Below are 144,179 nucleotides of genomic sequence, written 5' to 3'. Positions count from 1 at the left end.
TAGCTGTGATTTCCCTAAATAATCACCATTAATTAACATGGCAGTGTTTCCTGTCCAGGATCAAAACTGCAAGGAGGGTGGTTTAGTGAGAAAGCGCAGCTTGAGGGAGAAAGCAAGGAAGTGTCATTTTTCAAAGTGATGGATGGTGGGGGCTAGGGGTGGGGTGGGGGGGAGGGAAAGTGGAGCACAGTGAAAGAGAAAGGACCAGATCTCCAGATAAAAGTTTTTTAAGGCTTTAAAGTCAACATCTCCACTGCAGAGACCAGGAGGGGTGAAGGGAAGAGTAGGGGCCTGGGTGGGGGAAAATTCTGAGTACAGAGGACTTGTACCAATGGATTGCTTCACATGGCAGAATAATAGACAGGACCATGGAATTCTGGGGTTGAAGGTGTACCCAAGGCTCATCTAGTCCAACCCCCTGCAATGCAGGAATTACAACTAAAGCATAACAGCTAACCATCCAACCTCTGCTTAAAAATCTCCAGTGGAGGAGAGTCCACCATCTCCCAGGTAGATTATGGAAATGGAAGGTACCTTCAGTGGTCATCTAGTCCAACCCCAACAATGCAGGAAACACACCTAAAGAATCCCCAAGAGATGGCCACCCGACCCCTGTTTAAAAACATCCAATGAATCATTGAATTATAGAGTTTGAAGAAATCTCAGGGGTCATCTAGTCCAACCCTTTGCAATGCAAGTTAGTGCAACAGACTCCCACAAGAGATAGTGGACTCTCCTTCCTTGGAGGTTTTTAAGCAGAGGCTGGATGGCCATCTGTCAGGGATGATCTAGTTGAGATTCCTGCATTGCAGGGGGTTGGACTAGATGACCCCCCAGGGTCCTTCCAACTCTAGAATTCTATGACCCCTAGATCCTCATCACATGTCCTACTGGAAAGCCAGATGTCCTTCATCTTATAGTTGAACAGCTGATTATTCCTGCCTAAGTGCAGAACCTTCCTGTTGTCCCTATTGGAATTCATTCGGTTAGCTTCTCTTGAGGTCCTCTTGAAACCTCATTCCATACTCTCAGGTGTTAGCCAGCCTTACCTGTTTATTGTCATCTGCAGATTTGTGTATCAATTAGTTTAGTGAAGTAGGAAGCTTTGAAGATGGGGGTGGAGTGGTGGGGACTGCTGCTATAGTGATGCTTTGTGAGTCCATGTGCAGTGCAGGGAGGTGATTGATCATCCTGTGTGCAGGGCTGTTAACAACTCTTAGTAAGTGGAAATTTAACATCATAGATGTGTGGGACTGGATAGTATCTCTAGGCTGTGGCTTTGGGAGAGTTTAAAGGAGGGATTGGGGGCAGATATTAGCAGGTTGGTGTCTCAGTACCCCAGATGGAAACACATATCACCTTCAAATATCTGGTGGTCTGTCCCAGAGAAGACAGAACAAGCTTATTTTCTGCTACTCCAGAGGTGAGGACTGTGGTGTTCATACAGAGCCCCCGATCATCTCACAGACTATTGACCCAAACACCACTAATCCGCTGCCACCAACCAGGTCCTCCCCGGTAAATCACGTAGTCTCAGTCAGGTTCTTAAGTTAACAATGAAGATTGTAATTTATTGCAAACACAAATAAACTTTAAATGCATTCGAAACGCTGTTACCCTTTACCCTCTTAGTCTTATTTTATTCTATCTTTAACTCTTCTACCTCCCCTGACACAAGAACCAACTGCACTAACTGTCTCTCTATTTCCATCTGTCTGCCAATTGCTTTCCCAACTGCCTTTTCCCAACCAACCAACTAACCAACCAACCAACCAACCAACCAACCAACCATCTAAACCTTGGGCTAAGACCTTTTATAAACAGGTAGGCTCCGCCTCTGGCTTTTCTATTGGTCTACCTATTAACTCTTTCTCTCCCCCTGTACAGACATTTTCAAACGAACGGGCGAATGCCACAAGGACCTAAACCAATGGATTTAAGTAGCAGGAAAGGAGATTCCAATTAAAATTTATGGAGGACTTTCAGAGGGCAAGAGCTGTTTGGCAGTGGAATGGACCACCTTCTAAGGTGGTGGATTCTCCTTCACTGCAGGTTTTTAAACAGAGGTTTGATGGCCACCTATCAGGGATTCTTTAGATGCTATTCCTGAATAGCAAGGGGTTGGACTAGATGACTCCTGGGGTCCTTTCCAACTCCAAGTCTGCATGATTCCGTGGTGTTAGCCTGTCACACCCTTTGTCCATGAACTGGGGGAATGGCGTGATTTTGCAGACTGAACTTCATGTGGATTATTTTATGGGAAGCCTTCCACATAAAGGGGAAATCGGAGGAAAAAAGGGCTCACAGCTGCTCGGGGACTGCAACGATGAGCAATAATTGCTTTGAATTTGGATTCGTAAGGGGGATATTTGGCCCAGTGCTCAGTGAAGATAAAAAGCAAAAAACACCAAAGCCAGTTGCAGCTGTTTGCAGGGAGCAAAAGGGGAGGAGGAAAGACTCCTTTCATTGCTGCCATTTGATTTGAAAATCTGCTTGGCAGCCTCTCAGTCCAACAGCGAAAATGAGCCGTTGCCAAGAGAGAAAAAATTACAAACAATTCTCCAATTAAGGTTGACTCAGAATCAAAGTTGGTATCACTGTTTTTCAATAATCTTTGAGTGGGTGGTTTGGGGTTTTCACTTTAGAGTGGATGCATCTGTGCCTCAAAGTTTGCAGCTTCAGGAGATACTACCCAACTCTTGTAACCTTAGCAACTGGATGACATGGAACTTCTACCCCAGAAAGGTATGCCATACATCTGAACATAGCCCTGTTTCGGGAAGTTTTTATTCTGTTTATTCTGTTGGGAGTCACCCAGAGTGGCTGGGGAAACCCAGCCAGGTGGGCAGGCTATAAATAAATTATTATTATTATTATTATTATTATTATTATTATTATTATTATTATTGCCGGGATTTGGCTGCTGGAAACAATGCCCAGGCGGAAAGAGCTTAAATATCCAGGAAAATCTGGGCCTATGGCAACCCTTTAAAAACAACAACAACTACTTCTTCTTCTTCTTCTTCTTCTTCTTCTTCTTCTTCTTCTTCTTCTTCTTTTTCTTCTTCTTCGTCTTCTTCTTCTTTATAGACAACAACGTTGTGTTCAGATTTTCACTTTTTGAAATACGGCAATCCTAGCATAGAATCACAGAATTGTAGAGTTGGATAGAACCCAAGGATCATCTAGTCCAACTCCCTGCCATGCAGAAATCACAGCTAAAGAATCATACCATCAAATAATTGCATGGTTGGATAGTACCCCAAGGATCATCTAGTCCAACCCCTTTCAGTGCAGAGAAATAAAACCTAAATGACAGATGGCCACCCAACCAGTGTTTTGAAACCTCCAATGAAGGAGAATCTGCCAACGTTCAAGGAAGTCTGCCTCACTATTGAACAGCTCTTACCATCTGAAAGTCCTTCCTAAAGTTTAGTCAGAATCTCCTTTCTTGTCATTTGAATCTGCTGCTTTGGATCTTTTCTTCTGGAGCAGGAGAAAACAAACTTGCTCTGTCTTCCATGTGACAGCCCTTGAGATATTTGAAGATGGCTGTCCTATCTCCTCCCAGGGTCCTCTTCTCCAGGCTAAACATCCCTAACTCTCTCAACTGTTCCTCATCAGGCTTTGTTTCCAGACCCTTGATCTTCTTGGTTACCCTCTTCTACACATGTTCCAGCTTGTCAATATCCTTCTTAAATGATGGTGCCCAGAAAGGGACACAGTAGTCCAGGTGGGGGGTGAATGGTGTATTAGGGGGAGGGGTAGTACTTCTGGTGAGAGACATGTGCTTCTTCTGGGGTAGTTTATTACCTTTGGTCCCCACTCTGCATTCATCGTTCACCTGTGGCTCCTACAAGCTGTCAGCATGCAGCAGTAGTCACACTCTGGGAAATGGCTTCAACTGGCTAGCTAAACCAGGTGAGGGTAGCCGATGGGTCTCAAATCCTCAGTTAGTTAGGGATTTTCCCTGTGTGTGAAGACAGACTCCAGCAGATTAAGCAGACAAGACCAATAGCGAGTCCAATGGTCAAGAAGGCAGTTTCTGCATGTGCCTTAGAAGGAAGTAAGGGGCAGATGGGGCATGTCAACCTGGGAACAGAAGGGAGCCCACCTAGGAGGAGGAAAATTCTGATTCTAAACCTTTGCTGCCTTGCAGAATAACTTCAGAAGAAGAAAAGGCTATGGTGTAAATCCTACACAAATCCAGAGTAGAGTCCCTAAGATGGTTGGGTGGCATCTCTTTCAGACAAGCTGGTGTCAAATGTATTGCTCTGTTTTCCTTTTGAACCACATCAGCAAGGCCAGTCTTGTCATCTGGACAGCCCCGGACCTTCATACACACTGCCCAGATTTGTGCCCCAGAGAGGTCACTATGGTGCTGCCAGTGCAAAGGAGCATCCCATTGCCTCTCCATGGCCTATCCATGGCTGCTGCTGGCCTCCTCCTTTGGGCAACCGGGCAGGAAGAAAGAGGCAGTGGAGCACAAAGAATCTTGATTATTATTAATTTTTAATGCCTTGTGTGTCTGTGTCCCTTTCTAAAATTTTATTGGTTTGTGTCTTTCTTTATGCAAATCTATGAGCAAGCAGGTCTCAATCACAAGAGCACCTCCCCATGGCCCCAGCTACTGGCACTCAGAAGCACCACTGTCTCCAACTGTGGAGGCAGACCCCAGTTTGTCTAATTCTCTTTTAAAGCCATCCAAGTTGGTGGCCATGACTATTTTGGTTACTATATATATATATATATATATATATATATTCCACCCTTCATCTGAGGATCACAGGATGGTTTACAGTACAAAAACACAGGAATACATACCATAATGAACAAACAAAACTAATAACTCTTGTGAGAGCAAGTTCCATAATGTAAATATATTCAGATCCTTAAGTCCCTCAATAAATATTGTAGACATTAATTATTGGGGTCTCCAGGGTTACCCCATTGGTTTGTAGTCCAGTGCCATAATGGGAACTGCATGGCTGAGACCTGGAAGCTGCCATGCCCAGGCTCAGAACATTGGTCCTTCTAGCTCAATATTGCCTGCACCAGAGAGACCATGTTTACTATAGTGACAATTAGATGCTTTTGCAGACGCTCAAAGATCTCTTTATTTACCCCATTGTTTCCTAGCTGTTGATCATTCCCTTTCTCCTCCTCTCTCTTCTTTTGGTTCGGTCAGCTATAAATGCTGAAATTATATGTTCTGTGTTTTGTCTATATGGATGTTCTAATCATTGCTATTCGTTGATTTATCTTTTCCTTCCTTTCTTTTTTCTAAAATATGAACTGCTTTGAGATTTGTCACTTGTAAGTGAAAAGTTGCATATGTCTCCTAACTGAATAATAATAATAATAATAATAATAATAATAATAATTATGTATAGTTCCACATGGCTGGTAACAGCTCAGAGTTAAAGAGGGTCAAAAGAATCCAAGATCTTCCATTCATTTTGGGACCCTGCCTAACCCTGCTTAGCTTGGCAAAAGTGCTAGCAGCCCTTAACATTGAGCCACCAAGGAGAGGAGAAAAATGATGACGAGGCAGGTGCATGTGTGCAAAGAGCACCAGGCTGCCAAGAGGTGTGAAGGTAAGGCCTCCGTGTCATAAACTGGCTGATTTTTGTCTATGTGTGTGTATTTGTGTGCATGAAAATGCTGCTCCATCCCAGGGCCAGATCACCCTTGAGGCTAGGTGAGGGAGTTGCCTCAAGTCAGTAGGCTCTGGAAATATACCCTCCAACTTTTCTCCGATGGAAATAGGGATGTCCTATTCCATCATCATCATCATCATTTTATTATTTATACCCCTCCCATCTCCCATTGTGTTGTCATGTAGGGCTCATTCATACTTCTGCTTCTCCCATGCCTAGAAATCATGGGTCCGAGCAGTTTCCCACTCACTTGGCTCCCTTCCCAGGGAAAACCTGCTCTTTAGTGCTAAATCAGAGCAAATGTCAATTTGGAGAAAACCTGAATTGCTGTTTGCTCTGATTTAGAGCTAAAGAGTGGTTTTCCTTGGGGGAAAGCAGTGGGATGAGAGGAAGTATGGATGAGCCATTACTCACCTTTACTTTAAACTAAAAAGTCTCTGACAAAACAAACTTTCCTCATAGGGGAGTCACTCTATCCCCTTGATCATTTCAGAAACATGGGAAGAAGGAGAGTATTCATGATTTGGTTTTCAGACTGCTGTCCCTTGCAGTTGGAAGCCCAGAGCTGTGTATGGTATTTTTCAAACCATTTTAACAAGATCATAGAATCATATGGCTCCGTGATGCTTTTGTTGTGATTTCTGCATTGCCGGCGGTTGGACTAGATGATCCCTGGGGTCCCTTCCAACTTCTATGATTCTATGAAAGTGCAGCAGCCTTGCTGTTGAGTTCTGCCTCAAATTGGCACAGTATTATGCAGGAAAGCATTCAGATGAGAACTAGTACAATACTGTATATGCAAAAGCCCAAATAATTTCCACATAGTCCAAAAACTGCAATGTCCCCTCCACATCAGACTGGTTCATATTGACACCTTTCTACTGTTGCTAGAAGTGTATGTGAAAAGGATCTTGAGCCTTAGTAGGACGCAAGCTTAAAATGAGTCAGCAATGTGATGAAATAGAAAAAAAAGAAAAGAAAAGAAAAAGAGCTAACGCTATTCTAGGCTGCATCAACAGTATAGTGTTGAGGTCAAGGGAAGTCACGGTACCACTCTATTCTGCCTTGGTCAGACTCCACCAGGAGTCCTGGGTCCAGTTTTGGGTACCGCAATTTAAGAAGGATATTGACAAGGTGAAAGGTGGGCAGAGGAGGGCAACCAAGATGATGAAGGATCTGGAAACTAAGCCTTATGAGGAACGGTTGAAGGTGTTGGGAATGTTTAGTCTGGAAAAAATAAGACTTAAAGGAGATACGTATGCTGGCTATCATCAAATATCTTAAGGACTTGGAAAATGGAGCAAGCTTCTTTTCTGCTGCTGTAAAGGGTAGGGGGACCTGAACTGATGGATTCAAATGAAAATACATATTCTGACATATTCTGACTCTCTGAGAGTAACAGCTCTTCGACAGTAGAACAGACTCCCTCAGAAGATGGTGGACTCTCCTTCCCTGGAAGTTTTTAAGCAGAGGTTGGGTGGCCATTTGCCATCATGCTTTAGCTGTGATTTCTGCACTGCAGAGAGTTGGACTAGATGACCCTTGGCATCCCTTCCAACTCTACAGTTCTATGATTCTAATTATGTGTTGCCCACAGCAGAGAAGATGACCCAGGCAGAGCTTAGCTTGACAATCCATATTTCCTTTGCTTTGAAAGCAGAATCAGAAAGCCAGAGGGCTTAAATCCTTGGAAGAGATGAGGGGGAGGGAATCAGAACAACAACAAAAAAGCCCCCCTCACATCTGGAACAGCAACTTCTTACCCTGAGCCCCCACCTCCCCGCCCCTAATTAATCAAAGCTTGTAATTGAATTTTTGTCAGGCTAATAACTCTTTTCTTTCAAGTACAACCCCACCCCCAGTATTAAGCCACAACTGAAAGTCTTCTATAGCAATGGCAGTCAAGTGACATCATGTTGAAAGCATGAGCCCAGAGACACTCATGGTTTCTTGGGAAAGAACATGGAATGGGCCCCCAAGGACCATGGACTGCCACATAGGCAAATGCCATCTGTAGCCAGTCTCCATGCATCCCACCAAGATAAATTCATTAAAAATATGGAGTTGTAGAGTTGGAAGGGGCCCCAAGGGTCATATAGTCCAACCCCCTGCAATGCAGAAATCAGAACTGAAGCATCCTTGACATAGAATCAAAAAATCATCCACCACCTTTGGAAAGGGTCTGTTCCACTGTCGAAGAGCTCTTAACCTCAGAAAATTCTTCCAAAAGCTTAGTCAGAATCTCCTTTCTTGGAGCCAGCTCTACAGTTCTACAATTCTGTGAAGGTAGAGCTTCCCTTCTCAAGCACTGTTCGCATGATGGCTTTATTATACAAGGGATAACATGCTTGCTTTCTGCCCTCTCCAGGAGGTGTGTCCCCCCCCCCATTGACAGGGACTTCATTAGCCTCTTGAGATTCTCACTCTTCCTTCAATTATTACCACACTCACTTGACTGACACCTGGTGCTGAAAAGGTGTCACGGTCAGCATCTGTGAAATAGAATCATTCACTCCGCTCTTAGAGAGGAAGGCAGTTTTCTCTGGAGAAAAAGAATGCATGACATGTGGAAGATTTTTATTCCCCTCCCCCCTACCCTTCTGTATAGTTTAACTCTGTGCTGTGTGAAGAAGGAATTTCTTTCATCCATCCTGATGTACACTGATGGATAGAGATTTTGACATAGGACACCCCCTAAAAGCTAAGTTCAGCTCCCTCCTTCCCTGAAAGCTACATTGCCTTTATTCCTTTAAGTGTGTGTGTGTGCATGTGTGTTGAGGACATCAGCATTTTGTGAGACTGCTAGGGAAATTAGAGAGCAATTTAGTGCCACAAATGCCAATTGCTCTCACAAAATGTGTGCAGCAGAAGGGGTGGATCTATTTTCCAGGGTTGCCATCTGTCAATCACACAGCTAAAGAACCATTTCCAGGGGGAAGGCATGAGTGCAAATATGCATGTGAGGCGAGGCTGGGGTTCTGTTATTTCCAACACAGAGAGACATTCACAGCAGATGCCCCACTGCCAGGGCTCGCAGGCAGCTGGACAGAGTCTCCTGGAGAAGGAGCAGAACAAATGAAAATGCAGAACCGCTCTCCGTCCAGTGCTTGAAATATATATTTGGTTTAAAGACTTATGCTAAATAAATGGTTTACTGCCTCCATGCTAACGAGTCTTGGCCTAATCTCATCATAGCAGTGATGGGGTGGAGAAGAAGAAAGGTGGGAAACGGAAGAAGGAGGAAGTTTCTAAAGAATTGCTAGAATTGTAGTTAGAAGGGATCCTGAGGGTCATCTAGTCCAACCCCCCTTCAATGCAGGAATCATGGATAAAGAATCCCTCAAAGATGGCCATCTAACCTCTATTTCAAAAGCCTCCAGTGAACATTTCTTCTTATGCCTGCTTTCTGCCTAACCAGACCATGATCACTTTGCTTAAGGCATTGTACAGTGGTACATCGGGTTAAGTACTTAATTCGTTCCGGAGGTCTGTTCTTACCCTGAAACTGTTCTTAACCTGAAGCACCACTTTAGCTAATGGGGCCTCCTGCTGCCGCCACGCCGCCGCAGCACGATTTCTGTTCTCATCCTGAAGCAAAGTCCTTAACCCGAGGTAACATTTCTGGGTTAGCGGAGTCTGTAACCTGAAGCGTATGTAACCTGAAGCGTATGTAAGCCGAGGTACCACTGTAGTGGCAGTGTCTCAGAAACAGCACTTGGTAAGGACCCTGACATAGGCTCATGGAATTGTAACAATGGGAGGGACCTCAATGGTCATCTAGTCCAACCCCCTGCAATGCAAGAATCCCAGCCAAAGAATTCCCGACAGATGACCATCCAACCTCTCTTTAAAAACCTCCAAAGAATCACAGAATCATAGAACTGGGAGGCAGGAGCACGCCAAGGATAATCTAATCCAAACCTTTGCCATGCAACAAAATATTTCCACTCAGTAGTGGATTCACAGGACTGATCCATGCTTACCTTTTGCCCTGCTCTTTCCAGGCAGAGATCCATGTTTTAACGCTCCATGTTTAAGTGTGGTGTGTCCCCCCGCCCCAGCTCTCCCCACAAAAAACCACTGTTTAGTGCTCAATTGGAGCTAACATCATTTCAGGTTTTCTGCAGAAATTTCCAGAGCAAGGGAAAGAGTGCTTGGACATGGAGCTTTAAATCATGCACCATGCCTGGAAATCACAGAGGAGAAGAAGTGTGCATAAGCCGACTGCTATTAACTGTCAGGATTAAAGTGAACTCAGCCACTATTTTCTCTTTTAGTGGGTGAAGTTCCTGAAGAGGCCCACCAGGGGACAGTGGTGCTTCACGGACAGATGCATGGAGGACAAAGAGACATTTCCCTCCCCTGAAACGTTCATCAGAGTCACCCCTTGAACTTGAGGTTTCATTAAGCTGAGCACACACAGACACACACTCACCCGACATCCTAGTGCTCATTTCCGCTTGGAAACCCCACATAATCCTTTTCTTATAAGGTCAGGGCTCTGCTCACAATAACAAATATGCTACTTTCTTCTTCTTCTTTTTGGCGGGGGGTGGAAATCCACCATGCCTCTGCCCTATCACCACCACCCCGCTCCCCTTTGGGAATGGGGATCCTGACTCCTGTTGGGCTAATCTCATTATGGGATGGCTTATTTTGCATCTCGGTTGCCCACCTTCAGGAAAGCATCATGTTCAAGGCCACAAAGTGAGAGGGAGTTTGGAGTGCAGGTGAGCAAACTGCATGACTTCCTCAGAGAGTCTTGCAGTGACAAAACTCTTAACCACTCTCACCAGCTAGGCAGTGTTCATTGGGTCATAGAATCATGGAATAGTAGAACTGGAAAGGACACTAGTTCAACTTCCTGAAGTGCAGTAATCACAGCTGAATAATCTCTGAAAGATGGCCATCTAACCTCTGCTTTAAAAACCTCAGTGAAGGAGAGTTGTTGCTGTTATTCATAGAACTGTAGGATAGTGGGGATGGAAGGTACCTGAAATATACTTGGAGTCGATAGTGGATTTCATGCTCTTTATTCAGCTCATAGTGGTGAGGAGGAATGGAAGTTCCCCCACAATATCTGCTTTATATACATTATTTACAGAATGGGCTGCACGTGATTGGCTAATTCCGGGATTCTCCTGTAGGCCAATCAGGTTGTGGATTCACTTCCACCTGGAGATGGATTGGGTGGCTCCTGCGGACCAATCATACTGCTGCATTGTTCTAGGACCAATCAGACTGCTGCATTCTAAATCCTATTGTTCTAGGACGAATCAGACTGCTGCATTTTGGATTCTATTGTTCTAGGACCAATCAGACTGCTGCATTTTGGATCCTATTCAACTCCATACATAACAGTACCCATAAAGGTTATCTACTGTAACCCCCTTGTCACAGGTGTGTGCTGGTCAGCAATAACACAGTTCAAAGTTGGCGTTAACTCTTTATTAGCAAAAAATGATCTTCACAGACTTGGTTGAGTGTCAGGCCTAATGAGTAGAATAGCTCATTCCTCGTAGTCTTACTCCATAAACATCAGTTGCCAAGGCTGAAAATCCCTGCCTCCTCACAGATTCTAAATTCCCTCCTCTCCAAGGCTTTTCCCAAGCAATCAGAAACTGTGCCTCTGTGCAGGCAACCTCTCCTTCACTCTTTTCATGCCTCTTCTAGTTCTGGGATACAAGTGGAAAAAGGGGCTTATTTCAATAAGAGCAGAATACAATGGTACTTGGTTTACGAACTTAATCCATTCTGGAAGTCCGTTCTTAAACCGAAACCGTTCTTAAACTGAGGTGTGCTTTCCCTAATGACACCTCCCGCTGCCAGTGCCCTTCCACCATTCGGATTCCGTTCTTAGACCAAGGTAAAGTTTGCAAACCAGGACGCTACTTCCGGTTTTGCGGAGTTTGTAAACCGAACAGGACTGTTATTAAACCGAGGTACCACTGTACACCCATGACTCTTCACCTGACTCCTCTCTGCGTCTTAGCCTGTCTCCTACCACCCTCCTGTTTCAGCTTCTGCCTCTGATTCTGGCCTTCTCTCTGCCACAGATTCATCCAGCTCACTAAGCCCTGTTACCTCTTCAGCTTCCAACACTTCCTCTTCCCAGTTTTCTCCCTCTTTGTTGTCTCAACACCATTTCTTGGCCTCTGAGCCTTCTTCCCTTGGTGGTTCCCCAGCTGGTTCCTCCTATCATTCCTCTGCATCCAACCAGTTCACGACACCCCGCAACACAATGAATTGCAGCTACAGAATCCCCTGCAGACAGCAGTGCAACATTTGTTTAAAAACCTGCAATGAATCATAGAATCTTAGAATTGCAGAGTTGGAATGGACTTCAAAGGTCATTTGCTCTGATCCTTGCAATTGCAGATTCTTTAGCTGGGATGTCTGCATTGAAGGTGGTTGGACTAGATGACCCTTGGGGGTCCCCTACAACTCTACAATTATATGATTACATGAATCAAAATTTTGAAAAATAATTTGTTTGGTGACTACAACAAGGAAGAAACCAAAACTACAAAAAAATTCAAAAGAAAACAAATATTTATTTATTTACTTATTTATTTCTCAGGCATTACTTCCTTCCAGGAAATTCCTGACTGTTGAATGCCCAGAATGTCTCCCAACCCGCCACCCACAATCATTCCACAGAGGTTCCTTTCCCCCACATGCAAAAAATAAATTGTTAGTGAAAGCACCTGGTGGTGTTATTGGGGACAGACAGACTCAAGTCTCTATTCCTAGCACACAATGTCCATGTCAACAGCCTACAATTCCTATTTCTTCAGTGCCAGAAGCTCTGCTTCATGAATGGATCACTGAGAAGCAACTAACCTCGTAGGCAAATTGGACTTGAGCTGATTTTTTATTTATTTTTTGCATTTCAACTTTTGTGCTGATATTAGCCATAAGAACTTAAGAACATGTTGGATCAGGCCAATGGGAGCCCATCTAGCCCAGCATCCTGTTCTCACAGAGGCCAACCTAATGCCCATTATGAACATAAGAATGTAAGAAGTGTTGGCAGATCTTGGTGAGTTAGATTAAAAATATCATTTACAGTTTCTGGAGTTCAAAGGCTTTATTCATGTAGAAACTATGTACAGGATGAGTGGAGACGAGAGAGAAAATAGCAGACATATTATCTCAACAAATTGGGAGAGAACAACAAACAAAATGGATCAGTTTTTAAGGGGTGGAGTTAACTTAAACATAGAGGTTTACAAACAAGTGCTGGTTAGAGTGCTACACAAAGAGTGCCCTTGTGTGGTTTAAAGTAACACATGTATTAACAAAAGCAAACTCAAGAGAAGGAAATGTATTTGATTTTTTTCCCAACAAGAAAAGCCTGCTGGATCAGGTCAAAGACACATCTAGTCCAGCATCCTGTTCTCACAATGGTTAACCAGATGCTCCTTCTGGGAAACCCAGAAGCAGGATCCGAGCACCAGAACCCTTTCCCCACACGCATTATCCTGGAATTCAGAAGCATTTCTACCTCTGACTGTGGAGACAGAGCAGAGCAATGTGGCTAGCAGCCTTTTATGATCTTATTTTGCTCCATGAATTTGTCCAATCTTATTTTAAAGCTGTCCAAGCATGTGACCGTTGCTGCCTCCTGCGAGAATGAGTTCCAGAGTTTTACTTGCTGAAAGGGAGAAGGGCCCTACTAGGTGGTCCATCTAGCTCAATGTCCAGTTTCCTCACAGTGGTCAACCAGATGCCTCTGGGAAGCCTAAAAGCAGGCCATCAGATCACCAGTCCTATCTCACTCTCCTCTTGCCCAGGAAAATGCCTATAAAAATGGAGTCAGGGGCATACAAAGGGGGGGCGGTCCGCCCCACGTGCCACCCTGACAAGATGACCCACTGACAAGATGACCCACTGCCTCCCCCCCCAGTTGTAGAGCGCCAAGGATGCGTGCGCTGTCAGTATGGGACCACTTGCATGGCATCTGTACGGGCACCGCTGGTCGGTTCGCCCGCACAGGGTGCTGGAGAGGCTTCCTCCTTCACTGGATGGAGTGGTCCCATAGTACCATCTTGACATAGAGCTACCAGTAGGCCTAAGTTGTGCAGATCTGCTTAAAAAGGTAAAGGGACCCCTGACCATTAGGTCCAGTCGTGACCAACTCTGGAGTTGCGGCGCTCATCTCGCTTTATTGGCCGAGGGAGCCGGCATACAGCTTCCGGGTCATGTGGCCAGCATGACTAAGCCACTTCTGGTGAACCAGAGCAGCGCACGGAAATGCCGTTTATCTTCCCGCCAGAGCGGTACCTATTTATCTACTTGCACTTTGAGTGCTTTCAAACTGCTAGGTTGGCAGGAGCAGGGACCGAGCAACAGGAGCACACCCCGTTGCGGGGATTCGAACCGCCGACCTTCTGACCGGCAAGTCCTAGGCTCTGTAGTTTAACCCACAGTGCAGCTTCCTTGGATGCAGATGTCATTAGGAAGTTTTTAAGCAGAGGGTGGATGGCCACTGCCAGGGATTCTTTATCCGTGATTCCTGCTTTGCAGGGAGTTGGACTAGATGACCCTTAGGGTGCCTTCCAACTCTACACTTGCATGATTCTAAGGCACAGTGCCATCCAGTTGCCTTTACTTTTCCACCCAAGCATTCCTCAGTCTCTCATTCAGCACCCGCACAATACTAGTAATCTGGGGGTCAGGCCTGAGAACTCCTCACTTCATCAAAGCCAGGCATTCATTTTCTGCCTCATTGTTGGGTGTGGGATGCAGTATTGAATGCCCCCTTTTCAACCCATTCAACAGACCTGTCCACCTTTTATACCTTTGAGGCCCTTTGCGAAGGTTTACTTCCTAGTAGCGTCAGCATCGTGAAAGAATCTCCTCCCCTAAATCCCCACTTTTCTTCTGCATCACCAGCCTGATGGCTATAATTTCACGTCTCAAATTTTCAAAAAAGAAACATTTCATTTACATCCTTCATTCGCTGCACAAAAGTAGGCTAAAGCCTGTAGTTTGCTTCTTCAAAGTGCTGGGAGTCTCAGCTTCTCTCAGAGTGATCTTCTGACATCTAACATTCTTTCTTGTTTCTAGTCACTGAATTTCTTTGCATAGAATCATGGAAAAAAATCATAGACATTTACACTTGGAAAGGACCTCTAAGGGTCATCGAGTCCAACTCCCTACAATCCAAGAGAAAAACATTGTGCCAAGAGGAATAATTATTGTAAATAAAGAAATGTATTTATCTCCAGTGTGGCAATGAAATCTGAAACGTGGTGCATTCTGACAGTCTGCAATGCTAACCAGCCACAGGGATATGACATAAAATGGCCCAGTAAATGCTTCTGAATATCACTTACTGGAAGCCACAGGCAGGGAGAGTGCTCTTGAGCGAGGGTGTGTGGGCATCTGGTTGACCACTGTGAGAACAGGGTGCTGAACCAGATGGGCCCCCTTTAGCCTAATCCAGCAGGCTCTTCTTATGCTCCAACGCTACAGATATTTGGAGACATTGATAGAATAATATCATCTGGGAGGGTTAGCTAATGCTGCAGGAGAAAGATTGAGGATTCATTATGACTCTAGCAGATTAGAGAACTGGGTCCCAACTTGTTGTTGTTGTTTAGTCGTTTAGTCGTGTCCGACTCTTTGTGACCCCATGGACCAGAGCACGGCCAGGCACTCCTGTCTTCCACTGCTTCCCGCAGTTTGGTCAAACTCATGTTCGTAGCTTCGAGAACACTGTCCAACCATCTCGTCCTCTGCCGTCGCCTTCTCCTTGTGCCCTCCAACATCAGGGTCTTTTCCAGGGAGTCTTCTCTTCTCATGAGGTGGCCAAAGTATTGGAGCCTCAGCTTCATGATCTGTCCTTCCAGTGAGCACTCAGGGCTGATTTCCTTACTAACAAAATGAATTTCAATAAGGACAAATGTCAGGTTCTACACTTAGGCAAGAAGAACCAGCTGCACAAATACAAGAAAGGGGACACTTGGCTTACCAGTAGGACATGTGAAAAGGATCTAGGAGTCTTCAAATCATAGAATCATGGAATGGACCCTACCCCAAGACCATGGGTAGGCAAACTAAGACCCGGGGGCTGGATCTGGCCCAATCGCCTTCTCAATCTGGCCCGTGGACGATCTGGGAATCAGCATGTTTTTACATGAGTAGAATGTGTCCTTTTCTTTAAAATGCATCTCTGGATTAGTTGTGGGGCATAGGAATTCGTTCATCCCCCCTCCCAATATAGTCCACCCCCCCTCCCCAAGGACTGAGGGACAGTGGGCCGGCCTCCTACTGAAAAAGTTTGCTGCCCCCTGCCCCAGACCCTTGATCTTGGTTGCCCTCCTCTGCCCACCTTCCAGCTTGTCAATATCCTTCTTAAATGTGGTGCCCAGAATTGGACACAGTATTCCAGGTGTGGTCTGACCAAGGTAGAATAGAGTGGTACTATGAAAGTCTGAATAGCTCTGTTGGTTACAGCATGGTGCTGATAACACCAAGGTTGCAGGTTTGATAACTGCATGGGACAGCTGCATATTCCTGAATTGCAAGGGGTTGGACTAGATGATCCTCAAGGTCTCTTCCAACTCTACAATTCTATGATTCTATTACTTCCCTCGATCTGGACATTAGATTTCTGTTGATGCAACCTAGAATAGCTATTAGTGAAGAACTTTCTGAAAATAAAAGCTGCTGGATAGTGAAATGGACTCCTTCACTGTCCGGGGGTTTTTAAGCAGGGGTTGGATGGCCATCTATCAGGGAAGCTTTAGCTGAGATTCCTGCATTTGCAGGGGGTTGGACTAGATGACCCTAAGGTCCCAATCCAACTTTACAATTCTATACTCTGAGTGAATGAATTCTCTTATCTGCTGCATATTTTAATGGAGCGATGAAGGAGACCTCACTTCTAAATTAGAACTAATTAGGGATAATTATCAGAGCTGGTTTGATGTTTCTATATAATGAACCTGGATTTCCTTTTCCTTTTTGAATATCTGGGGTGGTTGAAGAAATAAAACAATATATTTTAAAAAAAACAACACACACCACCCAACAACCTCCAGAGCTGTTTTTCTTTCTCATTTAAATTTATCACCCCTTCACCCTGCTGTTCCTTTTCATGCCAAACATTTATGATTGACTGGGAGCTCTGAGGATTTTCCTGAGTGACAGCTTTGCCACACATCTGATAAGCTTCCATAAATGGTTTACCATTCCTGCCACCTGTTCAAATGGAGACCTGGGCTCTTAAAAGAAAGGGAGAATCCACACAGTGCTTAAAACCCTCCTCACAGGGTTAAACTGTGGAGCTAACTCTTAAAGGAGGCAGTGATGGCCACCAACCTGAATCGCTTTAAAAGAGAATTGGACAAATTCATGGCTGCTAGCCATGATGGCTCTCCTCTGCTTCTGCAGTTGGAGGCAGCAATGCTTCAAGATCCCAGTTGCTGATAACCACAGGAGCAGAGAGGGCTAGAATCTTACTTGGTTTCTAACCTGCATGTTGAAAGAAAGCACTGAAAGCAGAGACACAGTATTTAGAGGAGGGGGGCAACCACAGTGCCTGGTGATCGTAGAATTGTAGAGTTGGAAAAGAGCCCAAGGGTCACTAGTCCAAGAATCAAGGCAAGACTCAACCTGTGGCCTATTCAGCAAAGGTGTCTTTGCTTTCCAAGAAGTGGCCGGGCACATAATGGGCTACTGAGTCAAAACTGCCAGATAATTCTGTCAGCACCTTCTTTATAGGGGTCAAGTGCAGGGGAGGGGGGCTTTTAAGTTTTTGATTCAAGGCTTGTTGGCTTGGGGAGGTGAAGGAATCACCACAACCAGCTTCTAGAGCAGTAGTTCCCAAACTCCGACCCACCCCATAATTCATAAATTCATCCCTCGAGTCCCCTACGCGATAAAAAGCATTATTCAAAATAGCGAGTACCACGACCCACTGAGGAAGATAATAACACAATAAAATTCAAAACAGGAAAGATTAATTGCACCTTTATTCAGAATCCAATTAAAACTATGTAGTTTAATTAATTCAACAAAATTGATGCACTCGATCCAGCGATACCTGCCTTGCAAAATCTGACTGTCATTTAGCAAGTCTTAAGATTCTACATTTAGGAACTAATTCAATGTTCGGTACATTCTTCATGCGATGGATGGGCTTGATGAAGTGTTACCACCTGTTTCCCAAAGTCTGGTTTAAAGCTGCCTAGCAGGGGTCTTAAACCTCCACTTCTAGCACTCCCACCGGTAATCCCTCCCACCCCCAGGGGACGGCAGTGCCCGCTTTGGGAACCAGTGTTCTAGAGGTTTGGTGTGATGGGTTTGGTGGGGCAGCCATCAAGGTGTACCTCCTAAGCCTTCAATTTGCCAGGCACCAAACCACATTGGCTGTTTTGCAAGGAACAATGTATTCCGTACATGTATTCTTGTTCTTGTTGCTTAATTGGTGTGAAGCCTTGAGGTCTCCTGGCACAGAGCGGAAGGTCAGTGGTGGGCAGCCAAAGCAATTATGCTAGAACAGCCTTCTCCACGTCCCTGAAGAGTCTTTACAAATCACTGAATGCTCCAGTTCAAGGGAGCACAGCCTTAAGGGAACTCACAGAATTGCAGTGTTGGAGGGTACCCCCAAGGGTCATCTAGCACAACCCCTGCAATGCAGGAATCTAGATCTAAAGGTTGTAGCATTGGGGCTTCATAGTGTAGAGAAAAGGTGAGTAAGAGGTATGTGAAATTATGCATGGCATGCAGGAAGGCGGTAGAGAAATGCTTTTCTCCCTCACATTAACAGTAGCGCTCCTGACCAACTGAGGACACAGCATGTTGGAGGGTTCAGGACAGGGAAACGGAAGCAGTTCATGCAGCACAGAGTTCAAATGTGGACATTGCTCCCTCAAGAGGCAATGGTGGCCTTCAATTTGCATAGCTTTAAAAGAGGATTGGACAAATTCATGGAGAAAGAGGAGGAGGAAGCTACCCATGGCTTTTAGTCATGGTGGCTCAGCTCTGCCTCCACATTTGGAGTAACAGTTGCTGGAAATCAAAGAAGGCGAGAGAGAGAGTTCTTATGCTTGAATCCTGCTTGTGAGTTTTCCAGAGGCAACAGTTCAGCCACTGTGAGAAGAGGATGCTGGACTAAGGTTACCAGAAGTACTCATTTACCGGGGACAGTCCCCAGATTTAGAAATCAGTCCCCTGACAAAATCCATCTATTTAGTAGGAAGTTGAAAAGTGTCCCCGGATTCATTGGGGAAAAAATCTGGTAACTTACGCTGGACTGGGTGGGCCAATGGCCTTAACCAGCAGGCTCTTCTTACACTGTTATAGGCACCACAGCAAGGGATGTTGCTCTGGGGTTCAGGTTCTGCTTTGGGTTTTCCCTTTGGGGCATCTAGTTCAGGGGTCAGCAGACTTTTTCAGCAGGGGGCCAATACACTGTCCCTCAGACCTTGTGGGGGGCCGGACTATATTTTGAAAAAAAATATGAACAAATTCCTTTGCCCCACGAATAACCCAGAGATGCACTTTAAATAAAAGCACACATTCTACTCATGTAAAAACACCAGGCAGGCCCCACAAATAACCCAGAGGTGCATTTAAAATAAAAGAACTACTCATTCTACCCATGTAAAAACATGCTGATTCCCGGACTTTAGAAGGCAATTGGGTCGGATCTGGCCCCTGGGCCTTAGTTTGCCTACCCATGATCTAGCTGAATGCATCTGGAAACCAAGCCTTATGAGGAATGGTTGAGGTAACTGAGTATGTTTATCCTGCATAAGAGAGGACTAACAGGGAACATGGGAGCCATCTTGGATGGCCACCTGTCAGGGCTTCTTTAGTTGTGATTCTTTCCTACATTGCAACTCTACAATTATATGAGTTCCAAATACTAAAAGGTTTTCTTTGAACCACAATCAATCAATCAATCAATCAATCAATCAATCTTTGTCTGTTTGGGTCTTGCTCTTTTCCCGCTACCTCAAATACCCTTTTAAGTCAGCTTTGTCCAACAGGTCGATCCGGATCGACTTGTAGATCATGTGATTGTTTCTCGTCTATCTTTGTCGATCTCTCTCTCCCCAAACAGCCCTTTCTCCGAGGAGCCTGCTTGCAGGGCGTCTCTCTCTCTCTCTCTCTCTCTCTCTCTCTCTCTCTCTCTCTCTCTCTGTAAAGCGATGAGCTCTCTCACTGAGCGCAACGAGGCTTAAAAAGGTAAAGGTAAAGGTACCCCTGCCCGTACGGGCCAGTCTTGACAGACTCTGGGGTTGTGCGCCCATCTCACTTAAGAGGCCAGGGGCCAGCGCTGTCCGGAGACACTTCCGGGTCACGTGGCCAGCGTGACATTGCTGCTCTGGCGAGCCAGAGCCACACACGGAAACGCCGTTTACCTTCCCGCTGGTAAGCGGTCCCTATTTATCTACTTGCACCCGGGGGTGCTTTCGAACTGCTAGGTTGGCAGGCGCTAGGACCGAGCAGCAGGAGCGCACCCCGCCGCGGGGATTCGAACCGCCGACCTTTCGATCGGCAAGCCCTAGGCGCTGAGGCTTTAACCCACAGCGCCACCCGCGTCCCTGCAACGAGGCTTACTTCTGAGTAAACATGCGCGAGGGAGTGGGGGACCCTTCCTCTCTCTCTCTCTCTCTCTCTCTCTCTGTGTGTGTGTGTGTGTGTGTGTGTGTAGAGCCCTGTGCGCTAGCTCCTCAAAGAGAGAAAGGGCTGGTTTAGGTTTACTGGAAAATAAGGGGTGGGTTGGATCTAGGGGAAAGGGCTTCTACATTCAGTTCTTAAGGTAGTGCTTGAAGGCTGTCAACCCTGCAGTTCAGTTTACCCAATTTCTGTTTCTAACTATGGGGGAAACCCTGACTCATTTGAAAAACAGCAAGAGTCCTGGGGTACTTTAGAGACTTAACACATTTATTATGACATGAGCTATTGTGAACAACAATCCGTGCATCATGTTCTGATTATGTAGCACCCTATCCTCAATGTTATTTTCTTATGTTATTACAAGTATACAAAGTATGTATTTTTAAAAATATATTGATTTATAATGAACTTTGCAGGTTTTATGGAAGCGACTATCATTTGTTATTATTTTTATCATAAGCTAAGCCAAATATAATATATTTAAGTTGAAGAATGACAATGGGAGAGTGTGGTAGATCACTGGCAGTTTTTGATATTGGATGGTAGATCTCAGGCTACTTATGGTTGGACATGCCTGCTTTAAATGCACTGATCCATTAATGTTCTACCTGGGATGCTGAAGATTCAGTCTGAAGCCTTTTGCAAGGAAAACAAGCATTGCAACGGGGTTATGTGCTTCCTTCCCTTCACCCCCCTGAAGACACCCCCGTGGCGGAATTGCCCATAACTCATTGTAAGATATCACTCCACATTTTCACACCAGGGATGCATCTCCCCCTTTGCAAAGCCCATTCTCATCCCCTGGAATAGCGAACACATGTTTCCAGGAAGAATAAAGAGTGCGAGCATCTGCTTTGAGAAGCATCTATGGCACATTAAGTGCATGCCAATTAAACCCTGCCTTGCCTCCCTGCTTTGTTCCAGGGAAGTCTGCATGAAACTCTTTGCTGCCAGTTACCAAGATCCCTAGGACCATAATGTAAAAAAGTGAGAAGTAATATCCAAAGGCACCCGACATTGTGGGGGCTGACATCAGGGACCAGGCCTCCTCCCAATGAGACATTCACCCACCAGGCTGCTCTGCTCTGTGTGGCCTTGCTCAGTACTGTGGGGTCCACGGCGACTTCCCTCCAGGCCATGCCTTGTTTCAAGATGCCACATGTTCTGGGGTGAGATCCCACCAGGCTGCACAGCGTCAGGGGCCACATCCCTCTAGGCTGTGTAGTGTCTCCTGATGTTTAGCCTGCAGAAGACAAAACCGACACTTGACATGAGAGCCACCTTCAGATATCTGAAGGAATGCCCCATGGAAGATAGAGAAAGGTTACCAGATGTCCCTGTTTCCCGGGGACAGTCCCTGGATTTGCGAATCTGTCCCTGGACAAATTCCATCCCCAGAATGTCCCGGATTTTATCTAATGTCCCCAGGAAACGTGGCAGCAGCAGCCTCAGCAGCCCAGAGCCAGCCTGGTAGTGCAGTTGGCTCTGGCTGGCTTCAGGAGTTGCTTGCTGCCGTGGCACCCGCCATTTTGTTTGTTTGTTTGTTTTTGTTTGTTTGTTTATATTGTCCTCCCACTCATTGGGGAAAATCTGGTAACCTTAAGATAGAACAAACTTGTTTTCTCCTGCTCTGGAGAATCCAATGGGTTCTAATGACAAAAAGGAGAGTGGGATAGCTCAGTTGTTAGAGTGTGAGACTTTTACTCTCAGAGTCATGAGTTCAAGCCCTAAGTTTGGCAAAAGATACCTGTATTGCAGGGGGTTGGACTAGATGACCCCCGTGGTCCCTTCCAACTCTACAATTCTATGATACTATGATTCTGTGATTAAACATTGGGAAGAAGAGCCATTTGACAGTAGAACTGATCGTCTCAGAAGGTGGTGGGCTCCTCTTCCTTGGAGGTCTACAAGCAGGAGTTGGATGGCTATCTGCCAGGGATGCTTTAATTGCAATTCCCTCATTGAAGAGAGTTTGACTAGATGAGCCTTGGGGTCCCTTTTTCAATTCTACAATTCTATGATGTTCAAATACAATGTTGTTTGTCAGCTCTCTCACACCCAGAATAATAGAATCTTAGGAAAAAATGGAAGGGACCCCAAGGGTTGATTGATTACCTAATCAATTAATTGGTTGATGGGGCAAGGAGACTAACACACTGAAAATCTTTAATTGGATGCTACGCTTCATAGCCACAAATTCTATAAAATGTTAATCAAAGCCTTGCTCGGCTTTTGTTTTGGAAATTCAGGCACCATTCTTTCTGGCTTTTTCTTCGCAGGGTTTTTTGTGACTGATAGATTGATGGATTTCATAACATTTATACCCCCGCAAAAAACCAACAACCCTTAAAGTGATTTAGGTAAAGGTAAAGGTACCCCTGCCCATACGGGCCAGTCTTGACAGACTCTGGGGTTGTGCGCCCATCTCACTTAAGAGGCCAGGGGCCAGCGCTGTCCGGAGACACTTCCGGGTCACGTGGCCAGCGTGACATCGCTGCTCTGGCGAGCCAGAGCCGCACACGGAAACGCCGTTTACCTTCCCGCTGGTAAGCGGTCCCTATTTATCTACTTGCACCCGGAGGTGCTTTCGAACTGCTAGGTTGGCAGGCGCTGGGACCGAGCAGCGGGAGCGCACCCCGCCGCAGGGATTCGAACCGCTGACCTTTCGATCGGCAAGTCCTAGGCGCTGAGGCTTTAACCCACAGCGCCACCTGCGTCCCATTAAAGTGATTTACAAAAGAGATAAAAGAGAAAGCTACGCTTTGGAACTCTCTGCCTCTTGAGTATCAGGCAGATGCCTTCATTTTTGTCTTTTCTGCTAAAAACCTTTTGGTTTAGTCAAGATTGCTTAGATATTTAGAAAGCTGGTGTGAATTTAAATCTGCTTCTAGTCTATTGTTATTTTAACATTCTGCATGTCTTAAACTATTGCTGTTAATTTTTCTTAGTGTGGATTATATTGTTTTATCTTTTGTGTAAACCCTTCCAACTCTACAATTCTATGGTTCTATGAATAATGAAAAGAAAATTAAAATGCTTTCCGGAATAAAACTCATTTTGTATTTCTAAGTTACGAAAATATTAGCATTTTGGAATAAAATTTAACGTTTGCTACATAAATCACAAAGGTTTACAATTCAATGTTGTTTCTTTCAGCAATGGCAAGACATAGAATCATAGAATTATGGAATTCAAAGGGACCTCTGGGGTTATATAGTACAACTCTCTGCAATGCAGGAATCACACTGAATGCAGGAATCAGCAATGGTTTTCAGCAAGTATATTTCAGTAGTTCTGGTGTTTGGTCAAAGGAGGATGCTGCTCCCCACCTCCCAACACAACTGCTGGACCTTTACCTCCTCCTTCTGGGGCCCTTCCACCTGTACAAGGATCATCTTTACCCTCTGAGAATGGCTTAAAGCACTAAGAAAAGCCATTAAAAATTAATTTTCCACCCTGTCTGTCAGAGTTTTACTCCAGCCCAGGAATGTGCTCAACAAGCAGAACTGATCAGCAAAATCCAAAATGGCATCACCCATGCAAAGGCACATCTGCTCCTGTTGTGAATGTGTTATTATTAGTGGCAGTGATGCAATTACAAAAAATCCTATCTTTCCTTCCTTCCTTATAAAATGGAGGGTTTTGTTGTTTTTTTTGCTGCTGACAGCTGGGTGATTTTCTACAGTTTTCAAGCTTGGGGAGCCAAGTTCACTGAATCATAGAATGATAATATATGGAAGGGAACTCCAAGTGTCATCTAGACCGCCTCATGCAAAGCAGGAGTCCCAGCTAAAGAATCCCTGACCATCCAACCTCAATCCAGACACACTAGATTTCTGGTTGGAGAAATGAAGAAGTCAGGCTTGATCACTTTGTTCTCAGACGACAGATCCAATGTGGCCTCTTGCCTCAAGTTCCTGAGATGGGAGCAGGAAGAGGAGAAAGAGGAGGAGAGGAAGAGGAGGAGGAGGAAGCTGTAAACAGGATTAAATTTAAGGTCCATCAGTCTAAACCAGGGGTCAGCAAACTTCTTCAGCAGGGGTCCGGTCCACTGTCCCTCAGACCTTGTGGTGGGCCGGACTATATTTTTTGGGGGGAAAGAGAGAACGAATTCCTATGCCACACAAATAACCCAGAAATGCATTTTAAATAAAAACACACATTCTACTCATGTAAAAACACGCTGATTCCTGGACCATCTGCAGGCTGGATTTAGAAGGCGGTTGGGCAGGATCCAGCCCCCGGGGCCTTGGTTTGCCTACCTATGGTCTAAACATTGAAGGGGGAGAAATAGAAGTCAGGATAGAGATAAAGTGACAAGGATCGTCTAGGAAGTTGGAGGCCTCTTGTTTACTCTTGTCCTAACCTCATGCAAATCCCTCTCAGCAAACTTCCAACATTTCCATCTTGACATCATCCTGCACATTGTGAGGGAAAGGCCAAAGCACTAGATTCCCACCCATCAGGACATCCGAGGAGGCCCTGTTCTCCTTGGATCCACCCAATTAAAAATAATTAGCTTTTCTACTATATAACCCCAAAGAACGTATTTCTTTTCTGGCGGGGGGGTGGGGTAGTCTACCTTCTGCAGCAATGAAGTTAAATAGATATTTGTTTATCCTTTTATTAGACAAGGCCAATTAAAATTTTATGCTTGAAAAAGCTGATTCCCCCCCCCCCCACTTCAAATGGAGAGGCTGAACATACATATATCTTGATGGAATAGATCACCAGACCTGGCCTCATCAACAGCCTGGCTAAGTGCATTATTTATTTATATTTTTTAAAAGGAAACTACTCAAATGCACCCATTCATAAAATGGTAATTGGAAACCCCCCCCCAAAAAAAAAAAGAGAGGAGAAAAGTGGTGATTAAGATGAAAACCTAGCTTATTTACAGCCGCCTGTTCAGGAATGTTGAAGCTGGGAAGAGCTAGGAGTGCCACCCAGAACACTAAATTGTAGAATTATAGAATCATAGAATTTGTAGAGCTGGAAAGGGACCAAAAGGGTCATCTAGTCCAACCCTCTGCAATGCAGGAACATTTTGCCCAATGTGGGGCTCAAACTCTGAGATTAAGAATCTCATGCTCTACCAACTGAGCTACCTCAGGAAAGAAAATAATTTTTGATCCCCAAGAGTCATCTAGTTGAGCCCTCTGCCGTACAATCCTACAGCCACAGGTTGAGTCCTTCTGAGGCCACCTTATCATCATCATCATCATCATCATCATCATCACTGAATTGTAGAGTTGCACTATAGGGGGTTATACTGGGTGTCCCTTGGAGGGTGTTTGCTATCAACCTTACAATTCTATTATTCACTGGTGGTTTTGAAGCTAAAGTCGAATGGCCACCTGTCAGGGATTCTTGAAGTGTGATTCCTGCATTGCAGGGGCTTGGACTAGATGTTTGGGGGGCCCTCCGACTTTACAAATCTATGATTCTATGGCTTTGGAAGGTGGTGGACTCTCCTCTGTTGGAGGTTTTTAAACAGAGTTTGAATGGCCATCTGTCAAGGATTTAAAACAAAAAAAAGTTGTTCTCCCCCCTTTTATTTGTTTTTCAACAGAAGGGCAAAGAACACCATCAGAGAGATGCTTGCACAGTAATGGTAAGTTAAATTCTACATCACCATCATCATTTATTAAATTTGTATACTGCTCTTCACCCAAACATCCCAGAATAGTTCACAACAGAAAAATGCAAAGTGAGAATACAAAATACATAATAAAACAAAAGCAACACCAAAGGATCCAGAAGTACTTCCAAACTGTACTCCTTCAGAGGGATTGTAACCCCACCAAGAGGAGGCAACCTCCCATTCATCCATTCTAGGAAACCACCCCCTAACAGTGCCTCTGTCTTACCAGGATTGAGTTTCAGTTTGTTGGCTCTTATCCAGTCCATTACCAAGACAAGAATGTGGTCCAGCACATCAGCTGCCACCCCTGCAGATGTAAAGGAGAAATAGAGCTGTGTGTCATCAGCATATTGCTGGCAACATTCTTCAAACTGCCAGATAATCCCACTCAATGGATTTATGTAGGTGCTAAACAGAATAGTGGGTAAAATCGAACCCTGAGGAACCCCACATTGAAGGCTCCATGGGGCTGAATAATACTCCCCAAGCATCACCCTCTGGAAATGTCCATCCAAGTAGGACTGGAACCACCGCAAACCGGTGCCACCCACCCCTAACTCAGACAGCAGCTCCAGAAGGATGCCATGATCAATGGTCTCAAAAGCCTCAGAGAGGTCGAGGAGAATTGGCGAGGACATATTTCCCCTGTCTCCTGGCAGAAGTCATTATACAGGGTGACCAGAGTCGTTTCTGTATATTTACACATAGGCACCCAGTAGGGGGAGCTGAGGGGGGAGATAGCACCCCTCCAAACATTCTAAATGAAGGGGCTGCCCCCCATAAAAATTCCATGGCGGCCACATCACTTGTGCAAGCCATGGGGCATCTACACAATGTCAGCATGCCCTTCGGTGTGTGCAAATGACATCAGCACACTGCAAGGCGTACTGGCGTCACACATGCACACCTCAATAGCAGGGGGCAAGGCGGCAGCCCTGAATATGTGTATGGGCAGGTAAAGAGACCTGAAGGTCATGGTTTGAAACACATGTCCCATTAGACTGTATAAAATTGTTCTGCTGGGGGTCCCTTCCAACTTGACAATTCTCTGATTCTCTCATTCATTGGAGACCATCTGTCAGGGATTCTTTAGCTGGGCTTCCTGCATTGCAGGGGGTTGAGCTAGATGACACTGATGGGTCCCTTCAAATTAAATAATTCAGTTATTCTAAGAGACAGTGGTTGATCCAGAAAGTCCATGTCGAATTGGACGGTACCAGTCATCGCGTGCATCTGGCCCAGAACTTCCTCATATGTTGCTTCCAGCTGCTCCCCTTTGGGGGAAATTATAGCCTGCTCAGTCCCAGAAAAATAAAGGCTTCCCTCCCTATGATGTGATGCAAGGCAATGTGGAGATTAGCAGCTGAATAGCCCTCCTGATGTTCCCTTCAATCACTATGTAAATACTACAGAGGTGGATGAATGGCAGCAGGATTATGTCTGCTTGCTTGCCTGGCATTGGGTGCCAGAGGCTACCCTGGGCACATCTCTGCAGATGGATCTTTTCAGGCCCTAGGGAGTGGGGATAAAGAGACAAGCATTCATTGATGGAATGTAGCAGTGGGGAATGCTGAATTGGAGAATCATAGAATTGTAGGATTGGAAAGGACCCCTGAGGGTCAGCCACACCAAACGCCTGCAACAGAGGGATCACAGCTCAGTAGTGTTGGGGCATCTAGTCCAAACCCCTGCAATGCAGGAAACACAGCCTGAGAATCCCTGATAGGTGGCCATTCAACTTTGGTTTAAAAGCCTCCAATGAATCATAAAATTGTAGAGTTGGAAGGGGCCCAAAGGGTCAACTAGTCCAACCCTTTGCAATGCAGGGAACCATAGCTCCCCCTGAAAAACTAGATTCATATGTCTATGAATCTGAAGCTGCATGTGCCATGAATTCCTGCTTCATTTAATCCCCACATCAACCTTGCATAGCAGAGGCAGCGACTGGCCCCCAAGGTCACACCCAGCAAGCTTCTTGGGGGTTTGGAACCTCATTTTCTCCCAGGTCCTAGTCCAGCATTCCAGGCTGCATCTGTAAGAACTCTAGTGTGGTGTCACCTACACTTTGGAACTCCCTGACTATTGACATCAGGAAGGTGCTTTTGCTGTGCTGTCTTTGGTGCTTGTTAAAGCATTTTTGTTTAGACAAGCCTCCCCAAACTTTTAGAAAGCTGATGTGAGTTTTTAATCTATGCTTTTAATCTGTCATTTGAAAGTTTTGAAATTCTTCTTATTGGCAATTTTATTGGTTTCTTTTTCTTTTTTGGTAAACCACACTGAGGTGTGAGGGTTCCTCTCTGTGTGGGGGGTGGGTGTGGGCAGTGGCGTAGCGTGGGGGGTGCAGGGGGTGCCAGCCGCACTGGGCGCAACATTTTGGGGGGCGCACTCACAGCTCTCTGCCCCTACCTGGCTCACTCACTCTCTCTTACAGTGCTGGCTGTGTGAATCCGATCCGAGCTGCCGGGTCGCCGCCCACTGTGCGGAGCGGAGAGAGAGCGATTTACTTGCCTTGCCCCGGGTTAGGGGGCGCAAATTATTTGCCTTGCCCCGGGTGCTGACAACCCACGCTACGCCGCTGGGTGTGGGTGGGAGATTACACTCAAAGGTGTATACATTTTATGAAGGGGGGGGGGGAACCTTGTCTAGTCTACCTCTTAGGGTTGTTGTGAAGCTTGTGAAATAACCCAGTTGAGGAATGATGAGCATGTGGGAATGCACTGTTGTTATTCATGCAGAAGTCCTACAAGTTTTAAAAAAGGAAAAAATAAGAATGGTCACATATGCATGTATGGCAACTGTCATCCATAACACAACGGTAGTTATAGCACTTTTAAAATTCCGTTTTCTCAGTTCCTTCTGGTGTCTCCTCCAACCTGACAGTTGTTTATCACCCTTCATGGTTCTGAATATTTAACAGTGATTAGGCTTGTCATAACAGCAATGGGGGACAGGAGAGAGGCTACATAGAATCATAGCATTGTAGAGTTGGAATAGACTCCCAAGGGTCATGTAGTCCAACCTCCTGCAATACAGAAGAGCCGCTAGCGGAGTTTATGAGGAAGGTCCACATGGATAGAGGAACAAGGACCCAGAAGGATCAGGAACAAATGGGTGGTCTGAGGCAGGCACAGATCAATTCCAAAGCAGCAAACAGTGTCCCGAGTTTCCTGATACCCTGATTGACTGATTTGAGAACACATGTTCGTTATGGTGCAATTTTGTATCATTGGAACATATGTATTTTATTAATATTTATATACATATTAAATTCTATAATTAGATTAGATAAATTTATTGTCATTGTCCGTATATACACAGTATACACAACAACGAAAATCAAACACCCAAGACCGGATTCACATACACATTTGCACGTATCTCCAACACTCTCATCCTATTCAGACATAATCTATTAAAACATACATAATCCAGAATATAACACAACCTATTAGAAGCATAGCATAACCTAAAACCTATCTCATTCCTTACTACTCACTGCTTGCTATTTCTTACAACTGGCCCTGAGATCATTGTTTAGTGCAATCAGAGCTCTTGGATAGAAACTATTCAGAAGGCGTGTGGTTCGTGTTTTCATTGTCCTATATCTTCTGCCCGAAGGCAACAGTTCAAAGAGGTTGTGAGCAGGATGGGTGGGATCTCTCAGGATATTGTGTGCCTTCTTCAAGCTGCGAGACGTGAAGATCTCATCCAGGGTTGGTAGTTGGAGCCCAATAACATTCTGGGCAATTTTAATTATTCTCTGTAAGGCTTTTTTATCCATTCCAGAGCTACTCCCATACCACGATAATATACTATAGGTTAAGACACTCTCAATGGTACTATGATAATAGGACAGAAGTAGGTGCTGAGATAGATTCAATCCTCTGAGCATTCTCAGGAAATACAACCTCCCCTGCACCTTCCTCACAACCATATTAATATTTGCAGTCCATGAGAGGTCCTCAGAGATGTAAGTGCCCAGGTATTTAAAACTACCAACCCTCTCCACCTCCTCGCCATTTATGTGCAATGGTAAAAATATAGCACTATCAGTCAATAAAAATGAAATGCATTTAGCTAAATCACATCTGTTATTTCTCCCTCTCTCATAATACTGGGACTGGTGGAAATTCAATTAAGCTGAATGTTGGAAGGTTCAGGATGAATAGAAGGAATGACTTCTTGACACAATACAGAGTTTACCTGTGGAACTCACTCCCGCAGGAGGCAGTGATTACCACTGATCTAGATGGCTGTTAAAGAGAATTGGACAAATTCATGGAGGAGGAGAGGGCTTTTAATGGCTGCTAGCCATGATGGCTGTGTTCTGTCTCTACAGCTGGAGGCAGCAATGTATTTTTTTCCATTTGCAGGTGGAGATTCTAGTGGTGCCTGTACTTCCATTCAGATGCGTTTGCAGTGAGCAATTGGGAATTTTCATATATGAACAAGCATCCTTGTGCATGAACAAACATGCCTTCATCCAGCAAACCCGTTTGTGCACATACAATTACTTGGTGTGAGTTGAGGGGTGCTGGGAAACAGAACGTGTCATCCATGAAACAGAGCTAACTGTGTTTTCTCTCCCTCTCTCCTTCCTTCAGACAAGGAGGACAGTTATTTTTAAACACATGGCCCACATTCCAAACCAGCGTTTGTGTAAATGAAACAGGAAACATCGCTTTCCGATTTAATTTTAAAGCTTATGGACCAGCCTGACACCCAACATTCTCAGGGATTCTTGAGATGCGATTCCAACATTGGAGGGTGTTGGGCCAGATGACCCTTTGAGTCCCTCTCGATTTTATAATTCTCTGATTATCCTTAAGGAATTGTGATGGGGCACATTTAAAAGCCATGAAGAGGCAGGATGTGGCTGAATAATCTTGGGGGTGAACATGTAATATAAAAATGCATATTATGGGCAGGTGCTCTGTGTTTGAATGTATGCTTGTTCATTTATTTATTGCATTCATAGTCCAGCATTTCTTCCCAGGAGGAAAGTGTTTCTACTTTCCAAGGACAGTCCCAGGGCTACGAAAGCCATCCCAGCTTCTGATTTGATTCTGGATTGTCCCTCTTTTCCCTGCCAGCGCCGAGCTCGGAGAAGACGATGAGCCAGAGCTTCTCCTGAGCAGCAGCAATGGCAGTGGCGGCTGCAAGGCAGCATCTTGTTGCCTCTCCGTGGCCGCTAAATGGCCCCTGCTACCAGCCTCCTCCCTTTGGCAGCTCGTAGTGGCTGCTGGAGAGCAGGCAAGGAAGAGAGGCTGTTACCACCGAGGCCCAGCATGGCGTGATGTGCCAGCTCTGAGGGGCAGGCAGACCACAGGGCTGCTCTAGGCGGGAAGAAAGGGGGAGCAGAGCAGGGTGCAAGGAGTCTTGAATAAAATAAAATCAAGATTAAGGGGTTTTCTCAGGGTGGTGCAGGGCATGTGTGCTCTTGGTGCAGTGGTGGCAGCAGTTTCCTTCTTCTGATAGGAAATGCTTCGGGGGGTGACAAAAATGGGGGGTTGAGAGGATCAGTTGGTGGCGGAGTGAGAAATGTCTCTATTTTCATCTGAGGAATGTTGCAGAGTATGCATATATGCCCCCCATTCTCCTTTAACTCCCACAACAACCTTGTGAGGTAGGTTAGTCTGAGAGTGAATGATTGGCTCAAGGCCCGCTCCAGCTCTGCAATTCTACGATTCTATGATTAAACAGGGGTGGAGAAGCCATCTGTCAGATTCTTTAGCTGTGATTCCTGCATTGCAAGGGGCTGTCCTCGAGGACCATTGGGGGTGTCTTCCAACTCTACAATTCAATGATTCTATGGATGACACCCACACAATGTTAAGAAATCAGCAACCCACAGTTTTTGTGCTTTCTGTAGGTGCCACTGGGGGTTGCCTGGAACTCCTCTTAAACACTGCAGCTATTGAAACAATTTCATCCCTTGCAAATTCCTTGAATGTTCCAGAGGCAGGAGCCAGAAAACTGACTCCTCCTCCTCCTCCTCCTCCTCCTCCTCCTCCTCCTCCTTCGTTTAGTTAGCCAGCGTTCAGCAAGACTGGGCTTCAGCTATAAGTGTGGGCCTATGGTGGAAACATATGTGGGTGGACTGGTCTGGGTGAGATGACCAGCTTAGGAATTCGGCAAAGGGCCCACTTCATAGAATTGTAGAATTACAGAAATTCATGTTCATTCCTTGTTTTTGTGTTTTTAACTGTTCTCAATTAACTTATGTGTATGTTGCTGTGAGATGGAGATTCAAAAAGTGATGAACGCATCAATTTTAATTAGCAATAACATTAATGTTAATAATATTTCTTGTTTTTGTGTTCTGAATTGTTTTTAAATAACTTAGGTGTAATTTGAATTCAGTTTATCAATAGCACTAATACTTCTGGTACTAGGTATTAGGTGTATATTGCTGTGTGATGGAGGCTCTGGAGGTAATTCAAAAAATAATTTTGTTTGTCTGTTTGTTTATATACTGCCCTTCATCATAAGATCTCAGGGCTGTTCACAGAATAAAATAAAGGATAAAGGTAAAGGTAAAGGTACCCCTGCCCGTACGGGCCAGTCTTGCCAGACTCTAGGGTTGTGCGCTCATCTCACTCTATAGGCTGGGAGCCAGCGCTGTCCGCAGACACTTCCAGGTCATGTGGCCAGCATGACAAGCTGCATCTGGCGAGCCAGCGCAGCACACGGAACACCGTTTACCTTCCCGCTGGTAAGCGGTCCCTATTTATCTACTTGCACCCAAAGGTGCTTTTGAACTGCTAGGTTGGCAGGCGCTGGGACCGAACGACGGGAGCGCACCCTGCCGCGGGGATTCGAACCACCAACCTTTCGATCGGCAAGTCCTATGCGCTGAGGCTTTAACCCACAGCGCCACCCGCGTCCCTAAAATAAAGGATAAGAACATGTAAAATAAACACAAAACTGCTAAACAATAACACCCCTGCCTCCCCACAGACACATTTAAAAGTCTGTAGAATATTAATCAGCCAAAGGCCTGGTTTAAAAGGAATGTTTTTGCCTGATGCCTAAAAATATGTAATGATATATTATATATGATATATAATAACGTTGTTAATAATAATTTAGGTGTAAAACACTGTGAGGTGATGAATAAACTGATTCTGCTTGCCTCCCTCCCCCCACTTTTGAGTTACTTGGATATTAAAGAGACAAAGCGAGAGAATTGTCCTAGTTTTCAGAATGAAAATTCTCTCTCTCTCTCTCTCTCTCTCTCCCTCCCTCTCTCTCTCTCTCTCACACACACACACAATTGTGTTGCTTTGCTGCCTCTTCTCATTTCTATTCCCAATGCGCTCTCAATGTATTGAGAGACCCCCCCCCCAGGGGGAGAGGTGGGGTGGTGGGTTACAGGGAGGGCATAAAGCATAGGTGACAGGTGGCATGTTGCAAGGATACCGTCAGATGCATCTCTCTCTGTCTTTCTACCATGTGCTGGGTTGTCTCCTCCAGCCCACCCTGTCCTGGTTCCTCCTTCTCTAGTCTGCTGTCCCCTTCCATCGCTGGGGTTCACTACTCCTTTAAGGACCTAACTAGGTCACTGTCAGGATAAGCATCTGATATGATGGGCGGTGATGAGGTCAATTTCACATTGCTTTGTTCCTGCGGCAAGCGTGTCAGAAGTGATCACTTCCACCCGGATAGGCAATAATCCGAGAGTCGGGGAGCTCTCTGCAGCCTCCAGCAGCCCCTTTCTGTCAGGAAATGTGGGGTGGGGGAGGCAAATACAGGTCACTCTAACTTATAATTGAGCTATCAGCAGTTGAAGAAGCGGTCATGGGTCTATGCAGGTCTCCCACATCCTTCTGTTGCTACTTTAAAGTATTGTGTTCACACGCGGGGGTGGGGGTATCGTTCAGTCTGCCTTGCGGCATTCCTGAGTGTGTGCTTTATAGCATCATAGAATTTTAGAGTTGCAAGGGACCCTGGGGGTTGTCTAGTCCAACCCTGTGTAGTGCAGGAATTGTGGGGTGGGTTTTAATAGGAATGAGAGGGCATATTAATTGCAATTCATCCCTTAGGTGTGGGTCGAACAGACAAAGAACATCAGTTTATCAGTTGCATTTAAAAGCACACAGCTCAGCAGCGTTTAAAGCCCTATCTTTAGTAGCAAATTAAAGCATAGGAATTAGTCTTCTTTTGAACAAGTCCAGCTGCAAAGCAAGCGGGCTCCACCTTTTATTACCCTGGTTAACAAAGAATCAGACAAGAGACTGAGAAGTAAGTTTAAAATATGATTTACTTATTCATAGCCAAGCATTGGTTTTCAGCAACAGCAGCAGTAAAAACTAAGGTGAAATACTTTTATTTACAGCTGAAACAGCCTCAGACACGTGCCTGAGCCTGGAACAGCTGGATGGATGTCTACTCCAATTGCTGGTCCAAGAGAAAGGGGGGAGAGCAGGAGATGCTATATGCTCCTTCCTTGGCAATCCAAACTCTGCTTTAAAAATCTCCAGGGAAGGAGCCCTCCCCCAGTATTCTTGGTTGCCTGCTTCACTGCTGAATGGCTCTTACTGTCATAAAGTTAAAACAAAATAAAAAAATTCCTTCTAGTAGCACCTTAAAGACCAACTAAGTTAGTTCTTGGTATGAGCTTTCGTGTGCATGCACACTTCTTCAGATACACTGAAACGGAAGAAGTGTATCTGAAGAAGTGTGCATGCACACGAAAGCTCATACCAAGAACTAACTTAGTTGGTCTTTAAGGTGCTACTGGAAGGAATTTTTTTATTTTGTTTTGACTATGGCAGACCAACACGGCTACCTATCTGTAACTGTCATAAAGTTCTTCATGATGTTTAGATCCTGCCCTCTGGAGCACTAGAAAACAAGCTTTCTCCATTTTCCATGTGACAGCCCTTAAGATATTTGAAGATGGATATCAAATCTGCTCTCAGTGTTCACTTTTCCAGGCTAAACATACCCAGCTCCTTCAACCATTCCTCATAAGGCTTGCTTTCCAGACTCTTGCTCATCTTGGTTTCCCTCCTCTACACACATTCCAGCTTGTCAATATCCTTCTTAAACTGTGAAGGGTGGGTAATGAAGAAAACGAAAAGGAGGAGGAGAAGGAGGAGGAGGAGGAGGAGGAGGAGGAGGAAGAAGGGGAGTGTTTAAATAAATGTTTTGTCTCAAAGCAGGCATCGCTAAATGTGTTTTAAAAATGTGTGGCCATATGCTTTCTGAGCTGAGAATCATGTTGTGAGTTTCAGCCAATTACATTCTGATCCAGGCAGCTGAAAGGAGGCAGGTTTCCTTAAACTTGGAATCCACTTCCCGGTCTTTCTCAAGAGGTGCTTAGCAAAAGACAGGGTCTCTGTTGTGTGGTCTCCATTGAAACATCTTCTGATCTTGAGCCAGAATCCCATCTGCAGGGAGAAGTGTTTACATGGAGTGGGTGGAACAATTACCAGCCTGACCCCTTTCATTCCTGAGCGCAAGCAGAATGCATTTTCCAAGAGTGAAGAAACAGATTGTGGCTAGGCTGTAAGTGCTGATGTTTATCATTCTAAGTGACAATCATTCCAAGTTGGGGATTCCAAGTGAAATTCTCACTCAGTTTTTATGCAGCTCACACAATAGTTGTGCTTCCTGCATTGCAGGGGGTTGGACTAGATGATCCTTGTGGTCCCTTCCAACCCAACAATTCTATGATTATTTAGCTATAATTCCTTGGCATCTCTTCCAACCCAGCAGCCCTGGCTCAGACGCCCTTGCAAATGATGCTGAAAGCCAGGAGGCAAGCTGGGAAAAGAGGGAGGGGTCTGGTGTCGAGGGAGGAAGCTGCCCAAGAGATGGAGGGAGGGAAGCACCAACCTGCAGAAAATATTGGGGGAGGGCAGCTCCCATAAATATTTTTTGGGGGAGGGGGGAACGAAAGGACCAGGGTCTCACAGAGTTGGCACCTATTCACAGTGCATAGTTCAACTACATTACTCCCACGGGAGGCAGTGATGGCCACGAACCTGGATGGCTTTAAAAGAGCATTAGACAGATGCATGCAGGGGGAGACATCTATCAGTGGCTACTAGCCAGGATGGCTATGCTCTGCCTCCAGTATCAGAGGCAGTAAATGCTTATGAATACCAGTTGATGGAAACCACAGGAGGAGAGAGTGGCTCTTGCACTCAGATATTTCTTGCTGGTTTCCCAGGGTGAAATATACTCAGAGTCGCAAAGTGATTTCATGCTCTTTATTCAGTTCATAGTGGTGAGGAGGAATGAATGAATGTCCCCTCAAAGTATCTGCTTTATATACATTATTTACACAATGGGCTGCACATGATTGGCTAATTCCGGAATTCTACTGTAAGCCAATCAGGTTGTGGATTCACTTCAATCTGGAGCATGATTGGGTGGTTCCTGCCAACCAATCATACTGCTGCATTGTTCTAGGACCAATCAGACTGCTGCATTCTGAATCCTATTGTTCTAGGACCAATCAGACTGCTGCCTTTTGGATCCTATTGTTCTAGGACCAATCAGACTGCTGCAGTTTGGATCCTATTTGACTCAGTACATAACACCCCTCCCCTCTAAGTTCCAGTCCTGCCCGGGAGGTCGCATTCATAGTCCTCAAGGTACGCTGGCGGCCTACGTGTGCGTTGCGGCCTGGGGTGTTCCCTGGTCCGGGGTTCAGGTTCTGGCTCGTGTTCCAAGGATGCTGGCTGTGATGGGGCTGTTTGGTCTGGCGCAACCGGCTCGCTCAGTCGTGGTTCTGGTTCCGGTGTCCTTTCGGCCTCACGGGTCCTCTCTGTATTTACTGATTCTGCCTCTCCTGCTGGCCCCTGCTGCTCTATGGGCCTCACTGCCCCACTGTTCCCTTGGGACTCCTCTGACCTGTCCTCCTCCTCCTGGTTTTCTCCCGGGAATCGTCGGCGTATCTGGTCGCAGTGGCGGCGCCAGCATTGCCCCCCATCTGTTAGCACCTCGTACGACACGGGGCCAGTGACCCTGGTGACTGTGGCGGGTTCCCATGCAGGGCCTGCTCCAAAATTCTTTGCGTACACTGGGTCCTGGGCCTCGAAGGTCCGGGGGTTCCTGCCTTCCCCCACCACTACCTCATCCTGAGCTCTATCGGGGTGAAGGCGGTCCAATCTGATTGCAAGGCGCCGACCCATTAGTAGTTCAGCAGGGCTCCTGCCAGTCGTTGAGCTGGGGGTGCTGTGCTGTGCTAGAAGGAATGTGGCAAGGCGGTACTCCCAATCCCCTTGCGTCATGCGGCGAAGGGTTTCCTTGGTGGTCCGCACCATGCGTTCTGCTTGGCCATTGGTGGCAGGGTGGAATGGCGCCGAACGGATGTGGCGGATGGCGTTCTGCGCTGTGAAGGTTTGGAATTCTCCTGACGTAAATGCAGTCCCGTTGTCTGAGACGAGAGTGTCAGGGAGCCCGTGGGTAGCAAACAGCCTGCGTAGTACCCGGATGGCTGCGGACGTAGAAGTGGACGGTACCAGTGCAACTTCCAGCCATTTGGTGTAGGAGTCCACCACTATGAAGAATGTTTTCCCCTGAAAGGGGCCAGCGAAGTCCACATGCAGTCGTGACCATGGTGCTCGGGCGGACTCCCAGGACTGGACTGGGGCCCTTGGGGGATCCGGGCGGGATTCTTGGCAGGCCTGGCAGTGTTTGACCCAGGCCTCTATCTCTCCGTCGATCCCCGGCCACCACACATAACTCCTGGCAAGGGCCTTCATTCTTACTACCCCTGGATGTGTCTCGTGTAGGGCTGTGAGGACCCTTTTTCGGAGGGGCTGGGGAACAACGACCCTGCTTCCCCATAACAGGCACCCCTTGTGGGCCGACAGTTCATGTTTGCGGGTTGTGTAGCCGGCGAATTCTGGCCCGGGTCTGCTGCTGGGCCATCCCCTCCACACCCAGTCCAGGACCCGGGAGATGACCCTATCTTTCTTGGAATGGTGTGCAACTTCTTGTGCCTGAATGGGGCGGTCAGGAAGCAGCTCCAGGCTCATAACCTCTTGTGCAGGTGCTGGGTCAGGGCCTGTTTCCGGTAGTGGCAGCCTGCTGAGGGCGTCCGCATGGCCCATCGCCTTCCCAGGGCGGTGAATCAGTGCATACTGGTAGCTGGCAAGGAAAATTGACCACCTGAGGACGCGAGGAGACAGCACTTGGGGGGTCTGCTTTTCGGGGGCAAACAAGCCAAGCAACGGTTTGTGGTCAGTCACCACGGTGAAGGGCCGCCCGTACAAGAAATCATGGAATTTTTTAACTCCCTTCACGATTGCCAGACCCTCCTTGTCGATTTGTGAGTAGTTCCGCTCAGTTGCATTGAGTGTCTGGGAAAAGTATGCCACCGGTACCTCTCTTCCATCTGGGAGTTGGTGTCCCAGGACAGCGCCAATGCCATAGGGCGAGGCGTCGCATGCTAGCACCACTGGCAGCCTCTCGTCGAAGTGTGCCAAGACCGAGTTTGAGACAAGCAAGTCCTTGACTGCCTGGAATGCGGCCTTCTGGCGCTGGCCCCACACCCAAGGGGCCCGCTTGTCCAGGAGTCTGTGTAGGGGCTCCGCTACCGCCGCCTTGTGGGGAAGGAAGGAATGGTAAAAGTTCAATAGTCCCAAGAAGGCCTGAAGTTCAGTCTTGTTCTTGGGCGCTGGGGCATCACAAATGGCCCGTACCTTGTCCCCAGTCGGGTGGACCCCTTCTGCGTCCACCATAAATCCCAGAAAGTCCACCTGGGGCACTCCTAGTAGACATTTTTCCCGCTTCACCTTGAGACCCGCTGTCTGGAAACGGTGCAGAACGGTGCGGAGGCGGTCCTCAAACTCCTCTGGTGTGGGCCCGGCAATCAACACATCATCGAAGAAGGGGGTGACGCCAGGAATCCCTTTAAGGAGAGAGTCCATTAGATTCTGGAATATGCCTGGTGCCACGCTGACACCGAATTGCAGCCGCTTTACCCTGAATGCTCCTCTGTGCGTCACAATCGTCTGTGCCTCTGCTGTGGTCTCATCTACTGGCAGCTGTTGATATGCTTGGGCCAAGTCCAGCTTGCCAAAAATTTTTGACCCAGCCAGGGTGGCAAGAACATGGCTGACCACTGGCACTGGGTATGCATGGGCCGTGAGGGCCTTGTTTATGGTACATTTGTAGTCTGCGCAGATGCGGACCGAACCATTAGGCTTGACGGGTGTGACGATTGGGGTTTCCCAGGGGGCATTAGGCACCGGCTCCAGCACTCCTTGCTCCACGAGCCGGTCCAATTCCTCGTCTATACGGGGTTTCAGGGCGAACGGGACCCGGCGGGCCTTGAGCCTGACCGGTCGTACTGCGGGGTCAAGCTGTAGAGCAATGGGGGGGCCCGTATACTGTCCCAATTTCCCATCGAAAACCCCCGGAAATTCCTTGCATATGGTGTCCACGTCCACTTGTAAGCTAGTGTGGTTCACCCTGGTGACAGCTAGCCCCAGTGGTCCAAACCATGCCAATCCCAGTAGGCTAATGTAGGGGCCCTTGACCACAAGTAAGTCCAGTTGCCGCGTCCGCCCTCGGTATTGCACCCTGAAGGTCCCCACCCCCATTGTGGGGACCTTACGTTTCTGGAAGTCCCGGAGGGTGAATGGGGCCGGCCTGAGTTTGGGACCCCCACTAGGACACAGTTTCCTTAAGGTCCTTGCCGAGATTATGGATAGAGTTGAACCCGTGTCAAGCTCCATGCGGCATGGGGCCCCCTCTATCCGTACCTCTACATAAATTTTCTCTACATTGGGGTGGGGCAACTGGTATACCTGGAAGTCCGTGAGCTCCGTCGAGTTGCCTTGGTGCGTTGGGCCCCGGGACCTGGGGTTCTTGGATTGGTCATCTGATGCCTGGCATCGGGTGGGCCGAGCCCGACACACCCGGGCGATGTGTCCCACTTTTCTGCACTGCCTGCACACTGCGTTGCGGAAACGGCAGGTCCTCCTCTCGTGACTTTCTCCACAGCTTGCGCAGTTCCCTCCTTCTCGTCGAGGCAGCTGTGGTATGTGGGCTGCTTGAGTGCGCTGCTGTACTCGGTGCACCTCCTCCCTGTCAGATCCTGAGTCGTCAGTGAGGTCTTCGTGGTGGACCCTCGGTTGGGATGGCTGGCTCAGCCGTGCCTCTTGCGTCGACCTCTCGGCAGCTTCCGTTGCCAGGGCCTCCTCCAGAGCGACCTGGAACGTTAGGTTCTTCTTAGCGTAGAGGCGTCGTTGCAGCTTCTCATCCCTCAGGCCACCGACGAGGCGGTCACGAAGCATGTTCTCCAGCTCTGAGAAGTTGCAGAACCGGGCGGCTTGGCGGAGAGAGGTCACAAACCCAGTTATGGTTTCCCCAGGGGCTTGCCGCTTTGCATAGAAGGCATTTCGACGAGCCACCACTGAGGGCTGTGGCGAAAAGTGCCCCTTCAGCTGTTCCATTATTGTTTTGTATGGAACAGTAGCAACGTCTTCAGGCGCAAGGAGAGCCCGGGCAATTTCAAATGTCTCCTCTCCGCAAACGCTGAAGAATATTGCCCTCTTCTTGGCGTCTTCTTCATCGGTGACCCCTTTGGCTTCTAGGAGGAAGGTGAAACGGGAGGCGTACGCTTCCCAGTCTCCGGATGCTGGGTTGAACGGTGAGAAGCTGCTGTTGGTTGCCATTCTGAGTTCCTTGTGTCCCGGAGCTGAAGCCTGGATACACGGTGCGAGGCAGCGGTGCGGCAGGTGGCGGTGCTGCGGTGCTGTGTGTGGCAGTCAGCTCAGCGGGATCCCACCTTCGTCGCCAGTGAAATATACTCAGAGGCGCAAAGTGATTTCATGCTCTTTATTCAGTTCATAGTGGTGAGGAGGAATGAATGAATGTCCCCTCAAAGTATCTGCTTTATATACATTATTTACACAATGGGCTGCACATGATTGGCTAATTCCGGAATTCTACTGTAAGCCAATCAGGTTGTGGATTCACTTCAATCTGGAGCATGATTGGGTGGTTCCTGCCAACCAATCATACTGCTGCATTGTTCTAGGACCAATCAGACTGCTGCATTCTGAATCCTATTGTTCTAGGACCAATCAGACTGCTGCCTTTTGGATCCTATTGTTCTAGGACCAATCAGACTGCTGCAGTTTGGATCCTATTTGACTCAGTACATAACACCGGGGCATCAGGTTGGCCACTGTGAGGACATGATGCGGGATAAGATGGTCCTTTTGTCTGATCCAGCAGGTTCTTCTTATATTCTTTTATCTGCCAGGGATTCTTTAGCTGGGATTCCTGCACCGCAAGGGCTGGACTACATGGCCCTTGGGGTTCCTTCCAGCCTTCGTTTTCTGTGACTCTATGACCAAGTGTCCGGAAGATGAACCTTCACATTTGGGCAAGCAAAGGGTCAACTGCAGTGCAAAGCTGAGCATTGTGCTGACCCCTTTTCTCTTTGTCTCTCTTTCCGTTGATTCAGGGCATTTCTGCATCCCAATTGACAAGGCGTTTGGGACATCTAAGCATTGCGAACGACGGCAGCATCTCCATGACCTGAAACCAAACAATGTCTTGGTATGGGCCTCCAGAGACATGAGCTGCCCATAATTGTGAGGGTGAATTCATCAGGCTTTAAATCCACACAGAGAAAGCGCATGATGTGAATTTGTAGTGACAAGGTGTTTCTAGAAAGTGCCATCCAGCCTGGCAGGGTTTGTCTACCAAGCTCATGGGATTTGCAGTTTCCACAGAGAGCTCTGTTTACTTTGTTTCTTTTAATTAATTCTTTTTTTAAAAAAAAAAAAAATTAAGTTATTAACAACAAAAACAAAAGTGCAAACATATGAAAAAGAAAAGCAAACAAAGGAGCAAAGATTTAAGCCCCGAAGTGTCACAGCCTGAAAAGAGGAAAGTAAGAATATGAGAACATCGCAAGAGCCTGCTGGATCAGGCCAAAGGGGGCGCCATTTAGTTCTGCAACCTCTTATCACAGTGGGCAACCAGGTGCCTCAATGGGACTTCTGTAAGCAGGATCCAAGCCCAAGAGAATAAGGACATAAGAGCCCTACTGGATCAGGCCAATGACCTATCTTGTCCAGCATCCACTTCTCACAGGGGCCACCCAGATGCCCCAATCAAAAGTTCACAAGCAGGATTCGAGCACAAGAGCCTTTTCCCTTGCACTGGCTTCCAGCAACAAGCATTCAGAAGCATCGCTGCCTCCAAGTGCATGAAGAAATAGTTCCTTTTATCTGTCCTGAGTGCAAAGTGCAAAGACTCAGTGCAGCTCCAAAGGGATGTTAAAGTATTAACTCATGTGAATATTAACCCTTTACAAATAATAAAATTTCTTTAAAAAACAAAAAGTATTCTCTATATGCGAGTTCCATCATTATTGAAAATAATGGTCCTATATGGTCTTAAATGAGCCAGACACTTGCATATATTGATGGCACAGACATTATGCATTACATTAGTTGTCATTCCTGCATTACATGGGGTTGGACTGGATGACCCTTGGGGGTGCCTTCAGACTCTACAATTCTTGGATTCCATTCACTGGTGGCACTGTGTGTCTCAAGATTAGTATAATAAATAAAATCATGCCATACATGGGAGGAGGGAGGTCATTAGAGCTCTGCCCTTTAGATAATTTCAGTTTATGGGATGTGTTTTCAAGCACGGCAATCTGCCAAACCCTAGAGTTCCAGCAATCCAGATTATTAAGATTAAAGGTCTTCCAGGATTTGGCAGTACAGCCCCTGACTGCAGTTAAGAGATGAGAAACAAGTCCTTTGTTTTTCAAAATACTGTTCCATTTCCATATACTGTACTTAGCACTGAGCAGGATTGCTCCAGGAGGGATGAGAGAACGAGACAAAGCTAAACCAAAGGTTCGACCTAAATAAATAATTGCATCTCAGACTTGAGGGAGAGGAGCATTCAATCTCTCTTCTTGCCCCCAGCTTGGCTTTAGTAAGTTCAGAAGTTCAACATGGAGAAAAAAATAGCAAAATTAATTTGGCTCTCCAGTCAGTTGCAAAGTTTTTAGTTGATGGTGGAAGTCACTGATGTGCTTACATTGCTGTTGACCTGTTGCATGTCTGAGCTGAGCTGAAGTCCGAAGGAGAAGGGAAACCACATGCTGTGATGCCTGCATTGCTGGGAGCTGGATTAGATGGCCCTGGGTGTCTCTTCCAACTCTACAATTCTGTGATTCATTGGAAGTATTTAAGCAAAGGTTCGATGGCCACCTGTCAGGGATTATTGAGGTGTGGTTCCTGCACTGCAGGGGTCATCTTGCTCAATTCCCTGGAATGCAGGAATCAGAGCCACAGAATTGTAGAGATAGAAGGGACCTCCTGTTGGAGAAAAGCGAATACATGTCCTTCTCTTCAGCTTCTAGTTAATGCATGTGTTGCTTTAAACCACAAGAGGACACTGTTTGTCTAGTAGTGTAGCCAGCACTTGCTTGTAGCCTTTCCATCCATTTTAACTCCACCCCTATAAACTGAGCCATTTTTGTTTGTTCTTCTCTCTGGACAAGATATATGCTGGTTCTCTCTCTCTCTCTCATCTTCACTCATCCTGTAAATAACTCCTGCATGAATGAAGCATTTGAACTCTAGAAACTGTAACTTGTTATTCTAATTTAATTAACCCAAGCTGCAAAGTCTGCTGACATCCCCAAGGGTCATCTAGTCCAACCCTCTGCAACACAAAAACCACATCTAAATGACTCCTGAAATGTTCTGTCATTACTGTGGCCTTAACTGGTGCATTGCCCTTTGGGATAATATAGAGGTATCAGTAATGCACAATGTTGTTACAATTAGTGAATGCTGCAAATTAGTGAATGTTGCTGTGGAAGAAGACATTGCTACAAGTTCTCTGTTTTCCCTACTGCTTTTGATTTTGTGAGTGGAAAATGCACAGGATCACAGCTGTTGATCTAACACTCTACATAGGTGGAATCTGCATACATATAAAAAATGCTGTGAAAATTTTAAAACATTTTGAAAAATACATTGAATTTTGCATAGGTCACTGTCACTATCTAGTGTCACATTTGTATATTGCACTTTACAACACATTTAAAACATTTTATTTGCAGCTGTGTAGCTGAGTCCATAATGACTCTTGGTGTAAAAGGATCACAAGATCTGTCTATTGATGCGGGGGGTGGGGAGAGCAATTTCCCCCCATTGCATTCTAAAGTGTAACCTAACCCTTAACATCTTGCTACTCCTTAATTACATTACAAGGATGTTTATTTTCTGGGACTTTTACATTTACATATATTTCTTCTGTGTCTGCCTGATATTGCTGAGGCCTCCATCCTGCTTCTAAGAACATATATGAAAACCCGCCTTTTGTTTATTTCAGGGTCGTTGGCTCCTGTTTCCAATGCAGATGTCATTTTCCCCACTCTCCTCCGCCTTCAGCTGCCAAAATCTTAGATATTGCAAAGTGCCTTGCGGGTTCAAGAGCTCGTGTCTTGCACATTAGCTTGATCTGTTTGTTTCCTCTGCAATCTTAAGTTAGAAATGAAAGCTGTCTTTTGATTTATATTTTTAAAAAGGATTTTATAGAAACTTCATAACTCACCCTGCATGCATGTATACAGAATCACAGAAATGTAGGGTTAGACAGAGCCCTGAGGGTTATCTACCATGTCAATATCCTTCTTGAACTGCCCAAACTGGACACAGGGCCTTGGGTGAGATTTGACGCAGCCTAGAAATGCACTAGTCAGCGCTCAAGGGTACTAACATGACCACAATGTGAAAGGTAGATTTGGAAGGATACAACTGTTTAATGGCAGCTGTCCACCGTGCAAGGATCTTAATGCATCAGATTCAGAACACAAAGGGGTTTGTTGATTGCCAGAGGCAAGAGGGAAAATAAGGTGCAAGTCCTACACTGCAGGAGGTTGGCCTCGATGACCTCTGGAGGTTCCTTCCAACTGTACAATTCTATGTTGTTGCTGTTTACTATTAAAGAACTTTTATCCTTCTTCCCCCAGCTCTTTCCTGGTGACAGTCATTATGGAAATAGAAGCTGTATTTGTCATTTAATGGGGAAAATGAGAGTTGGAAGGGGGAGGCATGAGGCCATGGGGTCAAAATCAAGGTCAGTCCAGCTTAGAGAGAAAAATGAAAACTGAACATCTGCTAGCAGAGTGCATTGGTAAATGATGGGATATGGATGGAGGGACATCCCCAGTTTTTATTTTGCTTTTTGAGAAAACAAATTAAAATCATATCACCCACACCCTATAGAACATTGGCAGCGACTGAAGCAAGCATCTGTATGGACACAATGGGGAGATTTTCAGAAAGAGAGACAAACAGTCAAGGACATCCAGTGAAGCTGAAAGTGGGAAGATTTGGGACAGATAAAAGATAGTACTTCATGACATAGTTAAACTCTTGAACTCGCTCGTGCTGGAGGCAGCAATGGTGACCAAATGAGATTGCTTTAAAAGAACATTGAACAAATTCATGTCGGGTAGGGCTATTGATGGCTACTAGCCATGTGGCTCTGCTCTACCTCCATACTGAGAGGCAGGAAAACATCTGTATGCCAGTTTCTGGAAGCCACTGGAAGGGAGAGTGCCGGTCTTGCTTGCTGGTTTCCCACTGGCATCTGGATGGCCACAGTTAGGACAGGATGTTGGGTTACACAGGCTCGTCTTACAGTCTTATGGAAACTACAGGAAGTGAGAGAGATCTTGTGCTTAGGTCCTCCTTGCAGATCTCTCTTTTGGGCATCTGGTCAGCTACTGTGAGAAGAGGTTGCTTCTTGTATTCCAGGTAGAGTAAGCCCATGGACCAATTAAGCAACAGATGTGAGGAAATCTGTTCATCCCAAGATCTGAGAGATGCAGTTGACTGGAATTGAATTGCCCATGTGAACTGTCTCATTAATGGAAGGGTTCAAGATGCATTTAGCAGCCTGGCACTTCCTGCCCTACTGAGTTCCATTTCCTCTCAGGATTGATGAATATCTGCAGAGAGACAGTCTGTCTCTGCCCGGTCCCCACATAACCACTCACTAGAGATGCTCTCTAAGAGGGACACAATAAATTAAAAGCAAGGCAAGTAATAAAACCAGCAGAACCACAAACTAACAACCCAAGAATAAATAATGTCACAGATTTAAAAAATGAAGGGGGGAAAAATCCCTCCAGCTTAATACACAATTTTATTAAGGCATAATCCTATGAATATCTGCTCCAAAGTATGTATGTGTATATTTATACCTATTTACTGCTTTTGCATCTGACCTTTCCCTTCAGAAGGAGCTCAGTGTGATGTATGTTGTTCCTCTCTTCCTCATTTAACCCCCAAAACAAGAACCCTGTGAGATCAGTTAGGCTGAGAGAGGTGGCAACTGGCCCATGGTTACCCATGGACCACCCATTTATGGTCAAAATAGGGGGATTCAAACCCTACTCTCCAAGATCCTAGTCTAACATTCTAACCACTGTACCACACTGTAAGTCCCCTTGAGTTCAATTAAGCTTGCTCTCCCATCAGTCTTGGACTCCCTTCTCTTTGAGTATTTCTGACCATGGGACCATCTGCAGTAGTTCCTTCAGCTTTTTGAAATCAGCCTTCTTAAATTATCTACTGCATGTCCAAGTACACACAGCTTTCCTTTGCTTCTGCATCATGAAACCCAAGAGGACATGACCACTTTGCTCCAAGGTTCCCTGTATTTCCATTTCATTGATCAGTTCCTCCTTGTTGGTGAGGACCAGGTCCAAGCTAGATAATCTCTTTATTGCTTCTTTCGCCTTCTGGGAAATGAAATGGCCAGTGAGGCAATGGAGTACTTTGTTGGACCTTACATTCTTGGCAGAGTTTGAATTCTAACAAATATGGGTAGCTAAGGCTCCCATAACTACACTAGCTCTCATTTTTGAATGTTTGGTAATCTGCTGTAGGAAGGCACCATCCAAATTTTTAGTCTGGGTTAGAAGCCTATAGCAGACATGCACAGTAAGGTTGTGGTTGTTTCCAACAATTTTTACCCATATACTCTCAATCTGTCTTCCACGCTCCAGGTCATGGATCTCTTCACAAATGTGTCCTTTAGGTATCCTTCATAAATATATATTTTATGTATAATGCTGCTCCCCCTCCCTTCCTGTTTGGTCTGTTCCTTTTGAACAAGGTGTGCCCCTCAGTTCCAGTCATGAGTCTCAACCCACCAGGTTTCAGTAATGTCTGCTCATGGTTTCAATTGTCTCTACACTATTGCACAGAATATGGGAAACAAACGGGCTCAAATTTGTCTTGCTTGTTTCCCATATTCTGTGCAATAGTGTAGAGACAACTGAAACCATGAGTCATTTCCTCTGGCTGCTTCCTTCTTGTAGTTTCCTGTCCTTTAGCAGGCTTACGGGGCCCTACCTCAGTTTCCTGTGCATCAATGAAGCTATTGTCCCTAGTACAAGGTGTTCCCCTGTCATCTACAATATTGTCTCCCTCCCCCTTAGGATATAGTTTAAAGCTCTCCTGATCAGATTCACAGGACAATGAGCTATCACATTCTTGCTGCCACTGTGAGGGGTTGCACAGGATCTGCATAGAACCACAGCCAGAAATCCAACTGCTGCATTTTGACCAAGTGAAGTTTCCAAGTGGTCTTCAAGGGCAGCCCCACATGAAGTACATTGTGGCAATTCAGCCTGAAAGTTGTGAGAGGGTGAAGTCCAGTGGCCATGCCATCTCTGTTCAGCAGGGGCCATAGTTGGTGAACCAATCATAGTTGAAAAAAGACACTCCAACTGAGTCTCCAGTGACAGTGTTGCATTCAGGTGCAGCCCCCAACTCGAACCTGCTCCTTCCAAGGAAGAGCAACCCAGTCATGGGCAAGCTGCCTCCTTTCCTCCCAGACCTGAGAACCTGGGACATGCAGCACCTCTGCCTTTCCAGGATTCAGTTTAAAGAACAAAGCCATAAATGACTTGGGACTCAAGTATTCAAGTAGAGGTCATTGACCCACTGTTACATTCCAGGGAATGTCCCTAGGGGGCATAAGGTAAAGACCACCCAAGGTGGCAAAACACTTACCCATGATAGTCACTTCTCAGCAAACCCAGATCAAGCACAAAGAATTGACCTTAGTCCAAAATGTGATCCAGAAGCAAGGCCAGGAAACATAGGCTCATGGAATTGTAGGGTTGTAGAATCAAAGGGTACCCCAAAGGCCATCTGCTCCACCCCATGCAGTGCAGGAATCCAAGTTGAAGAATCATAGAATTGTAGGGTGCTGGAAAGTTTTCCAAGAGTCACCTAGTCCAACCCCTTGCAATGCACAAATCCCAGCTAATGTTCTGACACACATGAATGCTTTTAATGCGCGCGCGCGCACACACACACACACACACACACACACACCAGCTCTGTGTCTAATCAATTTATTTTTTACTTCTCCTAATCTACAGTGGCAGATGCCCCCACCCACTGGAGTAGAAACCCCCTTCCTCTTGCCTTCTCCTCCTCCTCTCCCCGCCCCAGCCCAAGTTATAATCTCACTAGCAGAGGCTTTTTTCCCTCTGTGTCAGGCTGAAGCTCTCTTGCCCCTTCTCTGAGCAGTGATGCTAAAAGATAAGAGAATGAGCTAATGAATGAGGGATGCAGACATGGTCAGCCATGCAGAAAGCCTGCCTGACTTGGCATCTGAACTTTGGGTGGTGTGGGGGGGGGGGTGAAGCTCTGAGATAACCAGAGGGAAGGTCTTTTGGATGCAAGGAACAGGAGGAGAATATGAGGGGAAGAGAGTAAAATAAGAGGGAGGTGGGAGAGGGAAGACCTGTAGGACTTCCCAAGGGTCATCTAGCTCAACCCCTTCAATATCCAAGCAGTGAGGGACTCCAGGGGTTCCAGACACTTACCCAGGTTCAGTTTCTTCAGAAGGTCAGTGGAGACTGCACATATAGACAGTGTTTTTTCAGGGGGTACACATAGGTACGCAGTACCGGCACCTCTTTTTTGTTGTTGTTAAAAAGTGTGACACTTACTGTATCAACTTCATGTTACAGCACCAACACCTATTTTTCTAGGGGGGAAAGGACTGCATACAGACAACCTGAGCAAGATGGGGGGAGGGGCCTCACAGGATTAGCACCCCAACAGATTTTGCTTCTCCACAACTTTGGATCATAAGAACAGCACAAAAGCCTGCTGAATCAGACCAATGACCCATCTAGTTCAGCATCCTAGAATAACAGAATCGTAGAATTGTAGAGTTGGAAGGGATCCCTAGGGTCATCTAGTCCAACCCCCTTGCAATGTAGGAATCTCCATGACAGATGGCCACCCTGTTCTCACAATGGCCAACCCAAGGCACAAAAATGAAACCTTTAAGCAGGACCCAAACAGAAAAGCCCTCTCGCCTCCAGCGGTTTCCAGTAACTGCTATTTGGAAGAATTGCAGCCTCTTAACTGTGGAGGCAGAGCTGAGCCATTATGGCTAGCAGCCTCAAACAACCCTCTCCTCCTCAATGAATTCATCTAATCCTCTTTTAAAGCGGTCCATGTTGGTGGCCATCCTTGCCTTCTGTGGCAGTGAGTTTCATGGTTTTAACTCTGTGCTGCCCTCCTGGTGGTTTTTGCAAACTCAGTGGCTCTTAAAGAGTCATATGGCATGGAACCCAAGGTTGCATTTCCGTGTTTTATTAAATTTAAGGTAATGCCCAGGATTTTTCAGAAACCAAAAGCATGCTTGTGGGTTTCCCATTGTGGGGAAAAGGCAGCTGGTTTGTAATACTGAGGTGTCTGGGTGGTCACTGTGAAGACAGGATCCAGGAATAGATGGGCCATTGGCCTGATCCAGCAGGGCTCTTCTTGAATTCTTATGTTCTCATTCCTCCCCTCCCATCTCTCTGGCATCTTCTCTGAAACCGAGGAACTAAGACTGTAAGCCCCACAGGGGAAGAGCATTTATTTTGTTTTCGAAATGCACACACTGATGGCAACAACTGCCATCATTTCCATTGCAAAAAAGTCCCTAACTTATTATTTTTTCTAAAAAGCCTTCCTGGCCACCCTACAGTAAGTGTTCCCCAATTTTCTCTTTTGTTTTTCCTGGGTTATCTTTTCCCAGTTGTGCAATCGAAGCTTGCTAGCACTGACCCTGCAGTGCCACCAATGGTTTTAATAAAAACAAGAGAGCTATTGTTAAATTGTTGGGTGATCCATTTGCTGCGTGGAGCTCGACTGAGGGAGAGAAAAGGGGAAGGGATTCCTAACTGGAGGAAACATGGTCTCACTTAGAAGCCACATGCGTTGCTGGCTGCTTAGTTGTATCCACATGTGTTTATAAAGAGCAATAAAGAACCCTTGGCAGGGCTAGATCTGCAGATGCATGTGAATTTGGGGGATCCATTTGTTCCACATGCATGCCTGGTTATAGAGCAAAATCATACAATTGTAGAGTTGAAATGGATCCCCGAGGGTCATCTAGTCTAACCCCCTGCACTGCAGGAACCAGAGCTAAAGGATACGTGAGAAGTGGCCATCTAACCTCTGTTTAGAAACTTCCAACAAGTCATAGAATCACAGAACTGCACAACTGGAAGGGACCCAAAGGGTCAACTAGTCCAATACTTTAGCTGTGATTCCTGCCTTGGAGGAAGTTGGATTGGGGTCCCTTCCACCTCTAACATTATATGATTCTAAGATCTCCACCCTGCTTCCTCACAGCTCTAAGGGGAGACATTCCAGCTATTCTCTGAGCCAACAATCCTCTCGCTTTGAAAGCAAACAGAGGATAATCCTGTGGCTCTGTTTATTTGTGCAAAATACACATTTGTGGACATTCGAGAATCACCACCATCCCACTTAGCATACTTCTCCCTCCCTCCCTCCCTCTCTTGCCAGGAGAAAGAGGTGTCAGAGGAGGATCCTCTGGAGTAGACCCTGGGGCTCTCAGCATCCAAGCATCTCCCTATGACCTGTCATTCTGCTTTTCCAGGAATAAAGTGTTTTTGATGGCAGGTTTTCCTATACAGTAAGACCACAACTTACGCAAGGGTTTGGTTCTCAGGAGCTGCATGGAAATGCAAAAACATGCAAAGCCAAGAAGACCCATTAAAAAACTGGTTAAAAACACACACAAAAACACAACATTTACCAGCAAAAATATATATGACTGCATTTGCGGGGCATGCCTTCAGGCTCAAACTTTGCTTGCTCTCAGACCACCACTGCTTGCTCAGATCACCTTTCCTTTCCTTCTCAAACCATCTTTCAGATCACCTCCCCTCACTCTTAGACAACACCCACTTGCTCAGGCCACCTTTAGCCAGTGCCAGATTTACGTACAGTCATATCTCTTGTTACGTTCGGCTCAGGTTACGTTCTTTCAGGATACGTCCTGCGGTGAACCAGAAGTAACAGAATGGGTTACTTCCGGGTTTCGCTGCACAGACGCTCAAAATGACATCACACGCATGCGTGACAAATCGTGACCCGCACGCATGCAGATGCAGGTTGCATTCTGCTCAGGTTGTGAAAAGGGCTCCAGAATGGATCCCGTTTGCAACCAGAGGTACCACGGTATAAGCTAAACAAGCAATAGCTTAGGGCCCCACTCTCTTGCCCGCCCAAAAAATGTAAAGATAAAAAAAAATCTGGATGTATTATTATTATGTTTTTTTTTTATTTACTGCTATTAGCCCATAAAATATGTACAAACATAAAAACACAGAAGCATAAAAACCAATACATCTAACAACAGAAGGGGAACACCATGATGCAAGGGTGGGTCATTGAGCAGTGACAAATAACAGCTTGGGGCCCGGAAAGATCCAAGGGACGGTTCACAGAAAAAGGAGAACTGGAGACGAGATCCATCATGCACTCTCATCATAACTGTCCGATTAGTTTTTGTTGTTGTTTTTTGGTGGTTTTTGTGTGTGAGATAACCGCATTCAGGAATCTCGCCACCTGCAGAGTTACAGAAGGATCTGTATCCTGCAAAAGCAGTGCGGCATGTGACTCAACAGGCCTGCCAACCAAGTGCAGTAAAGCAGGACCCAGGAATTTAGTCCTAGCTATGATATGTAAGGGACAGTTGAACATTATATGTGGAAGAGATTCAACTGTTTTCCCGTCACACTCGCATAGCGGAGACACCAAACCCTTGGAAAATCTGTGGCTCAGCAGGTTCGATGGAAAAACATTGAACCTTGCACGAATAAATGCGAGTCGGTGTGGTACAGATGAAAGAGATGACATGTATGATGGAAGGCCAAGTGGTGGGGTTATTCCGTGATACCTGGGGGAGCAGACACCCCCACCCCCGGAAAGGTTGTGTTGATTTTCAATGTCTGCTAATCTTTGCTCGATAAGGCTTTTGGCTGAGCGTAGGTTCATCTTTAAGGAGTCCGCTGGGGAAATTCCAATGCTCAGTAGTTTGGCATGGATTTTTCCTACCCACGGGTTAACAAAGTCATCCCGCCAGAGGCACTGAAAGAGATAATGGTCGGGAAGCCTATGCCAGCTGGACAGCCAATAGCCAAAGACTCGCTTCCAGATGACCGTCTCCAATGATGCAATCCTTAACTCCAGATGTATGGCTGCATTGCTCACACACATGGGGAGTTTCAGGAGGCGACGGAGAAACTGATTTTGCAATGTCCCCAGCGATGTTAAATTGGACCCTGGGGCCCAGAGCGGGGCAGCATAACAGAGGGTGGAAACCACTTTTGCGTGGTACACCTTCAATGCAGAAGGGATGTGGGAGGCTCCGTCGACTGCAAAAAATTGGAGTAGAGTGTAAAGTATTGTTTTCCCTTTGTTCAGTAAATACTGTATCTGTGGCTTCCAGCTTAGGTTGTAGTGAAAAAGGACTCCCAGGTATTTAAATTTGAAAACCTGTTCTAATTGGACTCCATCTAACTTCCAGCTGTAAGTTTTCCGAGACCTGGTAAAGACCAGTACTTTAGATTTTCCATGATTAATTGTCAGGTGGTTGAGTTTGCAATAAGCCGCAAAAATCTTTAGAGCTCTGCATAAACCGACTCTAGAGTAGGAAAGGATTGCTGCATCGTCAGCATATAAGAGCAGAGGGCAGCGAAAATCAGCTAGGCGGGGGGCATGAATGTTGGTTTGAGACTCACTCAGAAAGAGCTTCATGTCGCTAATAAACAAGTTGAAGAGGAGTGGGGCCAAAATGCAGGCTTGGCGCACTCCTCTATTTATTGGGACCTCGTTGGATAGGTTTCCCACCGGTGTAAGTCTCACTCTAGCCGACGACCCGTGGTGTAATTGGGTTATAAGCCATAACAGCCTTCTATCTATGCCCCATCTCTCTAATTTCTTCAATCTGGATGTACATTTCCAAAATATAAGATAAAAAATAAATAAAATAAAACCTACATACAGCAACACTGTTTTGTGTTGTGTCCATAAATTACCGTATAGAATATATTCAACAACAAAAAACAACAGGGACAATTTGTTGTTGACAAAGGACAGCTGGACATATAAAGGGCCCCATTACCTTCAGTAGCTTAGGGCCTCATCAAACCTAAATCCAGCCATGTACCTTCCCCTTGCTCTCAGACTACCTCTGCTTGCTCAGCTCAGCCAACTTTTACCTCAATCTCAGACCACCTTTGCTTGCTCCTCCTACCTTTCCCAGCTAACCCAGCCTTCAGTTTCCACAGTGGCCAATCAGATGCCTGTTGGAACCCACTAAGCCAGGATCAAGCACAAAAGCCCCCTCCCCTTCTGTGGTTTCCAGCAACTGGTATTCAGAAGCATTGCTGCCCTGACTGTGGACAGATGAAAGGAAGTCCTTTTTCATCCAGTGCATAGCTAAACCGTGGAACTTGCTCCTGCAGGAGGCAGTGATGAGTAGTATGGCTTTAAAGGAGAATAGGAGATATTTATGAAGGAAAGGGTTATTGGAGCTTGCCCAGAAAAGGCATCTGGTTTGCCCCTGTGAGAACAGGTTGCTGGAATAGATGGGTTATCACCTGATTCAGCAGAGTTCTTCTTATGTCCTTGAAACTACTGCTTCTGGGTGCTGCAGCTTCATTTCCCTTCCTTATCCCAGACCTTGCTGAACAAATCTTTCATGTTTATATTGCCATGCTTCTGTCCTGCGAGGAATTCAAGGCAGCCAGGTTCCTAGTGGAAAAAGAGATTCAGAGATCCTAAGCCTTTTCACTTCTTGACTTGAGGTCACGCATGAACCACGGAATGAACACCAGCATTTGTATTTTTGCATCATGCCGGAAGGCCTGGTTATGCTTTCTCAGCTGCCTGGATAAACTGTGCCAGAGAATACATCAGCTCTCTCTGTCTTCAAGGAAATGTGGGGCAGTCTATTTTTACCCTGCAAATGGAAAGGTCACAGCATCTAACTCAGTGCTTAAACTATTATTGAATAGAGGATGCAGGATATGGAGAGAAAGTCTTCTGCAAGAGAACATTTACTCCACACCGAACTGTGGTCTAGAATCACAGAATTGTAGCTTGGAAAAGACCACTAAGGGTCATTTAGTCCAACCCCCTGCAGTGCAGGAATCACTGAATAAGAATCCTTGACGGATTACCATCCAACCTCTGCTTAAAAACCTCCACTGAATCATAGACTAGATGAGCCTTGGGGGTGTCTTCCAACTCCCAGCTCCATTCCCTGCAAGGAACCACCCACCGTTTTGGGAATCAAAGTCCTGAACAATTGGAAGAAGGAGCTGTTTCCCCCATCGACCCTGCTTGCCCCCTTCAGCTTCCTTTCTGTATAATCCACTTTGGCTTTTCATCTCTTCCTATGCCAGCTGCTGAATGCAGGGAGAATTGTTCTCAATGCTCTGGGCCTGCAGATCTGACTCATTCCATGCCAACCCTGCAAAAAAATAAAAATAAATAAATAAATCAAATCAGTGCAGATGACCCTCCTGTCTGCTTTTCTAGAGCCAGTTTTCCAAAGGCATGTATCAAGGGAGGCTTTTGCCCCTTCCTCTTACCTCCACATTCCCTTTAGCAAATTGCAAAACGGTTTCCATTTGCCTGTAGCCAGCATGCTTAATGTGCTAAGCTCAGTGATGTGTAGCACATGCTCCTTAGTGCTCAAAGGCAGCCTTGTCATTTGCAAATGGGATGAAAACCCAGTGCACCCCCCTGATACCTTGGTGCCTTTCCTGGCACAAAACGATGGGTGCCAGAGTCTTTGCTGCACCTTCCAAGTCCTTCTGCCTGGTTGGGAAGCTTGCCAGGAAAACCAGGAGGTTGAAAGAGAGTGGAGAGTGAAGCCCACAAAAGAGAAATAATTTCAACTGAGGCACATCCTTCATGGAAGATTGTGACCTGTGGGGCCTTGCTGCACAGCTTTCTCCAGGTGAGTCTCCTCCTTGAGCACTATGCCCTCCTGTGGCTTTCAGCAGCTGGCATTCAGAAACATTACTGTCTCCAAATGCATAGCCATTCTGGCCAGTAGCCATTGCTAGCCCTCTCCTCCATGCATTAGTCTAATCCTCTTTTAAGTCATCCAGTTTGGTGGCCATCACTGCCTCCTGTGGGAGGGAGTTCCATAGTTTATGTGCTTCGTGAAGTCCTTTCTTTTATCCATCCTGAATCTTCCAACATTCAGCTTCATTAGACGTCCCTGAGTTCTAGTGTTAGGAGAGGGAGAAAGACCTTTCTCTATCAACTTTTTCCATGCCAAGCATAATTTTATAAACTTTTGTCATGACACCTCTTACTCGTCTTTTCTAAAAAGTCCCAAATGCTGCAACCTTTCCTCACAGGGCAGTGTCCCCATCCCCTTGACTCTTTCATGAACCTTTCCCAACTCTACAATATCCTTTTTGAGGTGAGGCAACCAGAACTGTACACAGTATTCCAAAAGTGGTCACACCAAAGATTTGTATAATGGCATTATGATGCTGGCACTGGTTGTCACCCATTCATACACAGTAGACTTCTGATGGTAGGAGCCATCTGGCCAATGTTAGTTATGGATTATGACCACCCACCTGGAGCTCGTTTGCATTCCTCCTAGTCCCAACCAAATGCCTGGTGTCAACAGAGCAGCTCTTTTAAGGTTTGACAATGTCTCTGCAAGGAGTTTCATTGTTCGGAGTAAGCCCCTCCATGTAGTAAGCAACCACCACAATACTTCTCCCCTTCTCAATATAAAATAACTTTATGAGTTTTCAAGAATTATTAGTTCTAAAGTTCTAAAGATTTTACAATAATTTCAAACAGATGCCTGAAGACAGTTTTCCACTTTTTTCTGCTTCATTGTCACCCATCTTGGACAAATTGAGCTCATCGGTTAATGCTTTGAAGTGTGTGTCCCTACAGAGTGATGCAGCAACAGAAAAGGCTAATGCAATTGTAGGCTGCCTCAACAGAAGCCGAGTGTCCAGATCAAGGGAAGGAATAGCACCACTCTATTCTCCCTTGGTCAGGCACCAGCTAGAGTCCTGTGTCTATTTCTGGGCATCCTAGTTTAAGGAAGATACGCAGAGGAAGGTGATCACGAAACCGAACCTTGTGAGGAATAATTGAGGGTGTTGGGCTGTTTAACCTGGAAAAGAGGACTGAGAGGTGACACAATGGCCACCTTCTACTCTCTGAAAGACTGTCACAGGGAAGACAGACAAAAGCTTGTTTTCTGCTGCTCCAGACTGGAGGACCTGAACCAAAGGATTAAAATAACAAAAAAGGAGATTCTGACTGCATATCAGGAAGAACCTTCTGGAATCCTGGAAGCTAAGAGCTGACTTTGGGGCAAGCACTCTTTGGTGAGAGAACCCCAGAAGAGTTTTAACATCACAAAACATGCAGCAAAGAAAAGCGTGAAAAGCTGTAAAGGTAAAGGTAAAGGTACCCCTGCCCGTACGGGCCAGTCTTGACAGACTCTGGGGTTGTGCGCCCATCTCACTTAAGAGGCCAGGGGCCAGCGCTGTCCGGAGACACTTCCGGGTCACGTGGCCAGCGTGACATCGCTGCTCTGGCGAGCCAGAGCCGCACACGGAAACGCCGTTTACCTTCCTGCTGGTAAGCGGTCCCTATTTATCTACTTGCACCCGGAGGTGCTTTCGAACTGCTAGGTTGGCAGGCGCTGGGACCGAGCAGCGGGAGCGCACCCCGCCGCAGGGATTCGAACTGCCGACCTTTCGATCGGCAAGTCCTAGGCGCTAAGGCTTTAACCCACAGTGCCACCTGCGTCCCGTGAAAAGCTGTAAAATCTTTCAAAGCCTTTAAAAAGCCATATCCTATCTAGCTAATCCCCCAAGCACATACATAGACCACAAATTTGGCTATCTAGTGGCTATTTTGGTTCAATCCTGTGACCAGTAATGTTCTTTTAGATAATTAGGTGCTCGTACTGTGTACCCCTGAGTACCCCCAGGGGGAAAAAGCACTGTCTATGACTATGCAGAAAGCTGTTACAGGCTTCATTTAAACTTGCTGATGTACTGGTGTGTTCCATGTGACTCCTTAAGAAGTTTGTTACTGAGCAGAAAATGTTAATTTAAAAGCAGTCGTTTGAATCTTACAAGGGAAAAAAAAATCTTTCCTAGCTCTTGAAGTGTCCTCAGGAACTTTCCTAAACAAACTATTCACAATTTGCAATGGCTGAATTTATGATTAACCAGGCTTTTCATAAAACACAGTGATTTTTTGATTTTTTACACTCCCAGAAAGCATGCAACCAATCATTCTTGATCTAGACCATGAATAAATGCTAAGAGAAGGGTCCCCCCCATTTAAATTAGTGTTAACCAGAGTTGGAGGCCTTGGCTCCAGAATTAACTGTTAATTGTTAATACAGTGGTACCTCTGGTTACATACTTAATTTGTTCCAGAGCTCCGTTCTTAACCTGAAACTGTTCTTAACCTGAAGTACCACTTTAGCTAATGGGGCCTCCGGCTGCTGCTGCACCACCGCCGCACGATTTCTGTTCTCATCCTGAAGCAACATTCTTAACCCGAGGTGCTATTTCTGGGTTAGCGGAGTCTGTAACCTGAAGCATTTGTAACCTGAAGCGTATGTAACCCGAGGTACCACTGTACTCTAACCTTGACCCCTCAGGCAGAACCCCAGTGAGTCAGAAAAACATGCAATGGATTGTGCAATAAAAATAGGGATGTTAACTCTAGTTTCTTCCAACACATCTTATTTATTTGTTACATTTATACTCTACCTTATACTCCAAGTAATTCAACGTGGTATAAATAGGTGTGTCCCCCTCCCCGCATTTTATACCCACAATACCCTGTGAGGTTGCCTAAGCTGAGATGCAGTGGCTGGCCCCCAAGGTTTTGAAATGTTTTAGAACAACAAATTAAAAAATAATGTCCACTTTTATGCTGCTTTAAACTTTCTGTGGCAGTATTTCTTTATGTTCTCTATCTTGGGTTTATTTTGCTCATTAATAAAATAAATAAATCATATTTTTAAAAGGGGGGGGGGAGAAATTGTTATTTGGACATGCATGCCCAGATGTTTAGAAAGTTGACACGATCTTAATCTTTTTTTTTTTTTAGTCTTAAAACTATTGTTAATTTTTCTTATTGATCATTTTATGGTTGGATCTTCTTTGAAAACTGCTTTGAGGTAGTTCTCTCTCTCTCTCTCTCTCTCTCTCTCTCTCTCTCTCTCTTTGCTATCAAGTGGTATATAAATTATAAGAAATAATATAAAATAAATAACCAGATTCTGCTCATGCATCATGCCCAGACTCGTTCTGTCTGAATGATATGTATCTCTGGGGAGAACCCATCAGAACAAAGGCCTGGTATGTCCAGTCCTGGGCACCATAATATAAGAAGCATATTGGACAAGCTAGAATGAGTCCCGAGGAGGGCAACTGAGATGATGAAGGGTCTGGAAACCAAGCCTCATGAGGAATGGTTGAGGGAGTTGGGTATGTTAAGCCTGGAAAAGAGGAGACCAAGAGGAGATGTGATCACCATCATCAAATATATCAAGGGTTGTCACATGGAAAATGAGAAAGCTTATTTTCTCCTGCTCCAGAGGGGAGGACCTAAACCAACAGCTTCAAGTTACAAGAAAGGAGATTCTGACCAAACATCAGGAATAATCTTTTGAGGGTAAGAGCTGTTTGACAGTGGAATTGACTACTTCAGGACGTGGTGTACTCGGCTTCCTTGGAGGTTTTGAAACAGAAGTTGGATGACGATCTGCCAGGGCTTATTTAGCTGTGATTCTTTCAGTGGGTTGGACTTTATGACCCCCGGGGTCCCTTTCAACTCAACAATTCTATGATCAGGGATGGGGAGGTAACAGCAGTGAGCATATGAGCAAGTGAGTCATAGCACTGTGAGATGTAATGCGATTCCTAACCCAAAGAACAGGAACTTAATTGATCATGAGCAATGTCAACTCCTGTGCAGATCAATTACATCTGATGGGTTGCCACTGATGGATCATGTTTAAATCATAGGAGGCAGGATTGCAATGGAATTACAAAGCAAACTGGTCTTCTCTCTTGTGATATATATTTCCATCACTGCCTCTCCCCATATTCCACCAGCTTCTGCATGGCCTGGCAATGAGCAAATTGGACTAGAGTGGACTAGATGACCTAGGCACCTTCCAGTTCTACAAGCTATGAAATGAACAGAGGAAGCAATGCCCCTCTGGAAATCACTGTCCTCATTAACAGCTCCAGGACGCTGAAAAGATAAGAGTTTCATTTTGATAACTTGATGCTAGATGCTGGAACATCTCCCAAAGGAACGCAGTTTTGCAGATTTGTATGTGCTGACAGATTAATCAAAGGAATTGGCATAATTCTTAACATCCTAATAAAAGCATTTTTTTTTATTTTAAAAAATAAATTATTTAGCAGTGGCTACAAGTTAATTAGAGCCCAACGGAGTGGCTTACGGATGTAGAATCAGCCTGTGTTTACACTCCACATTTCTAGAGCTGGGTTCAAGCTTTCTTCATACTAACTGGAGTCTTTAAGCCATTCCTAATTCATCTCTAGCCTTTGAGGATTCAGTCCAGAGGCTCTCATCAAATCCTCAGTAGGTCAGACGTTATTCTGTAATGCATTAAGAGTCTGCAAGAGCTTTCCATTAGAACACAAACTATATAGGCAAACATATCACCTTAAGCTGTTCATCCTTTACCCAAGCACCTTCTGCCACCCCAGCACCCCACTATCTCTCATCCAGCCACAGTCCATGAAAACATTTACTCAGCTGTTGTTGTTGTTGTTGTTGTTCTTTAACTGTACATACACAGCCCTCCTTGTACCTTATTTGGAGTTGTTTTTGACTCTAGCATTCAAACAATTGGTTCCTCTTAAACTGGAGTCTTACTAGTTTTGTGGTCAGGTTGTGTTCTTGTGCATGTGAAACTGGCCTCACAGATAATGGGTTATTACAGAATTTCTATGTCAACACCCTTGTAAAAGCCTGCTGTGTGGCTGGGGGTGGTCCTACAGAGGTGGTGTCAATATGGCACTGTTATAAGGTGCAAATTTGATCCATAACTTTATGCACCCTAAAGAAATTCACACCACAATAGGAATATTTTTATAGGGTAGGAAAGGGTAGGGGGCACTGGGGATGTGTTTATGGCCCAAAAATGTTTGAGAACCACTGGTCTAGGATTTTACATATTGCCAGAAATGTACTTGATCAGTGCCAACCTGATGTACTGAATTAATGAACAAATGGAGTGATCTTTCTTGAATGTACTGCTGTGTGTTTTGGCATAAGAGTAAATGAGATGTCTGAATGTGACCTCAAGGCTCTAATTCCAGTCCTCGAACCTGGTGACATTGCTTTGGGGCTTACATTGTCTGTTTTGACATCCATAAAGCATTTGGTAATAAAGCAATAGTATTTTCAGTAAACTCTTGGCCTGTTTTCCCCGTCTTAGAATAAAGAGGTCATAAAACACCCCGTCTTAGAATAAAGAGGTCATAAAACACCGGGACCAGGGAAAAGAGACGGTGGAAGAAGAATGGAAGAAATGTAAGGACTATCTTAGGAAACATTGCAAAATTAATGAATACTAGAATGACGTGGGTTCAGAAGTTAAGTGGTTTTCAGCGGTATTGATTAAGAAAAAAGAAAAGAAAGGTGAAAATTAATTTGAGAATAAGGGAGAGGATTTGTTGAACTGATAATTCAGAAATCGGAATACAGAAAGGGGAGGTATGAGGAGGTCGGGAAAGTAAGGTATATGAAAATAAGGGACTGAAATTATACTTGTTTGTTGTCTGTTTTTTGTTGTTTTTGTTGTTTTTGTTTTTATTGTTGTTTTTTGTGTAATATTTGAAAATGTAATAAATATCTTTAAAAAATAAAATAAAACAGATACTTATTGGGGTTTTCTCCTTCTGGTTGTCCCAGACATAGAGGATGGAGCCAGCTTGCTTCCTGCTGTCCTGGAGGGACAAACTGATGGGTTCAAGTGACAAGAAAGGAGATCCTGGCTAACCATCAGGAAGAACTTCCTGACAGTAAGAGCTCCAAGGCCTTCTGAGGTCCAGCTCCGAGGGCCTTCTGGCGGTTCCCTCACTGAGAGAAGTGAGGTTACAGGGAACCAGACCGAGGGCCTTCTCAGTAGTCACACCTGCCCTGTGGAACACCCTCCCATCAGATGTCACACAGATAAACAACTACACAACTTTCTGAAGACATCTGAAGGCAACCCTGTATTGGGAAGTTTTCAATGTTTGATGTTTTACTGTATTATTATATCTTTTGGAAGCCACCAGGAGTGGCTGGAGCAACTCAGTTTGATGGGTGGGGTATGATGATGATGAGCTGTTCAACTGTTGGGAGGTGAGAGAATCTCCTTCACTGCAGATTTTTCAAGTTGGACAAACATCTGTCAGGGAGTCTTTAGCTCTGATGCCTGCACTGCAAGACTAGACGACCTTTAGGGTTATTTTCCACCTCTAAAATTCTATGACTGTGATCCATTGGAGGTTTGTATGATCCAACAGAGGTTGGATGATTATCTATCAGATATTCTTAAGTTGTACTTCATGCACTGTAGAGGGTTCTAACTAGATGACACTTGGAGTCCCACCCAACCCTACAATTTTATTATATGACCTGAAACACCTGTGCTGCCTTCCTCCTGAATTCACAACCTGCTTGTGACTCCAGATGACCTGAGAAACAGCAAATGCATGAATACCGCACTCCAGAGCAAGACAGAAAGCCAGATTAATAGACAGGAACCAACAGCTTATAACGTGCTTACACTTTCTCAGAATTAAAGCCTTGCAGGCCAGATAGGTTTATACTGAGTGAGATGTAAGGGGCCATCAATCAGCTTGCAGGAGCAGCAAGGTGGATGGAAATGTTGCTATTCACGAGGAGAGAGCACTGGGGCAAGCAGAATGAATGATACAGAATGGCTGGTGATCAGTTTGCCAGAAGTTTAGCTATTGAGCCCCGGCATCATCTGTCAATGATTTTCCAGGAAGATCCTGTTGGCATGGCAGCATGCCGAGTCTAGCTTGTGTAGAAATAGCTCTGTACTGAGGATTGCCATAAGTACGTAATAATAGCTTGGCTTTTCAGGCCAATGGGCCATTTAATCCAGCATTCTGTTCTCACAGTGGCTGACCAGATGCCTTGATGGAAAACTCACAGACACTCCCTCCTCATTTGTGGGATAGGTCAAACTGTTTTATTTGTCAAAACAAAATAAAAAAATTCCTTCCAGTAGCACCTTAAAGACCAACTAAGTTAGTTCTTGGTATGAGCTTTCATGTGCATGCACACTTCTTCAGATACACACTTCTTTAAGGTGCTACTGGAAGGAATTTTTTTATTTTGTTTTGACTATGGCAGACCAACACGGCTACCTATCTGTAACTGTTTTATTTGTCTTTTTCAGATATTGTGCAGAACAAGGAATTAGCCAGCTCAACTCTGCTGTTACTCCCGTGATGGAACAGATGCATACATAAAATATGAAAAAACCACAACTACAGATCTGAAAAAAAAGTTAAGCAAAGGTGTCTGTCCACAGTCTGCCAAGTGCTGCAGGTGGTTGATAGTCATGGATATAGCCGGGGGGGGGGGAGCAGGGGGCAGCTGCCCCCCATCAAGTAAATAAATAAAAATACTTAACTAACTAACCAATTGCATCACAGATAACTCGGTTCTGCCCCCAAAAACATAAAGCCTGCCCCCCCAATAAATCCTGGCTACACCCGTGTTGATAGCCATGCTATTTTGTATACGCATGGGCAAAAAATTCAAACCATGTTGTAGGAATGGGTTTAGACACTGGGAGAGGTTATATTGCTTAGTTATTATCCTTCCTTGCTTGTGTTTGTGAGATCAGCAGAATACCATCCTTCGCTGCTTAAACCTGGAAGCTAAGACAAGGTTGATTTAACCTTCTGCAAACAATAATCCAGGATGCTGTAAGGCAGACTGGATTTTCCTGGAATTACCCCTTCCCCACCCCTTAAAAAAAAATTACACAAACATTGTTTTGTGAATAAAAGTAGTGTTAATTTACCTAATCTAGGTCTTGAAGCAGTAGTTACAGAAGCAGAATTAAGGCAGGTTTAAAACTACTAAGTTACAAAAGTACAAGACGAAAGTTCAAAGACGGTGTTGGAGCTGCAGAGCTCATACATGCACGTGTGGTCAGTTTGGAAGCATGATGAAGAAAGAGACAGAGAGGGGAAGGCAGGCAGGCAGGCAGGCAGGCAGGCTGTAGTGTCACAACTTCTTGCCAAGGCAGACAAAGGAAGTGATCTCACAGAGTTCTCTCCAGCAGTTTTTTTCAAGAAAGCTCTGTGAGCCTCAGCCCCTTCATTTGCCCATCTGGCAAAACATGAATTGTTGGTATGACTGCAATAATGTCCCACACATATCTCTTTGTTTAGTCATTCTCTGTTCTTGTAATCTTCCCGTCAATTTGTCCTTTAATGCCAAATCCCATATTTCATTCAGCCACATTTCCTATATATCTAGATTGAGGCCTCTCCAGTTTCTGGCAATGGCCAAGCGAGCAGCTGTCATTAATTGTAATATAAGTTCTTTAAAAGACAAGTCCTCAGTGTCTCCCTCAAATAATGACAGCAGAATGATTTTGGGATTAAGATTTCTTGGTTATAATACTTATTTCACAGAAAACTCCCCCCCCCCAAAAAAACAAACAAAAACGAGGGCAGGTCCACCACATGTGGAAGGTGTGTTTTTGCAGTGTCTCCAGCTCTGTTGTTGGGAAAGTGTTATCAATTTTATCAAGTAGTACAGGGTGCATATACCACCTATTAATTAGTTTCAGAGGGTGGGGGTGCTTGAACCCCGGTCTTTCCCAAGTCCTAACCTGCCACTCCAACCACTATGCTACACTGGTTCTATTCAGTAAAGAAAAGAATGAGTAAAGTAAAGAAAGAAGAGAAGGAAAGCAACATTAAAACTGGAGGAGACACGAGGACAGTGGGTCTTAGTGGCCAAGGACAGGGCAGCTCCCAGTTCTAGATGGGGTTGCATTCTGCACTTCCCTTGAAAGGCCAAGTTCACAGTCTGGATCCTACAGGATGCCTAGGTGGTAGCCATGACTACTTGCATTCGGTCAGCTTTGGCTGGTATGTCAATTGCCTCTTCTCTGGGGCACTCAGACCCCAGACTGTGACTCCACACATCAACTATCCATAGGTGCTATTGAATGTTCTGTGTGGGGGTTCCATTGAAGATCCTGCTGTTTTTGAAGAACGTAAGAACATGAGAAGAGCCCTGCTGGATCAGGCCAGTGACCCACCCAGTCCAGCATCCTGCCTTCCCAGTGGTCACCCAGGTGCCCCAGAGGGAAACCCACAGGCAGGATGTGAGCAGAAGAGTCTTCCAGCAAGAGGTATTCAGAAGCATTACTGCATCTGACCATGGAAGCAGAGTATGGTCATTATGGTTACTTGCCATTGATAACCCTCTCCAGCATGAATTTTCCAAATCCTCTTTTAAAGACGTCCCAGTTGGTGGGTGTACTCCCTCTTGCAGGAGGGAGTACCATAGTTTAGCTGTGCTTTGCATGAAGAAGAACAGGTCCCTATGTATGTGTGAACAGACTCATGCGGAGTCCCAAGGACTTGGAGGCGAGATAACTTCACTGCTGCTACATCAGCCCCATAATCCCATTTTTGAATTTGAAACCACTTCCATCTTTCTTGCATTCATTGCAGAACAGAGACGACTAAACCAATTTCCCAAGGTAGCGAAGAGTATCACCGTCAATTCAAATGTGCCGACGACTTGCAAGATGTTTTCGGTTCCCATTGACAAGAATTAATATGCTACGGTGTCTTAAATGCAAATCACTCTGGGCTTTATTGTAGTCCGATTAATCAGATAAAGGTCTCTTTGGAAAATAAAACTATTGGAGAGAAAATTGCTGAAAAACTCAAACTTAGTTTTTTGAAAAAAGGAAAAATAAAACAGGCATGTGTTAAAAATGGTGGGGTTGAACAAACTGGCTTTCTGCTCAGCAATTTGAATCCACTGGTTTGGATACTCTGGAGCAGCAGAAAGCAAGCTGGCTCTGTGCCAACCCTTCAGGTATTTGAAGATGGCTATGCTGTCCCCTCTTAGGCGGAATCAGCACACATGTTAATAACGTTCTGAAAATGCTTTTTTAATATTAAAAAAAGTGTTTTTAAAAAATACATTGAATTTTCCATATGGCTCACCATCACTATCTAGTGCCACATTGTATATTGCCCTTAAAACACACTTAAAACGTTCTACTTGCAGCTGTACAGCTGAGTCCTGACTCCTCTGCTCCAAACTAAACAGCCTCAACCCCCTCACCCACAAAATCACAGAATTTTAGAGTTGGAATGTACACAAATAATCATTTAGTCCAACCCCCAGGAATGCAGGAATCATGGCTAAACCACTACTCATAAGTTTTTTTTTTATGTCTTGCTGATATTGATATTAATTTTGGTATCTTTATTTTTAAATCATATTATGGTTTATATGAAAATTATTCAGTTTGGTTGTGTACTTTTTATTTGTTTTATTTATTGTTTATGAAAATTAGTTTTGTTATGTTTGTAATTACGTAAATATTTTTCATGTTGTACGCCACCTTGAGCATTGTTTCAACTATGGAAAGGTGGATAAATAATAAGATAAACATGAAGGTACATTCTTTCACCTTTGGTGGACGTGCCCAAGGATTAAGGCTTTCTAGGAGATGATCTATAATGAAATGAAAAAGGTATTTAAATATACTTTCTTGAAGAAACCAGAGGCCTTTCTCCTGGGCATGGTTGGCCAATTGTGCCAAAGAAGGATAGAACTTTCTTTATGTACGCTACAGCAGCAGCAAGAATACTCATTGCAAAGCACTGGAAGACACAAGACCTACCCACCTTGGAAGAATGGCAGATGCAAGTAATGGACTACATGGAATTGGCGGAAATGACTGGCAGAATCAGAGACCAGGGAAAAGAGTTGGTGGAAGAAGACTGGAAGAAATTTAAAATCTATCTACAGAAACACTGTAAAATTATTGAATGTTAATGACGTTGGAATGAAACGAAGTGTTTCTAGTAATAAGGTAAAACAAGAATATGCAATGGATTGATATTAGACGAAAATTTGAAGTTATAATATGTGAGGATAAACAATTAAGGGTAAACTAAGAGGGTATGAATTTGCTGAACAAATTTTTAAATGGAATACAAAAAAGGGAGGTGTGAGGAAGTCATGAAAATAAGTAGATGAGTGGTAAGATATTAGAAAGAGGGATTTTTATTTTTTCTTTGTTCTCTTTATGTTTAATTTTGGTTTTTGTAAAAAAAAATTGTATTTTTCTTTTACTGTTTTGTAACTCTTTTCTTGTGAAAAATTTAATAAATATTTTTAAAAAATAAATAATAAGATAAATAATATGAGGAGGAGGATTATCTTGGCTGCCCTCCTCCACACACCTTCCAGCTAGTCAATATCCTTGTTACATTGTGGTGCCCAGAACTGCACACAGGACTCCAGATGGGGTTTGACCCAGGCAGAATAGAGTGGTACTGTGACTTGATCTGGACACTAGACTTCCACTGATGCAGCCTAGAATCACATTAGCCTTTTTTGCTGCTGCATTGCACTGCTGCCTCAACACATGTCTCCTGATGTTGATTTATGGCCTGTTACCTTCTTGTCTCATCCAGGTCCTAGCTTCTTCTCACTGGAGTCATCTGTGTCATGTCTGCCTTCTTCAATATATTTTCCTTTATCTCATTCCATCATACCTGAGAAAGACTGAATAAGCTGGTTTGGGAGACCAGTTGTAAAAAGGCAACCAACCTTGTCTATTGCAAATGGCTCCTAGTTGCTTATGGGATAATGAAAGAGCCACAGTCACTGATCTTCTGGCTCTAATTAAGAGGCAGGATTGGTTAATCCCTGTTAAAATAACCCATGTCACTAAAGGATAATTGTAAACAAGAATGTCTATCTTTTTTATCATTACCAAGTTGTTGCTTATGTCTAGGCTAAAAAGGGTGAGCAGCAAGTCCTGGAAGACATTGCTCAAGGAGACTGGTTTCTGCCGCTGCTTCCTGCTTCCTTTTGTCCTTCCAAAACAAACTCCAAGTTGATGTGCAGGGATGTTGTTTGGGGAGCATCTGTTTTGAGCTCACCAGACCAATGATAAGCATTTTGGAAAGCCTAAGAGAAATCTGGCTGGAGTGAAGATGGAGTAGGATGTGGCTCTGTATCTGTTTCTAGATCTCTGGGTGAGTTGCCGCAGATAATAGAACCAGAGATTTGCAGAATTAGGAGGGACCTCAGGGGTCATCTAGCCAAACCCCCTGTATAGCAGAAATCAGAGAGAAAGTATCTCGAACAGACAGACATCTGACCTGTTTAAAAATTTCCAATGAAGGAGTATCCAACACCTTCAGAGGTCACAGAATCACAGGACTGTAGCATTGGAAGGGACCTTGTGGGCATCTAGTCCAACCCCCTGCAATGCAGCAGGAATTACAGCTGTTATTCCTTATGGTGCCTTCAGCAGTTTCAGACAGGCTCTGTTCAGAACAATTACTGAGACTGCAGAATATTCAGTGCAGCTGTGAGAAAGAGATGGCTGGAGAGAAAGGACTAGAAGAGGCGGGGTGTGTTCAGCTGCCACTGACCCCCAACACTTAAATGCAAAGCACATTTGTTTACTCCGGGGTGAAATGTGACTCTCCAGTGCCCCCCCCCCCACTGTCACACCATTTGTTTGACTAAGCTGAAGCTGCAGCATAGGCGGAAGGAATTAGGTTGTCCTGCCAAGCAGATCCTCTCCTAGATTCACCCATAGTTCCTTCAAGTGGAAAACCAAGAATGGGTTAAATAGGAAACACATTTGGCATTAAATGCCCCAGGAAAAAAAAATATATGACAGCAGACAGGTCCTGGGCTGGCCTTGATTAGGGCAAAATGACAGCAACCACTTCTGTTTATAATTCCACCCAAAAACACCCTCCATGTTTTTATTATCCTTACATTCTGCTTGGCTTTTTTGATCATAACGCTCAAGGGATCTTGACACAGCGTTGAAGACCCTGAATCCAAGCTCCCAGCAAATTGTTCTAATCTGATTACCGGGGAATGCTCCCCCACATTTTAAACATATAATTGCCTTCATTCTCTCCGCCCCTGTGTTGTCAAATTGAATATAATGCATCTTGATGTTTTGCAAAAGGGGGGTGCCCCACAACTGGTCCTTGCATTGCAGTGGCAGCCTTTGCCACCAGCAGAGGGGGCACTAACCAATAATAGAATAATAGAATTCTAGAGTTGTAATGGGCCAACAAGGGTCACCAATCCAACCCCCTATAATGCAGGGATCACAGCTAAAGGATCCCTAACAGGTGGCCATCCAACTTCTTTGTAAAAATGTCCAGTGGGCCACCTTCTGAGGGCCTGGAAACCAAACCTTGTGAGGGTTGATTGAGGGAGTTGGGTAAAAAGAGAAGATGGAGAGGTGATATGATATTCGCCTTCAAATATCTAAAAGGCTCCAACATGGAAGAAGGAGCAAACTGGTTTTCTGTTGCTCCAGTGGGGAGGACCTGAACTGATGGTTTCAATGGCAAGAAAAGAGATTCTGACTAAACATTAGAAAGCACTTTCTGACAGCACTCACCCTCCTCTGCACACCTTCCAGCAAATCTTCAGCCTTAAATCAGGCATGAATACGAGAAACAGGGGAACACACCAAGCTCAACCCATTCTGTGCAGTGATCCTTATGGAATGTGATGTCAGGAGCTGAAGTGTGACCTTCCTTGTTTTAACTGCATCAGTGTCTCCACTGCTCCCATGTCACCTTTTCTTGCTCTTTTCTCATAGGTGCATCATAGGTGCCAACTCCCTGGGACCCTGAGTGCCTGAGCACCCACAAAATTCCCCATGAAGAATTTCCCCACAAATTCTGGTGTCAGGACCATGGCACCCACAGTCATGGGGCCAAGTTGGGACTCCTGGGTTGCATGGTCCACATTCAATAATATTTTCACACATTACAGGGGGTTGAACTAGATGACCCTTGGGGGTCCCTTTCAACTCTACAATTTTATGCTACTTTGGCTATGTTTCCTGCAGTGTGTGAGGTTGGACTAGATGATCCCAGAGGTCCCTTCCAACTCTACAATTCTATGATTAGTTTTTTTCTAGCATGTCCTCCAGTGCTCTTTTAATCTTCCCCCGTAAGCCGGTCCTTTAATCGTCTGTGCTGCCATTCTCTCCAATCCCTTCAGATTTGTCACCATCTTTCTTGTTTATTATCTTGTTTGCCATTTGATTTCTGAGCTAAAGGGAAAGAAAAAATGGAGCATGACTGTTTTCCACAGACAACCAAAGATGACATTAACTCCTGCTCAAAGAAAGGTCCTCGAGACAGTGAAAGCTGAAAGCAGGCAGACAGATGGTGGGCATCTGTCTGTCTTGGGAGACAATGGAGGAGTTTGCCTTTGAGGGTGGAGTCAAACTGTTGGAAGGTTGCAGCGCCTGCTGTGGCTGTAGAGCCTGTTAAGGGAGAGAGATGTTTTGTTGCAGCTGGGGAAGATGAAGGTGTCTGGTTTCACTGTTAGAGATGTACCATGGAGTTTCTTCTGCCTGTGCTCCTCCCAGTGCTAATTCCTCCTCTGGTCACTGCTGTAGATACACAACCTGACTGTTTGTTTCCAGGAACTGTGGTTGAGTGCAAGGGATTTCCACATGGCAGGGCTGATGTTTCCAGCCTTCATGTCTTGTTTGAAGACATCTATATAAGACAGGATTTGTCCCCATAGAGCACGTCCTTGGGGATCCTGCCACCTTCCATTCTGTGGGCAGGACCAAGAAAGCATAGACATTGCTTAGACAGCAGTGTGAACATGCTGGGAATGTGGGTTTGGGAGAGCACATTTTTGTTTCAAACTCTGTCCTACCACTTGATGCCCAAAATCTTCCTGATGCAGAGCATGTGGAAGTTGTTGAGGCATTGCTCCTACCAGTTATAAGCAAGGGTGCCGACTTGCCCCCCACATTGCAGGGGTGCATCACATGACATGTCACATGACATGTCCCATCCCCACCTAGCACACTTGTGCTTGTGCTCATGCTCCGGGTTGGGACATGTGGGGGTCCTGCCACCTCAGTGCCGGCACTCACATGCCAGGTGGGGAATAGGGAGCATGGAGCTCCTCTTCCCTGTGCAACATTGGCAGGGAGGAGAAGGTGGAGCAGGGCCATGGGATTTTGGGGAGGCCAGCCCCCTCCTTGAAAAATGGGGGGGGGGGGAGCTGAAGACCCCTCAGCCCCCACCACTTGATGTACCTGGTTATAAGTTACCCAAGACTCCCTTCCATAAAGCAGCATGCTCAGCCTACAAGCCTGGTAGACCTTCATCTTGGTATTGGTTGTTAGCATCACATTTCCCCATAAACCAGGGGTCGCCAACTCCCAAGAGACTGCGATCTACTCACAAAGTTAAAAATTGGCAGTGATCTACCCCTTTTGGGGGGGGGGGGTTCAGGTCAAAGTTGTTGAGCTTTTCTTAGGGAGGAGAGAAGCCACTTTTTTGTTGGCACAGAGATGTCAGATAAGCTGAGGATATCATGATAGCCACCCCCAGCTAGATTGCATTGCAGGAAAATGGCAAGGACATGGTGAAAGTAATACCCACCCTGATTGTAGCATTTAGCTTTTAAACAGAGATATGAGATATAACCGACTCTTTGGGATGGACTGAGGGAGTATGGATGCTTCCAGAACACACAGTCAGGAAGCCTCTGTCTTGAGAACATAAGAACAAAAGAAGAGCTGTGCTGGATCAGGCCAGTGGCCCATCTGGTCCAGCATCTTGTTCTCACAGTGGCTGACCAGATGCCTGCATGGGAAGCCTGCAAGCAGGATCTGAGCAACCCTCCCCTCCTGTGGAACCCAGAACTGGCATTCAGAAGCAGTGTTGCCTCCAAACACTTCCTCGCAAAGTGCCCTTGAGAGCTGTGGATTCATAAATATTGCAGAAGAAACTATTGCTTGATGTCCAAAATCAATGTTACCAGATATTTTTGAGGCTATCCATGTAGATATATTGTCAAAAGAATCGGTTTTACATATACCACTTACTCTGGGTTATAGCTATAAGGGAGGAAGATTACATGTAATTTGAAAATTTCAGCAAGGACTAGAACCTCCAGACACTTTTTATAGGATTTAGCATTCCTTTATGGCATATACATTGGAAGCATCGTTTTCAAGACAAGCCTCCTCACAAGCCTTGCAAATCTGGAACAAGACTTGATTTTCAGGTAACATGGATACTCTTTAGAGTAACTCTACTCATTCTCTGTCCCTATTTTAGAATTTGACTTTCCACCTTTTGATTTTCATCAGCTGTTATAGCTGTTCTTTCTGTTTTGTGTACAAAATAAAATAAAATAAAATAGAATCGAAAGCCTTGGAGTCCCCATGACAAGCCTTGGAAGGGAACATGCAAATGAACTGAGAAACTCTATTCAGTATCCTGGTGCCTTGTGCATGTTTTTGCTCTCTGGTTTTTTGCCACCACAAGAGGTATTTGCATGTGAACAGGACTTTGTGCCACCCCCCTGAGTTTCACTGGATTATTCAACTGAAATAAAAATTCTTGGGGTGTGCAACATTGCCCTCATCTCTGTGGTAACACCATGGCCTTCAAGCAGAGAGGGGAGGCAAGCCCTTTGGATTCCCAGAAAACAAACAACAAGAAGCTGAGATCAAAGAATTGTAGACTTGGAAGGGGTCTCCAAGGGTCATCTAGCCTGACCCCCCTTCATCTGTTTCCTTTGCATCTCTTTTCATCACAGCAGTTTCTGTGATATCAAGCCTCACAGCTTTGACAGGTGCAGATGGAAACAGGGAACGGAGAAATGCCATTCAAAGGAGGGTCTGTTCTCTCTCTCTCTCTCTCTCTCTCTCTCTCTCTCTCTGTGTGTGTGTGTGTGTCTCTTTGCCCACCAAATTATAGAATCATATACAGTGGTACCTCAGGTTAAGTACTTAATTCATTCCGCAGGTCCGTTCTTAACCTGAAACTGTTCTTAACCTGAAGCACCACTTTAGCTAATGGGGCCTCCTGCTGCTGCTGCGCCGCCGGAGCACGATTTCTGTTCTCATCCTGAAGCAAAGTTCTTAACCTGAAACACTATTTCTGGGTTAGTGGAGTCTGTAACCTGAAGCGTATGTAACCTGGAGCATATGTAACCCAAGGTACCACTGTACTCATGCAGCTGTGAGAGACCAAAAGAAATTTTAAAAAACGGGGACTGAAAAAGAGATTATAATGGGTCAAATTTCTAAAGATCTGGGTAGGCTTGTCTAAGCAAAAATGTTTTTAGCAGGCATGGAAAAAAGGATGGTGAGGGTGTCTGGCTGATATCAAGAGGTCGGGAATGCCAATGTTTGGTTCCTACCGCACTAAAAGATCAAGTCCTTATGAATGTGTAATGGGTATTATGTGGCTGCTGTGACAGTATCAGTTCCGCTGACTGAAGCGGCTGAGTGGGCCCACATGGGGCAAGGAGATCTTGCAGGTCATAGAATCACCAAGTTGGAAGGGACCTTGAGGATCATCTAGTCCAACCCCCTGCAATGCAGAAATATGCAGCTGTCCCACATGGGGATCAAATCTGCAAGCTTGGTGCTATCAGCACTATGCTCTAACATTCATCTTCGCTAAGGTAAACTGGCCCCAAGTTGTTAAAGGATTTGTACACTTATACACTGAACGTTGTCTAGTAGCAAATAAGCAACCAGTGCAGATCTCTGAGCAGGGGTGTTATATGCTGACAAGGCCTCGCTCCCATTAGCAATTGTGCTGCAGCATTCTGCACTGGCAGCAGCTTCTGGATTGAGTGCAAGGGAAGCCCCACATAGAGAGCATTGCAGTAATCAAGTCTTGGCATAACCATGGGTGAATGGGTGGTCACTACTTTTCCTTTCCCCACCCCCCATGAGCCAACGCTCAAGGCACTTACGCATGCTCCAAGCCTCACTAGCAATCCTCTCTCCCGCAAAATATCTGTGCCAACGTTTTCTGCACAGCATATGTGCGAGACAATGGCTCGGCCAGCTGTGAAGCAGACAGATGCATCAGCGCTTCTGGGAAGGGAGGTTGCAATGCTGACGTCTTTCTCAGATCCATCTTCCCTCCAGCTGCACCCTTTCCACGTCACCCTGTTTCCACCCAGGTCCTGTCACCCACCCACCCCAATGAAGAACACAATGTGCCTAAGGAGAAATTTGGGTTCAGAACCATTTATTTTCATGCTACCCTTTCTAATATGAAAGAAGAGGAAATAATAGATTCATAGAACTGTAGACTTGGAAGGTGTCCCTGGGGGTTCATCTACCGCAACTGCCTGCAATGCATGAACCACTGTGATTCCCTTCCCTTGCTGAACAGAATGGGCCCCAAGAATAAAGGCAGCATGAAGCACTTATGGTGCTCCTGTGGCTGAAACTGTTTTCTGTTCCCTTCTTTATCTTTTCGTAGATGCCTCAGAATTCCCAGCTGCTGCTACAAAATTCCTGCATTTTTAACTTTTTCTTTTTTTTAACAACACAGTTGGGTAACGGAGGGTAATTACTAAAATGATACAATAAATCATAAGCACACCTGGCTTCAAGACAGGGAGAAAAGTGCTACCATCCTCATTAAATGGAGAACCAAGGACAGTAAGTGCAAAAAGGGGTCAGCAGAATATCTGCTTCCGTCCCTGCCTGCTCACCTCCCTGGATTGCCAGATCCTTTCTATGTCTTCAGGCATGCAGGGGAGTTAGGCCAGATGACCCTGGGTGATTATTTCCAAATAACAATGCCATGATTCTATTATTCATTGAAGGTTTCTAAACAGAAGCTGGATGGCCACCTGTCAGGGATCCTTTAGCTGTGTATTCCAGCATTTCAATCACTGGCATTTTGTTCCTTTTTCATCTACATAAACACACAAAACAGCCTATATAAAGCATTCACCAAGGAGTCTTCTTAGATCAGGCCGGTTTAGGGATTGGAAAATTGCCCTCTCCAAGATCACCACCCTCCAGTTCTCTGAAATGCACCACTCTTATGAATTGGACACGGGGCCCTCTCCTGCTAGAGGTACACTGGTGCCAATTAGAGAGAAAAGATGGATGTTTGCTCCCTCCCTGGACCTTCCCCCACTAGAAATGGGTAATTGATTCTTGGCTTTGAGCCTCTTTGGAACTGTAAGTGGACGTAAGTGGAACGAAAACACCGTAAATCATCCCAATTAAAGCACTGAAGATGGCTCTGGAATCACTTGCTTATAGCAAAGGAACATCAGACCTTCGAAAATTCCAGTTCATTATCAGCGTAACCACCCACTGTGGAACAGCATCGGGAGAAGAAATGGCTAAGGAGTAAACCCTACACAAATACGGAGTGGAGTTCCTAAGGCAGTTGGATGGTGCATTGCATGCTTCCTTCTGGCAACTCCTGCAGCCAAGCTGATATCAAATGTATTGCTCTGCTTTCCTTTGGACCACACCAGCTCATGACGTCTGTGCAGCTCATGACTTCCATGCACACTGCCCAGGCTTGTGCCCCAGAGAGGTCACTTTGGTGCTGCTAACACAGCAAAAACAATGCAGGAGACAGCAGGTATAAGTTACCAGTCTTTGCAGCCACAGAGGGTGCTGTGATTCTCCAGTGGTTTGGCTTCATCCCAGAAAGCGTACTCCATTGTCTCTTGAGACAGATGGATGCCAACAATGATTGACTTAAGCCTGCTGTGCCAAAATGATTTGATGGAGACAAGTTTATCAATGGCTACTAGCCACACACTCTACAGTTAGAGACAGCAATGCTTCTGAAGACCAATTGCTGGAAGCCACAGAAAGGGAGAGCATTCTTGTGCTCAGGTCCTGCTTGTGGGTTTCACACAGGCCACTGAGAAAATAGGATGCTGGACTAGATGGGCCATTGGCCTGATCCAGCAGGGCTTTTCTGATGCATTTATGGAACTGCCAGGCCCAGAGGCAATTGCTGGCACCTGTTTTTATCAAGAAACAATGGAAGAGTGTGCCATCATGGGTAAAATCAAACTGCTGGAGAGTTTCAGCACCTGCTGCAGCTGTAGAGACCAATACAACAGGAATATATGTTTTAACGCAGCTGGGGCAGAAGGAGGTGTCTGGTTTTGTTGTTACAGATGCACCATGGCATTTTTTTCTCTCTGCACTTTTCCCAGCAGACATTTCTCCTCTTGTCATGGCTGTGGATACAGGACCCAACTGTCTGTCTCCATGTACTGTGGTTGTCTGCAAGGAATTCCCACAAGGCAGGGTTAATTTTGTCAGCCTTCATGTCGTGTTTGAAGACATCTTTATAATGCAGAGTTGGTCTGCCAGCATGCCTGGTGCCTGAAGCCAGCTCCCCATAAAGTACATCCTTGGGGATCCTGTCATCTTCCATTCTATGTACATGACCAAGCAAGTATAGACATTGCTTAGACAGGAGTGCTAACATGCTGAGAATGTGGGCTTGGGAAAGCACATATTTGTTTCAAACTCTGTCCTTCCATGTGATGCCCAAATTCTTCCTGATGTAGCACATATGGAAGGTGTTGAGGCATCACTCCTGGCAGTTTTAAGTTGCCCACAACGCCCTTCTATAAAGTAGCATGCTCAGCATACAAGCCTGGTAGACCTTCATCTTGGTATGTGTTGTTAGCATCACGTTCTCCCATATCCTTTTGAAGAGGTGAGCCACTGTTGTAGCTGCCTAGATTCCTTGGTTATTACGGACATTTGACCACTGTGAAAACTGGATACTGAACTACTGTATATGGGCCATTGGCCTAATAAGCAGGCTCTTCTTATGTCCATGCATTCCCATGACTTAAACTCTGAAGTAGGTGCAGATTGCACAGGTCTATAGCTTGGGGGTACTCTTGGACATAACACCAACAATGGCAACTCAAGTTGCTACAATTGTCCATTTGTAGCCCCAGCTGGTTCACTAACTAAGGTCTCCTTTTGGGCGAAGTGTATTCCATGATCTGGTGACTTTCAGGCTGGATTGCTGCAACATGCTCCATTTGGGGCTGCCTTTGAAGATGACTCAGAAACTTAAGGTGGTTCAAAATACAGTAGTCAGATTCTTGGCTGGGGGCTCCATTTAAATCTCTTTAAAATCCCTGTTTTAAAACAGCTGCACTGGTTGTCAGCTTTTTCCAGGCCTAATTCAATGTGCTTATGTTGGTCTTTAAAGGACTGAACAACTCAGGACCCAAATTCCTGAAAGGCTATCACCTTTCTGGCAGATCCTCTTGGGTGCTGAGATTGGCACAGGGGTCCCTCTTGGCAGTTCCTTCACTCAGTGAGGGTGACCCCCAGAGAAGGCACCTTCTCTGTGGTGGCCCCTAAGCTGGGAACTCCCTTCCCACAGAGGTATGCCTGGAACCTTCATTGCATAGCTTCCAGAGGATGCTGATGATGCACCTGTATACTCTGGCCTTGACATTTGGGGTGTATCTTTTTAGGACCGACCTTACTTCTGTGATTTTAAGTTGTTTGAAACTGTTTTTGATATTATGCTTTTATGTTAAGAACATAAAAGAAGCCTGCTGAATCAGGCCAATAACTCATCTTGCTCCACATCCCTTTGTCACGGTGGCCAACCAGATGGCCTTAATAAGAAACCTGCAAGCAGGATCTGAGCACAAGAGCAAACTCTTCCCTCCTGTGATTTCTAGGAACTAGTTTTAGAAGCATTGTGGCCATAATGACCAGCATGATAGCCTTGGATAGCCCTCTCCTCCATGGGTTCGTATGATCCTCACTGAAAACCATCTAGGTTGGTAGCCATCACTTACGTTATTCTGTATAGAAAAGCAAATCTTGAAAGATGTGTCAGGGTATTGCTGAGTATTAAAGCTATCTGGCAAACTCTATGTATGTGTTTGTAGGTAAAGGTAAAGGGACCCCTAACCATTAGGTCCAGTGTGTGTGTAGAGGTGAAGTCTAATAAAAGTTGTCCTCCCCTCTCCTACCTTCCTCCCCTCTTCTCAGGGGTATAATCTCTACCCACTATTGTATTTCCTGTAGTTTCCATCGGGCGGAACATAGCAAAACAGCCTGCTTATCAGCTGAAAATCCATCCTAAGTACCAAGCCCATGACTCCTGTAACGAATTGGGGCATATCATCTCTAAGCTTGCTTTATGATTACATTATTATGCTAGCAAGAGCAGAAAAATATATATATCCCTAGGAACCTTCGTCATTCTTCACTGGGACGGGGGGCAGGGAGGAGCCATTGGTTGGATTTTTAGTTCCAAACTAACTGGTTGCTCTTCTGGGTACTATGCAGCATGTAATTAGCCTATGGAACTCACTTCCACATGGGTACTATGCACAAGAGGAAGTAATAGCCACCAACTTGGATGGCTTTAAAAGAGGATTAGAGAAACTGATTGAAGAGAGGGCTATAGATGGCTACTGGCCATGATGGCTCGGCTCTGCCTCCATGGTCAGAAGCAGCAATGATTCTGATTCCAGTTGCTGGGAGCTACAGGAGGAGAAAGGGATCTTGTGCTAGAATTTTGCTTGTAGGCTTCCCACAGGTAACTGTTTAGCCACTGTGAGAAGAGGATGTTGCACTAGATGGGCTATTGGCCTGATCCACCAGACTCTTCTTATGTTGATATGTCTGGTTTTTGCACACCAAGGAAAGTAAGGAAGAAGTCGATAAAGGTGGTGTATTCACCTTCATTGGAGGTTTGTAAAGAGAGGTTAGACGACAATCTTCCAGGGATTCTTGAGCTGTAATTTCTGCATTGCAGGGTGTTAGACTAGACAACCCTTGGGGAGGGTTCCTTTCAACCCTTCAGTTCTATGATTCTATGTTTCCAGGAATTGGCCTGCACAGATAATTCGCTCAACAATTAAACGACAGCAGACATCTCTGGGAATGACAGTTTATGAAGGTGCCAGCCACTTTCTTTAGACAAACTGAACTTTCACCTTTCCAGATTACTAGCATTCCCTGTAGAGTTGAATTTATCATTAAAACAGTTTAAGCATGTGGGATAGATATATCCTTAAAGCTCCTATGGCAAATTGATGCCTAGGATTCTGATGTAACATTAAAAAAACCAAACAAACAAAGTAACTTTTTTTAAAGAGGGGAAGGAATAAGATTAGTAAAAGTCCCACCGATTACATTCCTGTGGAATATATTGCATTTTTATTTTCCTCCTTAAGGGGGAGGGGGGGAACACAATTTGTAAACTTCAGATAGCAGCAAATTCTATGTTTCCCCCTTTTACTTCCAGATACAATACCAGCTTTGCATATCTGTTGAGAGAGAGGGAGAGGGAGGAAATAATCCTTAAGCATTCTGCCCTACTACATTAGCTTTTAAAATAAAATCCATTTATATATAAAAATCTTGGCTTTCTTCCCAGGCTCTGTAGAAATGTTCTTCTGTATTAAACACTACAATGAATTAAATTAACCAGAATGATTTCTTTGTGAATGGAGACCCTTTTTCCTGTGTGACATGTTTTTGATCATTTTCCTCCCCTGTGACAGCAACCCTGAGTCCCTATCGAGCTTGCAGATTTGGTCTAGTTATGCCATTTTTGAGGGACATTATTGCAGTCAAACCAACAATTCATGTTTTGCCAGATGGGCACATGAAGGGGCTGAGGCTCACAGAGCTTTTCCTTTAAAATTTGCTAGTAAGAACTCTATGAAATCACTTCATTTGCCAATTTTGAACTTAGATTTTGTACTTTTGTAACTTAGTAGTTATAAACCTGCCTTCATTTTGCTGCAGTAACTGGTGCTTCAATGCCTAAATTATGTAATTAAATGCTACTTTTACTTCTTCACAAAACAATGTGTGTGAGAGATTGTTATTATTAATGAGTGTGTGAAGGGGCAATACCAGGGAAAATCTTGTCTGCCTTAAAGTATCCTGGATTGTTCTTTCTAGAAGGTTAAATCAACCTCGTCTTAGTTTCCAAGTTAAGCTGCAAAGGATGGCACTCCGGTAGTACTCTAGCTCATGTGAGCAATGAGAGAATAACTAAACAATATATTCGCTCCTAGTGCCTAAATATATTTCTAAAATTTGCAATCTGGAAAAACAATTAGGATTTTGCATTTTGGTGTTCTTAAAGCAAAATAAAGCACTGCTTATTTGACTGCGTGTGGATGGACGGGCAACCTTTGTAGGCAGGAGGACCATAGTGGAAACACCATTCATTTGTTGTATCAGCTGAGAGAAATCCATTGGCTTTGTCATCTGCTTTCTAAGAACAAACATTTTGCATTGTGTGAATGGGGTTTCTTCCTGTCTTTCCTTCCTTGGAATTGGAATCACAGTGGTTGTTCTAGAAATAAATTTTCTTTTCTTTTCTTTTCTTTTCTTTTCTTTTCTTTTCTTTTCTTTTGCTTCTGTGGAATCTTCTTCTATTCTTCATCCAGAGTACTGTACAGGCACAAACCAGTTAAAATTAGACTTATAGAATTATGTGGTTGAAAGAGGAACCTCCAATGGGCTCTTTAATCTGCAAAATCATGGGAAGGGATGCAACTTGTGAATGTAAATATACTATCAAGCCCCTTCAAACTCAACAGTTCTATAATTCTATGATCTACTGCAATTCACCCAGAGATTTAGCAGATCCCAACCTACCTCCTACTCACCCTTCAATCCATCCAGATTTGCCTTCCAGTTTGACATTTCTATGATTCTGTGATGAATGAATACACTAGAATGAATTTAGTGTATTGGGCCTGCTCAAGCCTGCTCATAGCAACAGATTTGTAAAGTATAACCATGCCATTTCATAGTAACATAGAACTGAAGAGCTGGAAGGGACTCCAAATTTCATCTAGTCTAAGCCTCTGCAATGCAGCAATCACAGACCCTCCAGGTGTCCCTATTTTCTAGGGATGTCTCTGATTTAGAGAAGCCGTCCCAGTTTCTGATTTGATCCTGGAATGTCCCACTTTTCCCATTTCTCATTGGAGAAATGTTGCAGGTTGTGGAGTTATCCGACCCCCAAGTCATCTGAAGGTATAAGTATAGGGAAGGTTTTTATTATTATTGTTTATTGTTTAATGTTTTATTATGCTTTTATATGTTGGAAGCTGCTGGGGCAACCCAGTAAGGTGTGTGGGGTATAAATAGTAAAATAGTATAAATAGTAAAATTAATGTTATATGGAATGGGATGTCTCTATTTTCATTGGAGAAATGTTGGAGGGTATGCAATTAGAGCTAAAAAAATATATTTGTAAATGTAGGCATGAGGCTCCACAGGCTCAGAGAATTACACCGGGAATAAAGCTCACACTTTCTCCATGGCTGTCTGGAAACCTGGGTGCCTTTGTTGTGTTTCCACTGGCTTATATTCTATCTTGCTTCACTACCTTGCACAGAATTGTCAATTCTTAATTGTGGGATGTGAGTGAATAAGAACATCATTTTGTGAGTGGTGTGGCTCTGAGAATCATGAAGTAGAGCTGAGAGCTCTGCCACTTTTGCACCACAAATGAAAAGAGCACCCTCATGTGCTACAATTCCTTTATACTTGCTGGTAATAGACTTTTCTGCAGTGGCTCCCTGTTTGTGGAATACCCTCCCCAGGGAGGTTTAGCTGGTGCCTCCATTATACACCTTTCAGTGTCAAGCAAAACCATCCCTCTTTAACTAGGCCTTTGGCTGGTTGACATCCAATGCACTTTTAAATGTGTTGTGGGAGGGGGGGTTATTGGTTTGTGTTTGTTCTTGTTTTCATTATGTTTTTTTTAATTGTCTTTTTATGTTGTTAACCATGCTGAGATCTACAGGTAAAGGGTGGAATACAAATTTTAATAATCATAATCATAGAAGAAGAAGAAGAAGAAGAAGAAGAAGAAGAAGAAGAAGAAGAAGAAGAAGGATTAATCTAAAGGCAGCCCTGTTTAGGGATGCTTTTAATATTTGATGCATTACTGTATTTTAATATTTTGTTGGAAGCTGCCCAGAGTGGCTGGGGAAGCCCAGCCAGATGGGCAGGGTATACTGAATAATAAATTTTGTTGTTGTTGTTGTTGTTGTTGTTATGGATCATGTTAAGAAGGCAGCACCGAAGCCATATTTTAAAGCTGTTGTTGTTGCTGTATATAAACCCTTCATTCTTCCTAGGAGGCTGGATTCAAAAGAGTTCTCCTTTGAGCACAATCGGAATATATAGTGACAGGCAAAATTTCTCTCATTCAACAAGCTAAGCTTGGTAAACTGAATTCCTCCCTGCAAAATTTGGAACTCGACTCCATGCTCAAGCCCAATACCAAATTAAGATCCTATTATAATCCTGATCATATAATTAGAGTGTCATAAAAACATGAGAAGAGCCTGCTGAATCAGGCCAATGGCTCCTCTTGCCCAGCACCCTATTTTCTTGTTGGCCAACCAGATGCCTTTGGGAAACCCACAAGCAGGATTGGAGCACAAGAGCCCTCTTCCCTCCTGGGGTTTCCTGCAACTGGCCTTCAGAAGCATTGCTGCCACTGACTGTGGAGGTAGAACATTACCAGTGTGGCTGGTAACCACCAACAGCCTTCACTTCTGTGATGGTTTCCTATTCTCCTTTAAAACCATCCAGCTTGGTGACCATCACTGCTTCCCGTGGGCATGAGTTCCACAGTTTAACACTGCGCTGCATGAATAAGTTCTTTCTTTCATATGTCCTGAATCTCCCAACATTCCACTTCGTTCATAAGTTTTAATGTTATGAGAGTAGGAGAAAAACTATTTCTCTATTCACTTTATCCGTGCCATGCATAATTTCATAAACTCCTGTCATGGTTGCCTCTTAGTCACCTTTTCTCCAAACTGAAAAGTTCCAAATGCTGCAAGACCCATTATTCATTGGAGGTTTTTGAACAGAGGCCAACTGTCATAGACTCTTCAACTGTGATTCCTGCATTGCAGTGGGTTGGAGTAGATGACCTTTGGTGGTCCTTCCAACTCTACAGTTCTATGATTCTGTGAAAGTGTTGATGAATTAAGAGCAGAGGTGAAGGCACTTGTGATGAGGTTCACTGAAAAACAAGAAAAACATCATCAGACAGCGGCTCAATCCAGCAAGCATCCTGGATAAAATATTTACACCCCAAACTGACAAATTACAGAGCTGGGCTCAGGCAAGGAACTGTATTTTGATTAGCAATTTAACATTCCGAAGGAAAAGATTAATGCCTGCAAACTCCTCAGTGGAGGCACTCAAACGCTAATTGGTAGTTGCAAGTAATTAAAACAATTTACTCAGATTATAAAGAATTTTTTTAGCGGTGATTAAGCAACTCCAGGACATGTATGGTTGCTTGTAATCACTCCCCCTGCCCCCCGGAGACTAAGGGTCTTGTAATAGATCTTGTAACACTCAATGGGTCCTTGCGCTACCAACATACAGCTTTATGGCGGGGATGCAAAGCAAGATTGCTGCAGGGGTGGATAAGTTCAGTCCAGTTTTGCATCTTGGGAACTGATGTAATTTCCGCTTCTCTTGTCAATTCGTGAACTGAATCATAGAATCAATGAATTGCAGAAATGGAACAGCTACCCAGGAGTCAGGCAGTCTGACCCCCCAGCAATGCAGGAATCCCAGCTAAAGAATCACAGAATCATAGATTTGTAAAGTTGGAAGGAACCCACAAGGGAATCACAGCTGAATAATCTCTGACATTCAGCTTCTGCTGTTCACCATGCCAAGTGCTTGTGCCCACCCTACTCTTGAAAAGGAAGAAGCAGGGGGCATGTCTCTTATTGGATCAGTGTCTCAGGTCCCACTTAGCCATGCAATTCATCTGCCGGGCTGCCTTTAAACCCTGCCTTGCCTATGAGTTATTCAGATTTTGTGCATTAAAGGGTTTGGCAGCAACCCGGGACGTGAGTTCAGTTTCTTCATCTGGCTGCAAGGGCCAAGGCAATGTGTATGGGCCTTGTTTTGGTATCATAAAATTGTAGAGTTGGAAGGGTCATCTAGACAAAAAAAAACCCCTGCAGTGGATGGTTCTTTTTGGACCTTTAGCCCTGCTCCAAACATACTTTCCTCAAATATCCTTCCTTGCCAGCCTGTTGCAGAAATGTTTGGGATAATGGGTGTCAGCTTTGCTCTGGTGTCTCTGGGAAACATTTTTAACAGCTCAGTATGTACATAAATATATTGTACAAAACTGCCAAGCAGATCAACTCTTGTACAGCAGGTATTGAGAGAGGCTCCCCACAAGCATTTAATAAGTTCCCCAACCTAAAATGTAAAATAGTTTGCCGTGTGTACAGCATGCAATTTTTTTTTTATTTTTCTCTCCCAGCATTTTATAAATAGTTCCACCCACCCTCTACTTTCAAGTATCTCTCTGACTCATGTTTGGAAATGAGGACCCCCCCCCCCCCGGCTTCCCACTGTGGAGGACAATTACAGGGCTTTTGTTCCAAGTGAATTAAGAAGCACTGAGGGCACAATCCTTTCAGAGAGGAGCTGTCACTCTGCTTTGTTTCCCTGCTTGCAGCAATTACTCTGCCAGACCTGCTCCAACCTCATCCTCCAAAAAAACATCTTCAGCTTGAGTCTGAGAGTTTACCTTCTGCTGATTAGCTACTTACTCACCGTTTGCCTGTCTCCATAAATCATGTCTTTTCACCTTCTGCTTTTGCTTTACTGGCCATATGGGAGTTTTCTTCTCCTCTGGAAAAAGACAACAGCTATGCCATTTTGCTGCGGGAAGGTAAACGGCGTTTCCGTGTGCGGCTCTGGCTCTGGCTCTGGCTCTGGCTCTGGCCAGAGCAGCGATGTCACGCTGGCCCCTGGCCTCTTAAGTGAGATGGGCGCACAACCCCAGAGTCTGTCAAGACTGGCCCGTACGGGCAGGGGTACCTTTACCTTTATGCCATTTTGCTATGTTGCTGCGTTGAAAGGCGCTTCAACCATGTAGGGCAGACAAAGGCAGGAGAAGAGTGCCAGAGCCCACCTCCATAAGAGCATAAGAAGAACCTGCTGGATCAGGCCAATGGGACACCTATGCCAGCATCAGGGCCATCTTAAGCATATCTGGCACTGTGGTGTAAAGATCCCTCCAGTGCCCACCCCCACCCCCATTTCCCATAGTTGTCAACCTTTTTTAAGGGGGGACCCCAGAGTTCTTGACCTTTTTAGGAAGCTGACACCACGCTTACACATTATACCTCTCCTGGTATACCTCGCGGAGGACCTTAAGGTCCGCAAATGACAACATTTTGGAGGTCCCAAGTCGCCAGGTGGTTAGATTGGTCTCAACTAGGGCCAGGACCTTTTAAGTATTGGCCCCAACTTAGTGGAACTTGCTTAGTGGGCTTACTTTACAACCCCTAGGGACCTTGTTAGTGTGGGGGGTGGGCTCGTTCTCCGCCCCCCCCCCCTGAAGAAGAAGAAGAGCGAAGGGAGAAGGCTTCCCTTTCCCGGGATAGAGTTGCCCGTAACATTAAACACAGGGCACGATTCGAGGGAGAGAGAGAAACCAGGGCAGCAGCTGCTGCTACTCACGGCTGGGGCTAGATGTAGCTGAACAGGACAGCAAGGGGACCCTGCAAGCAGGGCTGCAAACCCAGCGGGGAGGCTCTGCTGCTGGAGGAAGGAAGGGGGCAAGTTAGGGGCGGCTCTCTTCGTCTCCTTCTTCCTTCTTCCTCTTCCTCGTGCTCCGCTCCCCCTCCACCATGGGTCGCTTCTCTCTTCCCACAGGGTGGGCGGGTGGGCGAAAGAGAGAGAGAGAGAAAGAGAGCACTGCACGCCAGCCAGACATGTGATTGGTGAGGTGCAGCTGGCGGGTGTTGGGAAAGGGGAGGCCGCCGGCAAAGCTGTGCAGCTCCACCACTCACTGGGGTGTCCCTCTGAGGCCAGTGCCCTGGCACAACGAACCACTAAGCCCTATGGGAAAGACGGCTCAGGCCAGCATCCTGTCTTCACAGTGGCCAACCAGATGCCCCCAAGGGAAACCTGCAAGCAGGACCAACGCACAACAGCACCCTTCTCTCCCGCTGTTTCCTGCAACTGTTATTCAGAAGCCTTTGACCATGGAGGCAGAGCATAGCCATCATGGTTAGCAGCCACAGGTGGCCTTCTTCTCCATGAATTTGTCTAATCCTCTTCTAAAGCCATCTAGGTTGGTGGCTGTTAGGTTGTGGGTGAACATATCAGACGACACAGCGATTCTTCAAACAGCTCTTGTTTATTCAGAGGCCAGAACAGAACTGAGCTGAAGGGCTCAGTCAGCCTGCTTATATAGAGCTCCAGTACAACGTTACTGTAGCAACTTTCTAAAACTATCCAATCACTGAACGTCACTTTCAATCCTTCATTTGCATAACTATCTACAGCATCCCCCTGCTAGCCCAGGGTGAGAACTTCAGTACATAACAGTGGCTATGACTGCCTCTTGTGGGAGGCAGTTCCACAGTTTACCATTGCACTGCATGAAGTCCAGCAATGGGTATTCAAAAGAATTGGGGCTTGTTTACATTTCTGCTTTTCCCACACCTAGAAAGCAAGGGTCTAAGTAGTTTATAATTGACCTGCTCTTTCTTTCTTTCTTTCTTTCTTTCTTTCTTTCTTTCTTTCTTTTCTTTTCTTTTCTTTTCTTTTCTTTTCTTTTCTTTTCTTTTCTTTTCTTTTTTCCAGACATCTTTACTGATAGTTAAAAAGTATATAATTATATGTACACTAAACATGGTGAGATGTAAATAAAAGAGAGAAAAAGAGAAAGAGAAACAGCACCTCCTGTGTAGAAGGGAAATTAAAGGGGGGAGGGGGGAAACCTCAAAACTATACAGAGTTGTTATTGTACTTCACCAGATCTTAACCTGTTACAGTATTTATAAGAATGGATTCCAAATATCATTGAATTTGTCCATGGCAAGTCTGCGTTTATATGCAAGTTGTTCATATGTTGCAAGTTTGTATAAGTCTTCAATCCAATTGTAGAAGGGAGCTGCATTTTTGTTTTTCCAAATATCTTTTTCGTTAATATCAGTCTTTTTGCTGTGGTAATGGCATGGAGAGCCCACTCATATTGTCCTTTTGTAAGGTTCCATGTGCTGGGTATATAATTCAAAAGGATATTTTGTTCTGTAAATGTAAGGTTGTTCCATACAGTTCTGCTGATAATTTCAGTTACCTTCTGCCAAAAATCTTTCAATACATAAATGAAAAAAAATATGTTTTAGAGAAGCATTATTCCTATTGCATTTCCAACAGTTAGATACCTTAGATAGCCCTTTTTTAAACAAACGTAATGGGGTCCAGTATATTTTTGATATTTTTGTTGTTGTTGTATGAGCCTCAATTTAAGGTCCAGAGACACCCTTGTTATAGCACTTAAAACAGTCTCCCACTGTGTGGTCGAAACTGAGATCTCTAATTCTTTATTCCATTCCTCCCTCAATACCTGTATAGCAAATTGGTTTGCTAGTAACAAAGATTTATACATGTTGACGGTCGGTTGTTTGTTGCATAAGAGTTAATCAACTGCTTTAATATCTCTGGGGTCTCTGAGGCTGTAAAAGCTACTCGTTTTATCTGGAGATATTGCCACTGAGCATTTGTGGGTAATCTGTATTTGTCGCTTAAAACCATGGGTAGGCAAACTAAGGCCTGGGGGCTGGATCCGGCCCAATTGCCTTCTAAATCCAGCCTGCAGACGGTCCGGGAATCAGCATGTTTTTACATGAGTAGAATGTGTGCTTTTATTTAAAATGCATCTCTGGGTTATTTGTGGGGCATAGGAATTCGTTCATTATTATTTTTTCAAAATATTGCCTGGCCCACCACGAGGTCTGGGGGACAGTGGACCAGCCCCCTGCTGAAAAAGTTTGCTGACCCCTGACAGAATATATTTAAAATTCATCCTCTTCGTTTATCAGCTGCTCTAATGTTAATATACCTAAATTCATCCACATTGTCAGGGAACTGCCATCGGAGCCAGAGGGAGAGAGAGGGCTCCAGAGGGATTCCGGAGAGCGTCCCGGGATGGGGAGGACCAGCCCATCTTCTGGGGAAGGAAATCAGCCTAGCACCAGTGGAGAAGGGGGGCAGATGGGGGAATCGGCGAGGCGGTCCCATGACTCCTCGCCGGGGACCAGCGGGGAGAGCATGGGTCCTCCGCTGCCCACACCCTCCTTGCGCAGAAGGCTTCCGTGCAGGGAGAGTAGGCGGAGAATAGGCGTCAAAGAGCTTCTTTGCTGGAAGAAGTTCAAGAAACGCCCACTGACGGATTCTGCCAGCGACTGAGACAGCCACAGGCGAGTGGCTGTCCGGACAGAAAAGGTTCACTCAGGCCACCCAGCCAGGTGTGGCGCCGGTTTACGCACAAGCAACCCCTAGAACCATCACACACGTCTTCTGTACTACCATTTCTTTCCCAATGTTTAAAGACAGGTTACCCCACAAAGTCATTTGGTTGTGGGAGAAAATGTCAAATTTATATTTTTTGGACATGTGGTGCCGTATCATTCGAACTGATGTTATAGTTTCAATAGCATCTTGAGTATTATAATGTATTTAGACCCAAGTGCCACCCATATTTCTAAAGGTGCTACATAGGAATATTCCAAAGTATCCCAATTTGGACAGTTGTTTTCAGTTATGGGTCTCCAGAATTGTGTACCTGACAGTCAATATGCTTCGTGATACAATTCTAAGTCTGGGATCCCAAATCCTCCTTCCTTTAATGGTATTTGTATTTTTTTGCATATTCTTGGAACTGAAGAGCCCCAAAGGCATTTTCTAAACAAAGATTTAATTTTGTGAAAGTATTTGCTCGGTATTTGAACTGGAATTCCTCTTAAGATATAAACTAGTCTAGGTATTATGTTCATTTTAAGAGCATTGACTTTCCCCTCACAGGGTCAGGTTCAATGACTCCCATCTGTCAATATCAATTGATACCTCATTATATATTTTGTTAATGTTTAATGATGCTAATTTAGATAATACGTATGCCTAGATATTTAATGTTTATGCAAATATGAAACTGGTATTGTTTAAACGGTTGCACCAAAAAGTTATTTCCTATTAACATCAACTCTGATTTGGATCAGTTTATAGTATATTCAAATATATTGCCAAAAACACCTATATTTTGCATTAATATTGGAATAATACTGTGAGGCTTCGTGATAAACAGAAGAATATCATCTGCAGACATTACCAATTTGTATACAAGAGTGTTCTGAATTACACCAAAGATTTCCTTTTGCTGTCTAACAGTACGTACCAGGGGCTCCAAACAGATATTAAAAAGCAAAGGCGAAAGTGGGCAGCCTTGCCTAGTACCTCTGGATAAAGGTGCAGACATTATGCTGTTTGTCTTAACTTTAGATGTAGGAGAGCAATATAATATGTTTATTCATTTTATAAAGTCTAATGGAAAACCAATTTTTTGTAGGACTTTCCCCATATATTGTTTGTGGACCTTATCAAAAGCTTTTTTTGCATCTAGAGATAGTAGAGCTAAATCTTCACTGTTTCTGTTTAAATTTATCAAATCCACCACCAGCCTGATGTTATCTGCAGCTTATCTCGTCCTTATAAACCCTGTTTGGTCATTTTTAATAATAGTTGGTATTACTCTTTGCAGTCTGTTTGCCAATATTGCTGTTAAGATTTTTGTATCAATGTTTATCAAAGAAATTGGGCAATAGTTGGCACATTGCTTTAGGTCCTTGCCGGGCTTTGGAATAACAGTAATATAAGCCTGGTTGAATAGTGTTGAAGTGATTTTTTTTCTAAATATCTCATCATAACTGATATAATCTAGGTGACAGAAGATCATTATATGTTTTATACCATTCCACTGGAAAGCCGTCTAGCCCAGGTGCTTTACCATTTGCCATATTTGAGATTGTTTCCCTAATCTTGACTTCTGATATTGGAGACATTAATAGTTGTTTTTGTGTATTTTTTGAAATTTTCCCGCCATAACCTCTTCCACTACCTCTTCTGGTAGTGGAAGCTTTATACACTTCCCATTCATATATCCTAGCGGTCAAAGTCTCAGTATTTATATCAAAGAATTGTTCAGTCTCAGTCTTCATTTGGCTTTTTTCGTTTGTACAAACTGGTCATCATTAAGTAGTGAGATGTTAAAATACCAGTTTCTTGGTATCTCAGCTGTATTATAATACTTTCAAGCCAAGCTAATTGCACTGTGATCAGATACACAACATACATCAATATCAGAATCTTGAATTTGTCGGTACAAGGCCACTGATATTAAGAAAAAAATCCAACCTAAAACAATTTTTATGTACTTGACTATAAAACGTGAATTTCCTTTCAGTAGGATGCCTTAAGCACCAAGGGTCAACCAGATTCAACTCTTGCATGTACTTTTTGAGAGTTTCTCTAACTAATGAATCTTTTTTTCCTGGAGGCATGTTTCTATCCAGATTAGGATCAATTATTTCATTGAAATCACCTCCTATTATATGTTTATCATATGTGCTTGACTCACATGACTAAAACATTGATAAAACATACCTGGGGAATCTACATTTGGCCCATATATATTAATCAACATTATTACCATTTCAGCAATTTTTACACACAAAATTAAATAGCTTCCATTTTCATCACTAATAACTTGTTGTATATCCACCCTCAATCCTTTTTGTATCAAGATAGCAACTCCTCTTGCATTGCAAGAATAATTTGTTGTATGTACCATTCCTACCCAATCCTTCATTAGCACTTTTTTGTCTTCTTTGGCCCCTCTTATCTTGGTCATAAATCCAATTCATTGTTACAAGGTTTCTTGTATAAGCATACATCCTGTTATTCATACACCTCAAGTACCTTGCACATCTTTTTCTCTATAATTTGGCTTTGTATACATAATAATAGCCATTATTGTTGTTGAAAGGAGAGGGCAAAAAATAAAGAATAAAAAAGTGAAGACAAAAACAAGAACAAAAATAAGAAGAGACAGAGAAAAATTCCCTACCACAATAGTGTTACATAATGAAAACAAAAAAAAACAGATTATCCAACTTAACCAGTTTTGAAAATATAAGAAAAACAAAAACAGAAAAAATAATCCAAATGGGAAAACGAAAAGGAAAATCATGACTTCCAGAGTGGGCTGAGCTCACAGTTTCCTCCTCCTCCTTTCCTATCAGCTTGACTCTGACTTGTTAATATTTTTGTTCAAGAAGCGGTGGTGACTTTTGCTGCTTCGCTAGTTGATAAACAGGTGATATAAAATGTTCTCTTGTTGATTTTCACTGCTGACTGTTTACACTCCAATCTATTGGCAGAACGCCCAGACTGGCAAAACAATATCTTCAACAGTGTACAGTGGTACCTCGGGTTACATATGCTTCAGGTTACATATGCTTCAGGTTACAGACTCCGCTAACCCAGAAATAGTGCTTCAGGTTAAGAACTTTGCTTCAGGATGAGAACAGAAATCGGACAGCAGCGGCGCAGCGGCAGCAGGAGGCCCCATTAGCTAAAGTGGTGCTTCAGGTTACGAACAGTTTCAGGTTAAGAACAGGCCTCCAGAACGGATTAAGTACTTAACCCGAGGTACCACTGTATCCTCTTTATTACTTACCATAGTTAAGGGAGTCAATCAAAGCTTCAGTTCCAGGGTGCTCACCTATTTTAGTGAGGAATGCCTCTGCAAAATCTGGCTGGTCGAATTTGTGAGTTTGACCTGAATATTGAATACAAACCTTTGCCAGGAACTGAATGTAGTATTTCACATTCTTTGCCCTAGCAAGGGCTTATGCTTTAACAAATTTAGAGTGTGCTTGAATCACATCTAGGCACAAGTCTAAGCAATTTCCCCCTTGTCCCGCTGCTGTCCCAGAGAAAACCCACTCTTTAGCTCGAAATTGGAACCAATGACAATGTTCAGAAGACCTGAATTGCTGTTCTCTCCAATTGAGCACCAAAGAGCGGATTTCCCCCTGGGGAAAGCAGTGGGGAAAGAAGAAGTGTTGATAAACCATTACTGTTATAAGAAGATAAAAAGAACCTGCTGGATCATGCCAATGGCCCATCTAGTCCAGGCTCTCCTAAGGGGATCCTGGTAGGCATTCCTTTGGTGAACCAGACACTCACCATCAGAACAGAGCTGAGTTCTGGAAAATTCTCATAACGATTCATCACCATTATTAGCTGTGCAACAGATGTCCTGACCCCCATAACATTGGAGAAGCCTTCTTCTCGTAACTTCTCTGGCAAAATCAAACATCTGCAATAAAAAACAGATTGGGGATTCATCTCCAGACATATTTCTTTTTTAGATCATGCATTAAAAATCTGGTTGTGGACCAGTCTGTTGTTCCATGACTCAGCCTAGAGTCCAGACGTCAATGAATTCACATAATAAAAAAGGATATTCCAACTAAACACCTTCAAGAAATTTCTGGTGGTGAGCTCTATTGGAAGCTAGTGAACTCTTCTTCCTTGGATATTTTTAAGCAGAGGTTGGATGGCCATCTGTCAGGGATGCTTTAGCTGAGTTTCCTGCATTGCAGTAGGCTGGAGAATATGTCCCTTGGAATCCCTTCCAACTGTACCATTCTATGATTTTCTGATTCTTATATCCATCCCAAATCTTCCCAGACTTAGCTTCATTGGATATTCATGAATTCTAGTGTTATGAGACAAAGGGTTTTAAAGAAAGAGTTGGTAGTGAGCTGTTTTTTTATTGTAATTATCTGTATATTTTAAATAGATCATATAATGTGTGTGTGTGTATTATAATTCTAGCCCTAGCCTGACATTTTAAGCTTCACAACAACCCTGTGAGGTGGGTTAGGTCGCAAGGTAGTATTTCTAGCACCCAATTTCACATCTAGTGAGTTATATGGCTCAGTGGAGACTTGAATCTTTCAAAGATCCTAGTCCAACACTCTAACCGCTACATGTGAAGGTGTGCCAAGGAAATTGGAATGATAAGTCACAAAGGAAATCCAGTATGATCTGGTTTCTGGGAGAGCTGAATCTCTTCCTGCACAGATTGGGTCTTTCAGCATCTAGTTGGCTTTTCAACTGCCTGTTTGCTGTTAAGAATCCAACAATACATTGCCCTCCTTGTTAACATCTTATATTAACTGCTGGCAAGACTCCCCATCAACTCTGGGCTGGATTAATCGTGCATTACCCGAGCAGCAATTTGTGATGGTATTGAACATGTCACAGTGCTGGGAGGTATGAGGAGTGCAGTCACTTCATTATGCATCTCATTGAGCTTAAGCGACATGTGCTGAATAAGAAAACATCTCTGGCTTTTTTGAGTAGCACCTTCTCTTTAAAGATAGGTTGGGGGAAACTCAGGAGAAACTCAGGAACCACAAAAAGGATCCCTTCTGCACAAAAGCAGAGCCGTTGCAATTGCTATTGCTCACTGGAGTATATTGAATCATAGAACTGCAGAGTTGGAATGTACCCTGAAGGGCCATCGGGATGAACCCACGTTGCCATGACTTCAGTGGCGTAGCATGGGGGGTGCAGGGGGGGGCCCGGCCGCACCGGGTGCAACATCTGGGGGTTAGGGTTAGGGGGCGCAAATCCACGGGTTAGGGGGTGCAAATCCATGGGTTAGGGGGCGCAAATTACTTGCCTTGCCCCGGGTGCTGACAACCCACGCTACGCCACTGCATGACTTCACCCGATTTTTGCCTTAATATGCCCAAACTCACAAATGGCATTATCCATTTAAAAACCAGCTCCCTTCACTTTTCTTTTTACTTCTTAAAATACCTGTGCAGCACCAGGCACTCCCTGATTGTAAACATCATAAACAGCAAATATAAGATGACCTTCTATTCATTGTAGAATTGGAAGGTGACCTAACGGTCATCTAGTCCAACCCCCGCAGTGTGGGAACCACTGTAAAAGAACTCCAAGTGGGGTGTGACCAAGAAAGAAGAGAGTGGTACTGTTACAGTGGTACCTAAGGTTACGTACTTAATTTGTTCCGGAGGTCCGTTCTTAACCTGAAACTGTTCTTAACTTGAAACACCACTTTAGCTAATGGGGCCTCCTGCTGCTGCTGCGCCACCAGAGCACGATTTCTGTTCTTATCCTGAAGCAAAGTTCTTAACCTGAAGCACTATTTCTGGGTTAGCGAAGTCTGTAACCTGAAGCGTATGTAACCTGAAGCGTATGTAACCCGAGGTACCACTGTACCTCCTTTGACTAGTCACTAGACTTCTGTTGATGCCATCTGGGACTGCATCTTCACAGGAAAACAAAATATAACAGTGTCTTTTGGTCTGTAGTGTTACTTTGCGTCAGATAGCTGGGAGTGATAAGAAGATCATCTAACTTAACTAAATTTATGCCTCCCTTTTTTTGCAAGAAATCTGTCTGCAAGAAGGGACTGTTCTAAAAATCTGTAAATTAGTTGCCTCTCAATAATAATAATAATAATAATAATAATAATAATTTATTTATACCCCGCCCATCTGGTTGGGTTTTCCCAGCCACTGGGCGGCTTCCAATAAAATATTAAAAATACAATAAAACATCAGTCATAAAAAACTTCCTTAAACAGGGTGTTCTGCAGGGCAGGTGCCACTACCAAGAAGGCCCTCTGCCTTATTCCCTGTAACTTAACTTCTTGCAGTGAGGGAACCGCCAGAAGGCCCTTGGCGCTGGACCTCAGTGTCTAGGCTGAAGATGGGGGTGGAGACGGTCCTTCAGGTATATTGGGCCAAGGCTGTTTAGGGTTTTAAAGCTCAGCAGCACCAACACTTTGAACTCTGCTTGGAAATGTACTCTCTGGTTTTCACCTCTCTGATTTGGGCTTAACTCCTGAGCCGGCTTGCAGATCTGCTCCCCTGCCCAATCTGACCCCTGATCCATTTCCATAGCCATGGATGAGTGATCCGACTCTCATTAACAGCTGAAACTGAATATTGGAAGATTAAGAACCAATAAAAGGGAGAACTTTTTCATGCAATGCATAACTAAAATATGGAACTCCCTTCTGCAAGAGGCAAGGATGGCCACCAACTTGGATGGTTTTAAAAAAGGATTGAACAAATTCATGGAAGAGGAGAAGGCTATCAATGGCTCCTAAACACAATGGCTATGCTCTGTCTCCACAGTGGAAGGCAGGAATATTTCTGAGAGTATTGCTCTTGTGCTCAAATCCTGCTTGCTGGTTTTCCACAAGCATTAGCCACTGTGAGAACAGGATGTGGGACTAGATGGGCCATTGGCCTGATCCAGCAGGCTCTTCTTATGTTCTTAACATCAAGTGTGCTTTGTATTCCTATCTGAGCTGGGAATTTCCTCGTCTTAATTCATCTTACCAGCTGCGACTTGAATGTCATTAACTAGAACAAGGAAAATGGGCCTATGACCTAACCAGCCCAACTTTTACAAATGGTTTAATTAAAGCAGCAATATGCCACCCTGGTAAATTGCTCATAGGCTGAGCCTTTGAAGAGACACAATTAATTGTGTGTTTGGCCCCGGTGTTGCATAATCCCTTGTGAATAAAATTGCATCTCCTCTCCAATTTGAGCCAATTATGAGCTTTGTGTACATAGCTCAGACAGGTACAGGGTGGGCAGAGTTCAAATTAACCTTTTCCTGGGAATGAGATACTGGAAACAGAATCCCCCCTCCCCCACGTTTGGAATAAAATATGGGTTTACTTCAATTGTGCTTTAAAGAGTGGGTTTTCAGGGGAAAGCAGATCTAGGCTACTGTTGGGTGTATGAAGTTAAAGCAAGGAAAATCTCAACAACACCCCCCACCCCCACCCCAAAAACAGAACAAGTGTTTTTTTAAAAATAAAATCAGTCACATAAGAAAAGGAAATAAAGGATGGAAATGAAAGCTGTCAGATATTGAGTTGTTACAGGAATGAGAATGCTGTGACAGGCATCTGTTGATGCCATGAGGCATAACAGGCATTGCGGTGTTGGGTTAACAGAAGTGTTTTCTTTTTAACATTTACCCTAAAAACACTTTCTTCACTGTACGCAGTGCCTTTGAAATAGAGGTTAATTGAAAGGAACGGTGCCAAGGGTTTAGAAGATGCAATCTCGAAATGCCACTGAAAGAGCAGGCCTCCTTCTGATGGGAGGAGAAATGGCAAGAGTTGGACGAGGTCATTAGGGCAGGCAGGGAAGGCATCAAGGTGGATTTGAGATACGTCACTCACAGCAGGGTCAGCATTCACAGATCCCACCACTGGCACCTCGAAAAAGAAGAAATACATTGCATGGTACAGCCACCAGGGGCTCCTTTTAGGTGAGACTAACAGATGTTCACTAAGGGGCTGCTGCATCCAATGGAGCTTGCTCCTGGGTTCCACATCCTGCCACCATCTATATAACATCTGCTGATATGATGGCCACCTTCAAATATCTGAAGGGCTGTCACCTGGAAGTTGGAGCAAGCTTGCTTTCTCCTGCTTTGGAGAGTAGGTTCCGAACTAATAGGTTCAAGTTACAAGAAAGGAGATTCCAACTAAACACTGGGAAGAACTTTTCTGACAGTAAGAGCTGGACTCTCTTGGAAGGTGGTGGACTCTCCTTCCTTGGAGGTTTTTAAACAAAGTTTGGATGGCCATCTGCCAGGGATCCTTTAGTTGTGAATCCTCCATTTCCGGTGGTCCCTTCCAATTCTATGATTCGGCAATTAAGATTTCCCCATAAGGAGTAGCAAGGGAGAGCAATGTGGCTTTGGCACATGACTCAAACACTCTCTCCAGTGAGGATTCACTTATGAGAAAAATGGGTCAGCGAATTTCAAGAAGGCAGTGCTGCCCCACAGGCACCCAATGGAAACAACCAGAAATATCTATGGGGTGTTCATCAACCACCTGCCCAGAAAGGCACTCAGTCCCAAGTCAGTTTGTGTCCTATTAGTCATAAAAATGTACAAAGTGCCTACTGAACCAGGCCAAATTATTTCTTGAATAGTTTATACACACACACACACCGTATATATATATATATGTTATACAAGATTTTTGCAAGATACAATGTTGTCAAACAGGATCTGGTGGCAATATATATAGTCCATATACAATGATAGATCACTGTCAAACAAACAGAAGACATAAAATAAAACCAAAAATAAATCAACCACACACAAGTACATGAATGCGTGGAATGTAGTGACTGGAACTATTTACAGCCTAGACGTAATGGTTAATCAAGACAAGACAATGAAACATGGAACTATATCCAAATGATGTATAGATGGTATATCACATCAGTACAAATGGCAAAAATGTATAAAACCGGGTCAAAACATGTTGGAAATGTAAAGAAAAAGAAGGTACTTTGTACCATATGTGGTGGGAATGTAGAGAAGTTAAAAAAAAATGGGAGGGGATATATAATTACCGTAATTTTTGCACCATAACACTCACTTTTTTCCTCTTAGAAAGTAAGGGGAAATGTCTGTGCGTGTTATGGAGGGAATGCCTACAGGTGGCATGCCTACAGATTTTCCTCCTCTAAAAACTACGTGCGTGTTATGGTTGGGTGTGTGTTATAGAGCGAAAAATACGGTAATTGAAAAAAAATGTTTAAAATGACATTTGTAAAAAACCAGAAGCATTTTTGTTAGGGATTTTAGGACGAGACCTGCCAAGAAAAACAAAGGACCTATTTATGTATGCAACAACAGTGGCAAGGGTCTTGTTAGCACAAGGGTGGAAGAAGGAGGAAACCCCAACAAAAGAACAATCGCAAGAAAAATTGATGAGTTATGCGGAGTTGGCCAAGTTGACATATAAATTACATGAGAAGGACTATCGTGACTTCAAGGAAGAATGGGAACTGTTTACAAACTATTTGAAAACAACAACAAAATGATTTGGACTCCTTGGCAGGTTTTGAATAAACATCCACAAATTTATTAGTAGAATATATGACAGATAAGACAGTGATATGTACAATTTTTAACATGCAGAGAATAATATGTGTAAACAAATCAGAGAGGGGAGCTGAGGGAAGTCTTTAGCGGATGGGAGAGGGACGGAAGGGGGAATAAAAAAAGGGGGGAATGTAATTGGTTATTTTGATTGATAATTTGTTTTGTTAAAATTGTTTAATAAAAATATATTTTAATTTTTAAAAAAGATTACGAAACACGGGCCCTATCATGCTACGGGAAAGGAATTCAAGAATTCAATGCCCCGAGTCACATATTCATTTGTGGGCCAAGCAGAGTCTTTTGCTACATTCCTCCTTGCTTACAAATAAGATGAAGACTGACAAAACAGGTGCAAAATCGTCTGTTTTCTTTGGCCCCTGAGGACTCTCAGCTTATAATACAGTTTTTCCAGCATGGCAATATCCAATACTTTAGTGCACTAAGGAGTATGATCAGCCCCCTCTTATTTTTTCCAAAACTCTGTGGTGGTGATTCAAGCTGCTATAAGCAGATGTACTATCAAGCCTTTATTATGCAAAATTTTGCTACCCTCTACATAATTCAGAAGTTGGGATAAGACACCAAATCACAACTTGGTGGAAGCCTACAAAAGCCTACTTCCCTTTCCTTCCCCCTTTTAAGAATTTATTCAGCAGTTGGAAGCACTTAAGAATATAAGAAGAACCTGCTGGATCAGGCCAATAGCCCATCCAGGCCCATATCCTGTTTTCAAAGTGGCCAAACAGATGAAAGGTTATTCCCAAATAATTAAAATTTGGGACTTATGCTGCCAGGTGTGTGTCGAGGGACAACCCGTGTAATTGCTTTGTTCTACTAAAAAAAAATCACACTTTTTTGTTTCATCATAATTTGTATTCAACTGCTCATTTTGACAATAATGGTTAAATTGCCTTAAAAACACTTCCATCTGCATATAATGTGATTGTTGGCTGTTTTCAACCTTCTTCTTCCTCTTCCTTCTCCTCCTCCTGTTTCTTCTCTGCCTCCCTTCCTCTCCTCCTTTTTCTATATCCCTCCCTCTCTCCCTTTCACATTGGTTTAATCCATTTTCTATCATTTTCCCATTTCAAGCCATGTGTCCCCCATCCTATACTTCTGCACATGGTGAAGTGTAAGAAGTGGACATTTGTCCCTCTTGATATTTTCTTAGTTAAGGTCCAGTTCTAAAATGATGCACCTAACAGCTATGCAAGCAGGAAGATAAAGGACGAGCATCCATCCCTGTGGAGACCAAGAGATGCTGGTACATATTATGTCCAATACATTCTGGGGTGAAATCTCAGGAGCCAAAGATGTGATAGAATTTGCTTGCCACCAGTTCTTTGTGACTAGCAAAAGCAGATGAATTATGCAAAGTAAATGAAACAGGAATATTTGCAGGGGTGGATGACCAAAATGATGAAGAGTCTGGAAACTAAGCCTACTAGAGTCATGGAATGATAGAATCATGAAATTGTACACACATTCCTGCCTAACCGCTGTGAGATGCAACCCATCTCTTGCCAGAAGGCCTTCCTCAAGGAAGCAGAGAACATGGTCAAGAAGCCAAACCCTTCTTGACCACATCACTTGCACAGCCCGTGGTTTACTTCCAGTAACCTACTTCAGATATTCTCTAGGAATGTTTGGTGGAAGATGGAGCTTATTTTCTGCTGCACCAGAGGGCAGGACCTGAAACAATGGATGCAAATTGTAAGAAAGAAGATTCTGACTAAATACTGGTATCAGAAAAATCTTTCTGAGAGTAAGAGCCATTTTACAGTGGAAGACTCCCTTGGAAGGTGGTGGACTTTTCTTCAGAGGAGGTTTTTAAGGAGAGGTTGGATGGCCACCTGCCATGGTTCTTTTAGCCATGATTATTGGGTTGCAGGGTGTTGGACTAAATTACCCTTGTGGGGTCCCCTCTAATTCTTTGATTCTGTTAAATCTGCATAATTTATGTACAACTCAAAAAGCATAATTTATGCACATCACAGAATCCAGCTTCCTTTTAAAAAATTAATTGCAGAACTTGGATTGACGTGGAAGGCAGATGAGGTCCTGACTAATCCCTGTTTCTAAGGTGACATTTCTCTCCAAAAAGGCATGTTTGAGCGATTGTTCTCTGTCATTTCGCCAGGGATCATCTCAATGGCACAGCTGCTCCTCCTGTAGCTTTTATTTAAAACAATTCTGAACAGCCTGAAAACCATGTCATTCTCCAAATGAAGGAGTCCGTTACACCTTTGTAAATTTGTAACATACAAAGAGGTTCTTCCTTCCTTCTCCTTTCTCCTGCCAAGCATGGAGGGCAGCAAAACCTTTATTATTATTATTATTATTATTATTATTATTATTATTATTATTATGTTTTTCCAGATAAACAAAAATGCACAAAAACAACACATATAATAAAACTATAAGCTTAGATTCGGTACTGCTTTTAAATGCATAGAAAGAAAGGGGGGAAATCATGGAGAAGCTTTTAAGAGTGACCCACTCCCCAGTTTCATAAGAACATGAGAAGAGCTCTATTGGATCAGACCAATGGCCCATCGAGTCCTGCATTCTGTTCTCCCATTGGCCAAGTGCCCCATAAAACTAGGAATATAGATAGACTGCCTCTGGGTCTGGAGGTTCCATAAGATCATCAGAAGAGGCCTGTTGGAGCAGGTCAATGGCTCATCTAGGCCAACATGCTATTTGCACAGTGGCCAGCCAGATGCCCCAGAAACCTTCCAAGCACAAGAACCATCTACTCTCCTATGGTTTCCAGCAACTGGTGTCTCCAACTGTGGAGGCAGAGCATAGTCATTGTGACTGCCAGCCATCAAAAACAGTCAAGGGTGCTTTTCAGCCAAAGGAATGCACACAGCAGAGGCTTAACTCTTTATTGTCAAAACTAATGCCTGCAGTCGCTTTTACAGCTCTAGAGACCAATGATCACCAATTTAGCGTCTAGGCAGCCATTCTGTCCTGCATCTTCCAACATTCAGCTTTGTTGGATGCCCACCAGTTCTAGTGTCATGGGGGGTGGGAGGTTAATATTTTTTCTTTATCCATGCCATGCATAATTTTATATCCTCCATTTTATTATCCTCCCAGTCCCTTACAACCTCTATAACAAGTAACTGACCCCCAAAGCCTGATGTACCTGTAGGCTGCACAGGAAATGCCTCAGCTTGAGGAAGATATGAGGCTTGGAGGGAAATGTGGAAAGGATGCTTTGAAAGAAAGGCATGAGGAAATAAAAATGACTGAGGTAAATGGATTTCAAGGTCCTTTCCGGAAGCAAGGCCTTCAGGAAACTCTGGGGCACATGCAGAGGTGTTCCCCTCCCCAGCAGAACTGTATGGACAGTGTTTTATGAAGGAGGGCCATCACCTACAATCATTCTGGGTTGGTTTGCAGCTTTTGGAATGGTCACAGTGAATACTGCACTGTCTCCACCCCACGAGGGTTGCTGCATCTTGGAGAGATTTTTCAGAAGGAGACAATAAGCAACATTTTGTTTTGAGGGTAACCAGATATCTGAGCACAGAATCATAAGAATGTCAGAAAATAAGAAGAGCCTCATGGATCATGTCAGTGGCCTATCCAGTTCAGTATCCTCTTCTCAAGTGACAAACCAGATACCTGTGGGAAACCCTCAAGCACAGGAGCCTTCTCTCCTCCTGTAGCCTCAAGCAACTGGCATTCAGAAGCATTGCTTCCCCTGTGGAGGCAGAGCATAGCCATTGTGGCTAGTAGCCATCAATAGCTCTGTCCTCCATGAAGATGTCTAATCCTCTTTTAAAGCCATCCAGGTTGGTGGCTATCACTGCCTCCTGGGGGAGACAGTTCCATGATGGGTTGACTCTGTCCCCACAGTTGGAGGCAGTCGTGCTTCTGAATACCAGTTGCTGGAAACCACAGGAGGGGAGAGTTGTCCTTGTGCCTGGGTCCTGCTTGAGGGTTTCCAACAGACATCTGGTTGGCCACTGTGAGAACAGGATGCTGGACTAGATGGGTCATTGGCCTTCTGCAGGCTCATACTATGTTCTTAAAGAGAGCCTGGGTTAAAGAGATGACAATAGATGACTTGTGTTCTCCAGCACCTCTGTCTTGATGGGTGCCAACTGGTGGCCATGAGCTGACTGTCACAGGAAGTTGATTGGAGACCATAGATAGGTAGCAACAGACAACATCCATGATGGGAGGCACCAGATCAGATTTATTCCATTTTTATGATTGGCAAGTAAATGCATTCTACTCAGTGCAAAAAAAACCAAAACAAAACAAAACCCAAGCAAACCCAAGCTTTGTGCATCTGGTGCAAGGCAAGTGGAGCTGTCCTCCACTGAATTAACCTGCTTCCTTCACACAAGGCCTGCGCTAATGGAAAGGGAGAGATGTTGTTGGCAAATCTATGAAAAGTTTCAACCATGTGATTGGCCCAAGGTCAAATGAGAATTTGAACCCTGGTCTCTCAGGTCCTACTCCAACACTGTAAGCACTGCGCCACACTGGCTGTCATTTGGACTTTCGCACAGGGGAACCAATGGCAAAGCAGAACTACCTTTCACAGAATCAAAGGGGCAGTCTGCAGGTAGCATAACTCAAAGGTCCACAGATGGCTCATCTTGGGCTATTGGAAGGCAGCCCCATTGGTGTCCGAAGAAAGACATCTGTTTACAATCATGTTTGCTTGATTTTTTTTATTTTGTTATCTGACAGCAGGGCAGGTGAAAAGGATCCAGTGGTCTCAACAGACCACAAGCTCAACATGAGTCAAAAGTGTGATGCAGCAGCAGAAATGGCTTCAAGAGAAGTCCAGTGTCCAGATCAAGGAAAGTCATAGTACCACTCTATTCTGCCTTGGTCAGACCCCACCTGGACTCCTGGGTTCAATCCAGGCACCCTAGTTTAAGAAGGATGTTGACAAGCTGAAATGTGTGCAGAGGATGGATGACCCAGGTGACTAGAGGTATGGAAACCAAGCATTCTGCTACCCTTTTCAAAACTCTCAAAACACCAGCAGGTTCCCACTGGCAATCCAGATGGATCACAGTTATTTGTTTGTTTGTTTTGTTGTTGTTGTTGTTGTTTATTGAAAAAGAGGTGTTGGTGCTCACCATGAAGTTGTTACAGTAAGTGCCACACTTTTTAACAACAACAAAAAAGAGGTGCTGGTACTGCCTACCCTTGAGGATCCCCTGAGAGAGAGAGAAAGCACTGGCTTATTTATTTATTTATTTATTTGCATTCATGCACCACTTGAATGTAAAACAACAACAACAAAGTGATTTACAAAAAAGCAAAACAATACAATCATCATGAAAAATGTACAACAATACAGTGGTGCCTCGGGTTACATATGCTTCAAGTTACATACACTTCAGGTTACAGGCTCCGCTAACCCAGAAATAGTGCTTCAGGTTAAGAACTTTGCTTCAGGATGAGAACAGAAATCATGACCCAGCGGCACAGTGGCAGCAGGAGGCCCCATTAGCTAAAGTGGTGCTTCAGGTTAAGAACAGTTTCAAGTTAAGAACGGACCTCCAGAATGAATTAAGAACTTAACCTGAGGTACCACTGCATATTTTTCATTAAGAAGCTGAGTTTTCCAAAGGATGCCCAGGATTGTTGTGTTCTCGTTATTTCTGCTGTTTGGCTTTCTCTTACTGGTATGATCTTTTATACCAAAGAGTTGCATTTTTCAACTTGTTGCAATTCTTTACCTTATGTTCATTCTCTTCTTTAACCATTACCTTAGTCTTAGCTAGATTCACCTTCAGTCCTACCTTCTTTGATTCTTCATTTTGTTATTCCAACATCTTTTGCAGTTCTTACCAACTTCTAGCTATCACAACTTTGCATCTCCATATCATTGATAATTTAGACGTCTTCTTTCAGGTTAAGAACGGATCTCTGGAACAAATTAAGTACGTAACTCGAGGTACCACTGTACTTTAAAACATACAAAAAGTTAAAATGCTTTAAAAAGGCAAAAATCCGCACCAGCTTTCTAAGTATCTGTACAGGCTTGTCTAAACAGGAATGTTTTTAGCAGGCGACCAAAAGAATACAGTGAAAGCACCTGTTTGATATCAATAGGCAGGGAATTCCAAAGTGTAGCCGCCGCCACACTAAACAATTGAGTTCTTTCAGATGTGAAAAGCAGGTTTGCTCTTGGAATCTCCCAGGTACATTCCGGAGCTTTGCCTGGACTTGGATTTTGAGAAATCTCTCATGGAGCAGAGTTGCTCCATTGGGGGGCCCAAAGCATTTGCTCGTACACAGAGGAATGCAGATGAACTTTTGGGGAGCTTTCTCTTCCATGCGGTTTGGTAGCAGAATATGAAATATTTTCGTATACCTGAAACGCTGTCACGTGGATAATGGAGCAAGCTTGTTTTCTGCTGCTCCAGAAGGTGGAACTTAAACCAATGGATCCAAATGACAAGAAATGAGATTCTAACTAAACATCAGGAATAACTTTACAAGGGTGAAAGCCAAAAAACAGTGGAAAGAACTCCTTCAGAAGGTGGTGTACTCTGCTGTATTGGGTGTTTTTCATCACTGTTTGGGATATTTTAGCTGTGATTCCTGCATTGCAGGCTTTGGACTGGATGGCCTTTTGGGGTCCCTTTCTATTCTGCAATTCTGCAATTCTGTTATATTCTCCTTGGGTAAAATGAACAGCTGGAGGAAACCAGAACACAATTCCCTTCTGTCCCACAGTAAGAAAGGCTATGTTCCCCTCTCATTCTCTTTCTCCCCTCCCCTCCCAAATTTTGTAGCAAAGGGAACATGTGGTTGTCAGATTTTTATTAAATGCATAACTCCCTCCTCTCTCTCTCTCTCTCTCTCTCTCTCTCTCTCTCTCTCTCTCTCATTCTGCTTGCTTGACAGAATTCAGATTAGACAAAACATGAGCTCATGCCTGCCCTAGAAACCAAAAATAGCCCCTTCAGCTTCCTCAGCCTCCTCCCAAGCCTTCTGTTCCCATATATTTAGAGCATCCTCAATGCCACTGAGAGTGGACGCCTGTGCCCCGCAAAGTGTGCCTGCAAAACAGCTCGGTTGCGCTTCTGCAGAGTCTGCCAAAGGATGATGGAAGGGAATTTGATCAGCACCGGCCTGGAAAGCTCACAGGAGGAAGAGCATAGAATCATAGAGTTGGAAGAGACCACAAGGGCCATCGAGTCCAACCCCCTGCCAAGCAGGAAACACCATCAGAGCACTCCTGACATATGGCTGTCAAGCCTCTGCTTAAAGACCTCCAAAGAAGGAGACTCCACCACACTCCTTGGCAGCAAATTCCACTGTCAAACAGCTCTTACTGTCAGGAAGTTCTTCCTAATGTTTAGGTGGAATCTTCTTTCTTGTAGTTTGGAACCATTGCTCCGTGTCCGCTTCTCTGGAGCAGCAGAAAACAACCTTTCTCAAAGATGGCATTGTGGGAATTCACATCCTTGCAGGGATTGTGGAGCCGCAGAATTGTAGAGTTGGAAGGTACCTCTTGAGTGTCATCTAATGCAACCCCTTGCAATGCAGGAATCACAGCTCAAGGATCCCTCACAGCTGGCCATCCAACCTCTGTTTCAAAACCTCCAAGGAAGGAGAGCCCAGTACCTTCCGAACGAGTCTGTTCCACTGTCAAACAGCTCTTGCTCTCAGGAAGTTCTTGCTGATGTTTTGGTGCATCTGCAGGAGCACAACTGGACTCCTTCATCTTCCCCAGCTGCAACAAAATATGTCTCTCCTATATTGTTCTCTAAAGCCACAGCTTCCATTCGTTTGGCTTCACCCCCAAAGGAGCACTCCTCCATTGTCTCCCGAGACAGATGGATGCCAACAACCATATTGAGGAACAATGTCAACCAAAATATGTCTTTATATTAAAATAAACAAAATAATACTGAGACTAATTACATGCAATATGCAAAAGGATTTTTTTTTAAAAAAAATCGAGATATATTCAAATTCAAATTGTTAACAGAACTAATGCATTTAAAAGCATCCAGATATTTTAAAAAATTAAATCATCCCATTAAATCCCAGTTGGTTAGAGTGTGGTGCTGATAATGCCAAGTTCAGCCCCCATATGAGACAGCTGCACATTCCTACATTGCAGGGGGTTGGACTGAATGACCTTTAGGGATCCCTTTCAACCCCACAGTTCTATTATTCTATGACCTTGGAAGTCGGTGCACTCTTCTTCATTAGAGGTTTTCAAATGGAGATCAAATTGCCATCTACCTGGGAATCTTGAGCCGTACTTCCTGCATTGCCTGGGGTTGGAGTGGAAAACTTGGGGATTATATGATTTTAAGATGCCACACAAATGACAGCACTGCTTCCATTGCCTTCAAGGACCCAGGCCTGATATCCCTTTCTACCTTCAGGAGTAACATGGAAACCGCTGGATGCCCTATGGGGGAACCGATGCCCTATGTTCAAAGAAAATAAAGTTTTGAGGACTTTTCCCATGGCTTTTCACTTTGGGAAAGGGTTTTGTGTATCTGTGTTGTGTGTGGGAGAGAGATTTATAAATCTGCAGCGAAACACATCACACACTCCCCTCCTTACAATGCTGCTTGTTTGTTTTGCTAATAGGTGCCTGGTCTCAGTTTACAGCCCTTGAGGGTCTCTCTCTGTCAAGCCGATGTGGAATTCAGAGGGACAGAATTTCAGTGTGGTTTATACAAGAAGGCCACGTACTTCATTTTGGGAGGCTCTAATATCACAGCATCCAATTCTCCAATTTGGAAAAGCAGACCCCATCCTTTGCAGTGACCAACCCCCTTCTCGCTTTGGACATGAGCCAACAGTGTGATGTAGCAGCAAAATCAAACAAACAAAGCAAATGCAATTTCAGGTTGCCTCAGTGCTCAGATCAGAGGGGGAAAAATTAAACTTCCAGTATCATAATGCCGTTATACACATATTTTGTGCTTCAGAGGGTAGGACAAAAACCAAGGTATTCAAACTATAAGAAAGGTGATTCTGACTAAATATCAGCAAAAAGCTTTCTGGCAGTAAGAGCTGTTTGGCTGTGGAGTAGATTCCCTTGGGAGGTGGTGGACTCTCCTTCAGCTGAGGTTTTTAAGCAGAGGTTGGATAGCCACCTGTCAGAGACACTTGAGCTGCATTACAGCGGGTTGGGCTAGATGACCCTTAGGGTCCATTCCAACTCTACGATTCTATTATTCTATGACCACATTTGGAGTACTTTGGATAGTTCTGGTCGCCTCTTAAAGGAAATTGTAGCATTGGAAATTATTCAGAATAGGGCAATGGAAACAATTGAGGGAATCTAGCAACTCGCCTTTGATGAAAGGTTGAGACCTTTTGGTTTGGAGAAAAGGCAAGGAAGAAGTGCATAATACAAGTTTATGATGCAAGACCTGGAGAAAAGTTTTTGTCCCTCTCTCCTAACAGTAGAATTTGGAGACATCCAATGAAGCTGAGTTTTGGAAGTATCAGGGCAGAGAAAAGAAAGGACTTCTTCACACAGCACATAGTTGAACTATGGAACTCTCCATCATTTTCTGCTGTTTGCTTCTTGCGTCCATGTATGCCCTGCTGTCAGCTTGAGATCAACCTAAATATATATATATCAGTGGGAAACAACAAGGGATGCATTGCAAAAACATGTCAAAACCCCATTTTTTATCATGAGAAATTTGCACTAAAATATTGAACAATTTTCACAAGGGTTTTTTAATTTCCACGATAACTTTTATGAAAGCCAGAGGATAGAGTTTTGGACTAGGACCTGGGTGACAAGGGTTCAAATTCCCACTTGGCTGTAAAGCTACAGCTGGTGGATCTCAGAGCTTTGGTCAAAAGCAAACCAAAGTTGAGTTCCCCTCTGATATGTAGGTGATTCTGTAACCCTCCCTTCCAAGGGCTCTTTTCCTTTATTGACAGCTCTGTGGGTAGTTTGGAGAAAATGAGACTTTCAAAACCCCAGACTTGCAAGCACCCGAGAAGGGCAGGCTCTGGCTTCTCTTTTTTTTTCTGTCAAATTCATTGAAGTATCTTTTATCTGACACCAAAAACAATACTCTCCACCTTAGTTCTCCAATCCTTGCTTTAGATCGTTTGTAGGTAGGGGGGGGTGCGGACTTCCCTTTAGCACATCCCCCGATTGTACCGAATTCAAAGGTATAAATTTTAAAGTCCAGATTCCAATCTACTCACGGGTTGTTTATTTTCCAGTCCGAATTTTGGGGGAAGTCAGCGCTCTCCGGCCATGGCTCGCGGCTACGCTCCACTGAAGTAGCGGTCTACTCACAGCACCACGCCGCTCCCCGTACCCTCTCCGTAGCCTTTAAAAAGGCTCTTCGTGGGTCGGGGAAGGCGCTTAAAGGTGCCCGCCAAGTCACCAAGTCCGCAGGCTTCCGCGCCTGCGGTTTCTAAGGGTCCCCGCGTCGCCGGCGCGGTAAGACCCGTCCTCAGCAGAGCCGATTCCCTCCGGAGCTCGGAGGGAATCCGCCATTAATCCGACCGCGCTAACCCGGAAGTCTAATCGCAGGCTCTGGCTTCTCTACTGTGGTTGCAATAACCTAAAGGAAGTCTCAGAGCAAGCCGGGCAAACTCAGCAGTGTAATGAAAGCCTCCTGGGATCTGACTGGGCCTTTATCTCTCCAGCTTTGTGTTCTTGGGGGCCACCTCTTAAAATTTGCGTTGGATAAACAAAATGGGATTGTGGATGCAAAGGAGGCCTAATTATCCCCCTGGGTTGTGTTTCCTTAAAGGAAATGAGCTGGGTAAGGCGTTCCTGCTTGAAAAATGCAGCAGAGCAATAGCTTCCAGATTTCTCTACATGCCCCAGAAATAAAACAAAAACAAACCCAAGACAGTCTTCTTGTAAGGAGAGCCTGGGAGTCTGGCAAGAGGTTGCTGCTGGACTGAGCACATCCTGGCAGTGTCCAAATAAAAGAACCTGACAGCAGCCTGCTGAATCAAGTCAATGACCTACCTAGTCCAGCATCTTGTTCTCACAGTGGTTGACCAGAGGCAAGATTTGGGCACAAGAGCCCTCTCCCCTCCTGCAGTTTCCAGCAGCTGGTATGAGAAGCATTGCTGCATCTGACTGTTGGAGGCAGAGAATAACAATCATACCTAGTAGCCATCAATAGCTCTCTTCTCCAAGAATTTGTCTATTTTAAAGTCCTCCAAATTGCCTCCTGTGGGAGTGAGTTCCATAGTTTGTCTATGCACTGCATGAAAAAGTCATTCTTTTCATCTTCCAACACAATCAACTTCATTGAATTTTCTTTAAATAAAAAAAGTTCTAAACACTGCAACTTTTCCTCATTGGTGAGTTGCTCCATCCCCCAGGTCATTCTGGTTTCCCTTTCCTGAACTTTTTCTAACTCTATAATATCCAGAGCAGGTGGCGCTGTGGGTTAAAGCCTCAGCGCCTAGGGCTTGCCGATCGAAAGGTCGGCGGTTCGAATCCCTGCGGCGGGGTGCGCTCCCGCTGCTCGGTCCCAGCGCCTGCCAACCTAGCAGTTCGAAAGCACCTCCGGGTGCAAGTAGATAAATAGGGACCGCTTACCGGCGGGAAGGTAAACGGCGTTTCCGTGTGTGGCTCTGGCTCGCCAGAGCAGCTTCGTCACGCTGGCCACGTGACCCGGAAGTGTCTCCGGACAGCGCTGGCCCCCGGCCTCTTAAGTGAGATGGGCGCACAACCCCAGAGTCTGTCAAGACTGGCCCGTATGCGCAGGGGTACCTTTACCTTTACCTTTAATATCCAGAGCTGCCCCTGACAGATTGAGGGTAGATTCTGCAGAGAAGAATATCCAATCAGCTTGGGAGCTGAATGGGAAACTTTCTGCTACTGTGCTTTGCAATGGGTGAAGGGCTCCACAGGGACATTTCCCTACTCACTACAGACTGGAATTATTGCAGAAGAGGGGAAAGCATAGCCCCACAATATTGTAATTCAGATTGGCAAGATAGGAAGCTTCACTGGAAAGCAAAGGTGGTGGACTCACCTTCATTGAAGGCTTTAAAGCAGAGGTTAGATGCCCACCTATCAGGGATTCTTTGGCTGAGATTCCTGCATTGCAGGGGGTTGGAGTAGATGACCCTCGGGGTCCCTTCTAGCTTTACAGTACTATGATTGTAGCATTGAGTCTCAAAGGTCAAGGGGCCAAGATGCAGATGCTCCCAGGTGGTTAGCCGCTTGTCATTGAGGCAACTTGATTTCAAGCTTCCGTAGAGCTCGGCGCTCACCATATTAACTCCACAATTGCCGAGTTAACTACCCATATCATTGAAGCGATGATGAGCTATAGAAGACCAAAAATAGCTGCAAGCCACTGTCAGCAATGTAAATAAGAAGTGCTGGGCATCAAGGATGAGAAAGCTAAGTGGTATCATGGCTCATCTCCTTCCTGACCTCCTCAACAACCTTTCCAGCAGGTCAGTTGAAATATGATGTTCCTAACATGCTATGGAGGGATGTGGGTGGCGCTGTGGGTTAAACCTAGGACTTGTTGATCAGAAGGTTGGCAGTTTGAATCCCCGCGATGGGGTGAGCTCCCGTTGCTCGGTCCCTGCTCCTGCCAACCTAGCAGTTCGAAAGCACAGCAAAGTGCAAGTAGATAAATAGGTACCGATCTGGCGGGAATGTAAACGGTGTTTCCGTGTGTTCCTCTGGTTCTCCAGAAGTGGCTTAGTCATGCTGGCCACATGACCCGGAAGCTGTACGCTGGCTCCCTTGGCCAATAAAGCGAGATGAGCACCGCAACCCCAGAGTCGGTCACGAATGGACCTAATGGTCAGGGGTCCCTTTACCTTTACTTTATTTTTTATTATTATAATAATTTTTATTAGTTTTCCAATTTTAAAACAAAACAACAACAACAACATAAAAACATCAACAAATACAAACAAACACACAGGTGTAAATTCTTAACCTCATTTTCATAAACCTCGGACTTCCCCATACCTCACCCTTTTTGCATCCTTATTTTACAATTTTTCAGCAACCCTTTTTGCCAATTAAATTTAAACTTGTTATCTTTCTCAATTTCACCTTAAATCATCAAACATTTTCAGCTGTAATTGCATATTCCTTCCCCTTGACATTTTAGCACTCCTCAATTTTATAACAGTTCTTAAGATATACTTTAAACTTCTTCCAATCTTCCTCCACCGTCTCTTTCTCTTGGTCACGGATTCTGCCAGTCATTTCCGCCAGTCCCATAAAGTCAATCACTTTCGTCTGCCATTCTTCCAGTGTGGGTAATTCTTGTGTCTTCCAATACTTTGCTAGAAGAATCCTTGCTGCTGTAGTGGCGTACATAAAAAAAGTCTTATCCTTCCTTGACACCAATTGGCCGACCATGCCCAAGAGAAATGCCTCTGGTTTCTTATGAAAAGTACATTTAAGTACCTTCTTAATTTCATTATAAATCATTTCCCAAAAGGCTTTAATCTTTGGGCAGGTCCACCAAAGGTGAAAGAAGGTGCCTTCAGTCTCATTACATTTCCAACATTTATTATTGGGCAGATGATAAATCTTCGCAAGCTTGACTGGGGTCATGTACCACCTGTAAATCATTTTCATAATATTTTCTCTTAGGGCATTACATGCCGTGAATTTAATGCCGGTGGTCCATAACTGTTCCCAGTCAGCAAACATAATGTCATGTCCAATGTCCTGTGCCCATTTAATCATGGCTGATTTGACTGTCTCATCTATTGTATTCCACCTCAGCAACAAATTGTACATTCTTGATACATTCTTAGTATTGGGTTCTAACAGTTCTGTTTCCAATTTCGATTTCTCCACCTGGAAGCCAATTTTCCTGTCTTGTTTAAAGGTTTCTATTATTTAGTAATAATGAAGCCAATCTCGCACCTTGGGCTTTAATTTCTCAAAACTCTGTAATTTAAATTCACCGCTTTCTTGTTCTAAAATTTCAGAGTATTTTGGCCATTTGGATTCCATGTTAAGTTTCTTCACCTCCTTAGCCTCCATAGGTGATAACCACCTAGGAGTTATATTTTCCAACAAATCCTTGTACCGAATCCAAACATTGTATAGTGCTTTCCTAACAATATGTTTTTTAACACCCTTGTGAACTTTAACCTTGTCATACCATAAATATGCATGCCAACCAAACCTATTATCAAATCCTTCCAAGTCCAGAATATCTGCATTCTCAAGAAGTAGCCAATCTTTCAACCAGCAAAAAGCTGCCGATTCATAGTACAGTCTCAAATCCGGCAGGGCAAACCCACCTCTTTCTTTTGCATCAGTAAGTATCTTAAATTTTATTCTGGGCTTTTTGCCCTGCCAGATAAATTTAGATATATCTTTCTGCCACTTCTTGAAACAATCCAGTTTATCCACAATTTGTAATGTCTGAAACAAAAATAACATTCTAGGCAATACATTCATTTTGATCACTGCAATTCGGCCTAACAAGGAAAGCTTCAAATTCGACCATATTTCTAGATCTTTCTTTACCTCTGTCCAACATTTATCATAATTGTCTTTAAATAAATTCACATTTTTAGATGTCATGTTAATCCCCAAATATTTTACTTTCTTTGCCACCATTAACCCAGTTTCATTTTGGAATCTCTCTCTTTCAACATTTGTTAAGTTTTTTTCCAGAACTTTAGTTTTTTGTTTATTCAACTTAAATCCTGCCACCTGACCAAAGAATTGAATTAACTCTAAAACTCTTTTTGTACTAGTGTCTGGCTCTTGTAAAGTCAATACTAGGTCATCTGCAAATGCCTTCAATTTATATTGTTTAGCTCCGACCTGAACTCCTTTTACCAGCTGGTCCCCCCTGATCATGTTCAACAAAACCTCCAGGACTGATATAAAAAGTAATGGGGATATTGGGCACCCCTGCCGTGTCCCTTTTTCTATGGAAAGTTCATCAGTAACCACATTATTTACAATTAACTTAGCCTTTTGTTCAGAATATATTGCACTTATACCATTTTCAAACCTTTGACCTACCCCCATCCCAAGGAGATTCTTCTTCATGAACTTCCAAGAGACATTATCAAAGGCTTTCTCCGCGTCCACAAAAATCAGGACTGCCTTCGTGTTAATATTTACAGTTAGCAGTTCCATAATATCAATTATGTTCCTTACATTATCTGATAAATGCCTTCCTGGGAGAAAGCCTGCCTGGTCCTTATGAATCTCCTCCATTAACACCCTCTTCAGTCTTTTTGCTAAAATGTCAGCAAATATTTTGTAATCCACATTAAGTAGTGATATAGGGCGGTAGTTCTTAATCTGGTTTTTTTCAGTTTCAGTCTTCTTTCCACGATTCAGGTGCCTTTTCCCCCTCTAGTATTTCATTATAAACCTCCTTAAGCGGCTGTATTAACCATTCTTTCAATGCTTTATAATATCTGGAGGTTAATCCATCTGGTCCTGGAGATTTCCCTAGTTGCATATTTTGAATGGCACCCTCCACTTCTTGGTCTGTTATTTTCTCATTTAAAATCAACATACTTTGTTGCGAAATTTTTTGTAATCCATATTTCTTAAGAAAATCTTCCATGTCTCCTTCATTTTCCGGCCCTTGTGCATATAATCTCCTGAAATAACTCTGAAAGCAGTTACTAATCTCATTTGGTTTAAAAATGTTCTTTCCATCCACCTCCAAGCTTGTGACTGTATTTAATTTCTCTCTTCTTCAATTGCCATGCTAGAAGTTTCCCACATTTATCCGCTGATTCAAATGTCCTCTGTCTCATTTGCTTAATTTTCCATTCTATCTCCTGGTTCATCAGTTCCATATATTGCATTTGGTAGAACTTAATTTCTCTCAGGATTTCATAAGACTTTGGTTTAGACCTCAGTTTCTTTTCTCCTTCTTTTATTTTTTCCAGAATCTTATCCTTCCTTTCATTTTGTTTCTTTCTCTTTAAAGAGTTCTGTTGTATCAGAAAACCTCGCATCACGGCCTTACTTGCGTCCCAAATCACTCTTTTCTCGACCTCTGTCCTCAGATTTATCTCAAAGTAATCCTTCAAGGTTTTTTGGGACTTTTTGTAAATCTCCACCTCTCTGAATAGGGTGTCATTCATTCTCCATCTGAAGGATCCGGCTGTTGTTAGTTTCATTTCCATCTTCACTGCGTTATGGTCAGAGCATGTCTTTGGGCAGATTTCCACCTTTTTTATCCTTGGAGCCATTCCACTAGTAATCCATATTTGATCTATTCTTGTCCATGTCATTTGTGCCTCTGAAAAGAATGTTCCCTCTCTCTCAAGAGGGTTTCTTGTTCTCCAGATATCAATCAAATCTATATTTTCAGTCATTTCAAAGAAGGTCTTAGGTAGTCTCCCATCCTTAGAGACCACCTGTCTTTGTGCTTTATCCATGTTTGTAGAGACCACGCCGTTCATATCTCCTAGTAGAATCACCTTATGGTCCAAATAGTCCGTTAATGTCTCATGCAATTTCTTATAAAATTCTGCCTTCCCTTCATTTGGTACATAGATGCCAACTATCAAGAGTCTTTCTCCTTGGATTTGTATCTCAATTGCCAAAGTTCTTCCATGTTCATCTTTAAAAAGATGCAACCTCTTCAATGAGGGGTTGTTAATGAGGGGAAAAGTCTGAGGCAAACTTGAACACCGGACTTATCATTATGATTTGTGCCTCTAATAACTAAGAGCAATCTTTTCCTCCCCCCTCCTCCCTCCCCTCCCCCTCTCCCTCCCCTCTCCTCCCTTACTGCTTATTGTTAATAATTGTGCTGGTCAACTCTGCAACTCTACAATAATTTCGAATTTTGAATTTTAAAACTTTGAAACTCTAAAATTTTGAAACTCTGAAACTCTGAAAAATTCTGAAAAAGCCCTCTTTGCAGACTGCAAGGTTTACCTCTCGGGGTTGGATTAGGCCTCCAAGTGGCTGAAGAACACAGAGTGAAGTTGGACTGATTAAATAATATTGGTAAAATACCCTAAGGGATAGCCCATTTTTGGCTAAATACTCTGTAAGGAGTTGAAGCCCCTAGTATTTATACTATTTGGACGCGTTCAAAGATTGTGAGCCCTTTAAGGGAGAGTTTGGTTATAAGTTACAGAACGCGGAAAACTGGGATACAATGTGGGGAAAAGATGGAAAAAAAGGGGGGGCAACCCCAAATGAAAGAAAGTTATCCCGACAGGAGGAAATTAAAGACCTAGACGTCCTTTGGCTTAAGATTAAGGAGGAGTTTAAACAGAATGAAACCCACATAGAAAGTAAACTAGGAGAAATGCAAGAGCTCATAGATAGAAAGATAGAAGGAGCAGTAGGAGAACTCTCCACTAAAATTAAAGAATTGTCTATCAAGTCAAAAATATATGAGGAAACTAATAAAAAAATTCAAAAAGAGCTGAGAGAGCAGAAAAAAGAGACAGAAAAGATAAAGGAAGAGGTGAGAGAAGTGAATAAAATGCAGGAGCAAATATGGGATAATTTAGCGATGACAGAAATGCGACAGAAACATCTTCAATTAAAATTCAGAGGAATAGGAGAGGAAATGAAAGGGAACATAAAAGAGAAAATGAATGAGGAGTTGGCTAAGTGGTTGGGTTTGAAAGAGGAAGAGGTGGTCTGTACGGTGGAGAATGCTTTTAGAATAAGACTGAGATCTCAACAAAACAGGTTAAAGAAACCTCTTGAGGACTGTCTAGTAATTTTAAACTCAATTGAGATGAAGAACTTAATACTAAAAACCAGTTATCATAAAAAATTAATAATTGGTGGTAAACCAATTATTGTTCTTAAAGTGATCCCACTCAGGCTTTTGCGTAAAAGGGAAAGGTATGGACAGATAGTTGGTGCCCTGAGGAGAAATGGTATACAATATAGATGGGAGTTCCCTGAGGGGATCTCCTTTTTCTTTAAAGACAAAAAATTTAAACTGACAGATACCCAAGAGGTGGAAAAATTTCTAAGAAGGTATGAGAGGGAGTTCGGGAAGGGGGGGGAGAGGATAAAAGACAGAGAAGGATCCAGAAACGAGAAAAAGAAAAAGAAAGATAGGAGGGGGGGACAGGAAGAAGGAGAAATTGGAGAAGAAGAAATAGAAGAGGAAGAGGGTGCAGCGGGAGGTGAGGAAGCAGAAGAGGAGAACTATATTGGGAGCGGAAGCCCCAAAACATAAGTTTAAAAACCCTGAGTGAATAAAGAGTCTAAATAGTTAGGAATGTCTCTGAACCTTTTGACCTGGAATGTGAACGGCTTGAACGAAAAATCAAAAAGGAATAAACTAGAAAAAATCGTGAGGAATAAAAACTATGATGTGATTTGCTGGCAAGAGACACACGTAGCCCAAAAACACAAACATATATTGATAAATAAAAGGTTGGGAGTGGAGTTTATTAACTCGGATGTAGGAAAAAAAAGAGGGTTGGTAATTTATATTAAAGAAAAATGGGAACCAGTACTGATTTGCAAAGACTCCGAAGGAAGAATCTTGGGAGTTCAAATTAACTATCAAGGGGAAAAATTTAATGTGGTAACTGTCTATGCACCCAATACAAAGAAAGCAGAGTTTTTTAAAAAATTGGAGCAGATGTTATTAGAACTAGAAAATCACAAATTAATTCTGCTTGGAGATTTGAATGGAGTACCATCACCAGAACTAGATAGAAATGGGAAAAAAAGGAAATCGAATCAAGGGAAACTCCCAAAATCATTTAACAACCTCCAAGAAAACTTGGACTTAATAGACATTTGGAGGTACAAAAACCCAATAATGAAACAATTTACATACTTTTCAGAACCGCATCAGAGTTGGGGCAGAATCGATCAGATATGGGTTTCAAGTGAGTTATTGACAAGAGCAAGGAAATGTGAAATACAACCCAGAACCCTTTCTGACCATAACCCAATAGTGTTGGAAATAAAATGCAAATCAGCTGGCCCATATAGATGGAGACTGAACGAATATTTACTCGAAAACGAGGAGATAACTGAAAAGGCTAAGACTACTCTTAAAGAGTATTTTGATATGAATTTGAATAAAGAAACAAAAATTGATATAGTTTGGGACGCCAGTAAGGCGGTCCTAAGAGGATTCTTTATTCAGCAAAATAATTATAGAAAGAAAATAAGAGAATCAAAGAAGGAAGAAATAGTTAAACAATTAAGAGAATGTGAGAAAAAACTAATAGTAAACCCTAAAGATGAAAGGATTAAACAAACCTCTAAAATGCTGCAGACGCAGTATTCGATATTAATAAGTCAAGAGGTTGAATGGAGAATTAGATCAATGAAACAAAAATATTTTGAATCTGCGAACAAAACGGGACGGCTACTGGCGTGGCAACTTAGAAAAAGGAAAAAACAGAATGTGATTAATAAAATTAAAGTAGAAGAACAAATAATTGAGGACCCCGGTAAAATAGAGGAAAAATTTCTTCAATTTTACGAAAATTTGTATAAAAAGGAAGATGAAGGCATGGAAGAGATAGATAAGTACTTGGAAAAGAACAGAGGAGAGCAACTGACGGATGAAGAGAAAATTTATTTAAACAAACAAATAACGGTTGAGGAGATCAAGGAAGTAATTAAGAGGATGAAACCAGGAAAGGCACCAGGTCCAGATGGGCTATCCCAAAAGTATTACAAAGTTCTAGAAGAATATCTGGCCCCGGTCCTTGGTAATGTAATGAATAATATTCTACAAGGAGGCTCGGTGCCCGACTCTTGGAAAGAGGCACACATCACGTTAATCCCCAAATCAGAACCTGATAAGCTGGACATAAGAAATTACAGACCGATATCACTACTCAATAATGACTATAAGATCTTCGCAGAAATAATGGCAAATAGGCTCAAAAAATATTTATCGAAATCTATCCATAAAGACCAAGCAGGTTTTCTACCTAATAGGTATCTAAAGGACAACGTGAGACATATAATAAATATTATTGAGTATTTGGAACTTAAGATTGATATCCCCGCAGCCTTGATCTTTATTGATGCCGAAAAGGCATTCAATAACGTATCATGGAGGTTTCTACTAAAAGGTCTGGAGAGGGTAGGTATAGAAGGGCCCTTCTTGGAAGGCATAAAAGCGATATATTTAGAACAAAGGGCTAAATTGATTATTAATAATAACTTAACTAACTCATTTCAGATCTCGAAGGGTACAAGACAGGGATGCCCTCTATCCCCCCTCTTATTTATTTTGGTATTAGAAGTGATTACAAATAAGATCAGGGAAACCTCAGAAATAAAGGGAATCAGATTAGGAACCAAAGAATACAAACTAAAAGCTTACGCTGACGATTTGGTAATATCGCTAGGAGATCCGGTAGTGGGTATTGCTAAAGTCTTAGAACTACTTGAGGAGTTTGGAAATCTGTCCGGCTTTAAATTAAATAAAGCGAAAACTAAAATGCTGACAAAGAACTTAACTGAAGAGTCAAGAAGCCTGTTAGAGTTAAAAACTGGAATTAAGGTGGTGAAAAAGGTGAAATATCTGGGCATTTGGGTCTCCGCGAAAAATATAAATTTAGTAGAAGATAATTATACAAGGACCTGGAAAGAGATTAAAAAAGACCTGGACACCTGGAGTAGGCTAAGACTTTCGTGGTCGGGTAGAATGGCCGCAATCAAAATGAATGTTCTCCCAAGGTTGCTGTTCTTATTTCAGAACATTCCGGTGATCAGGGGTACGACATCATTTAAAGACTGGCAGAGAACCCTGTCCAGATTTATTTGGCAGGGCAAGAGAGCAAGAATTAAATTTAAACTACTCACAGACCGCAGCGATAGGGGAGGATTTGCTGTTCCTAACCTAAGACTATATTATGAAGCCGCGTGTCTGTGTTGGATTAAGGATTGGATTACCCTGAAGAACGTAGATCTGCTGGACCTGGAGGGGTTTGACGCCAGATTTGGCTGGCACGCGTACCTATGGCAAGATAAGGAGAGGGCCCATAAAGGATTCTATAACCATATAATTAGAGGTGCGCTACTTGAGGTATGGAATAGAAATAAGAAACTTTTAGAAAAGGACACCCCCTGGTGGCTATCACCGGTTGATATTTTGACAATAAAAAAAGCTAACATGGAGGGTCAAAGATGGACTTATGAGGATCTACTGGTAAAATCAGATAAAGGGTGGAAACTCAGGCCATATGAAGAACTTAAAGAAAAATTAACAACCTGGCTACAATTCTACCAAATCAATTCCCTATGGAATGAACATAAAAAAATAGGGATGAGTGAGAAAAAGTCCAGATTCCAGGTGGAAATAATAGAAGGAAACTCCAAACTCCTATCTAAAATGTATAACCAACTATTAGACTGGGACACGAAGGATGAGGAGGTAAAGGAGGTAATGATCAAATGGGCCATAGATCTTGGTTATAACTTAGATTATGACAGATGGGCGAAACTCTGGAATAAGGACATGAAATTTACGGCATGTGTTGACCTTCGAGAAAATCTACAAAAAATGATGTACAGGTGGTATCTTACCCCTGTGAAATTAGGTAAAATGTACAGGACGGGTGATAAAACATGCTGGAAATGCAAGGTGAAGGAAGGAGATTTCCATCATATGTGGTGGACCTGTGAAAAAATAAAAAGGTTTTGGGGACTCATCCACGATGAACTAAAAAAAATTTTGAGATACAACTTCCCTAAAAAACCTGAAGCCTTCCTTTTAGGGATGGTGGGGAAGGAGATCAGACAAGAGGACCAAACCATGTTTCAATATGCAACAGTAGCTGCCAGGATACTGCTAGCGCAAAACTGGAAAACCCCCAATATTCCAACCATTAGAGACTGGCAATCTAAGTTATTTGAGTATATAGAGCTAGCAAGGATGACACAGAAGATCAGGCATCAGAAAAATGTAAAATTTATTAACGATTGGAGTAAATTCCTTATATACATGGAAGCAAATCTAGGTAACGTTAAAATCACAGTTGGCGATATATAAAGTTTGAGAGGTGTAAACAAGGTAATAAAAATACCCCGCAGGAAAATAACATGGGAGTATAACTCAAGCCGTTTTGAAGGGAAGTCAATCACTGTTTTGGGATGGGTGGGTGTATATATATATATATGTGTGTGTGTGTGTGTGTGTGTATGTGTATATATATATATATATTCTCTTTTCTGTATGGTTGTATGTGTTGGTGGTTTTGTAACTTTGCTATATGATACCTTTGATTGTTATTGCTTGTCCTTTTTTTTTTTCCCCCTTGTATTCGTTTTTTGTTTGTTTGTTTGTTTGTTTGTTTTTGGTCATATGAAAAAGAGCTCAATAAAAATATTTTTTAAAAAAATAAAAATCAATTTTGGGGCCAATTTTTCCTTTGCATAGATCACCACTCCTCTTTTCTTAACTTTATCTGATGAGATAAATTCCTGTCCTAATCTTTTATTTATAAGTAGTCTTCTATGTGCTCTTGTTATGTGGGTTTCTTGTAGACATATCAAATCCAATTGTTCTCTTTTCAAAATATGAAAGACCTCGCGCCTTTTTCTGGGAAGGTTGAGCCCATTACAGTTCCAGGTTAAAAATTGCAGAGACATTATTAGTTAATTGCCTCCAGCTGCTCCCTGCAGCTGTTCTCCTTCCGTAGGTGATTTCAGTCCAAATGTCAAATTTCCAAGGTCTGTATCAGAGGTCGAGTCAAGCACTCCTTTCACAAGGTCCTCCTCGTTTCTGTCTAGGAATTGTTCTTTATCTTGCACTGTTCTTATTTTGACTTTTTTTCCTTTGAAGTTAAAAGACAAGCCTTGTGGAAATTCCCACCTGAAAGGTATGTTATTCTTCTTCAGCAGGTCAACCAGATTCTTGAAATAAGTTCTTACCTCCAGAATGTATTTTGGGATGTCCTTGTAAATTTGAACAGAAGCATTTCCAATCTGAAGGGTTCTCTGGTAATGTAAATTTAGAATTTTATCTCTTTCCTCTTTAGATCTCAGAGTTATCAGACAATCCCTTGGGATCTTCCTGCCTTGCCTTCTGCCCAGTCTGAAGGCGGTTGTTATCTTAAAGTCGTCTTCCTCTGAATTTACCTGCCAAGATTCTGATAATTCTTTTGTGAGAAAGTCCACTAGGTTGTCCCCTTCACTTTCAGGGACCAACCTAAGTCTCAAATTCCTCTCTTTCCTCTGCATCTCCCACAAAGACAAGGCCGCCTCATGTTGGTCCAACTTCTTACAGACTGGTATTAAACTTTCCTGTGTATTTTCAGCAGTGGCTTTAGCCTCTTCTGCAATTTTTCGAATTGTAGCATTTTCTTGAACCAATCTATTTATGGTTTCTGTATTAGATGTAATACTTTTTGTATTCAAGTCCAATTTTGTTGTAAGTTCTGTCAGTTGTTTGGTATTCTCTGTGCTCTGCTTGGTCAAATTTTCTAAAGATTCATTTATTTTGAGTAATGCTTGAGTCACTGATTCCATGAATGCGTTTATTCCTTTCTCCTGTCCAGCTAAGCCTGATATTGAGCCTCTTTTCTTTTGTGCAGCTTTAGCCTTAGATCTTGTTGTTATGTCTTCTGCGGAACCACTCATGTCCCAAAGTCGTTCCCACAGGAACAGCTCTTAAGTGGAAAAATCCAGTGACTTGTTTTTATTTGACAGTCTATGTTACAAACTGTAGCCTTTCAGCCCTCTAGAGGGAGCAGTACATTATATCCAATAAGCAGAAGAAACAAAGAAACCAAAAGCCCTCTTAGAGAAAGAAGCTTTCAGTCTTCCAATTGCAACAGTATTTATTTCTGTAAAGTCCCAAAAATTGTATCTGTAAAGTCCCAAAAATTGTATCTATTTAGCTCTCCGCTTTGCAGCAGGTTCTATCAGACAGTTCCTGTCAAAGCGCTTCACCCAGGCAGTCCGTTCCCAGAGTCAGAGACAGCAGAAATTAATCACTTAAATTTCCTCTCACGCAGGTTAAGCCAAGTTTCCTTTTCTTCCCCCCCTGCTCCTGCTTGCTGGAGGGGTAGTTAAAGTTCAATGCCAAAGTTAGGTAATTCAAAAGTTCAAAATTATTTTTCCTTCAATTGCAGCTTTCCAGTTCCGTTGCTTTGAAAGCCATGCAAACCGGGGGAGGCAGACTTCCTTTATTTACCAACCCCGTTTTCAGCCAAATTTCAAACGTTTTTTTGTAATCCCAGTAGGTTTCCCAATCCTACTTACGGGTATTTCAATTTCAGTCCAGATTTCAGGAAGGAATCGGCACTCTCCACTTATGGCGACGCGGCTTCACTTCACGGGCTGGGTAGCGACTCTCAGCACCGCACAATCCCCCGATGCTCCTCCGGAGCCTTTAAAAAGGCTCTTTTGCCGTAAAGGGGGGCGCAAAAGGTGCCCACCGAGTCTCCTTGTTCACAGGCTTCCGTGCCTGTGATTTTAGGGGTCCCCGCTTCGCCGTAGCGGTCAGACCCGAACTCGTGGAGCAGCCTTCTCTCCGGAGATCGGGGAGAGAGCCGCCATTAAGCGCTGGCGCCGACCGGAAGTCCCCTTTACCTTTACTTTAACATGCAATGGATTGTCTGAAAGCATCTGAGGAAGGAGAGCTCCCTCACTGTGGACTATCATGATGCCAAGCTGCTTCAGACTGAGGCTCCCACCACAGCCCACAGAGATGTGAGAATGATCTTTCTTTGAATCCTGCTTGCAGGTTTCCCATAATGGGCACAGCCACTGTGAGAACATGATGCTGGACTAGGTGGGCCCCCTGTAAAAAAAGAGAGAGATAAACAAGGAAAATATCACATTGTTGTCTCTTGAAATTGCACTTTCTATGAGATTTTCTTGTTTCACATTTGCAAATGGTAATGCCTTTGAAAAGAGGTGTAAGACAAGCAGAGAGCTTAGCACCAAACGGAAGACGTCTAAATTATCAATGATATGGAGATGCAAAGTTGTGATAGCTAGAAGTTGGTAAGAACTGCAAAAGATGTTGGAATAACAAAATGAAGAATCACAGAAGGTAGGACAGAAGGTGAATCTAGCTAAGACTAAGGTAATGGTTAAAGAAGAGAATGAACATAAGGTAAAGAATTGCAACAAGTTGAAAAATGCAACTCTTTGGTATAAAAGATCATACCAGTAAGAGAAAGCCAAACAGCAGAAATAACGAGAACACAACAATCCTGGGCAGCCTTTGGAAAACTCAGCTTCTTAATGAAAAATATACAGTGGTACCTCAGGTTAAGTTCTTAATTCATTCTGGAGGTCCGTTCTTAACTTGAAACTGTTCTTAACCTGAAGCACCACTTTAGCTAATGGGGCCTCCTGCTGCCGCCACGCCACTGAAGCACGATTTCTGTTCTCATCCTGAAGCAAAGTTCTTAACCTGAAGCACTATTTCTGGGTTAGTGGAGTCTGTAACCTGAAGCATATGTAATCTGAAGCATATGTAACCTGAGGTACCACTGTATATCCTGAGATTTGAAAGGTTTCAAAATGAAACTGGGTTAATGGTGGCAAAGAAAGTGAAATATTTGGGGATTAACATGACATCTAAAAATGTGAATTTATTTAAAGATAACTATGACAAATGTTGGACAGAGGTAAAGAAAGATCTAGAAATATGGTCAAATTTGAGGCTTTCCTTGTTAGGCCGAATTGCTGTAATTAAGATGAATGTATTGCCTAGAATGTTATTTTTGTTTCAGACATTACAGATTGTGGACAGATTGGACTGTTTCAAGAAGTGGCAGAAAGATATATCTAAATTTGTCTGGCAGGGCAAAAAGCCCAGAATAAAATTTAAGATATTAACTGATGCAAAAGATAGAGGGGGGTTTGCCCTGCCGGACTTAAGATTGTACTATGAATCGGCAGCTTTCTGCTGGTTGAAAGACTGGCTACTTCTTGAGAATACAGACATTCTGGATTTGGAAGGATTTGATAACAGATTTGGTTGGCATGCATATATATGGTATGACAAGGTTAAAGTTCACAAAGGATTTAAAAACCATATTGTCAGGAAAGCATTATACAATGTTTGGATTCGATACAAGGATTTGTTAGAAAATAAAACTGCTAGGTGGTTATCACCAGTGGAGGCTAAGGGGGTGAAGAAGCTTAATATGGAATCTAAATGGCCAAAATATTGTGAAATTTTAGAGCAAGAGAGTGGAAAAATTAAATTACAGAGTTTTGAGAAAATAAAGTCCAAGGTACGAGATTGGCTCCATTATTATCAAATATTGGAGGTGTTTAATCAAGACAGGAAAATTGGCTTCCAAGTGGAGAAATCAAAATTAGAAATAGAACTGTTAGAACCCAATACTAAGGATTTATCAAGAATGTATAACCTGTTGTTGAAGTGGAATACACTAGATGAGACAGTTAAATCAGCTATGATTAAGTGGGCACAAGACATTGGTCATGATATTATGTTTGCTGACTGGGAACAGTTATGGACCACCGGCATAAAATTTACGGCATGTAATGCCTTAAGAGAAAATATTATGAAAATGATTTACAGGTGGTACATGACCCCAGTCAAGCTTGCGAAAATTTATCATTTGCCCAATAACAAATGCTGGAAATGTAACGAGACTGAAGGTACCTTCTTTCACCTTTGGTGGACTTGCCCAAAGATTAAGGCCTTTTGGGAAATGATTTATAATGAAATTAAGAAGGTACTTAAATCTACTTTTCATAAGAAACCAGAGGCATTTCTTTTGGGCATGGTCGGCCAACTGGTGTCAAGGAAGGATAGGACTTTTTTATGTACTCCACCACAGCAGCAAGGATTCTTTTAGCAAAGTATTGGAAGACACAAGAACTACCCACATTGGAAGAATGGCAGACGAAAGTGATTGACTTTATGGGACTGGCGGAAATGACTGGCAGAATCCGTGACCAAGAGAAAGAGACGGTGGAAGAAGATTGGAAGAAATTTAAAGTATATCTTAAGAACTGTTGTAAAATTGATGAGTGCTAAAATGTCAAGGGAAAGGAAAAAATAGAATTATAGCTGTAATTGACTGATGAATTAGGAGAAGAAATTGAAAAAGAAAATGAGTTATTATTTAATTTGGAGCGAAGGGTTGTTGAAAAAAATTAAAACAAGGATGCAGAGAGGGGGAGGTAAGGGGAAGTCCGAGAAAGAAGGTTTACGAAAAAGAGGATCTGAAATTATACTTGTTTATATGTTTTTGTATGTCTATGTGTGTATGTTATTTTGTTTTAAATTTATGTTGGAAAATCAATAAAAATTATTAAAAAAGAAAGAAAGTGTTCAATAGTATCTGTGAAGCGTTATGGAGCAGAGAACTGTGCAACGACACAGAGAGACTTGGACATCTTAAAAACATCACAACAAGCCATGGAATGTTAAATGCTAGGAATATCACTAAAAGATAGAAAAACTAATAATTGGATATGACAAAGGTCAAACATTACGGATGCAGTGGGAAAGGATGCGAAGTTAAAGTGGGCATGTGGCCTGAGATGACGCAGGCTGATGGAGTAAAGCAGTGCTAGCGTGGAGACCCTACAATTTCAAAAGGCCAAGGGGATGACCATGTATGCGATGGGTAGACCATCTAAAGCTAGCAGAGGGGCTTGTGTGGACGCAGGAAGCAACAGAAAGCAATGGAGAGAAATTGAAGAGACGTTTATCCAAAGATGGATGCAAGGAGAAAGAGAGAGAGAGAGAGGGAGAGGGAGAGGGAGAGAGAGAGAGAGAGAGAGAGAGAGAGAGAGAGAGAAACTAACTTGCACATACAATCCCTTCATTGACTCAGAGCATAGGACACAAACAAACAAACAAAAACTACAGAAGCAGAGGGTTGAACTAGATGACCCTTGGGGTTCCTTCCAACTCTACAATTTTGATTCAATTTTGCAAGGAAGCATTCAGATATCTACTATAAGCCACAATGACAGTTCCTAGCCTCTGGTCTCAGGAGGGAGCAAGACCAGGATCGATATTCCCTTCTTATCCTACCTGCAGCATTCCCATAAGTCTTTTATCTGTATGCTTCTCTGATTTAAATCCTTCCTATCATCATAATCAGCAGCAGCACTGTTGCATTCATATCTACTTTTTCCTTCAAGGAGCTCAAGGTTTCCTATATTGTTTCCTCCCTCCTCATTAAACTCCCACAACATCCCTGTAAGGTAGGTTAGGCTGAGAGGCAGTGAATGACTCTGCATTGTAGGAAGCACATCTCATCCTCTGTGTGGATGCAAATATTTGGTCATTATTTGGCTCTTGCTGTTTTTGATGCCTATAAGCTATGAGCAGATTTCCTTTCCTGGTTCTGCTTCATTATTTATTGCCTTCCCAAGACATGGGGACATTAGAGGACCAAAGTCATCTTACAGGTGGGGAAACCAAGGCAAGGCTCAGCAGGGAGGGCAGGTCACAGATGGCTGGGAGAGGCAGAGGCACAAATTTAAACCAGATCTTCTGGCTTCCAGCCCACTACCGTAATCCATGCCGGCTCCCAAGGGTCTCCCGTTTTCACGTACGGCTTGAAAACATGGTATTTTATCAGGTTCAATGAAAGAGGCATCTCATACCTTTGTTGAACCACTAGGTGTAGATCTCGTTTCAGCACTTTTAAGTCTGCAGGTTATACAGCTGAGATTCATAGGAATCATCAAAAAGATGGAAGAATCCTAGAATCCTAGCTTTGTGGGGTTGGAAAGGACCCCTAAGGATTATCTAGTCCAAACCCCTGCAATATGGGGATCACAGCTGAAGAATCCCTAACAGATAGCCATTTATCCTCTGTTTGAAAATCCTCAGTGAAGGAGAGTTCGTTGTTATTTTTATCATTAGCCTGTTGCACTAACAGAGGTTGGTTGGGGGCTGGTCTAGATGACACTTGGTGCTCCCATCCAACTCTTCAATTGTTTGAGTCTATGGAATCAAGCACAAAAAGAGGTTAAGTTGGTTGGGCTCTGAATGACTTTTCAGCCCCACATCTTCCAAATATTTCATTTTGAAAGGTCCAGAGTTCTCTGTCCGTTGTTCTTTTTTTACCCCAAGCTTGAATTTCAGCTAAAATCCTGTATTTGCACTCTCAAGACAATAAGCTTTCGAGAGTGTATGCCAGAAGGACATTCTGAAGCGAATGTGGCATAGGATGTGAGGAATCTGGGGTGGCAACTGGAGGAAGAAAATGGTTGATCCTGCAGCAGGGCTAGAGCCAACCTTATTTACCTCTGAGTCTCTGGTTTGAATTCAGCTGTTCAACAATAAGAAGAGAGAAACTACCTGGCAGGGGACTGAGGATCTTCAGGCCAGGAAATGAAAACCACAAAGCGCTTTTGACATAAGGGGCCAGTCCAGTGGCTCTTGAGGAGACAGAGGAAAATGAAAAACATCCCCATGGATCACAGTGGGCTGCAGTCATAATAGAATCCTAGAATTGTAGGATTGGAAGGGATTGCAAGGGTTATCTTTGCAAATATAGGAATTACACCTGGATAATCCTGGGTAGGTGGTCATCCAGCCCCTGTTTAAAACCTCTAATGAAGAAGAGTTCACTGCCTTCAGAGGTCATAGAATTGTCGAGTTGGAATGAACACAAAGCATTAAAAATAACTTTGCACACTTGAAAGACCTCTGCACTTGAAAGAAGATAAGAAGGAAGGATATACAGTGGACGCTCGGATTGCGAACGTGATCCGTGCGGGAGACACGTTCGCAACCCGCAGCATTTGCAACACACAGTGCCACGTCTGCACACATGTGGGTCACAATTTGGTGCTTCTGCACATGCGCAAAGCGCGATTTAGCGCTTCTGTGCATGTGTGAATGCCAAAACCCAGAAGTGACCCGTTCCAGTACTTCCAGGTTTTGGCACATCCCTAATCAGAAAACGTGCAACCGGAAGCATCTGGTATGACTGTAAGAACATAAGAAGAGCCTTGTTGGATCAGGCTAATGGTTCATCTAGTCCAACATCCTGTTCTCACAGTGGCTGACCTTCTTGTGATTCACATCCATCTGTCTCGAAAGACAGTGGAATGTACCTCCGGAGGTGAAGTCAAACAACTGCGTTGGATGCACTGAAGTGACCTCTCTGGGGTGCAAGCCTGGGCAGTGTTGTATGGAGGTCCTGGGCTGCCCAGACAACAGCAACACTCCCCTCTCGGCCTCACTGATGTGGTCCAAAGGAAAGCAGAGCAATAGTTTTGGCACCAACTTGGCTGCAGGAGTTGCCAGAAGGAGGCGTACAAGGCGCCATCCAACCATCATGGGGATTCCACTCCTAAGGCCTCTTTGCATCCATTATCTCTCCCCTCCCTCCCTCTCTCTCTTTTTTTCTACTTTCCCTCCATCAGGGGCTCCCCATTGCAGCCGCAGGTGCTCTGCTCTATGTATACCATATGTTAGCCAGGTGGGGCTCAGGGACAGTCCTGTACTGAGAAAGCCCTGGAAATCATCATGTGTGCTTGGTAATTTGAAAGGGAAATTAAACTCCCTGATAGTGTCCAGGTGTGCTCACATCTCACCAGAGTTCAATCCCTAATTGTATTACCAGTCTCATAGAATAGAGCTGGCTGTGAGAGAGATGAGAAGAGGTGAGCAGAGGGCGCAGAGGGAGCTTTCTTGGTAGCATTGGGTGCTTTTCATTGCTAGAAGTCATAGAGTTGAAAGGGTTCCCTAGCGTCATCTAGTCCAACCCTTTTGCTGTGCAGCAATCATAGCTAAAGCATACTTGGCAGGTGGTCATCCAACCTCTGTTTAAAAACCTCCAAAGAAGGAGAGTCCACTATGTTTCACTGTCAAGCAGCTCTTACTTTGAATATTTGGAGGGGGGGGTGCAGAAGGTCTCCCTCCTCCCTCCCCCCCCTCCAGAGTTTGGAGAAAACGAGCAGAGAGATCTTCTCCCTCCCCCAGAGTGATTCAATGAGGTTGAATGTTGGGACTGAAAAAAGAAAGTCCTGTTATATATGTATGTGTGTGTGTGTATATATATATATATATATATATATATATATATATGAATAAGATTGTATTATGGCTTTTCATAATACAATACAATTAAAAAAACAACCCTAATCTAATCAAAAATAAAAACAGAAAATGAAGGAGGAAGAATGCCAAGTCGTCTCTCACAGGTAGATCTTAAGTCTTGTCTCACACAGAAAGATATGGATCCTCTCAACTCTCTCAGAGGAGGAAGTGTGGGATGGACAGCAACGCATGGGTGAGGGGGAAATAACAGAAGTATGATGGGTTCACAATCCACATTAAACCGAGGTATGGAGGAGCCATGTGCAGCAGCTCTGAAAGGTCCAGGTGTACAGTAGATGTCCTGCTTGACACATCATGTAATTCTATCCTTAGCTGCTGAGTTGGATCCAGCTGTGACTGCTTGATCATCCAAATATTTAGACTTTGGAATGGGCTGTGATAGAAGCACCCTTATAAAATAAATATTTTAGCAACACAGGGACAAAAAGACCCAAACAAAATCCATCTCTCTCTCTCTCTCCCTCCCTGTGCTCTGGAGTTGCTACTGCAAGCAGGGTGTATATTTCATGGCTGGGCGCCTGACACTTCACTTCCTTACAAAGAAATGTTCTGGGGCTGAACGACAACACTAGGCCAGCTTTGACAAGGTTTGTGGCCCAACTCTGTTCTTGGGATGTCACACCATTATTTTTAGAGTGGCAAAAGCAAAGATATTGAAGAGAGATTTTTGAAAACACAGCATTAAATGCTTGGGGTGATGCATCTTCAAAGGGAGAAACATGAGATATTCATTGCATAGTGGTCTTCAAATTATCCAGGCCAAAGACCCAACTCTGACTCCCAACTTGAAACAATGGGACCTGCTTTCATGGAGAAACCCTTAAATTGACCCCCCTCTGCCCAGTAAGGAGCTATCCATGAACTTCCTTAGGTTTAGTTACAGATAGGTAGCCGTGTTGGTCTGCCATAGTCAAAACAAAAACAATTCCTTCCAGTAGCACCTTAAAGACCAACTAAGTCAGTTCTTGGTATGAGCTTTTGTGTGCATGCACACGAAAGCTCATACCAAGAACTGACTTAGTTGGTCTTTAAGGTGCTACTGGAAGGAATTTCCTTAGGTTTGTGAGACAGAGCTAAGCCTTGCAAAAGCCATGCTGATTCTGCTTCAGTAAGGCTTGTTCTCCTGTATACCCCATACAATGTGGGAACCACAGTTGAATCATCCCTTACAGATGACCGTCCAACTTCTGTTTTAAAAAATCCAGTGAATGAAAATCTACCACCTTCCCAGGCGGTCCATTCCATTGTTGAACAGCTTTTACCACCAGAAATTTCTTCTGAAGTTGGAATCACCTTTCATGTCATTTTAATTCATTGGTTTTGGTCCTGCCTTCTGGAATAGCAGAAAACAAACTTGCTCCATCTTCGACAAGACAGCACTTGACAGAAGGTGATATTTGAAGAGGGCTCTCATGTCACTTCTAAGTTTCCTCATCTCCAGGCTAAGCAGTCTTGGTTCCTGTACTTCCTAAGGCATAGTTTCTAGAACTTGGATCATCTTAGTTGCCCTCCTCTGTACACCTTCCAGCTTGTCAATATCATTTATTCTTCAATTGTAGACTCTCCTTCATAGGTTTTTTTTTCCGCTCCTTCACTGGGGTTTCTTCAACAGAATTTACATAGTAATCAGAGATATCTTAACTGAGATATCTGCATTGCATGGGGTTGGATTAGATGACCCTTGGGTCCCTTACAGCCCTACAATCCTATGCTCCTATGTCCTCAGCCTCCATGGATAAAATGCCGTGCGTATGTACTCCTTGTCTCCTACATTCTCCCAGAATGCCTTTCCTTGTCCTGTGCTTGTGGGTGACCAGGTTGAAAGGGAAGTGTCTGTCGTCACTCAACCTGTTTTACATAGAAGCCTTTTTCGACAATAACAAAAATATCAATTTATGTTGCTGAAACATCTCATTAAAAACAAATGACCCATCTCCCCTCATGATAAATTTCCCCAGCTCTTTTGATTCTGAATGGCTAGAACAGAGTTTTCTTGCTAATTACCCGCTCCTGCTTGCCCCCACCTCTGTGCACTGTATATTAGGGGAAATGCCTGCCCATACCACGAGTTGTTGATTTTATCGCGTTAGAGAGAGAGAGAGAATCCCATGCTGAGATGCTGCAGATAAATATTCATTGTCACATCTGCTTTGTTTTAAGTTTGTTGCCTGAAATGTTAAAAATACAAACACGTTTGATGGGAAAGGGGAAGCAGGGGCAGAGAGGGGTGGTTTTTTTCCACTGAATGCACAAATATGGGCTTGTGGAGTTTAGTAGAGGATATGTAGAGAATATAAAAAGAGCCTGCTGGATCAGGCCAGTGGCCCATCTAGTCCAGCATCCTGTTCTCACAGTGGCCGATCAGATGCCTCATGGGAAACCAGCAAGCAGGATCTGAGAACAAGAGCTCTCTCCCCTCCTGTGGTCTCCAGCAACTGAGATTCAGAAGCGTTGCTGTCATAAGAATGTAAGAACATAAGAAGAGCCTGACTGCTGGATCAGGCCAATGGTCCATTTAGTCCAGCAGCCTGCTCTCACAGTGGCCAGCCGGATGCCCCAGCAGGAAACCTTCAAGCAGGATTCAAGTACAATAGTCAGAAAAGACTCAGAAAAGGGCAATTAAAATGCATGACATGGGACTCAAGTTATAAGAAAGGAGATTCCAACTCAATATAAGGAGAACTTTCTGATGGTAACAGTTGTTAGAACAGGGGTCAGCAACCTTTTTCAGCCATAGGCCGGTCCACTGTCCCTCAGACCTTGTGGGGGGCCAGACTATATTTTGAAAAAAATATATGAACGAATTCCTATGCCCCACAAATAACCCAGAGATGCATTTTAAATAAAAGAACACATTCTACTTACATAAAAACACACTGATTCCCGGACCGTCCACAAGCTGGATTTAGAAGGTGATTGGGCCAGATCCAGCCCCTGGACCTTAGTTTGCCTACCCCTGTGTTAGATGGTGGAATGGACTCCATTAGAAGGTTTTGGACAATCATTTATTGGAGGCTTTTGGGTTTTTTTTAAACATTGGTTGGATAACCATCTATCACGGATTCTTCCTGCATTGCAGGGGGTTGGACTAGAATCAGGGACGTCCAACCAGTAGATTGTGATCTACTGGTAGATCCCCGGCTGATCCTGGTAGATCATGGGATACTTATCATGTACAAAAGGTTACAGGGAAAAAGCAAAAAAACACACCCCAAAACTTTGTGCAATCCACACACCCCCACACACTCCTCCTCCCTCCAATGACAATGGGTAGATCACTGCCAGTTTTTTTATACTGGGAGTAGATCACAGTCTCTTGGGAGTTGGATATACCTGGACTAGATGACCCATTGGTCCCCTTCCAATCCTATGATCCTATGAAAATGAATGATTCTGTACACTGAGGACTTCTGTCAGCTAACCAGACAGACACTTTTTTTTGCATTCATTCCTCAAGCATTTTTTAAGCTCCTGGGCTGTCCTGGAAACTTCAAGACACTTTCCAGCAATGCCAGATGCAAGTCATGTGAATGTGGATGGCATTAACAGATTGCTTTGGAGAGCTCTCCTTCCCCTCCAGCATTGCAGCAGAATTTGGGTCTGCTAAAGCCTTCTGTTTAAAGAGGCCATGTTTGCCCAGTGACGGCAGAATACCAAGTAGCCTGTTGTAAGTGGGAAGCATAATCTCCCTTCTTATGTTATTTTGGATTCCCTTCCTTCTCTCCCTGCCCCCCTTCTTGCTCTTCTTAAAGCCACAGGAGCATTAAAAAGAAAACTGTGGGCTTTTTTTTTTTTTTTACTTAACTGTGACACAAGCAGTTCCTTGGAAAGATAATGAGTGGATTGGCAGCTGCAGCTGCAGCCAAAGAGAGATTTATTAATTCACAGGGCAGGTTTAAAGCCAAGCAGTTCATAGAAACATAGAAATGTAAGTTGAAAGGACACCAGGTGTCATCTAGTCCAACCCCCTGGAATGGCTAGATCACAGCTAAGGAATCCCTGACAGATGGTCATCCACCCTCTGCTTAAAAGCTTCCAACTCTAACACAAGTTGAGCAGATTCCTTCCTCTGAATTTTGAGCTTCATACTCCACCGGAGCTTTGGCAAAGTTAGCAAGATTTTACAGTTTCTGCTGAACATCTCCTTTTAACTAAAGAAAGGTTTCCAGAGAAAATTTGCCTGTTTGGGAGATCAAGACAAATAATTCCAGGAGCCTTCTGCCACCTAAGAAATGATCACTGAATCTGTGTCATTGTGTCATCTTCACAGAACTTCAGAATTCTGCACCTTGCTCAGTGCATCCTGGATTATTGTTATTGTATAATCTTATTTAAAGGGACGTGGGTGGCGCTGTGGGTTAAACCATAGAGGCTAGGGCTTGCCAATCAGAAAGTCGGCGGTTCGAATCCCTGCCACAGGGTGAGCTCCCATTGCTTGGTCCCTGCTCCTGCCTACCTAGCAGTTTGAAAGCACGTCAAAGTGCAAGTAGATAAATAGGTACCGCTCTGGTGGGAAGGTAAACGGTGCTTCTGTGCACTGCTCTGGTTTGCCAGAAGCGGCTTAGTCATGCTGGCCACATGACCCAGAAGCTGTACGCCGGCTCCCTCAGCCAGTAAAGCGAGATGAGTGCCACAACCCCAGAGTCGGCCACGACTGGACCTAATGGTCAGGGGTCCCTTTACCTTTACCTTACTATAATCTTATTTATTATTTATTTGTTGCATTTATTTCCCACAGTTTTCTTCAAGCAGCTCCAGGTAGCATACATGGTTCTCCTCTCTCATTAAATCCCCATAATATCAACCCTGTATGGTAAGTTGGGCTGAGAGAGGCAGTGACTGGCTCTTAAGGTCGCACCCCCTGGGCTTCATGGCCAGTTAGAGTATTTGAACCCTGGTCTCCTGGGTCATAGTCTGGCACTTTAGCCATTATGTGACAGTGGTTTCTATGATTTTAGAAGGTTGTAAAATCTTAGAAAAGCAAGGACAAACCTAGACAGCATCTTAAAAAGCAGAGACATCACCTTGCCGACAAAGCTCCATATTGTTAAAGCTATGGTTTTCCCAGTGGTGATGTATGGAAGCGAGAGCTGGACCATAAAGAAGGCTGATCACCAAAGAATTGGTGCTTTTGAATTATGATGCTGGAGGAGAGTCTTGAGAGTCCCATGGACTGCAAGAAGATCAAACCAATCCATTTTTAAGGAAATCAGCCCTGAAGGACTGGAAGGACAAATCCTGAAGCTGAGGCTCCAATACTTTGGCCACCTCATGAGACGAGAAGACTCCCTGGAAAAGACCCTGATGTTGGGAAAGATGGAGGGCACAAGGAGAAGGGGACAACAGAAGACGAGATGGTTGGACAGTGTTCTCAAAGCTACCAGCATGAGTTTGACCAAACTGCGGGAGGCAGTGGAAGACAGGAGTGCCTGGTGTGCTCTGATCCATGGGGTCACGAAGAGGTGGACACGACTAAATGACTAAACAACAACAACAACAAAATCTTAGGAGCAGCAGGGCTGTGAGGGGTGGGGCTGTGACTATCCCAAAGGGACACACCTGCACACAGCTAACAGCCTTGTAAAGGATGCTGTCACCTCCAAAGCAATAGTGGTGTCTCCTGTGACCCCCTGCTTCTTGCATGCAGGCATTTGGGGGTGCTGCTGCTTCGATGTCTAGCGTATGAACATGAGGTACCACAACAGGGATTGTGTTTGGATGGATATTTTAGGAGAGGCTCCACCCCCACGCTAAGGAAGGTGAGGTGATCTTAATCAGAGAGAAAATAGCAGGAGGAATTTTCCGTCAGGCTTCAGTGACTGTGGTATTTCGCGGTGCTTTGTGAAACTTTCTGTTGCATAACTTTCTCAAATAACAGGAGCGATAGAGTAGAGAGTGTGTGTGTGTGTGTGTGTGTGTGTGTGTCTGACACAATATGACAAAAAGTTTACATTTCTAAATAATGAAATGGAAGGCAACAGGGATACAAAAAAAAGAACAGGAGAGAAATTGGAGGGGTGAGGGAGCATTATGGAATCAGAAGGATAACTATGTTCTTACAATCCTAGAATTGTAGAGTTGGAAGGGAACCACCAAGAGTTATCTTCTCCAATCCCCAGTAACAGCTAAAGAATCTCTGACAGATGGCTATATAGCCTCTGTTAATGTGGTAGTGGCCCAAAGGGCCATAATGAATGTGATAATGTAAACCCCTATAAATCCTTGAATATGCTTCTGATAGAGAAGTTATGGTATCCTGTTGCTTTATGAAGCTGATGATTTGGCAAGTCACCGTCTCCCACTGGGACAGAAGGACGGCTAATACGCAAATCACAAAGATACAGCTCATAAGCTAGAACATAAGTTGATACATGGTGCAAATGGCTACACGTAACACAGGTTCCCAACATGCATACTAACACAATGTAACAGATCATGGTGAGAATCAAAGTTTAGTTAGCAATGCTTATTGCGCATGTGGATTAAACATGAAATGAGATAATGATGTATATGATTGGTGGAAATTGAAATGCTTTGTTTGAAACTTATAAACACACCTGCCCAGACCCTTGGGCGGGTTTGCAGTTTTGTGAAAAGATTCAACTGTAACCTATTGCTTTGCAATAAACAACAATAGACTCCTAACTCTTCTTGTCTCTGAGTTTTATTGGCGTAACTCAGAAGATAAGCCATTTTTGGCTTGCAACATTGGGACACCTCCAATGAAGGAGAGTCCACTATCTTGGAATGATGGGAAGAGATTTTCAGAACCCATTTTCAGGCTCACTCTCCAGGCATAGGGTTTTATCTCAAAGGGGTCTTGTGTCAAACACTCGCTCTCTCTCCCCCCTCCCCCCCTCACAGGGGAGTATTTGCCCCATTTTATGGTAGGTGCCTTCAAAATGTTTGCACATTAGGCAAAATCACACTCTTTCCCCCCTCCCATGCAGCAGGCAGTGTGGTATACTAGTTAGAGAGTCATCCTAAGATCTGGGAGAGACCAGGGTCCAAATACCCACACAGCCAAGAAGCTCCCTTGGAAGCCAATAGCCACCTCACAACCTATCCTTCCTCACAGGGTTGTTGTGGGGATTAAATGCAGACTAGGACCCGAGAGTTCCCAATATGCTGGCCTCTTCAACCTGGTTGATGAAGGCATAGCTGGGGGAGGCAGGGGGAAGCTCCCCCCCCAAAAAAAAAAACCCAAGTAAATAAATAGAAATACTTAACTAAAAGTAGAAATGGTAGAAAGATTTTGACAGATTTTTTCTGAGCACTTGGGTTCAAAATAAAGTAATTTAAAACACCTGTTGTTGAGACATTTCATTCTGAATCTGCTAGACAGAGCCAGACAGGGGATGATGACAGGTGGGTGTCCTGCCACCCCCAATATAAATCCTGGCTACGCCCATGCTGGTTGTGTGTGTGTGTGTGTGTGTGTGTGTGCATGCGTATGTTTTTAAAGATACAACAAAATCTGTTTCCAGCCCCTCAGCAAACGAATGCTTTAATCTGGCTCTGACAAAGACTGTAAATAATCCCAACCCACATCACAAAGCTGTCTAATAATGAGAAGTAATAATTAATCACATGCCATTGTGTTTCCTGGCTGTGGCTCTTCTGAAGGATCAAAAGGAACAGCTCTGAGAACTCTTACAGGATCTTCCCATCACGTTCCAAGCAGAAGATTCAGAGAAAAAGAGAATGGTTGAATTGGAAGGCATCTAGTTCTCCCATTCTGTGTAGGAATCACAGCTCAAGAATAATAGACTTGTAGAGTTGCAAGGGTTCCTCAAGGAGCATCAAGTCCAACCCTTTGAAATGCAGGATTTACTCCTCCAGTGGAGGAAAGAGTATTTGGAAAATGAATGTGGAGGGGAGGACAACCTTTAGTGGGTAGCCTGAGGCAAGCCTTGACCTAGCCTACTTCACAGGGCTGTCTTGAAACTCCACTCCAGACTCCCAGGAAGAGAAAGGGCAGTATAACAAACCACACAAACCAAATCTCCAGGGTGTGACATTTCTGTAGACAGAGTGGAAGAGACAGGGAAGATGATTCTCAGTACAGGACTAACCAGATGCACAAATTTGAGATGGGGAACACTGCTGGAAGAACTGGACATGCAGGAAGGAGTTAATTTCCTTTAAGGGCTCAAATCACCACATGTATGAGACAAGTCAACAGGTGGAAGGTCAGACAAGCCAATCACTATGGCAATGGCCCAGTGCCTTCTATGTAAGTGATTAAGGCATGTCAGCTCATTAATCAGTCAGTGAGTCGATCTGTGTGTTGGAGTCTGTGTTACATGATGCAGCAGCAAAAATCAAAGACACTAATGTTATTCTAGGCTGCATCAGAGGGAAGTTGAGTGTCCTGATCAAGGAAAGGCATAGCATCACTCTGTTTCTTCTTGGTTAGACCCCACCTGGAGTACTCTGTCCAGTTCTGGGCATCACCATTTACGATGGATATTGACAAACTGGAACATGTGCAGAGGGGAGCAACCAGGATGATCAAGGGTCTGGAAACCAAGCCTGATGAGGAACGCTTGAGGGAGTTGGGTATGCTTAGCCTGGAAAAGAGGAGACCTAGAGAAGATATGGTAGCCATCTTCAAATATCTAAAGGGCTGTCACATGTGAATGGGAACAAGCTTGTTCTCTCCTGCTCCAGAGGATAGGACCTAAACTAATTGCTTCCAGTTACAGGTGAAACTCAAAAAATTAGAATATCATGGAAAAGTTCATTTATTTCAGTAATTCAACTTAAAAGGTGAAACTAATATATGAGATAAACTCATGACATGCAAAGCGAGATATGTCAAGCCTTTGGATTTTCTGAGATTTTCCGAGATTGTTAATTTGGGGTTTTCATCAACTGTACGCCATTATCATCACAATTATAACAAATAAAGGCTTGACATATCTTGCTTTGCATGTCATGAGTCTATCTCATATATTAGTTTCACCTTTTAAGTTGAGTTATTGAAATAAATGAACTTTTCCACGATATTCTAATTTTTCAAGTTTCACCTGTACAAGAAAGAAATTCTGACTAAACATCAGAAATAACCTTCTGATGGTAAGAGCTGTTTGACAGTGGACTAGACTCCCTTGGGAGGTTGTGGGCTTTCCTTCATTGGAAGTTTTTAAGGAGAAATTGAATGGCCACCTGTAAAAACTCTTGAGCAGGGATTCCTGCCTTAAAGGGGGATTGGGCTAAATGACCCTTGAAGGTCCAGCTCTATTATTCTGATTCTGTTTTATTCTGGATAAAAAATGTCTTCAGCGTGGGAAATGGACACATTTACAGTAGCAGCAAGGATAGGGAGACAATCTTTGAATTTGCACCCAGGACAAATTCTTGCAGTCAATGTGGAGCAATGTCTGAAAGGGCCAGTTGAAATAAAATAAAAAGCTCAACGTATTTTTGAAGCGAAGATGTGCTACCAGCATTCCCAGCACAGCTTCAAGTTGAAAGCAATTTTGCAAACAGCGCCAGGGAGCCTATGCTGGAAAAATGAAACAAGCAACCCCCTTTTCTCAGCAATCTGTTAATAAATCCCTAGCCCCATAAATATACCATTGTAGGCAAAGGTGTGCAGTGTTGTGTCAAAATATAAGATTTTCTAGTTGCTCTAATGGAGCATGGGGAACATTATCCAGTGTGATTTGAAACTAGAGTTGGGAAACTTGCCAGTGTGTATATATGAGGCTTTCAAAGAAAGAAACTCCTGTTATCTCCAGACTGTTAGGAACTAGGAAATTCTACACAGGAAGAAGCATAAGAACATAAGAAGAGCCTTGATGGATAAGGCCAATGGCCTACCTAGCCCATCATCCTGTTCTCACAGTAGCCAACCAGATGCCTATGGGGAATGTGCAAACAGGATTTGGACACAAGAGGACTCTCCCCTCCTGTGGTTTGTAGCAGCTGGTATTCAGAAACATTGCTGCCTCCAGCCATAGAAGCAGAGCATAACCATTGTGGCTGGTAGCCCTCAATAGCCCTCTCCTCCTCCATGAATTTATCCAATCCTCTTTGAAAGCCATCCAGGTTGGTGGCCATCACTGCCTCCCATGGGAGTAAGTCCTGTTGTTTAACTGTGTGCTGCATGAAAAAGGACTTGCTTTTATCCGTCCTGAATCTTGAAACATTCAGCTTCATTGGATGCCCACAAGGACCAGTGTTATGAGAGAAGGGGGAAGACTTTTCCCTAACCATTTTCTCCATGGCATTAATCATTTTATAAATGTCTGTCATGTCACCCAAGGGTAATTAATCCAACCCTCTCTCCAGCTTCCGTCTCTTCACTTTCTTCAGGCCATGCATAATTTTATAAACTTCTGTCATGTCCCCTCTTACTTGCCTTTTCTCTAATCTATAAAGTCCCAACTACTGCAAACTTTCTCCCTTTAGGTTGCCCTTTTATGAACCTTTCCAGATCCAACAATATCCTTTTTTTTGGTGAGGCAACTAAGTAGGGGGTTAATGTCTGTGTTTCTCTCTCCGTGTGTGTTATATGCATAATAGCGTCAGAGGTAGAGGAGGCCACTGGGTGAGGGGTGGCAAAAATCCTTCTGGAAGGAGCTGTTTATATTATTTATATGCCACCTCAATCTCTGCCAAGCGGTAGCAAGAGATGCTAGCAGTCTTGGCACTTAACCAGGGTTGTGTTTCCGTTGGGAAACCAAGGCACAGTGAAGACAGATGCCTTCAAGAAATATGGTTTATTTTACACATATTTACAGCTAAACCCTTCAGTGGTGGGGTACAGAACATTATACCCCAATAGTGTCTCTTGCTGCTCCTCTCATGTATTCATCAAGCTTGAGTCCTAAGCAGCAGACAGTCATGTTTTCTGGTCTCTTGGTGCAGCCTCTCCTAGCCGGCGCACATGGAGCTCTCCCCACTTCCTCCTTCTTGTTGCCAGAACACCTTGCCAAAAAAAGCCTGCTGTGTAAAAAGACAACTTTTTTTCTGTGTGGCATCACGCCTACGTTGCCCTGGCAACCTCCCCCTTGGTTACCCCAGGGTCTTTGTCTTGTAGATGGCTTTTGTGGTGGGTTAATGGCAGGGCCATCATCTGCCTCTGTCCCTCTGCAGGGCAGGAAAACAAGCTCAGCCTGTCAGCTCTGTTTAAACCCCATCACCCGTGAATCTAGAGGGGGGAATCTGGCACCCAGGGATTTGCGAGAACCCTGTTCCCCCACTAACCCATAGTAATATGAAAGTCAGTGTTTCATGCTTTCAGGTCACAGAAAGCCCAGTTGGAGTAATATGAGAGCTGTCTTATCTTCATTCATGTCAAACTGCCAGGCTGTTGTTCTCCATCATTCTGCATCTGGGGAGGAATCATTAAAAGTGTGTCGGGAGCTGGAGGTTTGTGTGTATTTTAAAAATTTAGAATCAGAGAAGTGTAGAGTTGGAAGGGACATTGAATGTAATCTAGTCCAACCCCCTGCAACGCAGGAATCCAAAAAGAAGAATAAGTATTTTCTGTGGGCCTCAGACTTGAGAGCTGGAACTCTGATGGGCTTCCGTTGGACTTGATGACTTGGTAGAATCTGCCCGGCAGAAAAACAAGGCTGTATATTATTCTGTCCCCTTGCAGGGCTCTCCCACAGAGTGAACTCTTGTCTGGGTATCCTGCCTGCCCCCTCCCTGCCCTGAGAATGGTGCTTTGCACAGTGGAGGTTGGAAGAGGCAGGAGTCTCCTCCACTCTTTGTTCCAGCCTCGTCCCCCCTGTGGGCTGGTATTTTTGCATTCCAATCCCATCAGTTTTTTTCCCCTTTTTGCAGAGAGGAATGTTTTCTAAACTTGCCTTCCCCTCTGGCCCCTGATCTCCCCTCCTTCTCCCGCTGTTCTCAAGGCTAAAGCGTTGCAATTTAGAGAATGGCATTTCTGGGATTCTGTTTCCCCCTTTCTCAATTTATGCACCACCACCACCCCACTTACACTGTCCTTACACCTTGAGAAACTGGATCGCTGCCCAAAAATGTGAGCAGTGCCTCCTGATATTCATCAGTCCCCCTGCCCTGGACTCACAGTATCAAAGAACTGCAGAGTTGGAAGGTATCCCCAAGGGTCCTCTAGTCCAACCGCCCTGCAATGCGGGAATCTCAGCTAAACCATCTACGGCAGATAGCCATCCAACCTCTGCTTAAAAGCCCCCACTGAAGGAGAGTCCACCACCTTCAAAGGGAGTCCATTCCACACCTCTTACCATAAGAAAGTTCTTCCTGATGTTTAGTCACGATCTTTGTGTCATCTCAACCCATCAGTTTGAGTCCTCCCCTCTGGAGTAGCAGAAAACAAGCTTGCTCCATCTTCCATGTGACAGCCCTTTAGATATCTGAAGGTGAGTATACCACAGAGCCTAGGACTTGCCGATCAGAAAGTCGGGAGTTCGAATCCCTGCGACAGGGTGAGCTCCCATTGCTCGGTCCCTGCTCCTGCCAACCTAGCAGTTGGAAAGCACGTCAAGTGCAAGTAGATAAATAGGTACCGCTCTGGCGGGAAGGTAAACAGTGTTTCCGTGTGCAGCTCTGGTTCGCCAGAAGCGGCTTAGTCATGCTCGCCACATGATCTGGAAGCTGTCGCCGGCTCCCTCAGCCAATAAAGCGAGATGAGCGGTGCAACCCCAGAATCGGTCACAATTGGACCTAATGGTCAGGGGTCCCTTTACCTTTTTTATCATAGCACAACTCCAGGCAACCTCAGAAGGTGGTTCGACTTTCATTCATTGGAGGTTTTTAACCAGAAGTTGGGTGGCCACCTCTCAGGGATTCCTTATCTGTGATTCCTGCATTGCACTGTTGGACTAGTTGACCCTTGGAGGTCCCTTCCAACCCTATTGTTTTATGATTCTATAACTTACCTGAAGTGTATGGTGGTATTTTATCTACCGACCCTTTTCGTGGCCCTCTTTGATCTGTGCAAAGCCAGAACTGTAGTTTACATAATAACATAATAAGAGTCTGCTGGATCAGGCCAGCGGCTTATCTAGTCTGGCATTCTGTTCTTACAGTGGCAAACCAGCTAGCAGGAATCAAGAACAAGAACTCTCTCCCCTATTGTGGTTTGTTACCTTTTAACCAGAGAGTGGACTAAATGTCTTCTTGGTTATGTTTGGCCAGAAGGGGGACTAAATGACCTCAATGCTATGTACCTAATGCCTCTCTCCTTCCACTTCTTTCTTGATCCTCCATGCTTGTCCTTGACTTCTCAGCTCTCTGTGGAGATGGGGAAGCGAATGTTGGATTCTGTCTCCCATTTTTACTTTGCTTTGCTCCCTGCTAAGCTTGAGACAGTGATGACCTCTTGGAAGACAGTGTCAGAAGCACCAGTCAAGACAGGAAATGATCAAGACATCAAGATGATTTCAGCAGAGATGGAATCAACTGGTGGATGACTCTTAAAAACAACCCAGCAATGTTATTTCTGCTTCAACAAGGTTTGCTCTTCTACATGCTTGGTTATTTTGGACAGTATTCAACTACTTTTTTGTGCTAGCACAAGAATTAGAAGATATTTGAAGATGGCTATCACACCACCTCCCAGTCTTTTCTTTCCAGACCCTTCATCTTCTTGGTAACCCTCCTCTGCACACCTTCCAATTGCCAATATCCTTCTTAAATTGTGGTACTCAGAACTGGACACAGAACTCCAGTGGGACCTGACCAAGGCAGAATAGAGCAGTATTATTACTCTCCTTGAAACTAAGGATCCAATACTTTGGCCACCTCACGGGAAGAGAAGACTCCCTGGAAAAGACTCTGATGTTGGTCACAAGGAGAAGGGGATGACAGAGGACGAGATGGTTGGACAGTGTTCTCGAAGCTACAAACATGAGGTTGACCAAGCTGCGGAAGGCAGTGGAAGACAGAAATGCCTGGTGTGCTCTGGTCCATGGGGTCATGAAGAGTTGGACACGACTAAACGACTAAACAACATTACTCTCTTTGATATGAGCCCTCAACTTCTCTTGGTGCAGCCTAGAACTTCATTAGCCTTTTTTTGCTGCTGCATCACACTGCTGATTCATGTGAAGCTTGTGATCTACTTAGACCACTCCAAGCTAGATGTTCCCCATCTTATATTGTACAGCTTGTAATTCCTGTCTTAAGTGTAAAACCTGACATTTGTCCCTAATGAAATTCATTGTGTTTGTTTGGGTCCAGTCTCCAATCTGTTAAGGTCATCTTGAATCCTGATTCTGCCTTTTGTGACATTAGCTACCCCTCCCAGTTTGGTGTCGTCTACTAATTGGATGGGCATCCCCTCAATTCCTTCATTCAAGTAATTTATAAAGTCGCTGAACAGCAGTGGGTCCAGGACAAAACCATGCAACATTCCACCTGTCCCTTTTTCCAGGATGATGAGAAACCCTTAGTGAGCACTCTTTGTAGATCAGCCACTTACAAATGCACCTAAACAGTGATATCATCTGCGTGCTGCATGCATGAGCGCAGAACCAGCTCTCCCATTAGGCAGAGTGAAGCAGATACCTCAAGCCACAATTCTGGGGCAGATGGCTGGGCATTATGGGAGTTGTAGTTTGCAGGTTGCTTCTGGTCAAGGGTGAAAGCCAACTCCAGAGTCACAGTAGATGGCTTAATGAGGATGTCTACCCATTGTGCAGCAGCTGTGAAAAAGGCAGATTCCATGCTAGGGATCATTAGGAAAGAAATTGAAAATAAAACTGCTAATGTCATAATGCCCTTATACAAATCTATAGTGTGACTGCATTTGGAATACTGCTTGCAGTTCTGTTCACCTCATCCCAAAAAGGAGATTGCAGATTGGGAAAAGCTTTGGAAAAGAGTGATCTAAATGACTGAGGGGATGAAGTGACTCCTCTATGAGAAAAGGCTGCAACGTTTAGAGCTTTTTAGTTTAGAGAAAAGATGAGTAAGAGATTACATGATTGCAGTTTATAGAATTGTGCATAGCCTGGAGAAAATGAATAGTTTTTTAAAAAAGTCCCCCTGTCTCATTATGCTAGAACTCCTGGAATTCCACGAAGCTGAATGTTGGAAGATTCAGGAGAGATATGGAACTTGCTCCCACAGGAGCCATTGTAAGAATGATTGAGGACAAAACTAAATACTTTGATAAATACATCAGTTGAATCTGAATGTATCTTTGAGCTCTGTAAATGACAGGCTTGGAAGAAAGGGTGCTTAATGCTTTCCAGTCTGTGGGGATAGGTTGCTTAACCCTTTCTTCCCACACCACAGTCATGGTGCAAATCCCTTTGCCTTCCTGAAGCTTCCCCGAAGAGGAAGCTTTCATTGGCAGCTGTTCAAAAAGGATTCACAAAACTTCATGCGGCACATTTAGTTGTTTCTTTAAAAGCATCACTGGACCAGTTAATATTTCAAAAAATCTCTTAAGCGGCGTGCCGTCTAAGAAACAAGCTATATGTCATTAAAACAGTAAAACCAATAAAACGGTGATATAAAAAATGCATAGAAGCATTTAAAAGCAAATTAAACAGAACCACAGGGTCCAACCCCTTGAAACCCAGAGGATTCACATTAAATAGGGTCCAATATTTCTAGGGTCAAGGAAAGTCTGGGCAAAAAGATAAGCCTCCACAAGAGCAAAACACATGCAAAACATGTGGTGGTTGCTACTTCTCATGTGGCAGAGGGAACAGGAATTCCAGCATGCAAAGGCATTACCGAAAATGCCCATTTGCGTGGCCCGGGGTGAGTGGTAGGGAGGGAACATGCGCATTCAACTACCTACCAGTGTCCCTGTAAGTCGTTCTGTTGTCTGGAGAGGTCACATCCTGGTTCACATAGAGAAGCCATTTTCAATAGAGCCCAGCGATGGGAGCATACAGCTATACTGAGGCAGCACTG

This window comes from Podarcis cretensis (assembly GCF_951804945.1).
Source record: "Podarcis cretensis genome assembly, chromosome: Z".
Lineage (NCBI taxonomy): Eukaryota > Metazoa > Chordata > Lepidosauria > Squamata > Lacertidae > Podarcis > Podarcis cretensis.
This window is presented reverse-complemented; position numbering follows the sequence as displayed.